Raw genomic sequence first — 144,179 nt, 5'->3', positions numbered from 1 at the left:
CATGATGTTTACAGATGATATAGTTTTAATAGATGAGACACGAGAAGGAGTTAATAGAAAGCTAGTGTGACACTCCTGACCCGACTACAGTGTAGCCGAGTAAGATATGCCACACAGTGTACCGGAACATCATATTTTATTTCAATCATTTTTATTCTTCCTTAATTTATTTCTTTATAGTGACAAAATGCAATTTGTAAAATTTGACTTATTTAAGTCATTTATTGAAATTATAAATTCATTTAAGGTTTCAAAAATTTTATAGAAAATCTGGCAGAGTACCGACTAAAAATGGAGAAAACAGTTCTTCGGAACCTGTGAAAAACACTTTCAGTAATTGTTCATATCACAACTCCAATTCTCACATCAATTTACAACAATTTCTTAATAATTCCTCCATTTGTCATTCATTCATTTCACATTATCATCATGCTCAAATCATAAATAAATTCTCATATGTTATTTATAATCACAAGTTACAAATACTTACATTAACACAAAATTATATTACATTTGTTTCAAATATACATGATAAAATAAGAGTTTAATTACAAAACTTACAAAAATCACAAAATACAAAATGAGACCTAGTGTCCTACCAATGCACTGTAGTTGTAAGGTGACACGGATACTATGCAGAACTATGAACGGCCTGACCCAGTCTTTGGTCTACTGGGCTTTATGTCCAAATCTTCAGTACCTATGCATTGCAAAAGTAACGCACTAAGCATAAAGCTTAGTGGTGCCAATAATACAAAAAAATATAATATGCGAATAAAAATAACAATTTCCTATTTATTGTGTTCATAAAAAATGAATAATTACTAACTTATTGTTTAGTCGAAGGCTAATTATATTTTATGATATTAACTTCTTCATGCATTTTGTTAATTGTTTTCTTGATAATTTTGAGCTTCTTTATTTTATTGTAATCATTCTTGATCTTTATCTTAATATTTAATTTCCTTATTTTCTTTAATAATCAGTTCAATTACAATTATACTTTTCCATGCCCAAGTAACCTATACAAATTGATCGGACTGGATAAACGAGTAAACTAACACTGGGTACCAGGTACTTCGAGCCATCACACCATCGATCACAATGTGTCTCCTAGTGTACAAACATAATGGCTAATAAGCCATAAAAGCAATAAGGCATAAAGCCAAGTTAACATCATAATCAGTATAGCCATAGGCTATCACATCACAAAATGGCATGAAGCCATACATCATACGCAATACTGCTATCAGAACCCTATTGGCATACCAACCTATCCAAACCAATCACATTAGGCCTACTAGGGCATATTACAAAGTCATTTCTTGAATATTTGTACTTTACATGTAGGGTTACTATTCATTTCATTAATCAACTAAAATGTTGGCTTTTTCATAGATAATAGGTATATTGGTTCAAATATCACCAACATACCACATTTTGCATTCTAAAGTTGTTGGCATTAGTTGCCAATTTCATTTCAAAGCTTAGTGTTAGTTATTCACAATTTTCAGATTTCAAGCATTAAGTTTACTGTTTCATTGGTCATTTGTACAGTAGGAATTTGGAAAAATTGTCTTCATGAAAGTTGTTCCATATTGTGTCTAGTTAAATTTCTTTTTTTGAATTACTCCATTTGGAGTTTTGTAGCTTAAGTTATGGCCTAAATACCATAACTGGCCGGATTACAAATTTTCCAGATTTTCTGGACAGAACCAAATCTACAGTGTTTTGTATACTGATTGCAAGTCAGTTTTTGAACATGTTATGACCAAAAATTGGATTTGGTTTCTCCATGAAAATTGTAGGTCTATGTCTCAGCTTTATGTTGGTAAAATTTCAGGTCAATTGGACCTTTCTACACTGAGTTATGACCAAATGAATGAACACTGTTCATTTAGTCATTTTGCCCAGGCAGAATGCATGTCACTCGGATTAGGGCAATTTTTAGGTCAACTTGGTTTAGTTTTCTGGGCATGGTTTCTTCACCAAAGTTGTGCCATTAAGTGTCTAGTTTCATGTCCAATTGGCCTTGCACCAATTGAACTTATACAACTCTATTTATAGCTACCCAAACCTGCTGAACTCATAACCAGTCCTGCAGGTCACTAAGGGCAGCATGCCTAAGTTCAACTCTAACATCCTTACTCACTTCAATTCCACCTCACACACATTCAAATGGTCACTAATTGACCATTACAATATTAACATACCATTACATGAGCAAACCCTAATGTTGTTCAAGTATCCAAATTTTCAAGGTTCATTCATGCATTACACTTGCATTTCACTTACTCTTACATGATCAATCACTCATTTCATGCCAAGGGTAGCTCATAACCACTTTGTTTTAAGTAATTTCATCTAACCCTAACCACCCCTAAGCTGCCTAAATTATAGGGATGGACACACAGAAGTTTTCTTTTGTTTTTCTTACATTTTCTACTTATTTCATGCCAATAAACATAATTTAAATCAAAGGGATAGGAGATTGAACACTAACCTCTTTTGCTAACTATTCCAAGTCTCCAAAACTTCTTTCTTCTTTCTTCTTTTTGCTGGCTAGAGGATGTTTAAGTTGCAAAATCAATTTTTAATGAAGCAAGGTTGTGATTTCAAGGTGATTTGGTGAGTGGTTTCAAGCTTACATGAAGCTTCCATGGAGGTTTGGGTTGGGAGAGGGTTTCTGGCTAAAGAAGAAAAGAAGGAAATCTGATTGTTCTTTTGTTATTTTATCCCTTTTTAAGTGTTTTATAAAGGCTTGGTAAGTGGTGATTGGTGGGTGCACTTTTAATGACATCATATGATGTCATAATTCCCTATTTCTTTCATTTTTCTTTTCTTTTCTTTTTTACTCATTTTCAATTAAATTTTTAGTAATATTTATTCATATTTTAGATCATAATAATTATTTACTTAACTGGACAAGTCGGCCAAAATTACTTGTGAAGGCGAAATAACCAAAATGCTCTCCGTTTGGCTTATTTAGCCAAAATCGTTTGTACCGATTGAAAAATTTTTCTAAGAATTTTCTTGGTATTCTAATGCCATAGAACCCTCAATGACTCTTCTCTGTAGTCCCAAAAATTATTTTATGAATTTTCTCCTGGGTCTAGGGCTCCTAGTTGCGAGGACCGCAACTTTCCACTGGGTTACCGATCGCTAGAGCACCGGCTCATTTAACTTGGTTGTATTTTATTTCTAATTTTTTTTCTAAATTTTTCTTATTAATATTTGAGTTAATTATGGTTTCTCACTTTAGTTTAAATATTTTTCCAAACGTTCTAGCTGTCCAGACCGACACTGGTCACCTGAATAGTAAAATGTATGGAATTGCTATAGTGAGGGTGTTACAGCTAGAGCTTTGAAGAAGTACTCTAGAGTTAAAGGGCTTTAAGTTAAGTAGAACAAAGATAGAATACATGCATTGCAAGTTTAGTAAAGGCTGAACTGGTGATAGGGAAGGAATGAGTTTGGATGGAGTGGTATTGCCCCAAAATAATCACTTTAAATATCTTGACTCAATCCTACAAGTAAATGGGGGATGTGATGAGGATGTTAGTCACAGGATTAAAGCCGGATGGTTGAAGTGGAGACGTGTCATAGGAGTTTTATGTAATCGCAAGATTCCCAATCAGTTGAAAGGAAAATTTTATCATACAGCCATACGACTGGCCATGTTATATGGTCGTGAGTGTTGGGCAATGAATGAGCCATATATTTCTAAGATGAGAGTTGCAAAAATGAGAATATTAAGGTGGATGAGTGGCCATACTAGACTAGATAAAGTCCGTAATGAGAGTATTAGAGAAAAGATAGGAGTGGTGCCAATTGAGGATAAGTTGAGAGAAGGGAGATTGAGGTAGTTTGATCATGTGAAGTGTAGACATACGGAGGCTCCAGTTAGACAAGTACAGCATATTGGGTTAGAGGATAGAAAGAAAAGAAAGGTAGACCTAAACTAACTTAGAGGAGAGTAGTACAATGTGACCTAGAAGCATTACACATTTCTGAGAATTTAAACCAAAATTGTTTAAAGTGGAGAAAGAGAATCTATAGAGCCGACCCCAATAAATTTTTGGGATAAAGGCTTAGTTGAGTTGAGTTGACTTGAGTTGAGAATGAAAACAGCAAACACAAAAGGGGGAAAAAAAAACTCATGAAGGGAGCTGAAAACAAGATAAAAATGAAAAATTGCTTTCGCAATGCACTATTAAAGAAAACTATCATTTATAAAATACCAATCTACATCCAAATAGCCAAAAATGAAGAATCAGTAGAGATTTAAACAAATTGCAATTTCCAAGTAGCAAACTAATGGAAATGAAAAGTTAATTTACAAATCCAACTTACCATCACAGAGAATAATATAAATCATTTGATTAACCTTACGATAAAAAAAATTACTCAATCACTTGTCAATAGTTGAGAACCCCTAAAGACCAGTCAAGACAAACTAAAATCAATATGCAAAATAAATAAAATTTCACCTAAACTTCAATGGGGCACTACTTTGTTCTTATATGAAAATGGATGCATTGGAAAGATAAGGGGATAGATAGGCCAGTTCCAGAATGTGGGCTTTCTCAATGGGCAAGATGCTATATGGGTTCTGTTGGTGCTAGAACCATAAAAGGAAAGAATGAGTCTCATTGTCGATGAAGGGCAAGGAAAGGGGCAACTTTTGGAAGATGGATTTTCGTTTGATGTTGAAACAAAGTCTTGGTATGGAAGCTGTCTGCATTGCAGAAGAAGAGCAAAGTTTGTGAAATGGGTCTCAATGTAGACTGTGAAGCTATCATGAAGACAAAAGTGACCCTTCAGGCGAGATTAGCTAAAGGCATTGAAGGCTGTCTCTCGACTTGGCTCTAATAGAGGTGAAGTGTGAATAGTGGGAGAGTAGCGTCATATGGAGGGAAATAGCTGATGGGTGGGGCTTTTTTTTTTTTTTTTCTTTTAATCAAAACGACAGGAAGATGAGTGTTTTGTAAAGAGCTTTTAGTGATACTGCAAGGGATAATTTTCAACCATAATTTCTCTTCCCCTCTTATAGTAAAACATTAGATATTTATAGGGAATAAAAACCCTAAAATAAAGGGTTAGTGATCTAGAGAGAGGAAAAGAAGGGTTAGGATTATGAAGTACAAATTTTTTTAATCTAAGTGTCCCAAATAAAAGAGATTAAAAAAAAAAACCAATGATCAAGATTGAATGGGGGACTTTTTTTTTTCACTTTTTAATCCAATGGTAAAAACTCCTTGTTACAAAATGAATCGAATGTTATGATTAAATTGTACAAAATTTGTCTTTATTTTTATTTAAATTAATTTTCATCCAATGGTGGAAATTAAATCTCAAAAAAAAAAAAAATAAGGGTTAGGATTTAATAGTACTAAAATTTGTCTTCATCTCTTTAATAAACTATTAATCTAATAGTTCAAAATTAATTCTCAAAATATTTAAGAGCTATGATTAATTAGGACAAATTTGCTTTATTACTTTTTGATTCTAGGGTCTAAATTTGCTCTTACAAAAATAAAAAGTTAAGATTAAAAAGTACAAATTACTTAAACTAATTAAAATCCAATGGTTAAAAATAAACCTTCATAATTTTTTATGGATAAATTTAATTCTACCATTTTATTTTATTCTCCTAAATCTAACGGTGGACAAATAAAGTTAAAAAGAAAATCAAGGGTGGTGATTAATTAAAATAATTTTGCTCTTTTTTTCATTTTTTCTAAAAATAAAAATTCTAAATCTAATGGTTAAAATTAAATTTCCATAAAATTGATGTTTAAGATTAAAAACTTTCATTCATTTTTTTTAAAAAAACTAAAATTAAATTAAAAATTAGAGTAAAATTAAAGTGGAATAAAAATCTAATAATAAAATAAAATAATCGAGATTAAGTAAGCTAGAAAATTAAAATTAAAATTAAAATTAAAATTAAAACTAAAGTCAAAATATGAAATGAAATTAAAAATTAAATTAGAATTAAAGTAATGAGTGATTAAAACTAAAGTCAAAATATGAAATAAAATTAAAAATTAAATTAGAATTAAAGTAATGAGTGAAAATAACAACTCAATTAATAAACTTACATTTTTTGTACATATACATTTTTTTTTAATTTTTTTTACTTTTAATTTTGGAAAATTTTTTTTATTAGCCTGGACAAAATATGGTGTCTACACATACACAAATAAGAGCTTGCATTTTGATCATTAATTTAGTATATGCTAATTATCATCTTGGCTAGGTGCTTGCACATGTTTTTTCAATGATTCCATATTGTTGTAGGAATGTGGAGAGGCTTGATTAGGATTTTTTTTCCCTTAGTTATTGGTTCAATTGTTTTTCTAAAAGGAATTTAGAGGTCCACAAATTTTGGCAATAATTTGATGAAAGATTGAATTTTAGTTTCCTTGTGCCCTAATCTGTCACTACCCAACCTATGGGCCGGACCGGCACTAGGACCTGGGCCAGCCTAAAGCCCCCAAGGCCCGTAGTAAGCCTAACTATTCACTAACCCAACTCTAAGGCCCATTTGGGCCCAATTTCAAGAAATCAACCGGACAGAGTCCGGCCATAAAATGGACATTTCAACGGGGAGTTTTTGACTCACCCGACCTGTAAACACAATAAATACTCAATTGGGGAGCTCAGCTCACCCTCCACATACTCATATCAACATAAAAATAAATGGGAGCTCTGCTCCCTCATCCAGTCCATCAAACATGCATTTGATAATAATTTTACAGGTCCAAAATAACAATTTATATTACAGACCCAAATCAATTAAATATTTCTAACACATGCGGAAATTCTAGAAGTTTATAGAATTACACAAACATGAATAGACGACCTGCGAGGAAGAAAAGTAGGTTAACCTCAAAAATATCATCCTGTGGCCTGGAAAAATATTGAACAGGAGTGAGCATTCGACTCAGAGAGTAAAATATCATTTTCAACCATAATCTCTATAACTATCTAAAGCTAATGCATCCTGTAAAGTGAAATGCAACATCAGCAATAAATTCACATCATAACAGCAAAAAGGTAATTTGGAGCACTCACACACCCAGTAATATCAATTATAATATATGGGAGCTGATCCCCTATAAAGCTCTCTTAAATCCAATCTGTGCCAGCGAAGAACTCAGCTCGGACTTCCACTTAATAACCAAATCGGGGTCCCAGCGATCAAGCCGTGTCTACCCCGAAGGACCGGGTCCCAGCAAAGATCTCAAGCCGTGTCTACCCGTCCTATCCATAGTCCACACCACATCACACGCACGCCAACGCACGCACACTGCTCCAAATTACCATAACAATATCCATGGCACTTTAACAGTTATGAATGCAACATAAATCGTGCCTAGAGTTTAACTACATAGATATATGCATATAAGTGATGCATGGGCATGCTTGAACATATAATAATATCGAAATTACAATTAAAATTAATATTTTACTCACAGACTTGACAGCAGTCACTGTGGTGGCTGGACGGAGGAAGAAGGCTGTCCCGACTCACCTGACAATTACATTACAATTATTTAATACAATTGACTCAATACAAATCAAGAAAAGACCAAATACGTCCTAAGTCATGCCGAAAATCCGGCAGAGTCTCCCCTATACCTAGGACCTACCCAACCTGAAAAAGGGCTCAAAACGCATTTCTATATTCACAACCCATATATCCATAACTCAATCACATCACACAGCCCCTCCTGGGCCCATCAAATCAGTCATCCATCACAATATGTAAAATTTCAATTTAGTCCTTATAATTGATCATTTTTGCAAAAACTGCCCAAATAAGCTCTAAAAATTCTAAAACTTTGCCCCGCGGTCCTTAGCAATATTACTAGGCTATTGCAAAAAGAATCATAATTTTCTGAGCTACCACGAATATTTTATGGATTTTTAATCATATTTAAGGACTAGAAAATTACATAAAAGCAAGGTTCGGGTTTACCTTTGCCAATTCCGACTCCAGGGACGCGCTCGGGACATCTGACAATGGTGGGGTAGCCAAAATCTCGATTCAATTCAGATACTTTTTTTCCGGTAGCCAGTCTGTCTGGCCGGAAATTTACAGACCTGGACAACTGACGAATTTTCGCGAATTAAAGATACCTACACGAAGCCCACAACACGGGGGTTAGTACATAAATTTTACGAAATTTTCTAAGCTCATTAAATGCTCAGAAAAACACTGCGAAGTTTCGTGGGACCCACCGAAAAAATGGTGTCGAAAAAATTTGAAATTTATATCGCCGTGAAGCTCCCGACGAGTGGAGGTTTTCTAGTGGGTTTCACGGTTTGCGAGAAATCTAGCCCAAAAGTCAAAATGGGCTAAAACTTCCCGGGCAAAAATTGGACAAACCGCTCGATGGATTTCGACGTTCTTGGTATCTATGGAAAGCTCTCGACGAGTAGATGGATTTAGACACAAGACCCGATCTGATTGGTGGCCGGATTGGCCGAATTTCGGCCTGGAAGATGAAGCGGCATGCTTGCTTGTCGCGTCACTTCGGGCGCCTTTTTCTGGCGTTCCAAGCGGCGGCAGGCGAGCTAGGGCAGCTAGGGATGGGCGCCGGCGGGCTGGGGTGGCAGGGGAGGTGGCGGCGCGATAAGGGGAGGAGGGAGGAGAGAGAAAATGGGAGCGAAAGAGAGGAAGGAGGAAACGGGCGCGGGAGAAAAAGAGAAGAAGAAGAAGGAGCCGGTCTGATTCAGCCGGTCCAATTCGATTTGGTCAGTTCGATTCGGAATACAAAATTTTGAATTTTTACTCTGCCTTGGGACCGAAAACGAGGCTCGAAAATTTCAAAAAAATTCTAGAAAACTCAAAAAAATGCGTAGACTACAAATATATTTTTAGTTTTGCCACGTGGTCTTTAAATTAATTTTTAAAAATCATCAAAGTTTATATTTTCGAAAAATCGAACCCGATTTCTAAAATCTGAAAAATTTCAAATAATTTCCTAAAATTCAAATAAAATAAAATATCAATATTTACCCAAAAATAATAAATTTAAAAATTAGGGGTGTTACATTCTTCTCCCCTTACAGAAAATTCGTCCTCGAATTTTACACAAGGCAGAATAAAGTACAGGATTATACATTGAACAGATAAGGGTACTCGCTACGCATGTCCCGTTCTGACTCCCAGGTGCACTCCTCCATTGACTGGCTCCTCCCCAAAACCTTAACCATAGGGATCTGTTTTGATCTTAGCTGTCTCACTTGGTAGTCCACTATGGCTACAGGTTGCTCCTCAAACATCAAGTTTTCTTTAGCTCTATTATATCCGGCTGTAGTACATGAGAAGGATCAGGAATGTATTTCCTGAGCATGGAGATGTGAAACACAGGATGAACATGAGAAAGGTTGGGTGCTAGCTCCAACCGGTATGCAACTGCTCCAACTCTATCAGTAACCTCAAAAGGTCCAATATACCGAGGTGCCAACTTGCCCTTCTTTTCAAATCTCATGACTCCCTTCATCGAAGAAACCTTCAGGAATACATAGTCGCCTACTGCAAACTCCACATCCCTCCGTCTGGGGTCTACATAACTCTTCTGCCTACTGAAAGCTGTTTTCAATCATTCCCTGATTAAAGGAACTATCTCCGAAGTGTACTGCACTAGATCTACATCATGCACCTTCGCTTCTCCCATTTCTGTCCAACACAGAGGAGACCTACACTTTCTTCCATATAGTGCCTCATAGGGTGCCATCCCTATGCTGGAATGGTAACTGTTGTTGTAAGTAAACTCCACCAAAGCTAGCTGATCATCCCATTGACCTCCAAAATCCAAGACACTCATGCGAAGCATTTCTTCTAGTGTTTGGATTGTCCTTTCGGACTGTCCATTTGTCTGAGGGTGGAAAGCAGTACTAAAGTTTAACTGTGTGCCAAGTGCCTCCTACAACTTTCTCCAAAACCAAGAAGTGAACTGGGGCCCTCTGTCAGATATTATGGAAGTCGAAACTCCATGCAATCTGACTATTTCTCGAATATAGAGTCGGGCGTATTGTGCAACAGAATATGTAGTCTTCACAGGCAAGAAGTGAGCTGATTTGGTTAGAAGGTCTATAATTACCCATATCGAATCATATCCTCGCGTGGTACGAGGCAACCCAATCACAAAATCCATAGTAATCATTTGCCACTTCCATTCTAGGATAGGGAGCTCTTGCAGCTTCCCTGACGGTCTCTGGTGTTCGAACTTCACCTTCTGACAAGTCAAGAACTTAGACACAAAGTCTGCTATGTCTCTCTTCATGCCATTCCACCAATAACTATCTTTCACATCATGGTACATCTTGGTGGAGCCTGGGTGGATATTGTACAGTGTATAATGTGCCTCTTGCATAATTTCATTTTTGAGATTGTCTACTTCGGGCACACATATTCTAGAACCATGCATAAGGGTGCCATCATTGGCAAATCCAAACTCTCCACCTTCACCTTGCTGTACTCTTTCTATGATCTTCATCAATTGTTGGTCTCTGTGCTGGGAAACTATAACTCTGTCTCGCAAGTCTGGCCTCACTGAAAAATGAGCCAATAATACCCCCTCATCTGAAAGATCTAGGATTAAACCTTGATCCATCAACTCATGTACTTCCCGAATCAACGGTCTCTTCTCTGCTGAAATGTGTGCCAAGCTACCAGAAGATTTTCTGCTCAAAGCATCTGCTACTACATTGGCCTTCCCAGGGTGGTACTGGATAGTACAATCATAGTCCTTTAGAAGCTCCATCCATCTCCTCTGTCTCAAGTTTAAATCCCTCTGTTGGAAGATGTACTTCAAGCTCTTGTGGTCGGTGTATATCTCGCACACTTCACCATACAGGTAGTGTCTCCAGATTTTTAGTGCAAAGACTACAGTCGCCATTTCCAAATCATGAGTGGGGTAGTTCTGCTCATGCCTCTTTAGCTGCCTTGAGGCATAAGCCACTACTTTTCCATTCTGCATCAAAACACACCCTAAGCCAACTCTGGAGGCATCACAGTACACGGTGTATCCTTCACCACTCATAGGTAGTGTCAACACAGGGGCAGTGGTTAGACACTCCTTAAGCTTCTGGAAACTCTCCTCATAGTCATCTGTCCAAATGAATGGAACATTCTTCCGAGTCAATTTAGTTAGGGGAGCCGCTATCCTGGAAAAATCTTGCACAAAACGCCTATAATAGCCAGCTAGACCCAGAAAACTTCGCACCTCCATGACTGTTGTAGGCCTAAGCCAATCAGTTACAGCTTCAATTTTCTTGGGATCCACTTGAATACCTTTATTAGAAACCATGTGTCCCAAGAATGAGATGCTTTCTAGCCAAAATTCACACTTTGAAAATTTGGCATATAGCTAGTGCTCCCTCAAAGTCTGCAATACCATTCTCAAGTGCCACACGTGTTCCTCCTCGGTCCGAGAGTATACCAAAATGTCATCTATGAATACGATGACAAAATGGTCCAAAAATGGCTTGAACACCTGGTTCATCAAGTCCATGAAGGCTGCTGGTGCATTAGTGAGTCCAAAAGACATCACCAAGAACTCATAATGACCATATCTTGTCCTGAATGCCGTTTTGGACACGTCCTTATTCTTGATTCTCAACTGATGGTAGCCTGATCGCAGGTCTATCTTGGAAAAGAATCTATCCCCTTGGAGCTGATCAAACAGATCATCGATCCGAGGAAGTGGATACTTGTTCTTCACAGTCACCTTGTTCAGCTGTCTATAGTTAATACACAATCTCAATGACCCATCCTTCTTTCTCACAAATAGAACAGGAGCACCCCAGGGTGAAGTGCTTAGATGTATAAAACCCTTATCCAAAAGCTCCTGTAGTTGCTCCTTCAGCTCTTTCAATTCTGCTGGTGCCATCTTGTAAGGCGGTATTGATATGGGGTTCGTACCCGGCACAACATCAATGCAAAATTCTATTTCCCTTCCTGGTGGCAACCCTGAAAGCTCCTTAGGGAAGACATCCATGAATTCTCTGACAACAGGAACATTTTCCATGTTGACACCTTCTACAGATGTATCTCTTACCAATGCCAAATACCCTTGACATCCACGCCTCAACATTTTTCTAGTACTAATTGCTGACACCAAATTATATGGAGCCACGCTTCTGTCACCATCAAAACTAAATTCTTCCATACCATGTATGTGGAAATACACCTTTTTGTTCCTGCAGTCTAAAGTGGCATAATGAGTTGCCAACCAGTCCATCCCCAAGATTACATCGAAATCCATCACTGGTAGAGGAACCAAGTCTGCTTGGAGGATCTTTCCATCCACTACTACTGGGCTACCCGGAAAAACCATATTTACATCTATGTTGTCACTAAGTGGGGTAGCTACCGACAAAGGGCATTCTAAAGTTGTAGGGTTTCTACCCAATCTCATGGCAAATACAGGGGAGACAAATGAGTGCGTAGCACCCAAATCTATCAAAACACGAGCCTCATAGGAACAGACTAGAAGAATACCTGCCACAACTGCATTGGAAGCCTGAGCATCCTGGTGGGTCAAGGTGAAAACCCGAGCTTGACCCCTACCCTGAGTGGCAGAACCCTGATACTGACTTCTACCTCTAGATCTGCCTCCAAATCCACGTCCCCCTTGTCCTCAGCCCTGTTGGCCACTGAACTGATTGCCTGCCATGCTGGAAGCACCTGGATACAACTGACGAGGAACATTTGCAACAGAACCTTGTGACCCCATTTGTGGCTCGCTGAACATGGGGCATTCCCTAGCAAAGTGACCTGGTTGGCCACACCTGAAGCATACTCCTGAACCCATCATACAAGGTCCTGAATGTCCTCTTCCACACTGTGCATAAGGTGCCATGGAGGATCCTGACCCAGACCCAGAACTATTGTACCCCGAACTGTGACCACTGCTGGATCCGTACCCTGGTAGAACCCTCGAGATTTGTGTCTAAAACCACTCCTCTTATTTCTGCTTCTTCCTCTGTAATTAGTTTGGCCACCGCTATCTGTAGTACCCATGTGGGGAACACCTAAAGAACCCTCTGCTCTGTTTTTCTTTGCTCTTCCGCTGTCATCCATAGCATAGCTAATCTCAATTTGTCTGGCTCGATCAACCACCACATCAAAAGACTGATCAAACATCATGGCCAGGTTTGCATACCTCCTGTCCAGCCCCTTTAGGAATCTCTTCACCTTCATAGTTTCTGTAGCTACTGCTGTAGGGGCATACCGCTCGATTCAGTAAATTGTGAGCATATTCATCTACAGACCTGCCATTCTGTCTTAAGGCCTCAAAGGCCCACTGCTTTTGATCTCTGAAGCTTTTTGGCACAAATCGGTTGATGAACAATTCCATAAACTGAGTCCACGACAAACCCTCCATCCGAGGTAATATGTAGCCATTCATCCATTGTCTCGGCATAGGCCCCATGACATGCTGCACACACTCAATAAGTCTTCTGTTAGTCAACTGCAGTTTTGTTCCTGCCTGTCTGCAGGAATCCAAAAACCGATATGCATCGTCTGACACATCATAAGTACCAGGCACTAACTTCTTGAAATTGATGATCTGTTTGTAAAGTTTCCCTCTTGGTGCAGTGGACTGCTGCTGTTGTGGAGGGTGGACCATATACTGCGCCATCATGTCGATGGTTCTCTGCAACCCAGCTAGAGTAGCTGCCATTGGGTCCATGGGACCCTGTGCCATAAAAGACAGATCCTGAACTAGTGGCAGCTGCTCTTCTACTTGAGCAGCTCTAGGCCTCCTACCTCGCCTCCTCGGGGCAGGTACCTCATCTTGTGCTGACACCTCGTCAGGCACATCTAGTTTTAGTGCAGTGGCAGCTCTCCTGCTTCTATGCATATCCCTGAAATTCAGCAGCATTAGCCCATAAAATTCAAAACTGCACATTACACAGCTCTATAGACTCATATTTGCACACAATATATGAAGCAGAGACTAGAAGCAAAGATGACAATGCAAGACGAAGGTGGACCCTATTTTCCGCATGTGACTCCTAGTAGACTCTTCCCAACACTTTAGACAAACAATCCCTAAGAATCTGGAGCCTAAGCTCTGATACCACATTTGTCACGACCTAACCTATGGGCCGGACCAGCACTAGGACCTGGGCCAGCCTAAAACCCCCGAGGCCAGTAGTAAGCCTAACTATTCACTAACCTAACTCTAAGGCCCATTTGGGTCCAATTTCAAGAAATCAACCGGACAGAGTCCGGCCATTAAGTGGACCTTTCAACGGGGAGTTTTTGACTCACCTGACCTGTAAACACAATAAATACTCAATTGGGGAGCTCAGCTCACCCTCCACATACTCATATCAAAATAAAAATAAATGGGAGCTCCACTCCCTCATCCAGTCCATCAAACATGCATGTGATAATAATTTTACAGGTCCAAAATAATAATTTATATTACAGACCCAAATCAATTAAATATTTCTAACACATGCAGAAATTCTAGAAGTTTATAGAATTACACAAATATGAATAGACGACCTGCGAGGAAGAAAAGCAGGTTAACCTCAAAAATATCCTCCTGTGGCCTGGAAAAATATTGAATAGGAGTGAGTGTTCGACTCAAAGAGTAAAATATCAATTTCAACCATAATCTCTATAACTATCTAAAGCTAATGCATCCTGTAAAGTGAAATGCAACATCAACAATAAATTCACATCATAACAGCAAAAAGGTAATTTGGAGCACTCACACACCCAGTAATATCAATCATAATATAAGGGTGCTGATCCCCTATACAACTCTCTCAAATCCAATCTGTGCCAGCGAAGAACTCAGCTCGGACTTCCACTTAATAACCAAATCGGGGTCCCAGCGAAGAACTCAAGCCGTGTCTACCCCGAAGGACAGGGTCCCAGTGAAGATCTCAAGCCGTGTCTACCCGTCCTATCCATAGTCCACACCACATCACACGCACGCCAACGCACGCACACTGCTCCAAATTACCACAATAACATCCATGGCACTTTAACAGTTATGAATGCAACATAAATCATGCCTAGAGTTTAACTACATAGATATATGCATATAAGTGATGCATGGGTATGCTTGAACATATAATAATATCGAAATTACAATTAAAATTAATATTTTACTCACAGACTTGACAGCGGTCACTGTGGCGGCTGGACGGAGGAAGAAGACTGTCCCGGCTCACCTGACAATTACATTACAATTATTTAATACAATTGACTCAATACAAATCAAGAAAAGACCAAATACGTCCTAAGTCATGCCGAAAATCCGGCAGAGTCTCCCCTATACCTAGGACCTACCCAACCTGAAAAAGGGCTCAAAACGCACTTCTATATTCACAACCCATATATCCACAACTCAATCACATCACACAGCCCCTCCTGGGCCCATCAAATCAGTCATCCATCACAATATGTAAAATTTCAATTTAGTCCTTATAATTGATCATTTTTGTAAAAATTGCCCAAATAAGCTCTAAAAATTCTAAAACTTTGCCCCGCGGTCCTTAGCAATATTACTAGGCTATTGCAAAAAGAATCATAATTTTCTGAGCTACCACGAATATTTTATGGATTTTTAATCCTATTTAAGCACTAGAAAATTACGTAAAAGTAAGGTTCGGGTTTACCTTTGTCGATTCTGACTCCGGAGACGCGCTCGGGACGTCTGACAATGGTGGGGTGGCCAAAATCTTGATTCAATTCGGAGACTTTTTTTCCGGTAGTCGGTCTGTCTGGCCAGAAATTTACAGACCCGGACAACTGATGAATTTCCGCGAATTAAAGATACCTACACGAAGCCCACAACACGGGGGTTAATACATAAATTTTACGAAATTTTCTAAGCTCATTAAATGCTCGAAAAAATACTGCGAAATTTTGTGGGACCCACCAAAAAACGGTGTCAAAAAAATTTGAAATTTATATCGCCGCAAAGCTCCCGATGAGTGGAGCGTTCTGGTACTCTCGGTTTGCGAGAAATCTAGCCCAAAAGTCAAAATGGACTAAAACTTCTCGGGCAAAAATTGGACAAACCGCTCGATGGATTTCGACGTTCTTGGTGTCTATGGAAAGCTCTCGACGAGTAGATGGATTTAGACATAAGACCCGGTGCATGCGCATCGCGTCGCTTCGGGCGCCTTTTTTCGGCGTTCTAGGCTGCGGCTGGCGAGCTGGGGCGGCTGGGGACAGGCGCAGGCGGGCTGGGGTGGCAGGGGAGGTGGCGGCGCGACAAGGGGAGGAGGGAGGAGAGAGAAAACGGGAGAGAAAACGGGAGGAAGGAGAAAACGCGCGCGAGAGAAAAAGAGAAGAAGAAGAAGGAGCTGGTCCGATTCGATCGATCCGATCCGGTCCGGTTCGATTCGGCTGGGTCGATTTGAAATACAAAATTTTGAATTTTTACTCTGCCTTGGGATCGAAAACGAGGCCCAAAAATTTCGAAAAAATTCTAGAAAACTCAGAAAAATGCGTAGACTACAAATATATTTTTAGTTTTGTGACGTAGTCTTTAAATTAATTTTTAAAAATCATCAAAGTTTATATTTTCGGAAAATCGAACCCGATTTCTAAAATCCGAAAAATTTCAAATAATTTCCTAAAATTCAAAAAAAAAAATATCAATATTTACCCAAATATAATAAATTTAAAAATTAGGAGTGTTACATAAACATTGTTTTATCCAGCTTAGGTGTAAACCTGCAAGTTCTTCCAGTAACTCCCTAATGCTTTGAAAACATATGAGTTTCAAATTTAACAAATTTTTATTTAAAAAACAATAATTTGTACTTAAAAGCAAGAACTTTTAGAACTTTTACATAAAAAAATAATAAGTAAGTTTCAGATGCATGCTTTTCCAAGATCTAGAAGAGTGCATAAAAAAAATAACACCACCAATAATGAAAATATAAACAGCAAACAAATGTTCAAACAATTGTACTTCATAAATGCACATGGCATAGATTGATATTTCTTCCTTTTAACTCCAAACCATTGAAAGAAATAATGTGGTCCAAATTTAATCAAATTTTATCAAACACTCCATTCTACCCTAAAAGAAAGAAAATTAAAGTATCAAAATCCCACAAATTCATAAGAAGCTTACAAATTTAAGTAATTAGTTAAGAATTTAGAGATATTCATAGCTTTGATAGCTTAAAAAGAGTGTCTTTGGTAGAAGGAGGGGTCTGCAGCTTCAATCCCACCTCCTTGAGCTACTGTTCAAGCTTGAGTGACATTGAACAACGTCGTCTTCAAATGCTGCTTAACTATTGAACCACTAGTAGTTGCTCTCTCATCGAATACGTCTTTTCTTTTTCATCATAGGGGTAGAGCGAAGAAGATAAGATGGAAGCTGAGTTTTTCTTTTGCTCTCACAATTATAGAGTCTATGGAGATATGAAGATGGCTCAAGTCACGAGAAATTGAGAGAGTGGAGGTGTGAGAAGTGAGAGAGAAAGGAGAGAAGAGCATATGATTAGGTTTTCACAAAGCAAAAAAAAAAAAAGCTTTTATAATGGCATTGTAGACATCATATTTCGTACGGGCTAATAAAATTTTTAGACACTATATTTTGTCTGGCCCTGTAAAAATTTAAAAAAAAAAAAATAAATAAAAACTTAATTAACTAATATATATATATATATATATATAATGCAATTTTATTAATCAGGTTGTTGCTTTCGCTTTTTCTTTAATTTTAATTTAATTTTCAATTTTATATTTTGATTTTATTTCCCTAGCTCATTTAAGTTTTTTTTATTGAATTTCACTTTTACTTTAATTCTAATTTGTAATTTGATTTTAATTTTGACCATCAATTTTATGAAGATTTAATGTCATTCTTTAGATTTAAAATTTAATTTTAGAAAAATTGAAGAAAAAGAGTAAAAATATTTTAACTAATCCCCACACTTGATTTTCTTTTTAGTAAAAACTAACTTTATTACTTAAAAGATGTACAGTTATTCAACAGGCGGATCCCCACCTGTCTGAGCATTATCATTTATGTGAGAAAATAGAACATAAGAAGAATCTTGAGAATGATTGAAGAGCTTGATTATTCTCTCAAGCCAATTGTGTCAATTTATAATCTGTACAGGACAACTAAATAGGAAATACAATCCTAATTAAATACGTAATTATAGCCATGATTCTAGCGCCTAAATATATTCACATAATCACTATATATACACATATTCTAGCTATTTATGGTACATATCTTAACACTCCCCTCAAGCTGGAGCGTGTAAATCATATGCTCCAAGCTTATTACAAATATATTCAATTCGAGAGACTCTGAGAGATTTTGTCAAGATATTTGCTAATTGGTCATTTGAGCTAACAAAGCTTGTGGCAATACACCCAAATTCAATCTTTTGTCTGATGAAATGACAATCCACCTCTATATGTTTCATTCTTTCATGAAACACTGGATTAGAGGCAATATGAAGTGCAGCTTGATTGCCACAGATTAGCTGCATTTGTTTAAGTTCCCTATACTTCAACTCTTGGAGAAGTTGTTTCAACCATATAAGTTCACAAGTTGCTAAGGCCATAGCTCGATATTCTGCTTCAGCACTTGACCTAGCAACCACATCTTACTTCTTAATTTTCTAAGAAATCAAATTACCTCCAATCATAATGCAATATCCTGAAGTAAACCATCTATCTAGAGGAGAACCTGCCCAATATGCATCTGAGTAACCAATAATCTATGAATGACCCCTGTCTTCGTATAATAGGCTTTGTCTTGGAGCTCATTTAATATATCTGAGTATCCGAATAACTGCATCCCAATGTATCTACATGGTGCTTAAAGGAACTGACTGACCACACTTACAGCAAATGAGATGTCTGGGCGTGTGATTGTAAGATAATTGAGTTTTTCAACCAATCTCTGGTATCCACTAGGATCCTCCAATGGCTCCTCCTGTCCAGGAACAAGTTTGACATTTGGATCCATAGGAGTATCTGCGAGTCTATAGTTTAACATGCCCATCTCTGTCAGTATATCCAAAGCATATTTCCTTTGAGAAATAGCGATACCTGTCTTAGATTGTGCCACTTCAATCCCCAAGAAATACTTTAGCTTCCTAAGATCCTTAGTCTGAAAATGACTAGACAAGTTTTTTTTTAGTTTTGAGATCCCAACATGATCATTTCCTGTAATAACAATGTCATCAACATAAACAACGAGATAATTGCACTTATCATGGCCATTATGGTGGAAAAATACTAAATGTCAGCTTCACTCCGAGACATTCCAATTATTGGACTATAGTAATGAACTGTCCAAACCATGCTTTCGGAGATTGTTTCAAGCCATATAAAGAACGCCGTAGGCGACACACCAAACCAGACTCCCCCTGAGCAACAAACCCTGGTGGTTGCTCCATATAAACTTCCTTAACTAGCTTGCCATGTAAAAAGGCATTTTTGATATCCAGTTGATAAAATGGCCAGTGATGGATGGCAGCTAAGGAAATAAGAAGGCGAACTGAGGCAATCTTAGCCATAGAAGAGAAGGTATCACTGTAATCAAGGCTAAAGACCTTAGTATAGCCCTTTGCAATAAGGCAAGCTTTAAGTCTATCAATCTGGCCATCAGGCCCCACCTTGACTGTATAAACCCATCGACAACCAACAGTAGATTTGCCCTTCGATAGTGACACCAAATCCCAAGTGCCATTGTTATGGAGAACAGTCATCTCTTCAACCATTGCATTACACCATCCTAGATGTTCCAAAGCTTCTCTAATAGTCTTAGGTACAGATACATTAGATAAAGTGGTGACAAAAGCATAGTAGAAAGGAGACAAATGATGATAAAAAAATTATAAATAGGATAAGGATTTCGAGACGAACGAATACCTTTTCGGATGGCAATGGGAGGAGTAGCATCTTCTATTGAAGGCGAGACCGAAATAGGTGAAGATGAAGGAGGGCGAGAGTCACCAGGAGCCGGTGTTGTACCTGTATCAAGCAAAAGAGCATCAATGGTGTTTGTGGGAGGATGAGGATGACGTGAGTAGACGTGTAGAGGTGGTGGACTGATTGGTGGTGGAGGAAGAGTAGGAACTAGTAAGGCGATCGGAATAAAAACCTTGGATGCGGTGTTGGAGGGAAAATAGAGAGATGTTTCAAAGAAGGTTACATCAACTGACACAAAGTATTTATTTGTAAGTGGATTGTAGCATTTGTAACATTTTTAAAGCCTAAAATATCACAAAAAGACACATTTTATTGATTTGGGCTGAAGTTTGTCTTTGCCAGGAGTGTGATCATGAACAAAACAAATACAACCAAATACACGCAGGGACAACTGATGGGCATTTTGGTGGATAAACAAAATGGAATGAGGACTCTGATTCTGCAAAACAGAAGAAGCCATTTGGTTAATTAAGTAATAAGCAGTAAGAATAGCATCTCCCCAAAAATGAAGAGGAACATTATGGTGAAGGAGTAAAGTGCAGGCAGTCTCAACTAGGTGACGATTATTTCATTTGGCAACCCCATTTTGTTGAGGGGTATAAGCACATGAAGTTTGGTGAGTAATACCTTGAGAAGATAAGAAATGAGTAAAGGGAATAGACAAGTATTCTTTTGCATTATCACTACAAAGTATTTTAATAGAAACACCAAATTGATTACGTATTTTAGTGTAGAATTTTTGAAATATAGAAAATAATTCAGAATGAGTCTTCATTAAAAATAACCAAGTGCAACGAGAATAATCATCAATAAAAGTAACAAAATAATGAAATCCCAAAGTTGTACTGACATGACTTGGACCCTAAATATCTGAATGGAATATTTCAAACATGGACTTAGCTCTATTCTTGACTCGCTTAGGAAAGGAAACACAACTTTGTTTCCCAAGTTGATAAGAGTCACATTCAAAAGAAGATAAACTAGAAAGACTAGGAACTAATTTTTGCAATTTGGCAAGACTCGGATGACCCAAACCATTGTGAAGAAGATCAGCGAAAGTGGTAGAGGCAAGAGCAACTAGAGAATTTGAATTAGAAAGATGGTATAACCCTTGTGACTCACATCCTACTCCAATCATCTTCCTTGTACTTCGGTCCTGCACAACAACAGAGTCAGCTATAAAGGTGATAGAACAATTGAGATTTTTAGTCAATTTACTAATGGAGATTAAATTATATGGCATTCTCGAGTGAACAAAACTACGGTTAAAGGAATAAATGGAAAGATTTTTACTTCTCTTATGCCATTAACTAAAGTTTGTGAACCATTAGCTAAAGTAATTTTAGACAAAATCGGAGGAGAAACTAGAGATGAAAAAAGACTTTTGTTACCAGATATATGATCAGAGGCACCATAGTTTAGGATCCATGGACTAATGAGCAAAGACTGTGTCAGAAAAGCAAAGGAATTACCAAAATGAGCATTGCTAGAAGATTGTTGTATGGCTGTTTGATATTGCAAATACTCCTTGTAATCAACTCTAGTTAATAGGATAGAATCTGACACTTGATCCTTTCCATCAGGTAATGGAAGAATTCCATTTTCACCGGATTGAGCCATATGAGCAGTTGATCGGCTCTCATTATTTAACTGAATGGGGCATGGTGGTTAACCATGAAGGGCCCAATAAGTGTCTCGAGTGTGATAACTCTTATCACAATAAGTGCAATGGAGCCTTTTACCCTTGCCTCTCTGATAAGTACCCTGTCTCAGTTGGTTTCCACTTTGTGCAGTTAAAACTGAAGATTCAATTCAAGAGAAATTATTCTTACTGAGTGAGATGCATAGAAGCCTGGCAGACATATCCTCTAGAGTGGGAATAACTTGACTAGTTAATATTTGGTCTCTAACAGAATTAAGGTCAGGTTTTAGCCCAATCAATGCCAAAACCATGAAGAACCTGTCCCGCTGTTGCTCAGAAATATTGTCAGTACATGGCATGATAGAATTAAATTCATCTTTCAGTGATTTTACCTATCCCAAATAACTAGACATATCTTGTTAATTTTGCTGCAGATGAATCATATCTGATACTACCTTATAAATACATTGCACATCATTTGTATATAAGGTTTTCACCTTAGTCCAGACTTTGTAATAGGTTTTACAAGACTAAAAAATATTAAGTAATTTTGGGTCTAGAGAATGCCACAAGAGACTACATAATTGAGCATAAATCTTAGTCCAATTAGCTCTATTTGTTAAAGCTATATCTATAGCATTTTTAACCAAGTGGTCATCATACACCTGCCCCATAAGCCATAATTCCACTGATGTAGCCTAAGATATATAATTTTGAGTTCCTACTAATATAACAGTAGTAATAGCTGGTGAATTACCAATGGAAGAAAATATGGGTTTGAGAATCTCAGAACCTTTGTTGGATATGGGTGTGAGAATCTCATAACCGGTGTTGGAGGCTGTATTGGAGGACTCCTCAATTTCAGACATGTTGGCAAGAGAAGCACATTGAAATGTCAATGGGAAGAAGTGCGTAAAGGCGTGTGTACCAGAGTTTTTTGCTGACGGTTAGTGGAGAGGCCGATCCTGGGTTGGGTAATCCACTAGGCTAGGCTGTGACAGCCACAGACTCCTAGAAAGTGATTGGAAAAAAAGGGAAAGTTCCTCCCTATGAGGACTTTGTTTCAGATTTCAAATCAGACCCACCGAGGGCTCTAATACCATGTGAGAAAATAGAACAAAAGAAGAATATTGAAATGATTAAAGAGCTTGATTATTCCCTCAAGCCAATGGTGTCAATTTATAATATATACAGGACAACTAAATAAGAAATACAATCTTAATTAAATACGTAATTATAGCCACGATTCTAGCACCTAAATATATTCACACAATTATTACAAATACACATATTCTAGTTATTTATCGTACATATCTTAATAATTTACACTATCATCATCTCCCTCGCTCTCACTCTCAGCTTTAGCACCTAGGGTGAGCTTCTAAAGCCAAGAGAAGTCCTCATTAGGATAATGCTTCAATAGTTTAGCAAGAAGGTCATTATGGGCTTGCACATAGGCACCAGCTTCCTTCTCAATGACTTCATTCTCTTTTGCATTAAGCTCTTCAGAAATTTAGCCAAGTTAGTGGCTTGGCTCGCCTTGGCATCCTTAAGTTCCTTTTGTAACAAAGCCACGAGCTCCTCAGAGGATCACATTTGCTACTCAAGCTCCTGCACCTAGGCACTAATAGTGGTCAGATTGTTTGTATAAGCTACGGCCTCGGTGGCTACCTTCGACATCTCCCGCCTAAGGTAGTCACCTTTTCCTTCACCATGTGTTGTGTGGCAACCGCGTCGAGGCTCAAACTCATATACTGATTGAAGAGATCATTAATCCCATATGAACTCAATCTTTCAAAAAGCATAGGGTCATAATAGTAACCTAGCCAGGTCGATGTTGCCTTTCACAGACCAATTCCTCTCCACAGATCGTGATAACACTAAAGCACCTTTAGAGATCAGTTGCCTAGATGAAGCACCCTCCAAAGTAGTAGAAACTAGTGGTTGATTTGAAGGCTGATCTAGCGTGGGAGGCAAGCAAATATCGGTGGGCTCATTCTAAATCCGAGTTGGAGAACTCGTCTCTTCAACTTGGGCCCTCTTTTGTGCTTGCTTGGCTCTTTAGCTCTGTAATAATTGCCTCCTCATCCTGGTTCAAAATAATATCTCCCCGAGGTCTTTCAGCCAGAAAGGTCCAGCTCCCCAGAACACCCTCAAACCCCTAAGGATCTCGACTTCGTAGAATAAAAAATTGATCTTTCCAGTTCTTTAAGGAAGATGGGAGCTTGGTGAAGAGTCCACAGTTCGACTTTGCTTAGAAGAACCAGTACTCCTCATTTTTTCATATCCCAAGATGATGCAATCGGCAAAAATCTTTGTGGTCGGCACTAAACCCTTAGCTCAACACAAACCTCGGGAAGCTACCAAAGTTTGCCATAAGTTTAAGTAAATTTGTGCCATACAGACACGGTGATAATGCAGTACATCTTTGTATAATTTCTCTAAGGGAAATCGTAACCCAGCTTTCAATTGCTCTTCATACACAATGATTTGATCTCCCTCCTCAAAACTGTGATCAACTCATAAATCTCCATGGCATCTAATCAGCTCATACATATCCCCTGAGAGATTGAACTCCTGGCTTATTTTGGTTAGCTCGAAAGGTTGCAAAACTGATGTAACTTCATCTAATAGAAGAGATTTTTTCCTTAGCTTTGGAGTTTGTTTCTTACCTCGACTAGAAGATTTATTTGAGTACGGTTCAATCAGCACCTCAGCATCATTCTGACCACTAGTCCTTACATCCTCATCGAAACTCTATGAGAACTGAACAAATGTGGTGCTCGCCATCCTCTGACTGTCGGTATCACTCATCTCTTACAAAGAAAGAAGAAAAAAAACAAACAGAGAAAATGTGGAGGAAAAGAACACCACCTTTCACTGAGAGGGAATCACTTTACCAGAAAAACACCTAAATAGAGTCGCCTGCAGGAGAAATTTAAAGGAAAGCGGAGACAACGATAGAGGCACAAAATGATGGATCCACCTATATATATATAAGCCGGAGCATTAATGGTTGAAAAACTTAAAATGCCGCCAAATAAAGACCAATGCCTCAAAAAGACACAAATTACTTATAGCCTTTTCCAGCTTTCAAGACACGCCATCAATGCCCATTGAGTTTTGAAAGGACTTCATTTTCTGAACCTGAAGATTCAGACTTAATGAGGGACTAATGATATAAAAGGCTAGTAAAATTGACCTAGCTAGAGCTTGCCCAATTGAGCTCAGAGCTAGACAAAACCTACACTTTTGATCTTAACCACTGAAAGAACTAAATCCTTAGGCGATCTCCCAGAGCATTCTAGCTAGCCTTGAAGAGATCGGGCATATCGAAGAGATCGGACAAAGAGATCAGACAATGAAATTAGCATCCTTTGGGATCAGGCCAAAATGAGCATCATGCTATAGATTGTGCCTAATTCCCCGCATAATCTAAGGCTAGTTACCGTTACAACTCAAATAGGAAAGGGGGAGAAGATTGAGCCTAGACTTCATCCCATTCACCATAAAGGCAAGGCAAAGCTTCAGAAACAGGATTCTATCAACCTGGTTAAACCCAATATCCAGGAATTCCATGACAACATCACTTAGCCATTGGATTGAAAAAGAAATAAAAATAAAATTTAGTACACCATTAAATCCTAGCCCTTAATTTTTAAAGATTAAATTTTCAACATTGGATTGAGTTAGTTAAAGCATTCTAGTACCTTTTAATCTCTACCATTTATTCAATTTGTAAGGACAAATGTTTGACCCTTGGATTGAAAAAGTACTAAAAATAAATTTTAGTAAACCATTAAATCCTAACCCTTAATTTTTAGAAAATAAATGTCCACCATTGGATTAAATGTAGTTAAAGTAAAAATAAGACAAACTAAGGACTTTTAAATCTCAACCTTTGATTTAATTTGTAAGGAATAATTCTTAACCTTTGGATCAAAGAAATAAAGACAAAAGAGTCCTAATTTAATCTACACCTTTAGTTATTGATCTCTTTAATTTTTTACCATTAGATTTGTCCTTTAAATCTCAACCTTTCTTTTCTCATCTTGAATCTTGACCCTCCATTTTAGGGTTTTCACTCCCTATAAATACCTAAAGTTTTACTATGAGAGGGGGAGGTTGTTTCCTTTAGTTTTAAACAGCAGAAAATAAGAGAATAGAAAGTTAGTCTTTTAGAAAAAAATTATTTTCTAAAAGGCTCTCCCCAAGGTGACAGCACTTCTGGGCCCCTCCATTGCTTACTCAGAAACAATTCCAACCTTCACCCAAAAACGCCACACTATAACTTACTGCTTCAAAGAAAATTTGATAGGGTTTTCTTTTGCTGTCAGCTTCCTTGCTGTTAGTATAAGTGTAACGGTCAGGCTCCAACCACTAGAGGAATTGTCCGCTTTGGCCGTAAGCCTCACGGTTTTGTCCCATAAGTAGAATGGAGAACTTCCCAGGAGGTCACCCATCTTAGGAGATAAAACCGTGAGGCTTACGGCCAAAGCGGACAATTCCTCTAGTGGTTGGAGCCTGATTGTTACAATAAGAGACTAAAAGGGAATCAACCATTGCGTTATCACTCGAAAGGCTAGGTAAAAATTCATTAGGATTTAGGGATTTGCTAGAATCCTTTGTGCTATCTTCCCCAAATAGTATATTAATTAAGGCTCTCAAATTTCATTGAAGGTAAGATTTCGTTTTGAGGTTATTTGCCATGCTCCCATTGTGAAAAGATGTGATTAAATCATGCTATTGTAAATAGGTATCTAGAGGTGTAAATTCAAGAGTCCATTCTATTTCTCTTTCTCATTTTATTTGATTGACAACTTTTTGATCTAAGTTCAAGGATGATTTTCATTATGTAAAATTAATATCCAATGGAGTTTCTTTTTGCTTTTTGGTTTTACTAAGTCATTAGATGTACAATAATTGGATTGACAATGATTGTTACCCTTTGATACTCTGTTTCATTATGTAAAAAGTGTTGCATTTTGGTCCTGTGTCATAAAGAACCTTATCTCACTTGTGAAAATGTAGTGATAATATTCAATAGTATTTCATGGTTTATTGAGTCTTATAAAATTAGTGTCACTTGGTGGTATTATTATGATGTTCTAATATGTTTTAGTAATTCCTACTCTATTTGGGTAATAACAAATGGTCATATTCTCACTCCCCTGAGATTCATTTAACCATCTCTTTTATTTCTTAAAATGACATTACAATAATGGATCACTTTTTGTCGTGTGTTATTTAAAACTCGTTATTTGGATATTCAGGGTTAGATGACTCAGAAAATCTTTATAAGTAAGACCGTAACATAGCAAAGTGAGAGGAGTGTTGGAGTAATACTGTGAAGTAATTCTTGTATTGTCCATAATCTATTTTTAGGTGATGGTGTCTCTGGTGTGTTGAGAGGTTCACCTTTTATAGCAAATAAGTTATGATAATTAAAATCCTTAGGTATGGTAGGGTGCTAATTTAAGGTTCCCAATTTTATATAATCTTTTTATACAGATTTATAACATGAAATTTTCCTTAATAATAATAATAATAATAATAATAATAATAATAATAATAATAATAATAATAATAATAATAATAATAATAATAATAATAATAATAATAATAATAATAATATCATTGAAACATAACCTTTTTATGATATGGGTTCAAGGGAGAGCCCTTCCTTGAACCCTCCCTAAATTTACATCTATAAAAATGTACAACCTTTTCATGTTCTTAGGTTCAAGGGAAAGTCTTTCCTTGAACCTATACCAATAATTTTATTATGTTATGTTTGTGGCTTTGAAATTTGGATATGTTTTTCATGGACCCGAATTGTGACTCGACTCGAAAGTTTAGTGCTGCGACCCGATTGGAATAAAAAGTGAGATCTGTGGTGGTAGCGGAGGGCACAAGCCGATGAGCTCAGGCCTGAAGCCCACCATTGATCTTCTTGGGGGTGTGGGGGCAATGCCCCCGTGGTATGGACCAGTATAAATATTGCAATATTCTACTATTTGCAGCAGAGTTGTGAGATATTCAGGAAACACATTGAGGTTAGGGTTTGAGAGTTCTGGTTGATTGTATCTTGCTATTTTTAGGATAAATTTTGACAACTGTCCCTGAACTTATCTAGTTATAACATTACAGTCCCTCAACTTAAAAATGCAACATAAAACCCCATCAACTTTCAAATTTTACACAGTAAAATCCCTCTAATATCCAATTACTAGTTTTTCAGTTAGACGTTGACCTAAAGAATTTCAGCATGGATCTTAGTCAGCATTTCTCTTTTCTCTCTCAAGCCATGTGTAAATTGAATCCTTCTTCTCTTTATAGACAGAATAATTTTTTATGTATAAAGAGAATAATTTTACACTTTTCATAAGAGAAGAGAGAGAAATGTTGACTAAGTGCAATACCGGAGCTATTCACATCAGTTTCTAACTAAAAAATTAGTAATTGAAAGTCAGAGGGATTATACTGTGCAAAAATTAAAAGTTTAGGGGGTTTTATATTACATTTTAAAGTTAAAGGACTATAGTGTTACAACTATATAAGTTTATGGACAGTTGTTGAAATTTATCCGCTCTTTTCATCATAGTGAAACTTTTTCTCTTGTCTTACCCGTGGATGTAGATCTTACGGTTGAACCACATTAAATCCTATGTTATTCTTCTTCTCTTTTTAATATTGTGTGATTGTGCAATTTGTGTGTGTGTCTTAGATTTGCGTGCTTGTTATAACATATTAAATACAACATTCTTCTATTTTTGGTTCATGGGAGAGTCCTTCCTTGAACCCTTAAAATTTTTAGACTCTTGGTTTCAAAGGAGAGTCCCTCCTTGAACCCTTAAAATCCCATTTTTATACAAACTCTTTTGTGTTCCTAGGTTCAAAGGAAAGTCCTTCTTTGAACCCTTAAAATCCTATCTTTTATTTAAACATACCCTTTTATATTCAAGGGAGAGTCCTTCCTTGAAGTCTTCCTCAATTTACATTTATAAAAAAATACACAACCTTTTCATGTTCTTGGGTTCAAGGGAGAGTCTTTCTTTGAACCTATATCAATAATTTTATTAAATACAACACCCTTATATGTTTAAGTTAAGGGAGAGTCCTTCTTTGCTCCTTTTCTAAAATTTCTATTTAAAGCATTTCTTTGTTGTTTTGTTTTGGGAAAATTTCTTTTAACCCATATCCATCATCTTTTCAAAATTTATTTAAATTTTTGCTTTCTCACTTTTAAAATAATTATACACAAGTATTGGTCTTAATTTGGAATATAATCTAAAATTTCTCTTTAATTAAATAATTAAATATACAAGTATGATAGTAATTTAATTAGTAAAATATATACATTTAATTGTTCTTTACTTGAGACTTAATTTAGAATTCAGGAATTGGTTAGTACAACATTCTTTTATATTTTTTTGTTTATATTAAGGAAGGAGAGGCATGTACAGATGTGCAGGCCAAGATGGCATTTCTATGCAAGTTGTATTTTGTTAAAAATTAGAAAATATCCAGTTTTTTAGAGAAAACTCTGTCGAATTTTCGATAAATCTGTAAGTAATAAATGTATCAAATGTGTTCACAATTTATTAAATTGAATCAATATGTGTAAGGATTGATAGTTGATTATACTGGTGATGGGACTTTGATTCATTGACTGAGAGTCCTCATTAATGAATCAAACTCTCTAAGTATTAATCAACTTATTTCCTTTTGAATTGAAGTCTTAATCGAAAGGAGTAAAAATATAAGCCCATTTTAATTCAATTTTATCAATAAAACTCTTTTTAATCATATAAGTATCATGTATGCATTTTTATAAAATATTCATTTCACACATGGCACCCTCTATTGTTTGGGCACCGATGATGAGATTAATGATGGGTAAGCTGAAAGTCTTCATTACTCATTAGAAATCTCTAGGAACAAATGATACTTTTTACAAAATTAGAGTCCTAATTTTGAGGAGGAGGAATTTAATAAAAGGAAATAAATCATGTGCATGACATTGGGTAAATTTTAATAACTATTCCTGAATTTATATGGTTGTAATATTACAATCTTTTAACTTTAAAATGTAACATAAAACCCCCTAAATTTTTAAATTTTGCACAATAAAATTCCTCTCACTTTCAATTATTGATTTTTCAGTTAGAAACTGATGTGAATAGCTCTCACATCGTGTTTTGTTAACAGTTCTCTCTCATCTCTTATGCAAAGTGTAAAATTATTCTCTCTATACGTGAAAAATTATTCTGTCTATAGAGAGGAGAATGATTTAATTTACATATGATTTGAGTGAAAAAAAGAAATAATGACTAAGCTCTATGCTAGAACTGTCCAGGTCAGCGTCTAACTGAAAAATCAGTAATTAGAGGTTAAAGAAATTTTACTGTTCAAAATATGAAAGTTGATGGGGTTTTATATTACATTTTTAAATTAAGAGATTGTAATATTACAACTAGATAAGCTCAGGGACTATTGTTAAAATTTATTTGCATGACATTACAGTGTTATCTTTGACTCCATTTGTTTCTTCTACTTCCAAAAAAAAATAATATAATATTTTTGAATTTAAAAAAATGATAAATAAATCTTGCTTAAAACTTATTTTATATTTCCCAATAAAATCTAAATACTTGTATTCATTAGCAAAACTCGTTTTCTTTAAGAAAAATGAAATGGTTTAATAAAATAAAACAAAGTAAAATGAAATGACTTCTACTTTTGACAATGTGGTAAAAACAAGAAAAAGAAAATTTATTTAATTTTACTGAAATTTAAATTGCAAAGTTTTTTTTTTTTTTGCCTCCCTTTTTATTTTCAAACAAGATTTAATTTCAAGTACATTTAATTTTCAACAAAAGACTTAAGGTCCACATTTCTACTTTTAATGTAAAATTTAATTTTTCACAAATGATTCATGATTTATATTTTTAATCACCTTATTATTTTTAGCCCATAAATTTTTTAGTTTTTTTTTATTTGTCTATTGTCAATATTAGAAGTCTCAATTTTTTTTTTTAAAAAAAAGGGACATTCTTTTATTTTAAAATTAATAATTTCAAATTAAACTTTTTTTAAGAAATATATATACAAAAAAATAAATAATAAATAATAAATAATAATAAAATGGAGTCAAAATTCACTTCTAGGGCCATCTCACTTACTTTTGTATTTGACTTACCATAATAGTAAGACATTTAATATTCCTATATTTATACATTTCATTTTTTATATAGCAAATACAAGGTACCGATATCATAATTTTAAACTCCAATAAAATTATTGGCATTAAAATATAGAGAGCACACTTTTAAATCTACCTACCGCATTGAGGGATGATATGGGGTATCTAACACCTTCCCCACATATATACGAACCCCAAACCCAGAATCTCTAGACTAGTAGTGGAAAATATCCTTTTCTAAAATTTTAAAAATTAAGAGGTTTTTTTTTTTTTAATTTTTTTCCAAAATTAAAGTGGCAACTCCTCACTTTTCACTTCAGTGTGAATTGCCTGGTGATCACAAAACCCTTGCAATAGGCACATTTGTAAATAAATGATTCATTAAGGATATTTTTAAGAATATGGAATGTTAAAGACAGTTGCCCGGCCATCTGTAAAACACAATTTGAGAAAAAGCAGCACCTTTTGTGCTTTTCTATAACTGAGGTTTAGATGGCACCAAACTGACTTTCTCCCATTAACTAAGTACTTATAAAAACTACTTATGAGCCTAAACCTGCTTTTTAGCCTTTGTAACACAAAGCGAAATGGGTCCTTACTCTCGCTTCTTAAAGAAAATGGCATTGTTTTCTTTACTCCTTTTGCTTTGCTCATTTATGTTTTATCCTTCTGCAAGATTCTTTGTTTGCAAATTTATTGTATCTTCTATGATCTTCCTTTATGATTTCTCATGTGTTTACTTTACTTTCTCGCCTCTAACCATCATCCAAAATGATGATGTTTTTTTTTTATCTCTCTTTTATCTATCTTCCTTTTATATCCCTATTCTCCTCTAGATTTAATATCTCTCATGGATGCAATCAAATATGGACGGATTTTTTTGCTTAATATGCAAATCTCATCTCTTTGTGTGAACTTAAGATGGAGTATGGGAGGAGAGAGCTTTATAGTTTTAAGAGTGTTGTGATTCCAATGTCATATGTTCTATGATCTCACCTTTTCTATTCATTATCGTCTTTTTTTCCTTTATCAATCATGGAAGTTAGGTCTTCAAGTTCCCACCACACTTTCTCTTTATCAACTATGGGATCTAGCAGCAACAACAAAGGTATACTGGATCAAAATAGGGTCAAATGCTTAATTGAGATGATTTTGGTGCTTGGCTAATAGCTCTGTTTATGTAAATCAAGCTCAATTTGTGTAAAACCCTCACCGTAGGTAGTCCGCACATTCTACTATTCCGACGACTAACATTTGTTCGGACAGTTAGAATGTCTGAAACTACATTTAAATGATAGTGAGTAGATATAAAATGATGGAATAAATGATAAGAAAATACAATAAAAATTAAAAAAAAATAAAAGAGATAAAATGTAACTAGGTTAAACGAGCTGGAACCGTAGCGATGGGTGACCGCATCGGGAAGTCACTGCGTAGACAGTTGACGACCCCAGACCACAAGGAACCCTGAGAAATAATTTTTGAGATTTAATTAAAGGTCTATTGAGATACAAATGACATTAAAAATGTCAAAAAAATTTAGTGAATCGGTACAAACAAAAACGAAAAATAAAGAAATCGTCAAATCAGGAATTTAATCGGTATTACCGAAAAATTTAAAATACAACCCGAAGAGGAGCATTTTGGTCATTTGAAACCTAGAGTTGACTTTTGACCTAAATGTCTATTAAAAATAAGTGGTATTAAAATTTAAAAACCCCATAAAAATAAGAAATCATATGTGTAGTGCAATTAAAGCAAGTATGGGGGAATAATTACAAATATGAAAACTTAATTATTATAATAATTTATTAATCATTAGTGGGGGTATAAATAAGCATAAGTGGACAGAATTTTCCACTAACTATTCCATCTTCTTCAACCTTCCTCTCTATGGCCTAATTCACCTTCCCAAATTCCTCCATGGATTCTTCACATGCAAAGCTCCCAATCTCTTCATTCTCACCATGAAATCAAAGGCTTCCTTCATGAAAAGTGATTCTCACACCATGGGAAGACTATAGGCAGCAAAAGGAAGAACGAATTTTAAAGTTTTACAAGGTTGAAAAATTCTTGAGAAAAGTTTAGTGCTTAATCTCTTCTCCTTTCTTCTTTAATTTTTGATTTAAGGTTGAAATGAGTTGTTATGAAGTGAAAATTGAAGGAATTGATGGGGAATGGTGAATCTCCAATTCCGCAGCCATGGGAAATTTGGGAATTTGATTTATTTTTACATAAAAATGGTGATTAGTAATGTTAATTAGGGTAATTACATGAATTAGGATATAATTGTATGTGGGTGTTTGAGGTTTGATCATGAATTAGGGTTTTGAATTGATTATGGGAGACTTGTGCAATTGTTGAAATTTGACAGGCCCTATTTTCTTGAGAGTTTGATGAATTCTTAATTAGGATGATGGTTATTGATGTTAGTTGATGCATCTAAATGCAATGGAAGTGATAGGTATGTGTTATGCACAAATTGGGGGAAACATGAATTAGGGTTGATGACAATTATGGAGATTTTGTATAATTGTTAAACTTGGCAATTTGATTTTGTTTGATGAAACTTGTGTAATTGTTTCACTTTTACAGCTTGGAAAAGTATGGAAGTGTGCTTAATTTATTGAGATTAGTGACGTTGATGGATAGGTAATTGAAGTTACATGTGATAGGAATTTTATTGAATGTGAATTGTTATCTTTGATAGTTTGACTTAGGGTTCTTAATTACTCAATTGAGACTTGATTGAGGTTGCTAGAAATTAATTGTGTTGAGATTGATTGATGATATTAGCAGTGCCATGAATGCCACAATTGTAGTTTGGGAGATGGAGAAATGAAATTGGAAGTGTAATTTTGTGCAGGTTGAGTAATTTGTTGAAAACAGTATGCATTTTGGGCCATAAGTGAAATTGTGTGATCCCAATTGGTATGAGGCCAATTGGAGGTAAAACTACACCTAAAATAGACCAATTTCCTTGTAGAAACCATGTCCAAAATCTACCAAAAAAGTGACCAAAAGTTTGCCCTAATCCGGATTACCAATTAGTGAACCTAGAAAATGACCAAATGAATAGTGTTCATTCATTTCACCGTAACTCACTGTAGACAGGTTTAAATGACCTAAAATTTAAACTATTGGAAAGATTAGACATAGGGATATAACTTTTATGAAGAGCACAAAGCCCAGAAATGCCATTAACTAAGTCAAATTGCTTGCACAAGTTGGCACACCAAAACTGTCCAGAACCAAAACTGCCCAGATTTGCTAAATATAGGCTACTTGACCAGCTTTGGCAAAGAGGCCATAACTTCGTCCACAGAAATCCAAATGCCCTGAAACTAGTGCCAAAATTTCAATAAGACATAGACTTACAAGATTGATATTTTGACTAGAACCCAGAAATCAAGAGATATAGGTCAATTGGCTAGGTTAAAGTTAGTGCATAAATTCTAGAAATGTACATAAGTAACTATTGACTCCAGTATAGTTTTTTAGGCATATCTTCCACTAAAAATCTTCAATTAAAATGAGCCATGCCATTTTGGAAAGCTAAGAAAAAGACCTTCAACTTTGTTTTAGACATTTCCCTCAACTTATGAATGTAAGAAGCTTAAATATTGGGTCAAATTTACTGACCTAATTGAAATCCTGTTACTACAAGACACTTGAGTCCTGGTCAATAATTTGGCTATAAATAATTCTACAAGACTTGAAAAATCACAATCAAAAAATTTTGAGTGACCATAAGACATAGGGCAACATATCCTATGAAGAATAATAGACGTAAATATGGTAGCAACCTACTCAAATAAAATTGGTAAAGTATAATATCAAAACTGCCTAGTAAGGGAACCAAAATCCAGAATTGACCTAGTTATGGTTATTTGACCATAACTTGAGTTATACAAATCCAAATGACATGATTCAAAAAGGAAAATAAAGACAAGATATAGAGGAACAACTTCCATTGAGGAAGTGTGGCCAAATAGTAGCCACAAGTTGCTCAATTTGATATGTAAATATAAGACAGTAAAGCTAAACCTAATGAAAGGTTCTTGAAATAACTTATTGACTTATCCCTAATAAGTCACTACATGCTAAATTACATGAAATGGGTATGTGAGATTTACTTTCCCACTATACATTGACATGAAAAATTCTGTTATCACTATATACTAAATTACATGAAACAGAAATGTGTGACCCACTTTCCCATAATACATGAACATGAAAATTTTGCTAAATAATTATTAATGCTTAATTGCCCACAATAAACCTAGGCTTATGTATATATAGTTGGATTAATTGGTATACTAATTAGAGAATACAGATAGCAGTACTGCTTACATGAATAAGCCTACATGAATAAGCCTACATAGATAGGCCTACATGGATATGCCTGCCCATTGGCCTTGTGCCTGACATGACAGATGTATGCAGGGTAGACATATGGCTGTCTAACCCGTATACTCCCATGTATCTAGCATTATAGTCTGTTATAGGTTAATTGGGCACAAAATACACTGATATGACTTTAGAGACACTGAAATGACTTATATGAGTTTAAAAAGATAGAATAAGAAATAAATATACAGATAAGATATTAATATGATTTTAAAAGACAGTGAATATCGATATCAGAGCAAAGTAGGGACAGCGATACGTAACGCCTATGATTCCTGGGAACTCTCACGCGTGAACTGTGGTGAAGCGTGGCTCTCTGCCCAGGGGCTTGCAGGGACAGTGATACATAACGCCTGCAAGTGCTCTGATAGGTACCCTTATTTGTCACCAAAGACAGAGAAAGAAAGAAATACATAGATAAGAACTTGATAATTAATTTATTCTCAAAGTGCAATAAAACATACAATTGACATAGAATTGCAAAATTATACATAGAATTATTATTTGAATTATTTAGTTGATTTTCTTTAAAAATTATGCACCACTAAGCTATTAGCTTAACGCGTTGGATTTTTCCATCGTGTAGGTACTAGAGACCAGGCATAGCAGCAGTCGCCACAGCAGCAGTCACCACAGCAGTAGCCGCCACATTAATGTTCTGACTACAGTTAACCAGATCTGCTATAGTTCAAAGTTCACCTTATCAGTGTTTATTTTGGTAGGGCACATGCATAGACTAGTATTTTAGTTCATTATATAAGAACATTATGTAATTATAGTTTGTGATGTAAATAAGTTGTAAATTATATATTTTGGACTATAAACAAAGTTGTGAATTTTTGTATATGAATTTCCATATGAATGAATGAATGAAAAATATATTTTCTTGAAATTGCATAAGTAGAAATGATATGATATGACATAATACAAATAGAAATATGAAATTGTTTCTAACAGGTGACTAGTGAAACCCGCCAGATGCTAATAAAACAAAGGAGGCTCTACCCGAGTTTTCACAGAAATAAATTGTGATTTTAAAACAAGTATATATATATAAAAAAATAAAAAAAATAATATTTCCACATGTTTTCTATAAAGTTTAAAATTAAAAATGGACATGACAGGATAAGATAGGGTGCTCCGGCACCGAATGTGCATTCCTTGCTGAGCTACATATAGACGGGTGAGGGGTGTTACAATTTGCTTTAAAAATATGTACATATATTTTTGGTTTTGTGCTTTGTTGATATTTATGTTTTTTTGTGGGGTAAAATTCTTAAAATAAATTTGGGTCTGTGATCTGGGTTTTAAATAATTTTTATTTTAGTTAGGAATCATTATGATTACTATACAATTTTTTCCCTTTGAAATACATTTTATTGTTCAGCAAAAGCTACCAACTGCTAAGAGGAAGCAATTAAGATTACTGGAGGCAAAGGAAAAGAGGGCACGTGTTATGTTGTTGCAGGTAGCCTATCTCTCACCAATGCTAGATTGAGAGACAGAGAATTAGGGACCAATTGGAGAATCAGCAATGAAGGATATGGATATTTTTTGAATTTGATAATTTTTTTCTCATTCATTTTTATGATAATTGATAGTCTTTTATGATATTTTTAAATTCCTTAATATTTCAATGAATATCATGATAATTAGGCTTGGTAATAGACCTATAGAACCCATGTAAGAATTGTCATAGAGGATTCAATACATCCATATTACACCTCATACCATGGGAAACAGAGATGTTAATTTGCCAGTACACTTTTTATTTTGATAACCTGTTTCAAAGAGTTATATATTACTTATATTTCCTGTAGTTTTTGCTTTCACAAGATCATATGTGTATATTGTCATGTAATCAACTTGCATTGCTGGTATAAGTTATGAAAAGGTTCATTTTCTTACCTATCATTTTGGTTCATAATTTAGGCAATAATAGATGTAAAAGTATAACTGTGGGACCCTCAAACCTAGTTTAGCATTATCTTCTCATAACACTATGACGATGCTAGGATATTGACACTACAAAGATGGAGGAAAGGAGTCATCATCCAAGTAATAACCGGGATAAATTCATAAAAAGGGATGTGGGTAGTAGCTTATCCCTTGCAGTGATCCACTACCCTTCTTTTACCATGAGCCCAATGGCCTAGGTTCGGGATAGTGTTACAAGAGAGGGAATGTGTTAGGCAATCTCTCTACTTGGATTTACCTTAGAATAAGGGCCAACCTTTACTAATAATTCCTAAAGTCTGTTTTATTGGTTCTTTTATTAAATTCCTGAATCATACATTTATGTAAGCTAAGATTACACACACATTTAAATTCAACCATTTAAAGAAATAACATGTGTATACATGTACATAGAAAGTCCTATCATGTGATGTTTTTGAGTTAAAAGAATTACCTTATTTACCATCTTGCCCTACATGTATATTTAACTATTTTAATTACATGCCAAGTCATTTTATATAACATATAGAAGATAGAATCCTAAGAATCCTAAGCATTTTGATCTAAAATAAATGGATAAGAGGAGGGGAGGGTCCTAATCATGTCCATATTTCTAGATTATGTACTTAGAGCCATTAATTACTATGTTCCCCAATATGCATCTTTACTAATCCCAATTACATATCATAAGCCCATTTGAAAACATTCAAAATAATTAAAATAAAACTAAAGCCCTAAACTAAAAAAAAAAAAAAAAAAAAAGGAGGAGAATAGAGATTAAAAACTTACAATGGCCTTTACATCCCCAAAAATAAAAATTAAATAAATTAACCTACAATTATTACAAGGCCTAAAGCCTATTAACCTCATGCAAGAGGTCTTGAAGTCCAAATCTCCATTTTAGTCCACCAAAAATCCATTTGCACACCTTCTTATTTTGCGATTTCAATTTTAGGCTTCTTTAGTAAGCTTTGGCTCATTTAAATAATTTACATGTGAAAATAACTCAAAAATATAAAAAAGTAAGTATTTAAGTTAAAATAAAAAAAATACAAAAATTAATTAAATTAAATAAATTAAAAAAATCAAAGATAAGATTAACCTAATTAACTAAACTAAATCAAAGTAACATTAGAATTAATTTTAACCAATTAAAGTCTCCTAACCAAAGCCAACATAGGATGGAAATTGTATCTAAAACTAAAAAAAATTAAATTAATTTTTTTTCTAAAAAATTAATTTAAAAAAAAATTATTTGGATTAACCTTGGCGGAAACGTCCGCCTTAGATAATCTTCTTTCTTTTTATTATTTTTATCATTTTTTTATTAAAAAAATTCATAAAAGGCTTTTAAAAAAATTTAGCTCAAAAGTCCACTTAGGCCCATTTTTCTTAATTTGGCTGAAAATTAAAACTAGTAGGCTTGTTATTTAATTCAACTTATTTAATTATTTTTCTAGACCTGCTTGAAACCCTAAAAATATTAAATTAAGTTTAATTAAAAAAATAGACTTTTAGACCCTTTTTTTAAGCACAAAAACTTTTATTTTTCAAAAATGTAATTAAATTCTTAAAATGAATTTTTTTCCTAAAATGTCCATTCCCTAAAATGCAATTTCCTAAAATTAAATTAGTAAACCAAAATACATATGCTACTTACCAAAATGAAAAATTATTTTATTTTATTAATATTCCTGCCATTCCATAATCTCCTAAGTGTTTTAGGATTTCTTACTATTTAGTGGTATTTTTATCATAAGACTCCTCACTGCCTCTACAAAACATACATTACTAATGATACAGTGCGCAAATCCAAGCTAGACCCAAAGACTTGTGTTTTTCTATTTTCAAGAGCATTTCTAATTTTAATAGAATTCTTTGTTTTTTAGATAAGTTTTATTTATATTTCTTAATTTATTTAGGACTGTAAAATATTATTTCTGTTTAATTTAGATCTTTAAATATGTTTTATATTTAGATTAGAACTCTTTAATTCATTCCTACCTAGATTAGGATTTAGAACTGTATAAATACCCATTATTTTTTTATTATGTATAAGTTTCTTGATTTACTTTAATGAAGTTTTTTTCTTCATAAAGCTGTCTTTGCGTTATTTTTTCCTTAGACTTTGGATTAAGTCTTGTGTTTATCTTGATCTTGGATTAGATCTTGTTTATTTTCAAGGATTTGATCATGTGTCGATTCTTTTTTGTGCTACATGCTACGTCAACAATGGTCAAAAAATAAGTATCTACAATAATCTCATAGGATAATGTTGTAATTTAAAATTTGTGCATCGTTTTATAGCTCCATTCTTTAAGTTAGCTAAGATTTCTAAAGATATATGTAGTTACGATATGCACGATATTCATTTGTCAGAATTTGGGATAGAAAATGTTGCCCTTTCATTTCATGTATTTGTTATATGCAAAGGAGAGCAAATACATATATGCATTATTAAACTATTTGGACCCTTTTTTTTAAATATTTGGAATTAATCTATTGAATTTTTATTTTTTTCCTTATCAAACATTTAAATTCATGAGGAGGGAAAAAAAAAACTAAATTCTCTTATTGTATGATAAAATGTCTAATTTAGATTACTTTATCATGAAATTTTTATTGAAATATGAAAATTTAAATTATTTAGTTTTTGTTAGGTTCTAGTTATTGTGGACTAATGATATAGTCAAACTATATGAATATTTAAGGACAACATTTGTTGAATTTTTATTCATATTTAGCTAGTTTAGTACATAATTTTAAGCATTTTTAATTATATTTTGGAAGAGTTGTTAATGCAACCTAATCCTTTGATTTTTATATTATATCAATGTATTGGTGAAACCTAAGAACCAAGGACAAGTCTACAAGAGATCTGAAGGCTGAAAGTCAAGTTTTGAAAGCAACAAGAATTGCACAGAGTGTGTAATCATATTACACGACTCATGCAACATGGCACTATAGATCACAAAAGTGCACAGCCCGTGGAAAGTGACTCGTGCAATTCCCTGTGCCTCGTGCAACCTTCTGTTCAAAGGAAATCCAAGAAATATGGGCAACAAAACTTTACATGACCCTGCCTCATGTAATACTGCACCGTTCGTGTAATGATTTTATGTTGGGATTCTAATTCATCCTTCTTACTCAATCTAGGAGGACTTCTAAGGCTTTTAGGACTCTGAACAAGGGTTTTTATACCAGATATAAATATAATAAGTCAGGATTTGAGGGGAGATCAACCTTTTCACATTCAAGTGAGCACATTACTTTTAAGAGAGACAGAAGGAGAAATGAATCTACAAGATTTTCAAAAGGGTTTTCAGCTGAAATTCCAAAAGTCCAAGGCTGCAATTCTTTATCTAGGTTCTTTCATTTTGTTTTCTTCTTATGTCTTCCCTTTACTTTTATTCACACTTGATTGCAAAGCTCACCGTGTGTGAGTAGTTTTCCTTATTCTAGGGTTAGGGATGCAGCATTTTTAATTTAGTTATGTATTTGGTTTAATTTTATTTAATATATTGGGTATTTTATTGTTTGATTCAGTTTCTTATGTTCTTAATGCATACTATGTGTTAAGCTCTACTTGGTATTGATTTTAGATATTAATTGAAGGACTAAAAGGTGAAGATTAATATTAGAATAATAGGATTTTGAACTTAGGATTCTTGATCTAGAGATAGCTTGAAATTCTGTCTGAAATTAATAATTAGTCAAAGAATTTAATAAGTTTTAATTAATTTAATCACCATAAAAGTAAGATTTGGGTTCATTAAAATACAAATTGAATGCCTTGAGAGAGAACTAAAGTTAACTTAGGATTAATTTCCTTCAAGGTAATAATCTCCCACTTATTGAATGAATTAGATTGAATATGTAGTTAATTGAAGTGTGAAGCCCCAACTCTATAATGTTTTTATTAATTGATATTCAAGTTTTAACTATTTTAGATTTTATTTCATTTAATTTATATTTAACCACTACTTCTCTACAATTCGATTATCCAGATAATTGTAATTGCTATTTAGTTTAGTACTCAACATGGTCCTCATGGAAATGATGCTCACTTATCACTTTATTACTTGTTAATGATTCATACACTTAAAGAATTTTGTACAACAACTAATATGTAGGATTGGCTATAGCATGATCATGGATGCAGTGGCTATGGGCCTCATCGCACCGTGGTAGATTGGTTTTCATTTTTTGCAATATTTTGCACTGAAATTGCCAACACTTCCCAAAACTCATAGAAGTAACAAAAGGTTTATTATTGAGTAATTTTTATAAATCGTCCTTAAACTTTGCCCCTTGTTTCATTTTTATCTCTTAACTTTAATTTGTTATTAAGAAAAATCCCTGAACTTTAATTTTGTTTTACAAAAATCTTCTAACCTACTATAGCAGGTTTCCAAGTTAAAAAAATAATAATAAAATTACATTTCTATCTTTTTGCCTCTCACACTAAAAAAACACCTGTCGTTTCAATCACTATATGGACCTATCACAAAAATACAAATGCCATCACAACGATTTGCTTCCTGAAAAAGAAAAAGATTTACTCTTCATCGAAAAGTACCAAAGTTGTATTTGTATATGTCACACTATAGTTTATAGAGATTTTTTTTTAATATGAAAGTTTACTATTACAAGGTAAAGGGATTTTTTTGTGAAATAAAATTAAAATTTAGGGATATTTTAGTAAAAAATTAAAGTTAAGAAATAGAAGTGAAACACAGGATAAAGTTCAAAGATGGGCTCTAAAAATTACCCATTTATTATTTCCTACAACTCTTTGCAATTCAATACTAAAATTTAGTTTTCATTCTATTCTTTCAATTTCATTAATGTTTCTACTGGTGCTTATCTTAATTTTTAGCCACTTTATTTTTGTTCAAGAATTTGTGACTATATTCTTGTACTCTGCCATTTTATATTTTCAGATATTGCCTTGGGTTTGGAAGACACTTATGGTTAAATTAACATAATGTCATTCCCTTCATGATTGCAAAAATTAGAAAATTTTCTACTTTTAGTTGGTTTAAATGCAGACAATAAAATACTATGCACTCTTATTTTTTTTTCTTAGTGTGGTTATAGATATGCACATGGTTTCTTATTATTGTGATTGAATAGATAGATACACACAAATAAGATATGGGATTTTGGTTTCATTAAGCATAAGGATAACAAAATTTCACTTTAGTAGTGCACTTGCATATATAATTTTTGTAGCTATGTTGATTACTACATATTGCTGAAACAATCAAAATCATTGTGTTTCAATTGCTTATATTTTTTATAACAATTATATACGAGACCATGACTTTAAGCCAAATTGAATCAACGAAAAAAAAAAAAGAAGAATTGGATATGTATAAAATAAATTATTACTTATTTAGTTTTAACACTTTTTAATAACCAATCTCATTTCCCTTTATGTTGTTAATGCAAGGAAAAAACAAATAAAAAAAAAGATTGATCAGATTTAAAGCTTCCTCTACTTCAACATCATTAGCATGCAATTATCTATAGCTATGTGTAATATATATATATATATATATATATATATATATATATATATATATATATATATATATATATATATATATATTTTTTTTTTTTTTTTTTCTTAGGGGTGTAGAGTGAGTCGAGTATTGAAGAGCTTAGACTTGGTTCATCAAAATCTTTCACGCTCAAGTCGAATATCAATAAACTCAAGTTTGGCTCATTTAGAAAACAAGCTCTAAATGAGTCGAGCTAAACTGAGCTTTTATCAAACCAACTCGTGAAACTTTAAAAAAAGTACAAAGAAAAGAAGGAGAAGAAAAGATTAGAAAACCTTAAAAAACCTACAACTAAAGAAAGGGAAGGAGAAATGAATTAAAAATCTAAAACTTTTAAAATAAAAGCCTAATTCTATTACATGGCCCATTGGTCCATTTCCTAGTATAAGAGTCTTCAAGTCATCCTTAAGCTTTGATTCATCCTTTGGTGCTCCTTAAGGTTTCCTTATTGGTTTTGGTCCCGTGTTTAGGTGACCACTTTCTATATTTGATGAGATTTCACATTCCATATTTGGGTACTTGCCTTATTAAAAAACTTACCTTGTTAGCCTACTTACCATATTTACAAAACTTGCCCAAATTAAAAGAAGCAATTAAGGAAACAAATAAGGAAATTACAAGAGAAAATGCAACTTCCTCCTAGGTCCAACACCAATTTGGCTAGGGTTGTGATTCAACCCTAGCCACCAACCCCTTTGGTCTAAACCATGTTTTCAAAGGTCTCAAGAACATCAAAATAGATTGCACATTGTTAGTATAGAATTAAACAATAGGAAAACCCAAATTAAACACAATTAACATCAAAAATTTACCTTTTTTGTTTATGTAACAGTAGCAATTAAAAATACATGAAAATAAAAATATAAAAAAATGCATGAAAATAAATGAAATTTTATGAAAATGTTACTAAGACATCAAATAAGAACTTAGAAAAAAGAAACAACCAAAAAGAATAACAGAAAAAATAAATCCAAAACTTGTTTTCATGTACACATATTCTATCCAATGTTTTTGGAAGAGTTTGCATACCAAACTGTAAGGAATTAGGAGAAGTTCAAAACATAAAAGATTTAAAGGACATATTGAACTCAATTTTAGATGCAAGAATCACCTTAAAAGGTGAAAGCTTCATTAAATTATGCTCTTGCCAAATTCAGGTTTAGGCAAAATCATATATAATCAATTGTTAAAATTTACAAAAATCATATCTCAAAAACTATGAATTAGATCAAGATGAATTATATATAAAAATTGCATAGTTTTTCATTAGGAATTTGGGGAGAATATTTTTGGGATTGAAAAACCTACCTAACTATGACTTATAAGTTAGGCAAAGGTAAAACATCCTTAAGAACTTGCACAAAGTTTGCAGGTTGCCCTCAAATCATATTTATATCTCAATATGAAAAAGTATTCAAAGATGCTTATATATACATAAAAAAGATTATTTATAATATTCTACATTATTAGATTAGGTCTTATACCATGTCTTACTATTGTAAAATTAAAAGAAAATAAAAGAATGAATGGTAGAAAGAAGATAGAGCAAGAATGGCATGTGGGAGAGTTAGGGAAAGGAAAGAATTAGTGTGTGGCTGACCTAGGGTGGCTTTTAATGTATTAATGGCTAATATGATTCTTATTTAAGAGGTTTAGAGGTATTTATAGGCCTCTTCACTAATTAAGAAGGATGTTGTTCTTAAATTTTTCCGATAGGTATATACTTGCAAGATAACAAAGAACACTGAGTAGGTTGGCTTGGGCAACCTCTCCAATGCTTAAGTCAGTATAGGTACTGAGTAAAACATAGAATTGACTAAAGAGAACAATGTACCTGACTGTGGAGGCTTGAACCCCTTATATAGGCATTGGGCAAACTCCTGTTTGGATGAGGAGTATGATTGTATTAGGTTCCTATTTTTAAAAAAAGTCTAATTAGAATAGGATTCGTAATAAGGAGGGAAGCTTATCCTTAATGGATAGTGTTTGTATTTTAGAGGGCTATAGTTTCATTAGTCCCCTATGGAGTACAATTCTTTAGGTTCATTATCAGATGTTGTGTTAGATGATAAAGTTTTGACCATTTGATAAAACCTTTTAAGAATTTTGGGCGAACTATCGCCTTAAATATTTTTGTTGGCGTACTATTTCCTTAATGGGTGGCAAATTATTGCCTTGAAAATATTAGAGTAATGGATTATTGCCTCAATAATCTTTAAGTGGCAAACTTTCACCTTTATGGTTAGGCGATCTCACGCTTTGATGTGGTAAAATTTTGTCATGTTAAGTAGCTTGTCTGATGCCTTAATGGCAAACTTATGTCTTTGGTAGCTGGTCGATGCCTCTTTAGGTGAACTTATGCCTTAGATGGCTTTATCTATGCCACTTGAGCGGACTTATGCTTAGATGGCTTAATCTAAACCACTTGGGTAGACTTATGCCTTAGATAGCTTTATTTATGCCACTTAGGCAGACTTATGCCTTTGATGGCTTGTGCGGAAATTCTACTCTAATCAATGTAGATAGGATGATTGAATCTCAATCATCCGATGGGCATCTTTTCACCATTTTCCCTTTTTAATTCTCTTTTCTAGACACCATATCCATTGCCATTAGTCTGGGGTCATGGGAGTTGAGCGCCATCAAGATCATAACTGTTGGATATTGGGAACGACTAAAAAATGATCTTAAAGTTGCTCTAACATGTCTTCCATTCTTCGCGTCTCCCACCAGAAAACTCCACTGCCATGCTACCATTTCTAGTCCGTGGGGTTGTCAAAGGTCATGGATCTTATTAGGGATCTTTTCAATTTTTGATGTTGTTGTTCAAAGTATAAATGGAGGGGGATGGGTTACAAGGGAAAGGGAAAAGTGATGGGGGCTCCTAATGCTTTAATTGGTCAAAACATTTTCAAGTTATTTTTTTTATAATAATATAAAATCATCATAATATTTAACTAATAAAATATCTTAACTACTTCCTTAATAAATTAATAACAATAATAAAAATAAAATAATTCAATTTTTTATTATTTATTTACTAATAAAATTAATCATAATTAAAATAATATTTATAAAATTTAAATAACTTCGATCAAAATTGAATGTTTTCAATTAATAATAAAACATTACCAACATTTTATAATAACAATCTTCTAAATAAATAATAATAATAATAATAATAATAATAATAATAATAATAATAATTTTATAATAACTTTATAATTTAATAATTATACACATATGGAATCATTTATAATTTAATTAATAATTAAATAATATACTTCATTCATTATTAAAATTTTTAGTGCAACATACTTAAAATGATTTGCACTTTTAAATTTCTATTCAACCAATAATATTTTTACTTTTCTAAAATTCAGTGATAGATCCCGCTAATTGAAATCCACTGAAGATTCCATCGCTGGGTCGATATTCCATCAACCCGAGGGAGGGTTGTTACAAGAAGAGTATGTGAAACAAAGTGAAGAAAAAAAAAGTTTTAGACTTAATTTATCAGCAATTATGCCTCATGACCAAAGCCAAATCCACGACTCTAATTAATTCAAATAATTGAATATTGCACATTTCCAATGCGAATGTATTAAATGTGCAAACAGTTTTCAAAAGATAAAACCCCTACAATTTTCAAAAACACCTTAAATGATTTAAAATCTTTTGAAAATTGAAATGATTGTCAATGAGGCATTAATAAGACGACCTAAGCAGCATCAAGAGGCAACTCGCCACCTCAACATGACGTTCATGCTTGCCTTCTTTTAACTGTTAAATCTTTGAGGAAGTTCGAGTGCAAAACCCAGTGGCGGAATTAGGAGGGCAGGCAAGGGCCATTGCCCCCTTAATTTGAATTTTTTTTCCTTAATAATATAATATGGTATTAATCTCACTTTGCGCCCCTCCAGCCCAGCCCAGCTCACCTATACCTCGCATTGTCCCCCCAAGCTCCGCTCACCAATACAACAACGCTTCTCATAAAACCAACCCATTATACCTTTTAATAGTTTTATTCACCTCATTCCATTACATGTAAAACTTAAATAACTAGCTCATTATTTATAACTCATTCAATAGCCTACCATTCTCATAACTTGAGAGTTTGGTGTACAAAGGAAGGAACACTCTCTCTTTTGCTGCTGAAGGAAAGAAAAGAACAAGAAACAAAACCCATGCCCCACCATGGCACCATAACCATTCTAGCTCTATGGTTTAACTAAGTTATTATTCTTCTTCTTTCCTCTTGATTTTTTATTTTATTCTATAATTGATAATTTAATTTATAGCCTATAGGGTTTTATTGAGCTATGAAATTTAGTATAGATAGAGCGAAGATTTGATGAAATTTTTTTGTTGATTTTTAATTACCTACTTGTGTTTTGTTTTTATAATTCTGTTCTTATTCTCTTTCCCTTTTAAATCTATATTCTATTCTATAATTGATAGCTCTATTTAGGGTTTTATTGAGCTTTAAAATTGAACATGGATAGATGAAAAATTGATGAAATCTTTTATTATTTTCTATTAACTACTTGTCTTTTGTTGTTATAATTATATATGTGTAAATGTAAACTTACAAATGAATTAATTAAATTTGAGGTTATTATTTCTTGTACTTATGTAAATGGGTGAGTTATGAAATAATATTTTTAAACATAAAAATTTTGGATAGTAAAATTAACAAGCTAACATCACGGGCAAGAATAAAACAATTGATGCAAATTTTATGAAAATGGGTTCTCAAGATTTAAAAGCTACCATTTCAACTCCAATTGAAAGTGACCACTCATTTAAGGACAAGCCTATTGGCTGGGTTTAGTTTTGGTGTGAACGTATCAAATGTGCCAACAGTTCTCAAAAGGTATAACTCCTACAATTCTTGAAGATATCTCAAAGGATTTAAAATCTTTTTAAAAATTTAAAAGATCATCCAAGGAAATGCTAACTTTCACCAAGGAAGAAATGCGAAAGGAAACAAACAAGCACCTCAAACTCATACGAGAAGGCCTTATGAGCTTAGAGTGACGGACAACTACTAATGAAGGATATAAATAAGCAATTCATGAGAAGACAATATGTGGAAATTGACAAGTCAAATTCATACCTTTTTGAAAAGGGAACATTTGACTAAAAGAGCCATAATGGACAACATAGTGATGACAAGGAGCCAAGTCAGATAACATACATTCGAGACAAACATGCCCATAAAATATTTACCAAAATTGGTAAGTTGGGTGATGTCCAATTAGTTAAGCCAGGTTGAACCAACACCATACAACCTAGACAAAAGAGTCCACACTGGATGGTTGAAAGAGACATGATGCCCACCAACTACTATTTCTTATGATACAACTATTGAACAAAAATTAAGTTAAACCATGCCTATATCACTAATAGTAGATAACCTTATATAGCCTGCAATAAGCCTATCATGATAACTTATTAAATGGGAATAAATTTCAATAACTGTTCCTAAATTTATATAGTTATAACACTACAGTCTTTTAACTTTAAAATGTAACATAAAGCCCTATAAACTTTCAAATTTTGCACAGTAAAATCCCTTTGACTTTCAATTACTGATTTTTCAGTTAGAAATTAATGTAAATAGCTCCTGCATGGGACTTAATCAACATTTCTCTCTCATCTCTTATGCAAAGTGTAAAATTATTCTCTTTATGCATGAAAAAATTAGGATAAATTTTGACAACTATCCCTAAACTTATGTAGTTGTAACATTACAGTCCCTTAACTTAAAAATATAACATAAAACCCCATCAACTTTTCAATTTTGCACAGTAAAATCCCTCTAATATCCAATTACCGGTTTTTCAGTTAGACGCTGACCTGAGCAGTTCCAATATGGAGCTTAGTCATTATTCCTCTTTTCTCTCTCAAGCCATGTGTAAATTGAATCATTTTTCTCTCTGTAGACAAAATAAATTTTCATGTGTAGAGAGAATAATTTTACACTTTGCATAAGAGAGGAGAGAGGAATATTGACTAAACGCCATATGAAAGCTGTTCATGTCAGTTTCTAACTGAAAAATCAGTAATTGAAAATCAGAGGGATTTTACTATGCAAAATTTGAAAGTTAAGGGGGTTTTATGTTATATTTTAAAGTTGAAGGACTATAGTGTTACAACTATATAAATTCAAAGACAGTTGTTAAAATTTATCCTGAAAAATTATTCTGTCTATAGAGAGAAAAAGGATTCAATTTACACATAGCTGAAATACTGATTAAGCTCTATGCTGGAATTGTCTAAGTCAGCGTCTAACTGAAAAATTGATAATTGAAGGTTAGAAGGATTTTGCTGTGCAAAATTTAAAAGTTGATAGGGTTTTATATTACATTTTTAAATTGAGGGACTGTAATGTTGCAACTAGATAAGTTCAGGGACAGTTGTCAAAATTTATCCTATTAAATGGAGTTCATATCCTTTAACTATATAAAGATCAATCCCAAGATAGGTGTTTCTTTTCCCTAAACCATGTTTACCCAGTGTTATGAAACTCTGCCCAGAAGAAAACCCGACAAAAGGACTAAGTGAATGGGTCAATGATTCAATGGATAAATTTTGATAACTGTCCCTGAACTTATCTAGTTGTAACATTATAGTCTCTCATTTTAAAAATGTAACATAAAACCCCATTAACTTTCAAATTTTGTAAAGTAAAATCCCTCTAACCTCCAATTAATAGTTTTTCAGTTAGACGCTGACCTGGACAGTTTCAGCATAGAGCTTAGTCAGTATTTCTCTTTTCTCTCTCAAGCCATGTGTAAATTGAGTCATTTTTCTCTCTATAGACAGAATAATTTTTCATGTATAAAGAGAATAATTTTACACTTTGCACAAGAGAAGAGAGAGAAATATTGACTAAGTGCCATGTGAGAGCTATTCACATCAGTTTCTAACTGAAAAATCAGTAATTGAAAGTCTGAAGGATTTTACTTTGCAAAATTTGAAAGTTTAGGGGGTTTTATGTTACATTTTAAAGTTAAAGGACTATAGTGTTATAACAATATAAGTTCAGAGACAGTTGTTGAAATTTATCCATGATTCAATCAGTGGGTCAATGATTTAACTAGAAAATCATTAAAAATTCATTAAATAAATATAAATTAATTAAATATAACACCTATTAATATAAATAAATAAATAATATTAATTAAATTTTATTTATTTAAAATAAAACTTTAACATTTATTAAGTTATATTTAAAAATTTAATAGTGTTTTTATAGTTTATGTAAAAATATTCAACTAATATAATGCATAAAAATTTCTATGAATATATACTTCTATTTTTAATATTTATGAAATTTTAAGTATATGTTAAAAAAAATATTGAAATAAAAAAAAATATGTAACTACCAGTTAACTCAATTGATTTTGATTTTAAAGACTTTTTATGAGATTTTAAGTTTAATTCTTTATACTAATAAAATAACAAAAGATTTTATTGAATAATTAAATCTACTGGGTCAACTGATCACACTGGTTCAACTGTCAAGTTGATCAGGTTATGTCATATCACCTTCTTATCTGGTTAAATTACAAACTTAAATCTATTTGAGAACTGATTTACTAGTTTAACTGGCCAGTTCAGTCTGAATTTAGTAACTGTCTTTACCTCTTTAATTGACTATTCTCTGGTTCCTTCTTCCATTTTACTTTCATTAAAATCTTAACTAATTTAGGCATCGAAATTTCACCTAAATCACTCTCTTGTTTTTTTCTTTCTTTTTTTTTTTTTTTTTTTTGTTAAAGGTCATGTATTGTAGAAGATTCAGAATTCATCACCTGAAAAGTCGAGCGTACATATATTGAAAGCTCTTGGACTAAGACAAGCAGCACTCCGAGCAAAAATATTCCCGCTTTCAGGCGATTGCTATTCTTGCCGCAAAAGGCCTAACTCATCCTTAATCCTCATTTGCTGGCCCAGTCCTTGATACAGGCCACTTGGTATCAGGCCTTTCACAATGTGTTTTTCTTTTGTCAAACGCAGCCCAACATTAAGCTATGCAAGCCCCATCTATTGATAATTTCCTTGCACACCATGTTGCTCGGGAGAGCTTTGTTCAGAACCCACTTGGATGTACTCGACTTCATCAATGAATCGCATCTCGATTATTAAAAAAAAAAAAAAAAGGCCAACTGCACCGACTAATTCAACTTTAATGTTATATATAATATAATTCCTTGACATGGCAGCCTTTTATTTCTAGTGAGTGGGGACTAGGGACACAATTTTGTTCGTGAAATTGTACATCGATCTTTGAAATTTACATTACCAATTAAAATGTTTGCTGTGGATGTCAAGAAGGACAAGCTATGACATCAATTGAGCTTACAACTTTAATTAGACTAGGATTAAAAACTTAATTCAAATTTAGTTAGAAATATAAAATTAATTGAATTTTCTGAATAAAATAATAATCTCAATAATAATAAAATTATTAAATAATAAAACTAATAAACTTTTTAATTTTACAATTAAAATTAAATTAACATAATTTCTAAATAAAATTCTAAACTTTCTATGAGAATGTTAAATTAATCAAGACATTGTCACTAAATTAATGATTTAATTAGTAATTAACTCTATTCATATTAGAGCTAGATAACACCTTTTTCATTTAAATAATTTTGAAATGAAAAAAACTCTCATCCCATTTAAATTATCTTGAAATATCAAGAAATAATAATAATAATAATAATAATAATAATAATAATAATAATAATAATAATTGTCGCTAATGAAATTTAGCTAATAATAGTAGAATGCTTTTTATAATTATAAAATTTTAAGTTTTAATTAAAATTAAATAAATAAAAATGATTGTCAAATTATATATATATATATATATATAATATTCAATTTAATATATAGGTGAGATTAATTAATGTTAGCATAATTACAGCAATTAGCATGATTATAGAAGATTTGTGTAGCATAATTACAGCAATTATTATTCTTGTCTAAATTAGCTCATATTCTTATATATAAATAGATGTAATATCTCTGTAAATAAGATACAGACAAATACACAATCTTTTCCTTCATTACTTGTATTCTTTCTTTTAACATGGTATCAGAGCCGTAAAACTTTTATTTCTAGTTTCTGGGGTCTATCTTCTCTCTCTACAACATGTTCTGGTTCATTCTTTCATTCCTGTTATTATACCATTTTTTTTCTCCTCATGTTGTTATCAATGGAAAATCTGATATTTCAAAACCTATTGCAACAGTTCTGACTGGTTCCAACTATAATCTTTGGGTTCAAGGAATGAAAAGTTTTTTCATAGGTCGCAAGCTTTGGAGTATTGTTACCGGAGATATCACTACGCCGACAAGAAAGAACGATGAAACTGATACAAAATTTGCTGACCGTCTTGAGGATTGGGATAGTAAAAATCATCAGATTATCACCTAGTTTTGCAATACCTCTGTCTTGTCCATCCACATCCAATTTGCTAATTATGACTATGCAAAAGAAATCTGAAATTTTTTTGCTAATCGATATCAGACCACTAGACTTGCCCACTATTATCAGTTGTGGACTACTCTTCATAATCTGAAATAAGAAACATGTCAATCTGTGAATGATTTTCTTGCCCATGTCAAACCCATTTGGAATCAAATATCTCAAGCCAAAATCAGTGAAGATCATATTCATCTCATTCAAGTTCTAATGGCTCTTCGATCAGAATATGAGGTCGTTCGAGCGTCCCTGCTACATCGAATTCCACTTCTATCATTGGATACTGCTATTCAAGAAATTATTTTTGAAGAGACTCATCTCAGTTTGGATAAAACTCCTCAATTTGAAACTGCTCTTGCAACTACTCGATTCTCACATTAGAAATCTGGCAATCAACTCTCTAAGAATTGTAATCAAATTGGTCATACTTTTGCATATTGTCCTACTATAGAATACAGATATTGTCATGGTTACGGTTATATTCTTGAACATTGTCCCACACGCCCTCCAAGACCAAAAAGAGGGCATTCTAAATTCAAGGATGTCTATAAGCTTGGATCTTCCTCTGTTAGTGCTGATGCTGCTACTGAGGGTTCTACTGCCATCACCATGAGTGATCTTGAGGCACTATTCAAACAGGTTTTCTCTTCTAATTCTCCTGCTGCCATGTCTGCCACTCTGGGTAATTCTTATTGGCTTTTTGACTTTGCATGTTGTAATTATATGACCACTAATCTTAAATTCTTGTCTTCTGCAAAACCTACATCTTCCTTGCCACCAATCCATACTGCAAATGGTACTAAAATGAACATCACATATACTGGTCATGTGTCTACCTCAAATCTTCATCTCCCTGACATCTATTATATCCCTAATTTGGCACTCAATCTTATTTCTGTTGGTCAGTTGTGTGAAAAAGGACTAAATGTTATTTTTTTCTCCCCATGGTGTCCAGGTACAAGATCCACAAACGGGACAGATTCTTGGGCAGGGTCGCAGAGTGGGTAGATTATTTGAGCTTGCATCTTTACATCTTCCTCAGAGATTTGAGTCTGCAGCTACAATCCCTAATTCCTCCATTCACCAATGGCATCTTCGTCTTGGTTGTGCTTCTGCCAGTAAAATTCAACCTTTAATTTATCGTGGATTATTAGGATCTACTAAGTTTGAGTCATTTAATTGTTTAAATTGTTAGCTTGCAAAACAATCTGCATTATCTTTTTCTCATAATACTTCAGACACTCCTTTTGGTTTAATTCATTCTGACATTTGGGGTCCTTATCCTATTTCTTCAATAAATGGTTTTCGTTATTTTGTGATATTTATTGATGATTATTCTCGGTTTACTTGGATATATTTTTTGAAACATCGATATGAGTTATCATAAATTTATATCGCATTTGCAAAAATGATTAAAACTTAGTTCTCTTGTGACATTAAAATTCTCCAAACAGACAATGCCATGGAATATCGGGATTCTTCTTTACTTCAGTTTCTTAGTCAACAAGGCACCATTGTTCAACGTTCTTGTCCTCACACCTCTCAACAGAATGGGCGAGCTGAATGCAAGCATCGCCATATTCTTGATTCTGTACGTACTCTTCTTTCTTCTACCTCATGTCCAGAAAAATTTTGGGGAGAAGCAGCTCTTCATGCTGTTTATATTATTAACCGTCTTCCTACCTTGGTTCTTCATAATTTATCTCCTTTTAAAAAGTTGTTTGGACAACCTCCTAACTATTCCATCCTTAAACCTTTTGGATGTGTTTCTTTTGTTCTTTTACAACCTCATGAACATACCAAATTAGAACCCCATGCTCGTTTATGTTGTTTTCTTGGTTATGGCATTAAACATAAAGAGTATCGTTGTTGGAATCCTATTTCTAATAAGTTACGCATCTCTCGTCATATTACCTTTTGGGACAATATTATGTTCTCTTCTCTTTCCAAATTTCATCACTCTGTCAATAATGACTCTCTATTTTTCACTGACTGCTCCAAAGAACTATTTCCAAGTCCTGATCCAGGTGATTGTGATGTGCTCAATATTAGCCTAACTACACCTGGCCCTGTTGAATCTACACCAGTTGTTGATCCAGTACCTGTGCCTGCATCTCCTCCTAGCACTACTCTTCGTCGTTCTAGCCGTGTAAGAGAAACTCCTCATTATCTTTCTGATTTTCACTGTTACTCTACTATTGCAACCCTACATGAGCCTCGTTCTTATAGTGAGGTAAGTACTGACCCTCTTTGGAAGCAAGCTATGACTGACGAACTTCAGGCTTTAGAGAAAACTCATACTTGGGATTTAGTTGATCTTCCACCAAGCAAGACCCCTATTGGTTGCAAATGGATTTATAAAATCAAGACCCGTTCTGATGGAACTATTGAATGCTACAAAGCTCGCTTAGTAGCCAAAGGGTACACTCAAGAGTATGGTATCGACTATGAAAAAACTTTTGCTCCAGTGGCCCGATTAACATCTATTCACAGTCTCTTAGCTATTGCTGCAGTTAGTAAATGGAAACATTTTCAGATGGATGTCAAAAATGCTTTTCTTCATGGTGATTTAACAGAAGAGGTTTATATGCATCCTCCTCCTGGTTATCATTCTCCTCATAAGGTTTGCAAACTTCGGCGAGCCTTATATGGATTAAAACAAGCTCCCAGGGCCTGGTTTGCCAAATTTAGTTTCACTCTTGCTCAACTTGGTTTTCTCTCTAGTCCACATGATTCTGCATTATTCACTCAACGAACTGACAGTGATATTGTTCTTTTGTTGCTTTATGTTGATGATATGATAATAATAGGAGATGATTCATCTGGTATTTCAGAGTTATAACATTATCTCAATCATCATTTTGAAATGAAAGACCTGGGTTCTCTCAGCTACTTTTTGGGTCTTGAAGTTTCTCAAAATTCTGATGGCTATTATCTATCTCAAGCTAAGTATGCATCCGACTTACTTTCTTGAGCAGGCATCACTGATAGCAAAACAGTATCAACCCCATTGGAGCTCAATTGCAAACTTACACCTCTTGATGGCACTCCTCTTGATGATCCTACTTTATATCGATAGCTTGTCAGGAGTCTTGTTTATCTCACAGTTACTCGACCTGATATTTCATATGTTGTTCATCTGGTCAGCCAGTTTATATCTGCTCCTCGCTCAACTCATTTTTCTGCAGTACTTTGAATCCTTCGTTATATCAAAGGAACTCTTTTTCATGGTTTACACTTTTTCGCTACCTCCTCCCTAGTATTATCTGGCTACTCTGATGCTGATTGGGCTGGTGATCTGACAGATCGTCGCTCTACAACTGGTTATTATTTCTTCCTGGGTAATTCTCTTATCTCTTGGCGTAGCAAAAAGCAAACTGTTGTTGCACGTTCTAGCACAGAATCTGAATATCGTGCTCTTGCTGATGCTACACCTGAATTACTTTGGTTACGGTGGTTATTAACTGATTTGGGTGTTACTCATTCTTCTGCCACAATACTTCATTGCAATAATAGAAGTGCTATACAGATTTCTCATAATGATGAATTTCATGAGCGTACCAAATACATCAAAATTGATTGTCATTTTGTACGTCATAATGTTGCTCATGGCACCATATGTTTGATTCCTGTCTCCTCTGTCAGCCAAACCGCTGATATATTCACTAAAACGCATCCTCCCGCTCGCTTTCAGGATCTCTTAAGCAAACTCAAGTTGGCACTTGTGCTACCACTTTGAGTTTGAGGGGGGATGTTAGCATAATTACAATAATTAACATGATTATAGGAGATTTGTGTAGCATAATTACAGAAATTAGCATGATTATAGGAGATTTGTATAGCATAATTACAGCAATTATTATTCTTGTCTAAATTAGCTCACATTCTCATATATAAATAGATGTAATATCTCTATAAATAAGATAAAGACAAATACACAATCCTTTCCATCATTACTTGTATTCTTTCTTCTAACAATTAACAAAAAAACAAATCTACTCTAAAACAATTCCAAAGTTGGCATTACGAGACACAAAAACAAGGCAACAAAATAGGTTGCAATTTTACGCTGTATGTGCATGAAGCCTATTTATAGTAGCTAAAACTAAATTTTCACTCTTACTTATATTTAATACATTATAAATTCAATACAAAATATATATGAGATTCATATATCTAATAAGTAAATTTTACTATATATCTTGTGTCATTAAATTTAGGGGGAAAAAAAATCCTAACAGCTAAGAGAAATTTACCTCTAGCAAATGTTTTGTTATAGTGCTGAAATATGAGCTGTGTCCGAAGAATTAAGGCTGGCTTGGAGCTTGGATTTGCGTAAATTGTTAGTTGAATGTGAGAATGCAAGCGTAATGAATATTTTGACAGGTTTGAGTACTCCAACTAGTAGTATACAGTCATTGGTTAATTCTGTTAAACATATGCTTGATTAGAACTAAAAAATTAATGTAAATTTCCCATTACTAACTTAGTATATCCTAAGTGAGTGGATGTTACATGCTAAATTTTTCATGAATTATTATTAAAAAAAGTTTGTTTATAGAAAAAAATCTCTCATTACTATATATTTGCTCAAATAAATTCAAAATGAACAACTTATACAAAAGGGTTTAATCATATTGATAGAATATTTAACTTAATTAATTAGAAAAAAACATGCTTCTTTCTGTGGTAAGCTACCACCATTGTTTGACTCTTTAATCTTTCAATAAGTGTGGTCTAATAACTAACAACATTGATACTTTACTAGACCTCAGATTATTGTTACCCATATAATAAAGTATCACATCGAACTCATCATATCGTGAGAGCAAAAAAAAATCCTTAAGGAAAATTTAAAAAAAAATTCTAGATATATCAATAAATATAAACATAACCAACAAGTGGTTGGATTAGTGATGTGAAGTTGATCCCTAGACAATAGATTTTATATGATAGTCAGGGGGTTCAAAATTTGAAATTATCCTTATTGGTAAAATTTTACCTGAATACTATTCCCAGCCTAAGCGTGAATATCACGTACTTAAATCAAATAAAAAAACAAGTGTAAGCATAAGCATATACACATTTTTTTCACATTTTTTTAAATGGAAACTAATGTGAACATTATTAAAAAAAAACTAAAATAAAAAAAGGGGACTCACCATTGGTGAGAAAATTCCCACTAGCGACTATTAAATTTTTTTTTTATTAAAAAAAACCTTTAATAGTGTTGTTATATATATAAGTTGGCATTTACTTGTGAATTTTTCTATTTTAACATATAATCAAGTTGTAGTAATAAATTCAGCCTGCTATTTAATGTAGGTTTTGATTTGAGTAAGATCTCAAATTTGAATTCTTGTTCCCGTTATAAACCTTTTTTTTTTAAAGAAAATGTGTGTGTGTAAATATATATATAATCAATTTGTCTTATGAGAGGGAAGCGATGGATTATCATAAAACCACTGAAAATATACTTGAGTAATTTGATTTTGAAAGTACGAGCAGATCTATAGTTTCAAGATTCAATACAAATTGAGGCTTACAGTGGGGAGGAACTAATAAAGATGATAAAAATGGAATCTATTTGTGGGATCGATATTATAATTTGTCAGCTGGACGAAGAACCAGGAGACAATAAACCCTAGAATAGAATTTCTGGAAGCACATCAATAGTGGGTTTGAAATTTTGAACAAGATGCTTGATCGTGAGTGTTTCTCACTAGGTTAACTCTTGTGCTTCCTCTCTATACAGCTGCTATTTGATTATGTCCAATTGGATCCCATTCTTTTTACTAATGGACCACTTTAGGACAATGTGTGTTAGTGCTACCTGCACCAAACTTGTAGAGACACTAACCATATATTCCTCCTAGAAGCCAGGAGAAGGGAGATCTTATAGCATTTCACAAAGTTCAAAGAGAGATCTTATAGTATCACAAAAGTTTCACAACCCATGAGTACCTATACCTGTAGCATGTTCTCCTAATATTAACTCTTTAGCTAGCTAGCTATAAAAGATATGTTAAATGAATGTTTTTTTTTTCCCTTATTTGTGAATTTTCTAATCTCAATCTAAATATGCACTTTTTATTAAATTAAAAAATGAACATGTTAAATAACTTACCTTGATTTATTAATTAAAGACATATCACCCATTAAATAAATTAATATTTAAGTTCTCACTTTTCCAAATTTTTAACCAAAAAAAATAAGACATTATGCAAAAACTGGCAAAAGAAGAAAAGAACTCGTGCATATGACTAAAAAAGTCATAATCTGCATATAGATACACTGATGGATTTGTTAGAGCTGAATCTGTCAATCGTACAACCGTTTGGCTTTGAGGAAACAAGCCTATATATGTGCAAGCATAATAAGAAGACAAACTTTTCAATATTTCTTCATACAGTATATGCGTGATGCACCAAAACAATCCAGCAGGGTGACATTTGATGTTTAATTATTACACACTTTGTGCACTTTTCAACTTGAATACTCATTTCGAAATAACAAGACTTACCAAAGCAACTTGCATGTGGGTGGCTAGACGCCAAAATGTGCACAAATGATTGCCGCACAAGAATATCTAGGACAACAGTATATTTGAATAAAGAAGATGTTGATAAAAGGGTCCGGTGTAATTTCTTTTCGTAAGACGTGTCGTGGGGAGAATTGTCCAAATCTATGATATTTATCAAGCCTAGTTGACGTGGAAGTTAACATATAATAATAATAATTTAATAGAAAAAATTTTTATTTAAATCAATTGATTTATCATAAGTCTCATCACATATTTTAATTGTACTATGTTTAAGTAATAATTCACAGTGCCCATGCCACTAAAGAAAGCTGCAAGCCACTAACATTGTGTAAAGACCTAAACTACAGAAGGGTAGTCTAGAAGAAGATATCATTTGCGGATCAATATTTGATTAAAGAGCATATTCCTCTTCCAAGGCAGGCCCGGGCTACACGAGGCAGCCCATGGTCCCAGAAAATATTCTTTGAATCAGAAGCTGGGGCCTAATTTTCACAGGATCGCTTACAGTAATCACGCGGTATGATCACGTAGAAGAATTTGCATGCCCTCAACTTTTCTTTAAAGGTACAGTGAGCAAGTGCTCTGGATACTATTCTTTCATCTCCATGCTCTGGATACTGTTTCTCTAATGATTTTTGTTTTTTAAAAGATGGAATCATGGAACTGATCTCTAGGGTTTGCCAAAATCAATCACCAGCAAGATAGATGGACTCTTGTCTGGCTCATGAAAAAGTTTATGCGCATGCACTTGGAGGTTTGTTTCTATTGGCAGAAAAGTTTTCAAAGTGACCAGCAATAATTCTTTATGTACATTTTCTTCCAGTGTTTTATAAATATTTCTAATGATCGGAGCAATTAATTATATTTTGTAAATCAGGTTAATCATTCAATATTATATAATAATGTTCAAAACTGAAAGTTTTAATTATTAATTTTTAGTACTTCAACCGCTCCAACAATAATTATCAGTGAAAATAATTATCGGTATAATCCAATGAGAGTTATATAAATTGTGCTTAAACTTGTATGATTATAAGGACATAGTTGCTCAACTTAAAAATATAACATAAATTTTATCAATTTTTAAATTTCGTATGATAAAATTCTTGACTTCCAATCATCAGTTTTCCAATTATACACTGACATAGATAAATTTAATGTGATGCTTAATTAACATTTCTCTATCCTCTCTCATCTCACGTATAACAAGACAATCCTTCAACTTTACTGATTATAACACAATTATCTTTCAACTTTGTCATTTATAGCATCATTATCCTAAAATTTCGTCATTCGTAACACCATTATCCTACAACTTTTCATCAATGTAGCACCATTGTTATTTAAAACCACATTCCCATTATCCCATTCAATATAGATATAGCATAACATTTTTAATTTTAATTTCTCTATTAGGCAATAAAATTTTTTTAATATATATTTTTAAAATTTGTTAGTATATTTAATTTTTTTTTATTTTTTATTATAAATAGTAATTTTTTTTAAAAAATAAAGACTAATTAACAATAATTTCTTTATTTTTTAATAATATACTATTTTTAATAAAAAAATTATAAAAAAGATAAATTTATTAATAATAGTTTAAAAAAATATTATAAAAAAAATGATAGTGCTCAATAAACGAATTAGGATTAAAAATTTTAGTTATGATATATTTATCTATATTGAATGAGATCATGAGAATATGAATTTAAATCATTATGGAGTTATATTGATAATTTAAATCATTATGGAGTTATATTGATAATTGTGTTACATTGATGCAAAGTTGTGAGATAATGGTATTACAAATGACAAAATTAAAGAATAATAGTATTCTTAATGACAAAGTTAAAGGACAACAGTGTTATAACTAGTAAAGTTGGGAATGATCTTAGGCCATATTTAGTATGATATAATCAAAGTTGTAATGCAATTGCGATTTCATTGCATATTTAGTTACGTTATTTGGTAACACAAAAAAATTTGATATAATAAAATGACAATTACGTAATGTAATTAATTATATTTAAAGTAACGTAATGGTCATTATATATAAAAATAGATATAATCATAATTACTTATTTTGATTTTTTTTATTTATTATCAATATTATCACCACTATTACTACTATTACTCGGTTACCATTGTTATTACCACTATTACTCATATTCTATCACTATAATCACTACCACCACCACCACCACCACCATCACCATCACCATCACCATCACTATCACCATTGATCACTTGATTACTGTTATCACCACTTAGTTATTATCACCTCTATTACCACATGGCCATTACCACCACCCGGCCACTACCACCACCCCTACCTCATCTTGCCACCGATACCACTGCTACCACCGCCACCATCTCATTACCATTATCACCACCACCATCATCATTTAGCTAATATTACCACTTGACTACTAACCAATGCAACTATTACCACTTATTATAAATATTATAAATAAATTAAGCATTAAAATAAAAATTATCATTACATTGCACTACTTTTATTTTTATTTTGCAGTCAAATAGGGGAATGTAATGACAATTACAATTACATTAGATTATAATTTTGATTGCATTACATAATTGATTATATTGAATTACATTACGATCTACCAAATGTAACCTTATTACATGTAGCATGAGAGAGGAGAGAAAAATATTAACTAACCTCCACATTGGATTTTTTCAAGTTAGAGTTTAACTGGAAAACTGGTTATTAAAGGTCGGAGAAAATTTATTGTGTAAAATTTAAAATTGCAAAGAGTTTTATATTACATTTTTAAGTTAAAAAATTATAATATTATAATATCATAAGTTTAGGGTAGTTATTGAAATTTATATGTATATATATTAAATCTGACGGACCTTGTTTAACTCTCCTCTCCTCTATGTAAAAATTAAAAGAAATAAAAAAAATAATTGATTTAATTACTAAATAAATTTATAAATAATATTTCCATATAAATAAATATAAATTACTAGTTGTCCTTCAAATTAGATTATAATTACTACTAGCTCTCCACTATTTAAAAGTAGAATTAATTAATTCCTAGCATTTGATATAATAAATTATTTAACCACTTCATCCACTTTTTCATTAGTTAACCATTAAGAAAGCAACTAAAATTTTAGAATTCATGTAACATTTAAAAAATACTCCTCATTAATAATTTTTCTTTGAATTTTAAAATTTTTATTTTGAAAAAATAAAATTTTTTAAATAAAAATTTAATAAATTTTTCTTAAAATATTTTATTAATTGGATTTTTTGAAATTTAGGATACATTTTAAAATTTTTATTGCCTTTTTAACTGTTGATTGATGATAAAGTGGACGAAGTGGTTCATTAAATTAAATGTCAAAAATTAATTAGTTCGATTTTCCAACAGCAAGGACTTAGTAATAATCATAACCTAATTTTTGGAGGAAAACATTAATTTATCCAAAACAAAATGTTAAAGACCTATTTTGTTCATAGAATGGAAAAAAATAAAAAAGAAATAGTTATTCATAATAATGGAATAGACATTCTTTACTTGTATTTTTAATTTATAATATATTAATTTAAAAAATATCTATTATATAATAATTATTTTAGAATTTAATAGAAATATTAAAATAATGAAAATAATTTTTTTTATTAAGCGATAATTCATATTTAAATTAGAATTAAATTTAAAAATAATTATTCAATATAAAATAAGAAATCTATTTCTGCTAGGTTTAAATACCTAACATTTGGGCTACCTGATTATGAGCCTTTGATACTGACCGGCCTTCGAAATATGGGGTCTACAGATAACACAATTTTACATCAGTTTTCCCAAAAGATGGACTTTTGGCAACTACAAAAAAATATGAGGATGATAAACTTCCAAAAATACTTTTTTTTTTTTTTTTTTTTTCATTTTTGTTTTAAATGACTCTTATTAGGATTTGAAGTCGAGAACTTTTCATTTTTATAAAGATGTCTATAATTTATTATTATATATTTTTTGAAATAATTACTGATTATCCGTAAAAAATTTTGAAATTAAAATTTTATCTATAAATTTTATTGTATTTTTTAAAAGAATTACAATTTGTTTCTCTAAAATTTTTATATTTTTTTAATCTCTGTACTTTTATATATATTTTATTCATAATTTTTATATTATTTAATTTTAATTATTAATATTTTAAGTTTTTTTAAAATTACATATTTTTATCAAGATTTTATTTAATTTTTTTTTTATTTGTAATTGACTCCAAAGCATAAATTTCTGGTTTCGCCCCAATCACCTATACAATGACCTATTTGATTACCTCATGGTTATGGAAATGACTAAGCAACAATGATGATATACATATTTTTTCACTTTCTTAAAAAAAAATCTATGTAATAATAATAATAAAAAAAATAATATCAAGCTTTTCTCTTTATAAGTATATTAAATCAGGATTTTTTTTATTTAAATTTATTTATTATAAATTTAATATATAAAATATATGATATAATTTATTTATTAAATATATAAATTTTATATATTTATAAATGAATTAAATTTAAATAAAAATTTATGTTAACCCATCCTTTTTCAATTTTTTTAATTTCAACTTTGATATTTTCTAAAAAAAAAAAAAATTCCAAGTAATGTATTGAATACTTTGATCAAATTTAGCTGTGCAGTAATGAAATTCCAAGTCCAGAATCATTATGATTAAATGACCCAACAGATGACTAGGAAAAAGTCAATTGCAAGTCCTGGGGATTCCCTAGCTGTTGGATCCATTTATATTGTCAGTGCTATTCAACGGTTCAGATTAAAACATAGCCTGGGGACGGCGAGGTTCCAAATGCAAAAGCTTAAACTGGAGTCAAATCTTTCCGTAATGGGGAACGAAAAGAAAGAAGAGTGCTGTTGACACATGGAAATTAGGATGACGAAAATGCCCTCAAAGGTCAAATCAAAGTGCACTAATCCTTATACCAAAACTGGGGTCACTTCAAGAGCAAAAGTGTTTTTCTAGTGGAGTGATCATGTCAGTGGCAAGGTCGTTTTGGTTATTTCAAGTCAGAAAAGGAAGATGCAGTTGTTGAGATTCTATTCGATAAAACGAAATAGTCATTGCCACGTGACTTGCAGGCATGACGGTGGGCTTAGGTCACGTGACATCAGCCTCCTCTTCCTGGCCCGAACAGCCCGTGACGCAAACTTGACGGTAGCCTATGATTTGCGTCCGTACGTCTCTCAATCTCAGTCCAGACGCTCTACAGTTCCAAATTAGGAATTTCAATCTCTAAATTAAATTAACAAATGAATTAAAAGGGAAAAAAAAAAAAAGCACAAAAAGGTAAAATTGTATAGAGAGATTATTGAGAAACTGCGCTGGGTCTCTCACTTGTGGTCCACTTGTGGGCCCACCACATGTGAGAGAGGCATTGCAGTAATTTCGTAATTGCATATGAGCATTTTCAGCTAACAGTAATCATAGGCTTCATTAAAAAAAAAAAAAAAAAAAAGCTAGAAGCACAAAAGTCTGTAAATTTTTAAAGTCAATATATAGTCTTAAATAGCCTTTTAAGTAGTGGTATATCAGATTTTATAGTGTTATTGTGTCGTTTGATTCCACTATAATAAATGAAGACCATTGTGTATATATATACATATTAAGAGATCCAACAATAAGTTTATAATTTTATCATTATATATAGATAACATAATAATAGTCAGAAATGACATGGAGTATGTTAATATTATTAAAGGGATAATTGTCCTCTAAATTTGAGATGAAAAATGTAGTTAAAACTATATACATTCTAGAAGTCGAGATTCTAAGAAATCACTCAAGTAAGTTATTATCTCTTTCTTAAAAGTTGTACGTCAAAAGGTTATAGAGTGATTCAATATGCAAGGTTATAAACACATAAATACTCTTATTTTTAAAGGTGAATTTAGTAGAAAATTATGTCCTAAAATTCCATAAGAGAAGAATTAGATAAAAAAAATGATTATTATGCTAATGCGGTTAGAAATCTAACATAATTCATGATGTGTACGACACTTGATATTTGCTATGATGTTTATAGTAAGTCAATATCAATGTGACCTTGGGCAAACACATTGGAAAGTAGAGAATATTTACATATCTCAAAGGCACGGTCGACTACTCATTATGATATCAAAGAGATGGATTACGCTTGAGAGGTTATATAAATGCTAGTCGGGGAGGAGAATCATATTAGAGAAAATCCACCTTCGACTATACCATCTTAATAAATGACGCCATATCGTGGAGTAATAAGAAATAATATTACATAGCTCTATACACAATGAAATCTCAGTTTGCAGCATTTTCAATTGTCATGCAAAAGGCTATTTGGTTATAGTGATTCATGGAATATTTGGATATGTCTGACAATATTGTCTACTCAGTGATGGTATATTATGATAGTCAGGCAGCAACAACTTATGCAAAGAATCTGAAGTATCATGAAAAGATCAAACACATAGACATTAAATATAATTTTGTCAGAGATATAGTCATAAATAAGGAAGTGAACATAAGCAAGTAAAGTAACTAGGTTTGCATAAATATTAATGTAGTCATACTTGATGTATTTAGTTTCCCAGAATGTTCATGTTAATAACATTGTTTATGGTAATGTTATTAATGGTTGATTGTATTTGTTGCAAAACATACATACATACATATTTAAGTTTACATATACTGAATTTTATGAGATGTCTGATAGATAAATAAACTAGCCTATATATGTTACTTAAGTGGTAAACAGAGATGAGACTATTATAAGTTTTATTATCTAAGTGGTAATAATGATAGCTCAAACTTTTATTATATAGTTTAATAATTTAAGAGTTATTGCTTATACAGATGCTGACATGTGTTTAAGAGATTTGGGGTTACTATGAACGAGCGGGTATTCTTTGGGTTAATATGACTACTTTGCTGTGGTATGATTCTGCAGTATCCTCCCTTAGGAAAATTATATTGCCACATAACAAGGGCTAACTAAAATATGATCTTCTAAGTAGGGTTGGACCTTTACTTATAGTATTAGCATACCAATGTTCATGGGACACATGTAATGCCCCTACAAGTGGGCTATCCCAATGATCAATGTCTTTTGCAGGTCTAATCAAGTTATCTTTAAGATAATGATAGCTCTAACAAGTGTGAGCTGATTATTCCGGCTCCCGACCGGTCAGAGTGATATGATATATGGCTCATTTGGTGGATTAATTTGGGATGAGTGGATATATTATCCTATTGGCCTACTAGCTGAGAAATTCCTGGGCTTATACCAGTTGAAATGATACATAATCCAAATTTGGATACTTTGTTTTGCACTTGAATCTTATTCCTCATGCCTAATATTGGACATTTAATAGATCTCTCAGTTTCATTAGGATATCGTATATTGCGCTGGTTCATCTCCCTATTATTTTGAGTACTATGACTAATCTACCCTAAGGAAGAAAGGACATTGCAAATATCATTTCTTAAGGGATAAATCTGATGGCTTCTATGCTCTTCGTCACATAGGCCATTCAAGCTTTACTATCTCTAGGGCAGATTAACCAATTACTTTTGATTCAGGACTGAAGACAAAACTTAGTCTTAGGATAACTATATTGTGGATTGGGTTCTTTAGGTCATATATCTTTTTCGACTATTATGCATAGTATATGTGTCATTTATTCGAAGGCTCGTCTTATTTTATAGTGTATTAGATGCCCCTTACCTTGGATAAAAGTTATTTTTGACCATTATATCAGGGTAAGAAGATACTTATTGCAATATTAATTTTCATCATTTCACTTATCAAGAGCAATTAATTCTGGATTCCTGAATTTTGAGTTTGTGGCTCTAAGTGTATCGCTATTAAGAGGGAATAGTCATTGACAAGTACCCATTACTGATCTTAGCCCTAACTTGCATTCTTAGTTAGCCATTTGGGATAGATTTCTAACACTTTCTATTTTGAGATTCTTTATTCTAATTGTCGTGACTATGGCTCCCTTTGCATTTCTAAATTTGAAAAATATCAAACCTTCATTCACTCAGACGGCCTTAAAAGAATTTAAGTCGATGGTTTACTATAGAGCATGAGCTGTACCACATTCCAATTCCCCATGATAATGAGAGGATAGCTCTGTTCAAGGGTTCTTTAACCCTGAAAGATGCCCAATCAGAGGAAGGGACGATGGTGGTATATTTGATGGAATTGGAATATGGCCTATCTCTCCCTCCAATAGAATTTTTTGTGGACATTTTTAATTACTTCGAATTTTCTCCTAGGATGTTGGTGCTGAATTCGATTCAATTTTTAAGCTGCTTCAAGAATGTTTGTAATTTGTGTGATTTTTGCCCTACCATCCCTCTTTTCAGAATATTCTTTTGAGTTGTAAGGCTAGCAAACAACTTTTATGGGTTGAGCAATCACCAAAACATGTCCCTATTACAGGCTATGTGGATTCTATTCATGGATGGAACAAACAGTTCATGATCATCAAGTTGAAGAGAAGACCCAATTAGATGAGTTGGGGTTTTAGAATGGAATGGTCAGAGGTTTTGTCCGATTTGAATGAGATGCCCCGTATCTCGGCTTTAGAAGAGTTGTTTCTTGTGTGCTTGACCTCAGTGCTATCTAGGTATGAAGTCAACAAGTGCAAATGACTTTCACTTGGTACCGATATCGAAGTTACTTGTAAGTGTCTCTTTGAAAGTTTTACCCTTGCCTTCTTTGCTCATTCCTTTCCCTCTTCTTTCTTCTATATTTTTTTTTCAACATTCCGACTCCCTTTTCAATGGCTAATGACATGAAAAGTGCCACTTGGCCTAAGCACTTTGTCTTGTTGGATGAGGAAAGGTCTTTCATCCTAAGATTTTAACTGACGGATGGACTATCGCTCAAATAGCTTTGGATAGGATCAAAATTTCTGAGAGTCCTCTGCTCTTAGTGAGACCTATAGATCCACTGTGATTCAAGGGTTTGAGTTCTTCCTATCCTTTAGCGGTTCTTCCTTTGTATGTGATTCCTCTTCCTATTCCTTCGGTTTCCATTGATAATTCTCCTTAAAAAAAGAGGACTATAACAAAAGGGGGTGTGAAAGTAATGACAGTTAAAGCACCAAAGACATCTTCTTGCAAGTTACTAAGCCTATGAAGGCTTCTAGTGCCGATCTTTCTATTTTAAATCCAGTCAGGGGAAGGGAGGAAGCTTCCCAGGAGTCAGACGTGACTAAGCTTAAGCTGAGGAGCTTCCAACTTGATATAGAAGAATATAGGGCTACCATCAGAGCTCTTCTTTCTCAAAAGGGAAAAGCTCCTCAAGCCGCCACTCCCCAGCTTATGCCTGCTAAAGGCAAAGGAACTGAATCAAAAGACCCAGTTGCTCAGGCAGCCCTTGACCTAGAGTTGGATCAATCTACGGAGCTATTGCATATGACTTTTGCCACTGACTCTCTTTCTTCCCTAATTATTGAGTCCATAATGAACCAAATTTTAGGTGAATATGTGGAATTAAAAGACCTAAGTTTATGTCCTTACTAGGCCATTTTTTTGAAATTTATGACCCTGGCTCAGAGTTTTGCCTTTATTCCTCAGCCTTTTATTTTTCTTGTTATATACCTATTGCAATACTGCTTATTCTTACTTTTTCGTCTTATAGACTCTAACGGGTGTTCTAGAAATAAAGCATTATAGCGAGACCTTCGCTTTCAATCATGGTATGGCTATAGCCAAGGCTTGTGAAGAAATAAGGGAGATGGTTCTAGAAGAGTTATACTAGAGATATGCTGCGCACCTCAAGATGTTAAGGATATTGGATTCTTAGAGCATGTTGCTGGAATCTCAAAATCTTCTCTTGGGGTTGCAGAATATGCAATTGCTAAGGGAGCTCGATGATGCGAAGTTGGGTTACAAACAGAGGTTAAAAGAGATGGAGGAGTATTGTTCGCAGGCTAAGAGAGTTGTTACTCAGCAAGACGTTGCCTATGAAGAGCTTAATGCTGACCTGTGCCAAAAAAAAGGGGAATTGATACGAACTCAAGAAACTTTAAATGCTCAGATTTAGGAGTTGGAAAGATAACTTTTGCAATCAAAGCAAAAGCAAGCGGACTGTCCTCAATCCAATGAGTTTAAGGAGATTCTCCATTCGAAGGCCGTGAGGTTTGGTGCTTGTGGATTTAACGCAAGGCTCCTTACATTTCGCTAGTTGTTGAACACTTCTCTGTTTGAATTACAAGTTTATAAAGAGAACACGAATGGTAAGGAAGTCGTATATGGTGATGATGACCTCCCTATTCCTAAAAAGGATGTTGCCCAACCTTCAACCAATACTCTTCAACCTTGATATATGTTTTTAGACTATTTTTATTATTATTTATATTGTAAAGTTTATTTTTTTTCTTAATACATTTGCAAATTTTGTGATTATGGTATCCCTTTTATTTTAATGCTATGTGCTTCATAGTATTTGCAACACCCACCACTTTCAGATGTCGAAATTTCTATCATTGATAGAATATTCTTGTGAAATCTAAGAATTTCATAGATAAAAGTGTGGTGGTGCAATGTATACGTATAAATATATAAAGAGGTATATATAAATACATATTTGTATGTGAGGGTGTGCATGTGAAGGTTGGGAATCCAAGTTTATATGTTTGGGTGAGTGTGAGAACTTAAATTCTTTTTTTAGTACAGAATGGGTTTCGGCAGTTGAAAGTATGACTTTCAGTAGCCAAAAGTCCCTTCAACTATGAGCGTATATAAAGCTCACTCTGTTTATTTTTCACAAAAACCAAGTCAATTGCTCTCTTTCTCTCTCTTTTTCTCTTTGAATTTCTATTCATGTAAGGGTGAGAAAGGGTGTTTGTTAAGGGTTTGTTGTTTTAAAGCTTGGATTTCTTATGGGGGACTTCTAGATCAAGAGTGAAATTGAAGTTTTGTTCATCTTTTCTTTCACATTAAAGTTTAAGGGGAAAAGAGGTAATTCTTTCCTTCTTTTCCATCTCTTAAGGGGTTTTCAAACATGATTGTAAGAGTTAGGTTAGGGTAATTCTAATTTCATGAATAGTTGAGAAGTTTTTATATTAGGTAAGGTTAGGGTTTTGATGAATCTTGTTATAAATATATGTTTTGTTATGTTTTTTTTAAAGTTTTAAGTGTTTATAGGCCCAATCTAGCAGTTTCTTTAATGGATCTAAGATTACATGCTAATTAAGTTAAGATTGGTTTGTGATCTCTAATGTTTTCTTTAATTAAGTTAAAAAGAAGCTTGATTCATGATTTTGGATGATGCATTCGATCTCTAGGACTTGTTTTCAAGTTGTTGTGTGTGTTAGAAAGGTGTTTTATGGTTGGATGATGTTTTGGAGCATTGAGGTTGAGTTTTGGTATTGTTGGGAGTGAGATTCTATAGGTTTTTTACTTGAGAATTCTAGAACTTTCCAGGTTCAGGTGCCGAAAACTAATATTTTGATAGCTAAAGCATGAAGTTTCTTGAGAAAATTTGAAAAATTTCTAGTTTTGGCAATCAAAGTCCAAGACTTCAGTAGCTGCAGTCGCTTCTAGACTAAAAGGACATTTAAGGTTAAAGACTTTAGTAGCCACAGTCGCTTTTAAACTAAAAAGACATTTAAGGCTCAAGACTTTAGCAGTTTTTGTAGCTAATGCCCGAAAGGGGAAACCAGTGTTTAAGGTTTTAACTTCTACAGCAAAACTTGGTTCTGCCAACCTTATTTCTACTTTAGTTTTAAGGCTCCAAAACATGATTTTATGATTCCATATGGTCAAGAGTAAGATGTTCGATATGTGTATAAAGTTTTAGAGCTTTGAGTAGCTCTTTAGGGTCCGATGTTTATAGGGTCAGGCTTGAGGGACTCGAAAAGTTAGAGATCTGAGGATAGCTACCATTCATGTTAGATGATTGATATGCCACAAGAGGTGAGTAACACTAGCCTTAATAAATGTAAATTTTTTAAATTAAACTCATGATCATCCACATGCATCACTTCATTGTTTATTAGGCTATATGTATCTAGAATACGAAAATGTTGCATTTTTACATAATTATTGTTTATGCTCAATGGACTTTGGATAACCCACTGGCCTCCCTAATGTTATGTAAATGTTATTTTTATGATGTGATCATGCTTTATTTTTGTTGGTAAGACCAGGTGAGGCCTAATAAGCTCTTAACACATTACTTTTAAGCAAAAGTCTTAAGGAGCCTCTGTATAAGTCAGGCACATTGAATATGTTACTTATTAAGTGAAAGTCCTGAGGAGCCTCTATATGAGCTGGGTACATTGGATTTGGGAGACCACTAGTGACAAGTCCATCTCATGTAAAATGTTATTAATGTGAAAATTTCATTTGGATATAGCATTACATATGTATGAAGGAGAAAAATAATTTTAAGTATGTTTGGTTAGTTTAATCATGGAGCTTTTAAAAACTTACCCCTTTCCCCTAACCCTAGATGCAGGGATACAGGGATAGATAAGTCTCCTTGGAGAGTGAGAAATAGGAGTGGACATAGAGTTTCTTATGATTGTTAAATGTTAGTTTGGACATGTAAATTTTATATGGATAATTACTGTGCTAGAACTAAGAACAATTGTTTAATGTGTTGATCAAGTTTAAGAGATGTATGTAAAATGTCCAAATCTTTAAGCAGACTTATTAACTATGTATGTATGTATGTATGTATGTATGATGTAATTACACTATAGTATTCATGTATGAGATTTAAGGGTTCAATTTTTGAACCAGTTTTCTTATGAAATGTTAATGTATAGACATGGAAACTGTAGTCATCTTTGAGTTACTTGGTTTGTGGATTTTATGGAATAAGTTCATGTTTGACAAGTCTTTAGACTTGCTACGAGTTCCAGCAGCCTTAAGCTGACCCAATCCCTAGCGCCAGTAACAGCCCTTGGTTTTGGTCATTATAGTATTAGCTCGATCTTCGTGGCATCTTATCTGTTACTTATTTTTCCTATATGATACTTAGGATGACCTAAGTCTGGCCACTGTGTTTTGAACAACTATCCTACGTCTGCATGGTAGGATTTTTTACAAAAGACTATTTTTTAACTTCTTTTGATTATTTTGAATTTTAACACTTATTAATTAATAATTACTAATGTTTACCCCTTACCTAATGTTAAGGCTATTTATAGGTGTAACCTGGGGTAATGATTAGCCACCACGATTTAAGTTTTTGATGCGCCTGCTTTAAATTGTGTCCCAATGATGCCTTTCATTTTTCTATTAAATGATTAATAAGCCCTAATAAATTCTATAATTGAATACAAGTGTTGGTCATGAATCGACATGTGGTTTTGGAATAAATTGCGAAAAGAAACTTTCATTCACACTCGCTTACTTTCCTATCCTAGGTATGTTTACCTTAGTGTACATTGGTTCACTATTCCATTTCTAGAGTTAGGCTCTTTCTTTGTCCATCATGTTCAGTCAAAAGGATATAATGGATGAAGTTTTTAAGTGGAAACCTACCCAGGGTTCTCCATCTATGACACCCGATGCTTTTGAAAAATTAAAGGAAGCAAATCAACTGCTTCTGGTTGAGGATCCCCCAAGTATTGCTCTGATCTGGAGATAAGAGATGCCGATTTATTGATTGAGCAGATGGTGCCAATTGTGACTAAGATGAGCCTCATATTTGCAGATCCTATGATGGCGGTATTGGAGGGGACCAATCATTGCCTTCTAGCATAGAATCTGAGCCTCCCCTGAAAGAGGGAGATTTCAAAGTGAAGGGTCACAAGGCGTTTCCAGCCCTAAGCAAGTCTCAATAAAGGAAGAGCTAATGGCTGGTGCATTCGACTTGCATATTGCATCGCTTCCAGCTATATTAGAGTTGCTAATAAAGGAGGGTCTCAGTAGCAGCGTAGATATCACCAACCAGGAGGTAGAAGCTACCATTTGGAACTTCTTGTAACACCCACCATTTCTCGACATCAGAATTTCTATCGTTAATGGAATATTCTGACGAATTAAAAGATTCCACAGATAAGGGGATGGTGGTAAGAAGTGTATGTGTGTCTATGATGTGTTTAAAATATATTTTAAAAATGAAAATATTTTAAAGGTTTATAAGTGATTCTTTGGGTAGAAGGAACTTCGGCAACCAAAGTATAGATTTTCGATAGTCAAAGTCCCTTTTATTGTTCAAATCCTTTTTAAGCAGAATGGACTTTAGCAGTTGGAATTATAACTTTTGACAAGCAAAAGTCCCTCTACAGTGAGGGTATAAAGCTTGCTTTTCTATAAAAAAGGAATTGAACTCTCACTTTTTCCTCTTTCTAAACTAATGTGACATGCAAATGGGTTTCTGAGGAGAATCTCTTGGCCATTTCATTTTTTGAAGCTTGAATCTCCTTTTGTGAAGCTTTTTTAGAGAGGATTGAAATTGAGATTTGGCACCCACCTTCTTCTTAAGTTCAAGGAAAAGAGGTAAACTCTCTCTCTCTCTCTCTCTCTCTCTCTCTCTCTCTCTCTCTCTCTCTCTCTCTCTCTCTCTTTTGTTAGTTTTTAGAATAGTTCAAGTATGTTTTTGAAAAGATTAGATTGTTGGTTTTCGAATACATGTATGTTTAGGAGAGTTTTAGAGCATGACTAGGTTGAGAATCGGTTTGCATGTTGAGTTCTTGATGTTTTTCTTGTTAATGTGATGTGTGAAGTTAACAGAATCTTGAATTCTAGCTCTTAGCAGTTGCATGTGAGTTTAAGCTTGATTTCAAGTTTCTTTAGGCCTTAAATGGCAAGTATCCTTTGATGGATTCAAGAATTTCTTGATGGTGTTATGTTGAAGTTTGGTTGAATATTAAATTCAAGTTCAATCTAGATTACATGCATATATGGAGCTTGACTTCAAGTTGAGTTTGACCCTAGTCATGTGTTTATATGTTTGGATTGTGTTTTAAATCCTTGTAATGAGTTTGGGTGTTGTTGGAAGATGCTTTTTGCAGGTTTTTGACCTAAAAATTCCTAAGTTCGGCTACTAAAAACCATTATTTCGGTAGCTAAAGTATGTAGTTTTTAGGAAAAATCTGGAAAAAAAAAATTCTAGGTTTAGCAATCAAAGTCTAAGACTTTGGCAGCCATAATGGCTATTGGACAAAAGGGGACTTTTAAGCCTTAAGGATTCGACAGTCGAAGTCCAAGACTTTAGTAACCACAGTTGCTACTGGACTAAAGGCTAGCCGAAGCCTAAGATTTTGGTAGCCAAAGTGGGCTTTGCTAGGCCTATTCTCTTTTATTTCCTAAGGTTCCAAAACATGATTCCTTTGTTCTAAAGGGCCTAGAATAAGATGTGTAATGTATTTATAGAGTTTTAGAGCTCCAAATAACTCTGTAGGATCCAATTTTTATAGGATCGAACTTAAGGGATTCAAAAGACTAAGGATCCAAAGCTAGCTACCGTTTGAGTAAGGTGTCTAATAGGCTATAAGAGGTAAGTAATTCTAACTTTAATAAATGTAAATTCTTTAAATCAAATTCATGTTCATCCCCATGCATCATTTTATCGTTTATTAGGGTGTATATATCTAAAGCATGAATATGTTACATTCTTGCATAATTGCTGTTGATGCTTGATGGAACTTGGATGACCCGCTGGCCTCCCTTATGTTATGTATATGTTATGCTTATGGTGTGATCATGCATGATCTGTGGTGGTAAAACCAAGTGAGGCCTAATAAGACCCTGCCACACGATTTTTAAGCGGAAGTCCTGAGGAGCCTCTATATGAGCCAGGCACATTAGATATGTAACTTATTAAGCGAAAGTCTTGAGGAGCCTCTATATGAGCCAAATACATTGGATCTAGGAGACCACTGGTGACAGATCCATCCTATGTAAAATGTTTATATTGTGAAAATTTATCTGAATGATGCATTACATATGTATGAAATGAGAAAGATGAGTTATGTATGTCTGGTTAGTTTACTCACTAAGCTTGTGTAAGCTTACTCCTTTGTTCTAAACCCAAGATGTAGGGATGCAGGACTAGAGGAGCCCTTTAGAGATTGAGTAGCGGGAGTAGCTATAGAATTCTTTTATGTATGTTGAATGTTTATATGGACATGTAATTTGTAAATGGATAGATAATGTACTGGTATTCAAAATTCTTGATAAATGTTTTTTATATTAAGTATGAGTGATGTATTGATGGAAACCTGTAATCTAAGCTAACTTTTCAAATTGAGTATGTATATTAGACCAATTACACTTTAGTGACTTTTTATGTATGTAAAGGTTTAAATTTTAAACCAAGTTTATGTTATAAATGGTTATGTATGGATGAAAGGACTAAAGTGTAATGGTTTAGAGTTGCTTGGATTGTGGTTTTTTTAAGGAATATTTTCATGTATAACAAGTTCATAAGCTTGCTACAAGTTTCAACAGCTTTAAGCTGATCCGATTCCTAGCACCGGTAACGGCCCCTAGTTTACTTCATTACACTTTTAAATTGGTCGAAACAGAAGACTACCTCTAAACAGAGTCCTCAGAGGTTTTGTGTGTGTCTGCACAAAGAATGATGCTACGGGTACGTACTAGTCATGGATGCCCCTTCTTTTCTCCTTTTTTTCTTCTTTTTTTTTTGATGAGATTTTATGTGTAGGCTTTATTAGTTATCTCGCATGCTTGAGATAAGGCAACCGAAGCAGGTCATCAAGCAAGAGAGGACTTAGTCAAAGCACTAAGTAAGAAAGAAATAGAGATGAAAGATAAGTATATTCTGACACTGCTTGAGAGTAAAAGGAAGGCAACTGAAGCTATGCGCAGGGCAGAGGGCCTTCAATCACATATTAAGGTGTTAGAGGTCACTGCCGAAAAGAATCATAAGCCAATCGTGGAGCTTGAGGCTGGGTAGGGAGAGATGATGAGCAAAGTATGGATGGAGGAAGAAATGTAGGGAGCTCAAAATCTACTTAATGAGAGTCATTATAACTACCAGGCTCTTCTTAGCAAATCTCAGCAAGAGTGTTAGAGACTTAACGCAAAGAAAGCCCTTATGCTGTAGCATGCTTTGGAAGCTAAAGTTTTGGCATATAAGACAGCTGAGATGGCTATCCATGACTATTTGATATCCCCTGATTATACCCATCGGCTGAAAGGGGATACTCAAAGGAGAATAGCCCATGCTTTCAATTTGGGTTAAATATAAGTAGAGACTAGCTAGACCAACCCTTATCTACTCTGAAGGAGGTCAAATGGGACTCTGAGGGGAGCCTGATAGAATTCAATGAAGAAGATAATCATATTACCAAGATGAAAGAAAAAAGATGTTTCAAGTTCTAGAAAAGGGGTTGCCAACTAACTGCCGACAATTATGGAGGTTCAAATGGCCTAAGGATTTGAACAGGGACAATCTTCCTTGAACTCGATTCATCCTTTGAACTCTATAGGGGACACAAGTTTCATGGATTTTGTTATTGAAGAGATGCAACTAAAATAACCTTGTATAGGTTTAGGTTTTTCATTGATAGATTCATGAAAACCTTTTCAATGTATTCTTGAATTTAATCAATGAACTTTCCTTTTGTTTTAGTAATTTTGGCTATAAAGTCCTGATTTGAGATAGGAAAATTTATTTTTAGAACATGTAACCTTATCAATCAAGGCCTTGGTTAAGAGTGCTAAAAAATATTCAGTGATTTTCTTTATTAGTATATTGCATCGTTCGTCATTTTTTTGCATGCATATTTATATTTTATCTATATATTCGCAAAGTATCAGACAAAGTTTTAACCTATTAGGGGGTTAATATTCTTATTAGGTTAAAATAAGGATAATCAGAGGGGCTTTGAGCTCAAAAACTTATGTAGACCTTATGGTCTTCCACATTGGGGAAAACTTAATTTTTGTGAATAAGTCAATTTTTGAGGTTCATAAATTGAGGATGTCTTGAGCCTAATGACTTGATAGTTAGGAAGGAGTTCATAACTCAAGTAGTTAACAAAGGAGGGGCCCTTGAGACTCAAGGAATCAGAAAGGGCCTTGAGACATCAAGGAGTTTGAAAGGGCCTTAAGACTCAAGGAGTCATAAATGGGCTTGAGACTCAAGGAGTCAGAAATTGGCCTTCAGACTTAAGGAGTTGAAAAGGGCCTTGAGACTCAAAGAGCAAGAAAGGGCCTTGAGACTCAAAGAGTAAGAAAGGGCCTTGAGACTTAAGGAGTCAGAAAGGGCCTTGAGATTCAAGGAGTCGAACAGGGCCTTAAGACTCGAAGAGTTGGAAGGGCCTTGAGACTCAAGGAGTCAAAAATGGCCTTGAAACTCAAGGAGTTTGCTCGTGTGATTCTTCTATTTTATTAGAAAAGAATTAGCAAAATGTCTTAAGAGGTCTTAGGGCCTCTCCCTGACAATATGTTAGTGATGAGGCCAAGGATATTACAACAAGATGTCTAAAAATATCTTAGTGAGATGGTTTCTCGTCAGGGTGCCTTAAGAGGCTCAGGGGTTAGTCCTCCATCAGGATGCATTAAGGGGCTCAAGGGATGATCCCTCCATTAGGGTGCCTTAAGAGGCTTAAGGGGTGGTCCCCCGTCAAGGTGCCTTGAGAGGCTCAGGCGGTGGTCCCCCGTTAGGGTGCCTTTAGAGGCTTAGGGGGTGGTCCCCTATCAAGGTGCGTTAAGAGGCTCAACTTGATTCTTTAAACTCTATTCTTTAGTGAAAGTAATTCCATTAAAAGGCCATAAAGTACATAAGCTTTCTTTGACTAATAGTACTTCTTTAAGCGTTATATGTTCCATGCATACTCCAAATAATGCCTACTTAGGTCTTCTAAATGATATACTCCTGGTGAAATTACTTACGATATTTTGAAGGGGCCATCCCATTTAGGGGCCGACTTGCCTTTGCCTTCTTTCTTCCTGGTAGTTTTGAGCCATCTTAGAACTATGTCTCCTTCTTGTAGGATTTGCTCCTAGCCTTTATTGTTATGATATTGCATGACTCTTTGTTGATATGCTGCTATTCTAACAACTACAAGGTCTTAAAGCTCTTCTAATAAGTCAAGGTTTTGCCTTAGTTTTGCTTTATTGGCTTTTGACTTAGTTTTGCTTCATTGGCTTACTCTTCACCATACTAAATTCGACGAGTGGGTACTTTGAGCTTTATTAGTACTATTGCTTCGGTCCCATATGTAAGGAAAAAGGAGGTTTTCCTTGTGGCTGATTGGGGCATTGTTTGATAAGCCCATAAAAAATTAGGGAGTTTATCAGCCCACCTCTTTTTTGCTCCATTCCTTAATCCATTAAGGATGGCTTAGTTAGTGATTTATGTCTGTCTGTCAGTTTGTGGGTGAGCCACTGATGAAAACTAGTGCTTGATCCCTAGCACTTCAAGGAATTCCCAGAACTCTCCATAATCAAACTACTTGCCATTATCAGAGATAAGAACTTTAGGGATCCCAAACTGGGTTATTATATTGCTCCATACGAAATCAATCATCTTACGAGTCATGGTCATGGGCAATGGAAGAGCTTCTAGCCATTTGAAAAAATACTCGATGGCAACCACAATGAATCTTCTTTGCATTGTAGTTTAGGGAAATGACCCAACATATCTATGCCCCATTGAGAGAAGGATTAGGGGTTCAAGATCATTGTTTGTTCTATTGCTAAAAATTAATTCCCTAGCTAAACCTTTGACAAATATCTCATTTTTTGACGAAATTTTACACCTCTTCTTTCATAGTGGGCCAAACTAGGATATTTGCTCCTTTGTGTTTTCCACATACACTTTGGTGTATTTCATTCATGATATAAGTTGCTTCATTATGGTCCATGCATCTTCACCAAGGGATAGTTTTCCTTCTCCTGTAAAGGATCCCATCTTCATATTGATAATTAACAGCTTTGGCTGTAATTTTTCTAGCCATGTTCTTGTCTTTTGAGAGTTCATCTTTATTGAGATCTTTGATTAGGAGGTCCATCTAGCTAGACTCTTCCCTCAATTGCATCACCAAAACTACTTGCTCAAAGCTGTGTTGCTGAATTGTCTTTATCAAAACCTTCCAGGGGGTACTGCTCAAGCTCTCCTTTGGATAGCCGACTTAACAAATTTGCTTTAATATTTTCTATCCGTTGGACTTGCTTTATCTTGAGGGGTTTTGTCTTCTCATAATAACTTTCCCAAAATGAAATGGCCTGCTACAGATACTTGGTCATCAGTGGGACTTTGGCTTTATATACTCCATTCAACTAATTTACTATTAATTGTGAGTCACTCTATACTAGAAAATTTGATGTTCCTGTCTCTAGTGCTAAGCATAATCCGTTGATTAGACCTTTGTACTCGACCATATTATTGAAGACCAAAAAGGAAAACCTGATGGCATATTCTATTAGCAAATCATCCAACCCTCTAAGTAATACTGTGACACCTCCCCCTTCTAGCCCCGAGGCCCCATCCATAAAAAGCTTCCATTGGAATTGCGCCTCCTCTTGGTCGGGACAAGGGTCGTGTTTTACTTTTGTTGATAAGCCAGTTGATTCGTTGCTAAATCTACATTCAGTTAAGAAGTTTGCTAGTGCTTAGGCTTTGATTGTTGTGTGTGGGAGGTACTACAGATAGTACAAGCTGATTTCAACTGACCAAGCCAACATCCTCCCAAAAGTCTCATACTAATGTAGTATCCTTTTTAGCAGTTGATCCATCACAATTATCCCTTGATGCACTCCAAGTATATTCTGAACTTTCTGATAGCAAGGAGAGTGCAAAGGCTAGCTTTTCTATGCCAAGATACCTTAGTTCAACACCTTTCAATACCTTGCTAATGTAGAATATTGGCTTCTAAACATTACATTCCTATCGAACTAGTACTGCACTAATGGCTTAGTTGAATGCTAAATAGATGTATAGATCTCCATTGACAATAAGTAGGCTAAGAATTTATGAGGAACTGAGATACTCTTTGAGCTATTAAAAGGCCATTTGGCACTCTTCTCAAAGTTTCTGAAGAAAGGAAAACACCTTTATGCTGACCGGGACATAAATATATTAAGAGCCACCACTCGTCTTGTTAACTTTTGAACATCTTAGATACAAGTAAGAGGAGTCATATCTAGGATGGCCCTAACATTTTTAGGGTTGGGCTCTATTCCTTGATTGCTTACCATGTACCCTATGAATTTGCCCTCGCATATTGCTTGGATTTAGCCTCATTTTATAATTTCGTAGGACTGAGAATACTTCTTTCAAATCAGTCAAATGTTCATTAAAAGACTTACTCTTCATGACCATATCATCTATGTACACTTTGACATTTCTCCCTATATCTTTAAAAATTTAGTTCATTAATCTTTGATATGCTGGCCCTACATTTTCTAATCCAAAAGGCATGGCCTTTGTAACATCCTCCCGGTAGCAACTCCGTACATTCTACTGTTCTGGTGACTAGTGTCGGTCCAGACAGCTAGAACATCCGGAAAAATATTTAAATTAAAGTGGGGGACCATAATTAACTCAAATATTAATAAGAAAAATTTAGGAAAAATTTTAGAAATAAAATACAACCAAGTCAAATGAGCCGGTGCCCAAGCGATGGGTAATCAGAGGGAAGTTGCGGTTCTCGCAACTAGGAGCCCTAGACCTGGGGAAAAATTCATAAAATAATTTTTGGAACTCCAGAGAAGGGTCATTGAGGTTCCTATGGCATTAGAATGCCAAGAAAATATTTAGAAAAAATTTTCAATCGGTACAGACAATTTTGACCCGTTAAGCCAAACGGAGGGCATTTTGGTCATTTCGCCTTCAGAGGTGATTTTTGGCCGACTTGTCCAGTTGAGTGAATAATTATTATGACTCAAAATATGAATAAATATTGCTAAAAATTAAATTGAAATGTGGTAGAAAAGAAAAGAAAAGAAAAATAGTGGAAATTAAGGATAATGACATCACATGATGTCATTTACTTTCTCCCAACCAATCACCATTTAACAAGCTTTCTTAAATCACTTAAAAGAGTCAAAGAAGACCAAGAAAATTCTGCTCTTCTTCTTCTTCTTCCTCAAGACGTGAACCTCTCCTCCATAACCCTCCATGAAAACTTTCTTCAATTACTTCCATTTTCCCATGAATTTCCACTATAAAACCCTAGACACCTTTGATTAAAACTTGTCCACTCATCTTGGGAAAGTGTTTGGCAGCCTAGAAAAGGAAAGAAAGTGAAGTTTGAGCTTGGAAAAATCTACCCTAGAAGAGGTTAGTGCACCTATCTACTTAAAACCCTTATTTTCCATGTTAGGGACTAGAAATCAACATGAATTTGTGAATTAAATGAACAAAATTTATGTGTATGCCTACCATGAATTTCGGCAACCCTAAGGAAGGAACAATGATGGAGTGTTTTGATGGACTTGAAGTGGATTAGAGATCATGTTTAAAGCATGTATGCATGTGGTTAGTGAATGAGTTAGTAATTAAGGCATGTTGTGAAAATTTATAATGGAAACTAGGGTTTTGAGAGTAAAATGTGGACTTGGCTTATGAAATTGTTAAAGAACATTCTAATGGTCAATTAGTGACCATTTGAGGAAATTTGACCATAATTTGGACTGAAATATAGCATGGCAAAGTGAATGAGTATGCTGCCCAATGAGTGCAGCAGGGTGGCTGTGATTCCAGCCCACTTGGACTGCCATATCTTTGGCTGTGTTAGTCCAATTGGTGTTTGGCCAATTGGACATGAAACTAGACTTATAATGGCACATTTTTTCTGAAGAAACCATGCCCAAAAGACCAAAGCAAGAGGACCAAAAGTTGGCCCCAATCCGGGTACCCTGCAAGCCAATTCTGCAGAATGACCAAATAAATAGTAACTGTTCATTTGGCCATAACTCACTGTAGAAATGGTCAATTGACCTGAAATATTTATAGCAACAAGTTAAGACATAGACAAACAACTTTCATGAAGAAACCTACCCAAAATTATGACCAAAACCTAACCCAAATGGCAGTCACAGTCACTGTTCATGGTACTGTAGATTTGGTAATTCTGCAGTTTTTCCAATCCGGCCAGCTGTGGTTTTTGGACCATATCTGGAGCTAAAAAACTCCAAATGGAGTGATTCAAAAAACGAAATTTAACTAGACAAAATAAGGAACAACTTTCATGTTTACTATTTCCTCAAATTCCCACTGCAACAGTGCTTAATGGAACAGTAAAGTTAGGCTTCAAAAATTGAAAATTCTGCCCTCTTGGTTTTAAGTTTAGAAATGGTATGGGTGCTCAATTCCAACAAGTTTTAAATGTAAAATGTGGTACATGGGGAGTGTTAAAACCAATGTACCTATTTTCTATCCAAAAGTCAACATTTTTGTTGACTAATAAAGTGAATAGTGACACCAAAACTTGAAATATGAAATGTACTTACATGAATAAATTGTTGAATGAATAAATGTGATAAAAGTGTCATTTGTGATTTAGGTTCTCATCAAGAGAGAAAGGTTAGCCCAGTTTCCACTCTAAAATTGTCCAATGGAATAGTAAACTTAGGTAGTAAAAATTGAAAATTTAGAAATACATCTAGGGGACTTTAAATTGCAATTGGCAATTAATACTAGCAAATGTAAAACTCAAAATGTGGGATCTTGGTGTAATTAGAATTAATATATCCATTAAGTATAAAAAAGTCAACATTTTGGTTGACTAGTAAGGTGAATAGTAATCAAAATGATTAGTAAATTAAGATGAAGACCTAGAACCAATTCTAAGCTTAAATGTTTAGAATTGTATGACGAATGTGGACTATGCATCCTAGTCAAAATTGTTAAAAAAAGAAATTAAGGCCATAAATTTGAAATCCATGAAATATTCATGGATTACTTGAAACATGAAAAATAAGTCACCCAATTGATGTGAATAGATAGTTAGGGCTTATATGCCCATCACAAATGGAATTCATAAAATATTAGTAACTCAACTTGAAATATAAAATTTGTAATTACATAAGTAGATTCTTGAATGTATAAATGAGAAAGGAAAAATGTTTTGAAAACAATGGTACATGTGAACCATTGTTTAGAAGTGTGATCAATATGAATAACATAATGAATGAATAAATGAACCATATTAATGTATGAATGAGATATTAGTTCTCATTATTGTAGAGAGGAGAAGTATTTTGAGTACAATGGTATAAAAGGATAATTGATGTGAATTGTGATCATATAAATGATCAAATGAATGTATGAATTATAATTGAAATTTATCATGAAATAATGAAGTCATAAAACACAATATATTAATATTTAATGATATTATGTGCCCTTGTATTGCCTAGACATGTGTGTCAGATTGGATAGTTTGGCATGCCAATAGGGTATTGTTTTAGCAGTACTGCAAAAGGCTTTATACCTGTATTCATGGCTTTATGCCCGTATTCATGGCTTTATGCCCACATTCATGGCTTTATGCTTGTATTCATGGCTTTTATGCTCGATTATGTGTTATCATGGCTTTTTAGCCATACTGACTGCATACGTGATTGACGTTCCGCGTCCCATGGTATGACGGCCCGAGGCACCGCGGTGTCCAGTGCCAACGACCCGTTATCCAGTTTAGTCAGCCTGTTATAGGTTACTTGGGCAGTGAAATTTATTGAAATAAGTTAAGAATATTAGTAATAAAAAAAATATTAGAAATTAAATAAATGAGTAAGATACCCTAAAATAAATTAGAATAGTTATTTATTAGAAAGAATCGAAATGAACTGGACCGATATCAAAATTTATTTATTATGAAATAATCTGAGACAACCTAGAAAGTATTGAGAAAATGTTAAAAGATTAGCAAAGAAAATTATAACACACATAAATATTGCAAATGTGACTTACATGATAATATAAGCATCTATTTTTTATTTTTAGATCATTTTTCTTTGTACATTATTACTGTACATTGGCGAAATAAACACTTCCAAAGAAGACTAAATTACGATAAAACATATTAAATTTTAGAATCACATGTGAAGTATAAATAAATCTTAATTATTTAAATTATGTTTTATTTCTATCTTTATTTGTATATCATTTCGTTGTTATATTATTGCACCACTAAGCAGCAATGCTTAGCGCGATGGAATTGTTTCCTCGCGCAGGTACTGAAGTTAAAGCCCAGCGAATACTAAATAGAGATTTTGGAGTTCTGATCTGCAGAGCGTTCAAGGTTGTCACCTCCTCAGCAATGCATGTAGATAGGGCTCACATTAAGCATATCATGTATTTTGTGTATGTTATTTATTTCTTATATTATAATATAAATTAGCAAATTGTAATTAATTTGTATATCATGTAAATTAAGGATTTATTTAATTATTGCAAATGATGTAAATTAATGCAAATTAGAGAATTTTGCTATAAGAATGGAGCATGAATGAATTTGTACAAATGAGTATAGATTTGAATTACATAATGATTTTTCAAATGATGATATGAGTATGGAAATGATTATGAAATTAAAATGTATGGATGAGATTTGAAATATGAGAAAACTATGAGAATGATTGATGAGATAATTATGATTAGCATGGATGAGATTTTTTTTATTTTAAAATATTATTGAATTTCGAACAGGTGAATATTGAAATACGCCAAACGATAATAAAATAGGGGAAACTCCACTGGTTTCTTCGTCGAAAAATAATTAATATTTAATTAAACGAGTTCAAAATTATTAAAAAAATAAAGTAAGATAAGTTAGGGTGCTTCGGCACCGATTGTAGCACGCCTTGCTCGGCTACACTGTAGTCAGGTGAGGGGTGTTACAGCCTTATAGCAGCAAAATGCCATCCTCATTAATAAATGATGTTTTCTCTTCATCATCTTTATCCAAAGGGATCTTATGGTATCCAAACATTACATTAAGAGAGGACAAGTACTCAAAACTAGTTGTGGCATCCATGACTTTATTAATATTAGGGAGGGGATAGTTGTCTTTAGGACAAACATTGTTTAAATCAATGAACTCAATATACATTCGATACTTTGCATTGGATTTCTTCATTAGCACTACATTTGCCAGCCATTCCGAGTACTTGACTTCTCTGACAAACCCTACTTTTAAGAGCTTTTCCACCTTCGAATGCATGGCCAATTGCTATTTTGATTCGAAAACTCGCTTTTTTTGCTTGGCTGGTTTGGCCTTTAGGTTTACATTGAACTTGCAAGTTACGACCTTTAGGTCCATCCCTGGCATACCAGAGGGTTTCCATGCAAATTCTTTAGCATTTTCTCGAATTAATTCTTTGACCATATTCTTTTCCTTTTCAGGCAAGTTAGCATTAAGCTAAAAAATTTTTTCTAGCTCTATCCCATCATGAATGGAAATGCTTCAAGTGGTTCTATTGGTTCAGCTGTATGCTCTTTCTCTTCATCCTGCACTTCTAGTACTTTTACATTCACTTCCACTATTTCGCAGGACTTTATGGCCAAGTAGACTACTTGAGCTTCTTCTTGCCTTCCTCTTATAATAGCTAATCCACTTGCCATTGGGAACTTCATCATAAGATATTTGACGCTTGTGACTATCTCAAAGTCATATAGCACTGGTTGCTTAAGGATTGCATTGTATAGTATGGGCAATTGGACTACTAGGAATGTTGCATATTGTGTGTGAGCCAAAGGTGCCTCTCTTAAGGTTTACAGTAGCCAGATCTTCCTTTCTATTGGTAATGGGCCTCCCCATATTCCCTTAATGGGGGCTTGGCTGGTTACCAAATGTTCCTCATTATTGTTCATCATTTGGAAAACTCGATATGGTAACAGGTTAACCTTGCTACCATTGTCAATCAACACCTTCTGCACTTTAAAATTGTGGATGATAGCTTCGACAATGAGAGAATCATCATATGGCATGTCTACGCCTAAGTCATCCTGTGCAGAGAATGATACTATGGCTGGTGATTCTTAGCTAATTTACATTACTTTGACTCTTTTGGCCTTTTGTTCTCTCTTTCTTTTCTTTCCATTCTTTATGTTGGTGATGGCACCTTAACTATCATATGGATGCTTCCACTCAATTTGTCATTTAGAGGCATGCCGGGTTTTCTGTTTTTCCCTTTTGGTTGAAACTTCCTTCCTTTTGACAAACTTCTTCAGGTGTCCCCTTTTGATTAGTCATTCTATTTCCCAAATCAATTGATGGCAATCATTTGTGTTATGCCCATTGGACCTACAAATAGATAGTATTTTGTTTGATCCCTGTCTTGAGGTTTTGATTTCATCTCCTTGGGGCCACTTTATGTTCTCCTGGTCTTATACTGCCATTATAACCTTGAATCTTATTGCATTCAGTGGGGTGAGATTGGTTAGTTTAGTGAATCCATCCATCCATTCTCTTTCTTTGGGACCTTGATGACATTTTAATGCTTTTTGGCTTCTGTTTGTTTTCGATAGGATGGAGCATCGGTCGTGCTTCTCCTATGATCTTTATGATGCCTTTCCTTTTCATCCTTTGAAAATCTACTAGTAGCCAATGCATCATCTTGTTGAATGTATTTTTTTGCCCATTGTATAAGTTCAGTCAAGGTCATGGGTGATTTTTTGCTCAAGGTTTCAAAGAACTCTGATGAAGAAGTTCCTCTGTGTATTACTTTTACTGCTCTGGGTTCATCAAGGTAAGGAATTTGCAAAGCCTCTGCAATGAGCTACGCCACATATTCTCTCAAAATCTCATCTCACTTTTGCTTAATTGCCTCCAAATAGCTAGTTTTGCGTAGTAGTGGCACACTTGATATAAAACTACCCATGAAAGTGTTAGCTAAATCAAGAAAAGATTTTATTATTCCTTATTCTAAGTTATGAAACCTGGACTAAGTGGCCCCAGTCAAGGCGGTCGGAAGTACTTTACAGAGTAGGGCACATTTACTATAAACTTGCCCATGAAAGTATTAGCTAAATTGGGAAAAGATTTGATTGTTCCCTATTTTAAGTTATGAAACCAGGACTAAGCGAACCTTATCATGGTGGTTGAAAACACTTTACAGAGTAGAGAATTATAATGGGTTTGTAATTCCATGAATGTTTTGTAATTAATGACATGATCTCGAAGGTTTCCCGTGTCTTAATAAAGGATTATAGTTGGCATCATGTACATTTTCAAAATGACCTCCACCTAAATCCTTGGAGAAAATGGGAATGTGGTTCTTAATTGTGCACTTTCGTTCTTTCTTTAGCTTTGAACTCTGCCTGCACTTGCTTTAACAATTTTTGTAGCTTTTTATCAATGCTATCTTCTTCCACCGAGTTATTTCTAGGTACATCTACCTTTTTGTCAGTTCCCCTTTCTTTCTGAGGGCTGAGCAAGCCTTCTTCTTCTATTCCTTCTTTCTTAATGTGGAAATCATCTTCCAGAAGCCAAGTTGAGTTTGTAGAAGAGGAAGTGCTTCCTTTGGAGTTATAGTTCTGAACTATCTAATTTAAGGCAATTCGGTTCCTCATTCTCGCCGAGGGATCTTTGTGTTCTTCTATCTGTCTTTTCCATCTTTGCTCACTAGCTAGCTCGTTAACTTGGTCTACATCTCTAATTGGGATTTGTATCTTAGATGTAAGTACTAAGGAGGAAATAATCCTTTCTGCTGCATTACTTGCTTCAACCAAGCATTCATTTAAGACATTTAGAGAGACATTATTTAGAGGCTGTTGTTAGTCGGGGTATAGTGAGGAGGGTTAGAGGAAGACACGGTGTTGAGATTGTTAATAGATGGGGTCTCAAATAAAGAGGCCCAAAAATTAAGGATGGCTGACAAGGGTTGCTTTGATAGAGGAACATCCATAGGGTTGACGTTCTAGCCTATTATAGCTAGGTTGGGAAAATAATTTTCTTCATTCACCATGTGGATCTTGATGGGCATGTTGTATGTGAATATTAGGTTTGGGGAACTTTAGTGAGATTTGCTTCATTCCCATAGATGACTCCAATTGATAACTTAAGGGTTATTGGTTATACGGGATGCTGACACATGTTTAAGAGATTTGGGGTTAGTATGAATTAGCAAGTATTCTAGGTTAATATGACTGTTTTGCTATGGCATGATTCTACAGTATCCTTTCTTAGTAAAATTCCATTGGACATAACAAGGGCTAAGTAAAATTTGATCTTCCCAATTAAGGTTGGACCCTTATTTACAGGATTAGCGGATCAATGTTCGTGGGACACATGTAATGCCCCTATAAGTGGGCTGTCCCAATCATCAATGTCTTTTCTAGGTCTAATTAGGTTGTCTTTAAGATAATTATAGCTCTGACAAGTGTGAGCCAATTGTTTCAATTCCTGACCAATTGGAATGACATGACATATGGCTCATCTGGTGGATTTGTTTGGGATGAGTGGCTATATTGTCCTACCGAGCTACTAACTAACAAATTGTTAGGTTTATACCAATCAGAATGAATCACAATCCAAATTTGGATACTTTGTTTTACCCTTGAATCATATTCCTCACGCTTAATATTGGAAGTTTAGTAGATCTCTTAGTTTGATCAGGATATCATATATTGCACTAGTTCATATCCCTATTATTTCAAGTAATTTGTCTTGAGTCTTTATAATGACTAGCCTGCCCTGGGGAAGAAAGGACATTGTGAATATCATTTCTTAAGGGATAAGTTCGATGGCTTCTCCGCTTTTCATTACATAGGCCATTCTAGTTTTACTATCTCTAGGGCGGATTAACCAACTACTTCTGATTCGAGATTGAAGATAAAATTTAGTCCTAGGATAATGATACTGCAAATCGAGTTCAAAAGTGGGGCCAAGCCAATGAAATCTGACCTCTTTTATAGCTTACTCGTGTGACACGATATTGACCATCAGTATTTAGCACAAATGATGTTCTTGTATGGTTATTCAGGATTTTAGCACACGGTTCTTTAGATCGTATATCTTTCTGATTGTCATACATTTAGATCGTATATCTTTCCGATTGTCATGCATAGTATACATGTCATTCATTCAAAGGCTCATCCTATTTTATAGTGTATCATAGTCATCTCGAAAGAAATGAGAAAGAAAAATCATTGTAAAAATTAATAGGCATTATGTGATTAAGTCACACTGTCTACACTTAAACACCAAATGTGAGTTCCAATGTATAGAGAATTAAGTAGATAAGAGAACTTAAAGTTAGGCATCAAGTGTGTTTGAATTATCTTTTGTATGGTATTTTGAATAGAGATATATGCTCCATGGGAAATGAGAGAATACTGTAACATTCGACTCATACCACATGTGCATGAGTCGAATCAAAGAAACACAAGATAAAATCTCTACTTATTATTATATGAGACGCTAAAGATTATAAGTAATATTTACATGTACCCTTAAAACTCCTTTATGTTACTTAAAACTTAATTTAATATTTGCTATCTTAGGGTATTATCAAACAATCATGTGAGATTCAGTCTGACACAACATTTTGCAAAAAGTAAATTAAATTAAGTTTAAATTTAAGAGAAGAGGAAAATCATTAAGTATTATCACATCAGTTTGTGCTCATTAACTAGTCAATTTTTTATATTTATCTATGTGATGTGACATAATTATGAACTTATAGTAAATTTAATGAAATTAGAACAAATATACATGTGATGGATGCTCTAAAATACTACATATTGCATATACTCTAAACTTTACAATTTGAGAAGCTATATTATCTAACGCATGCATAGCATTTAATTAAACTCTCAAAATATGCATTGATCACACAATATATTTGTTAAATATGAAACTACAATGATCGAAGAGGAAGTTAATCTTATCATATATGAGTGTGATGAAGTAATGAGCCAAAGTTCACCCATTAAGGGTATAGAACTCTAGGCCGAAAAAAAACATGACCTAAGCTTTCTTTGCGAAATCCTATCCTGTTGCTATGCATGGGAAGTAACCTTCTCTACTTATGCAAGTGATTATTGGAGTTGCATTTGGGAGAAGTGATTTTGCTTTAAAGTAGCTTCACTGGTGTTCTTGGTGCATCTCTTTATTGTTGTTTTATTTCTCAAATTATTATTTGTAGCAAACTACAGATCCAGGTAACTCATAAACTATAAAATAATATTGATTGGTGATGCAATGTAGCTTTAGGGTTTCTATGTAAAATTTATGTTACTAGTGGATTTTATATTCTAATACTTCTCATTGTGGAAGCTTTTAGTCCTTGATACAATGGTTGATTGTGGTGTTTATTCAAATTCTATAAGATAAAATTTCTTAAAGTTGATTTATTATATCATATAAATTTAAACTTTTAAAATTCTTTATCACCAATTATGACGGAATTAAAATTTCAATTAATAAATAAATGTAGCATCGTCAAAAAATTTGCATAGTTAGAATATTATCATAATTTTAGAACGGAATTAATTATAATTATTAGTAATATTACAAATAATTTTATTATAATATTTTAAATTTAAGAGATAAATTTTTGTTGTAGAAATTGTTTGGAAGATTGGGAGATTACTAACATATATATATATATATATATTTTTTTTTGTTTCCTTAGAAAACAATTTAGTTGGCTAATAGTTTACAAATGCGGGTGTGCTAGATATTGAGTGTATCAGCTGTGTGCTTTTCTAACTTCTGTCAAATAGTTGTGAAAAATTGATTAGAATAAATGCAGCTTCGTCAAAATCTCACTTCAAATTGAACAATTAAAGTAATAGAAAATTGTATTGATTACTGAAAATTTAAGTACAAGGCATGAAAAATAAATACAAGGCTTAGAAAATTAAAAGACAGATAAAATTAAAGATAGATAGACTACTAGAGTCTGTTGTTGTTAATTGATTAATTATTTGGGCTTTGAACGTTGCACAATAGAGCAAACTTATAGTAGCACTAGACTGATCCTATGAAGATTATGGAATCAGCACTTGTTTCACGTTGCACATCTAATCTGTTCCTTAACTCCCTAGCACCAATTACTAAACTGCTAATAATTGGCCCATGATCTTGGTAACTTCCTATAACTCCTTATAACTTCCTTCTGATAACCACCAAAAAGGCCTCATAATTAAATTATTATAACAAAATTAATTAAATTAATTTCACAAAAATTAATTTAATTAATCATGAGCCTAAAATAATTAATGAGTTAATTAAATTATTCTTGGTGCAAACAATTGCCCCCCGCCCATTGATTAGCCGGTGAGGCCATTATAATGTAGTCAGTTAATTATCTTATCTACTTGAACCTCTCCTGGTCCTCCGAATTTTATCGTAACTTTACTTATAGGCTTGTTTTAAGAATTTAAATTTAAGTAGAATTCAATCTTCATGAGTCCTAATTCCAATAAACTTCTATCAAAAGTCTACTTAATCTTTGACCTTCCCAAAGCAAATCATTACTCCACTTTAATTGCTTTTCTCTTTCCTGTAACCCATCCTTTTCTTCTCATTTACTCTCTCATCTGCAAAGAAACTCATTACCTAAGAGCTTATTATCATCTTCCTTCTCTAATCACACCTATCGCTTTCCTCTTTTCCTCTTCTTTCTTTCTCTCTTCGACGTGCAATTCTCCCATTATGCGATTTTCTTATCGTTCGATCACTGTTCGTCAGCCACACCACCTACGGCTTCCATTTTTTCCTTTATTTCTTGGATTTCAGCAACCATCACCATTTCCTCTTCATGGAGCATCATTGGCACACATCCTTGGTGTGATTTTGTATAATTCAGTCAATGCCCTTCACACATACAATACTCTTTCGCCTCTTTTTTTCAATTTCAAGATTTCTTTTGAATCAATCTTGGCTATGGGAGCCATTTCTTGATTGTATAGATACTAGTATTGTCTGGGTGTTGTTAATTTACATGAAATTTAAGAAATTTAAGAAGGATTTTAGAAGAATTATAGGTACCATGAATTTCATTTTTTTAGATACGAAATCGGTACCTTTATGCTATCTTGACTCTTTTTGTGCACATAGGGCATGTTAAATAACTTGGTTGCATTATGCATGTCTTTATATTTTTTATTATCAATATGTCATCTATTGTATCTGCCATTGCACCATGCATATTTGGTACAACACCTAGTGTCACATTTGGTACAGCACCTGCTACTGCATCTACGATTGCACCTGCCACTACACTTGGTACTCTATTTGCTACAGCACCTGGCGTCTCATCTAGTAACAATGCTGGTGTGGTATCTCCTCTAGTGGTATCTCCCCTGAGTTCTTCTATTCTAGGACTTAGTGTTTCTTCTACCCTGAGGGTTTTCTCTCCTCCTAGCTTCCTGGCATCCAGTATTTACCCTTTCTCCATAGTAGCTAGAGGTAAGAAATTCTTACTACACCTGCTAATTCCTATGTCATTGTTGTGCTTCTGTGTTTCCTTACATGTTATGTTTGTTGCTTTCTCTCAAAGATTGGCCTTTATTTAGGCTAATATTCTGTTACTTCTCGATACAAGTGAAACTCTATCAAAAATTTTTCTTACTAGGTCTTCTCATTATTTTTGCAGGTGCTGCCTCAGGATTCTTTGTTTGGGAGTTCTTTAAGTGTTGGACCCTTCTCCACCAGTTCATCCATGACATTAAGTGTTCTTGCCTTAATTATGATTTCCTTAGACACTTCCCCTGGTGTTTCTTTAACTTTTTTTTTCTTTGTTTCTGTAGAACTTGGGTGTGGCCAATGTTGGTATTGGACCACTATATGCCTCTACTGACTCCTTTTCCTTTTGACAAGGAAGATGAGGTGTTGGCCTGGAAGACCTTGCAAGCCATCTCGAAATCAGGGGAAATAAATCTTAGCCGAGATACACAGTCGAGTGGGTCGAGTGGATTGACAAACTTTCTCCTATATACTAAAGCCTTTGGTAAAAGGTTGGCATTAAGAAGTTTATCTACTTAACATGCTTTGCTCCTTCATTCTGCCCTGGACTTATCACAGGTTCTCTTTGGTTTTGATCCCACACCTGTAACTCCTTCATCTTGCCGATAGGATCCATGTCCATTACCTTAAAGGACATCTCCATGTTGATGGGTCTACTAGTGCCCGATGATGCCTAGTTTGATTATAGAGCCTGAGTCGACACAAGAGGAAGTTTACTTCTTATGCTGCTCTGATCTCTGCCAAGATAGGTACCACCACTGTTAACCCCATTATTTTTATTTGGTGCCTCTTGTCTAAGTACCTATTCTATCCTGCATCTGGCCATCCTTCTGTTGAGCTTCTTCCTTTGGCTCATTTCATAGCCATATAAGGTGAGTGTGCTTTGGGGAGTATGCTTTTTAGCTCTATTTATTAAGCATTGGCTCAGATGACTCTCGATGCTCCCCTGAGTAAGGTGTATGGGAGATTTTTGAGTGGTCTAGTTATGGATTTTCTCCTATTTCGCTTAACTATCAAGTTCTCCTCCAACTGCTTTGATTAAGGTCTTTGGGTCTAAGGTTGTATTCTCTGCCTGTGACTAGAGTATTGATTAGGTGTTGCAATTTTTCCTCAGCCTATCTCCCAGAGGCTATGATGACTTTACACCCTTTGAGTCTTCAGAGCATCTCACTCTACTTTAGCTACCCTAGTGGTTAAACCAAAGTGATGCACCTTCTAGTGAGACTGCTATTCACACATGGGCCTTTTTTTATTGTTGTGAGGCCTTTACATACTGGCACTACCTTTGGCACCTTGCTAGGAGTGACTCACCCAAGATTGGAGCTATATATGCCTTTTTTCTAGTCTTGGCAGTTTGATTTGATTCAAGGCATCCCATCCCCATTACCTTCCTACAACCTGATAAATGGGACTAGAGCTTCTTTTCCTTAGGACCAAATCATTCTCCATTCTTAGAGCGACACTAGGCTTTGTGAGACAGCTTAGTTGTGTTTAGTGTCTTCCTCTGCCTGTACTGCTCTTGCCTTCCATAGTTGGTGGACTTATAGATTTTAGGAGTTTATAAGAGCTTAGATTTCACCAGGTAATTCTTTCACCTTATTTCTATTTCTTTTATATGTATTCACTTCTAAATTGCTATCTTTTATAGGTGCTTCACTTGTTTCTCTGTTCGTCTAGAAATAAAAGGTGGCCCCCTCTCAGCTTTCTCCTCTTGCCAAGAAAGTAAAACCCATTGCACCACGTTTTAAGCTTAAGGATCAGAGAACTTCACCTTTTGCTACCAGATTGAAGAAAAACCCTCTTATCTCAATTGTTTCTAAGTGCTCAAGTCGTATGACTCTAAGGACTAAAGGTCTTAAGACATCTGCCTTGAGTTTTATTGTGATCCCTACTACCTCGAACTGTAACTATGTTAATTCCTCTAAGGGCACTTCCACCATGGATATCTCTTCTTCCTAAGATGCTATTTCTAATGATGGTGGAAAGACTACTGTAAACCTGCCCTTGATCAGAGAGATGACACCAAGGTAGTAGAGGAGGCTGATTCTCCAAATGATATGCAGTTTACCTCTTTTCCTGAGGTTTGTGACTTCATCCTTTGTACATTACTATTCCCTCTCACTGTACTAACTCCCTTTTTTCATACAGGTACCAGATCTTCAAGTCATAATGACTTTTGTTAACCCTATTACTATTTCTACCACAGCATCGACTAACGAGCCTGATGCTGCTGCTGTACCAGCTGCTCTTACATCCCTACTAATCAGCTTTCAAACCATAGCTAATCCCTTATCCTCCCTAGATTTCTCATTCTTCACTGACCTTAACACTGATTCTACTCATATTCCCCTCAGACCTTCAGCATCTGCTGTTAGTGCTGCCAAAGAGAGATTAAGGCTTCTACTTATTTTGGAGATTAGTGACCTTTTTGAGGATCAATAAGGCATAATGCTATCTGCTCTTTTCTACTTTGGCAGCTTTTAAGCCATATAGGCAGTTTGGTGACTTCCGAGCTTAGTTATCTAATTTGTTCGCTAAGCACTTGGATATGATGAGGATAGCTAAATCTCTGACTAAAGAGATTCAAGAGTTTATGTCTCAGAAAACTAGTCTTCACTCACTGGTGGATCAGGCTAACTCTTAGGTGAGCTTGGCTCAGGAAAAGAAAGAGGATAGTATTGCACTAGATCAATGGCTACTTTAGCTAGAGGCTAAGATTGTCTAAGTAAAGGCATACAAAGCCTCATTGTTGGATTAGGTTGCAAAGATATGGGTCAGCTACACCCAGAGCATTAGGAAGATAGATGCTGAAGGCAAGCTTTTGAAGGTGGCACTTCCTCAGATGGAGCTTCAAATTCAGACCCATTGCAGCTGCTTTGACTTTCATTCTTCTAATAGTAACCATTGTTCATCTATTCGAGTAGCTCTTTTATCCTTGTTTTAGATCTAATTTGAGACTTGTACTTTTATGGGATGTAGTATAGTATATTAGATGACAATTGTTTGATAGCTTTTAATGAACATTTATCTATGGATCGGCTATTTCATTTATATTAGTGGCCGACAGACCTACTTTTACATAGTTGTTTTAACTTTAAATGTGTGAATACACTGAAAACATTGTCGTATGTCGACTTTATCTATTCTAATACTTATAGGATTCTTTAAGAAAGTTGTGGGGTCGGCCAGGTAAGGTCATAGGTTAAGCCTTAGCTTGCCTCCTCTGACTGTTCCTGCATTTCACACATACTGGGAAAATATTTCTTTAGGTATTTGCTGTTAATTGCTTTTTTATGTGGCTCCCTTGCAAGGCTAGCGAACTAATATGCATTTCCCCTAAGTACCTAGTGCACTCGGAAGGGTCCTTCCCAAGTTGGAGACCATTTGCCAAATTTTCTATCCTTGGCACCTACTGGCAATATAGTTTTCCAAACTAAGTTACCTTCCTAGAAGTTCTATCTTTGGATCCTTTTGTTATAAATCCTTAAGACCATTCTCTTTTGTGCGGCCATATGGTTAAAGGCCTAAATGCGGATTTCATCTAATTCTTCTAACTCTATAGCCATTGACTCTTTGTGTTCTACTAGACTCAAGTCATTTTGTCTTGCCACCCGAAGTGAGGGAACTACTACCTCTATGGGAAGCACAGCATCATGCTCGTAGGTTAGGGCAAAAGCGCTCAATTTTGTTGTATCTCTCTTGGAGGTTCTGTATGCCCACAAGGTCTCTGATAGTATCCAATGCCACTTCTTTGGGTTCTCCTAAATGATCTTTTTCCAAGATACCTATTAATATTTTATTGGATGCTTCTGCCTATCCGTTGGCTTGAGCATAGTATGGAGTTGAAGTGAGTAATTTTATACCATAATCTTCTGTAAAGTCTCTCATGTCTTGCCTAGTAAACATAGTCCCCTGGTCAGTTGTGATAGTCTGAGGAATTCTGAACCTATGTATGATATGTTCTTTGATGAAGTCAATTACATCCCTCTGTTTAACTTTCTTCATAGGCACCGCTTCTACCTTTTTGGTGAAATAATCTGTTGTAAAAATGATAAATGTGTGCCCCATTGAAGATGTGAGGTGGATCATCCCAATGAGGTCTATCGCCAGCTTGTGAATGGCCAAGGTTTTAAGATGGGGTGCATTTCCTTTGTTGGCCTTCTCCTGACCGCACCATACTTCAAGCACTGTTAGCATCCCTTAGTATAGGTTACATAGTCTTTTAGGATTTTTGGCCAGTAATAGTCTTGTCTCTTAATGAGCCATCTCTTATTCACTCTTACATGGTACACCCCACAGATACCTTCATGCACATGTTGCATCACCTTTAAAGCCTCAGAAAGATTAAGGCCTCAGAGCAATAAGCCATATAAGCCTTTTCGAAACAATTCTCCTTCCAGTAATAAATAGTTTAAGGTTTGTATTTTTGATGCGGTGAGATACTTTAGCCATAGGATTCTCTAGGTACCTCATTATTAAGGTCCTCCAGTCATTTGAAATAATAAGATCAGTGGTAAATGAATCAACTAGAATACCTCTTTCCTCGATAGACTTGTAGGCCCCATAAGCTACAATAAGCTTGGTTTTGATGATAGCGAAACTTAATGAAATATACTTTAACCTTTTGTGTATATTATTTAAAGTGATCTTATAGGTCATGACATGCAAAGACTTAATGGAAGGACTATTCTATTGAAATAGCTGATCCAAAAGGAGATTATCATCTTGTATAACACAAGACGAATCAAAGTCCATTAAGATATAGAATAGAAATTTAGTTCTTAGGTCTATTGTACAAGATTGGAGATATTATACCACTTAAGACCTAAAATTAATTTTGTTTTTAGATACAAGTATTTGGAAAGTGTTTTTACATCATTTCTAAGGTTTTTGAATGTTCAAAATAATTTTTATAACTTTCCTTCAAAAACTCAAAATTTCAAAATTTAAGTTAGAAAGTAGCAAAATTAGTTAATTGGTTGCGAAATTAGTTAACTTGTTTTGTTGTCTAAAATTTTCTACCTTATGAAACTAGTTAACCTGTGAAAATTTTAGTTAACTATTTTTATACTCTGACCTGACAGAACTCTGCTGCACGACTTTTAATAAAATAATGGTTAGTTTTTTGAAAATTAAAGAGCCGTTAGACACACTCTCTAGCAGACGTTTTTAGCAATGGAAAGCACCTATAAAAGGCTTCATTTACTATAATTTTACCTAATGAAAATGCTCTTATTCATTGAGAATTTATTGTGCTGTTTTTAAAGCTTTCATTCAAATACTCTTGAGCTTTAGTGGCAGATCTTCTCTCTCAATCTTTTCGCATTTATTTCTGTATCTAAGAGTTATGAGAGTGATTTAATTTGTACCAAAACCTATTTAAGGTTGTGTAAGTGTGAGGACACACTTGTGAAAGGTTTTCAAGCACCTAGTGTGTCACACCTTATCCCTCCGTAAGATATGGTATAATTCCGTAGTACACCTAATAAATTATAGAACTTTGCCTATCGATAATCTATTAAATATACTATAAGGGATTTTGGCAAAACAATTTCATTTTAGAGTTTGGCATCGTGATAAAAATCTAAATTAAGTGTTTTCAACTCAAGTGCATGTCATAAAATTTATTTAGAAGTAAATAGGCATTTTTAAAATTTTACGAAAAATCCGCGTAGTTACGGCTATAATTAGGTAAAAACAGTTCTTCTAGACTTGTAAAAATTAATTTATAAAAATATATAATCCATAAATTAACTCTATCAAACATTGAACTATCTCAGTTCAGTCTCAACAAATTTCATCATAAGAAAATAATTCATTATTTACAAGATTCAAAAAGAAATTTCAACATTTACCTACATTGAAGTAATAAAATTAATATTACAAAAATTTACATGTAAATAAAGTCTCAAAATACTATTACAATAATTACAATCCCAAAATTTTATTATAAATTTTTCTGTACAACTGCTCGAATATAAATACATATAAATAGCTACATGATTACATCAAAATTTAATTTGCAAGGGTACACCTATGATATACCCGAATATAGTCACAACACGTCTTCAAGTCACAACTTCAAGTGATCTCACTCAGCTGCTCTCTATTTTCTTTCACCTGTGACAGCATACAAAGCTATCACTGAGTGGTGAACTCAGTGGTGCACAACTAATAATTTAAAATTCAATGTAAAGCATAATTTATCAAAATATATCAAATCACATTTCTCTGATCAACAAAAGTAATCCAATATTTATCAATCAAAACAAATCATTTTTTTTTTGTTTTCAGTCACAATTTATTTAAATCATCTTATTTCTATGAAATCATTATAGTAAGTTACAATCATTGACAAAACATTTATCAAATAATCACAGTTTAAAGGTGTTGCAAACATTTCACACAGTTGGATCCACGACACAAAATTTTCGATAATTGCCATGTTGTATACCACGATAAAGCAAAGCAAACTCCCCCCAATAACAGAAGCTAAAGGGAGGCACCAAAGACTAACTAGTATATATGAGTACTCATTCGAACTCTACCTCAACTGGTAAGCCAGAGAGGGAGGAACTCAACCCCAACAAGTGGAGGAGATATCTCACTAGATAAGCTAATGAGAAACACAAAGCATATTGCCATGTCAACTGTGGTTTCAAAATATGTTTAAAACAATTTCTATTCACAAAACACATTTAAAAATCAATAAACATAATTAATTATTATAAATTCATGCACATAGTTGGCAACACATCAAGTTCACAATTTACAATTCTCAAAACAATGCAATAAATTCTTAAATGCATAGGAGAAATCGTATTTAAATCATACAAAGTCAATTCAACAATTTAAGTTCTCAATTACAAAGAAAAAGCATAACTCATGCATATAAGATTCATTCAAACCAATTACAATTTAAAAATAAGGAAAAATGTTAGTTATGCACAAACCTTATTTAACTTCTCTTTTCTTGACTTAATCCTTCTCTTCCTTGGGAGGCTCCTTTTACCACTGAAATTACACAATTACCAAAGCTTAATACTCATTCTAATTATCTCCAATAGTTGATCAAATAAATGCTTAATGCATCCCTAAGTAGACATTGAAATTTCAATGTATTTTGAGTCCAGGGCAGTTCTGGACCCTAATATTACAATCCCATTTTAACCTAGTTTGAGTCATAATTTGGTGAAGCGTTATTCATATAAATTATTCCTCTATGTCTTAGTTTTATTTTTGAATTTGAATCACTCAATTTGGAATTTTGGATCTCAAGTTATAGCCAAATTACTAAACACTATTTCAAGTGCTATATCCTAAAATTCTAGATTTTTCATATTTGTACCTTAACTTTGCATTCTATATCCGGACATCTTAAGCTCATAATTTGACCCTAGTCCATGAAACAATGTTCTAGGCCTTTGCATTAGGTTTCCAAATCATTTTGAATCACTTCAATTGGAGTTATGTAGAGGAAGTTATGGCCTGATAACCATTCTGAGGTCATAAGGCCAATTAGCTAAGGAGTAGGAATTTCAGATTTAGGATTCCTGATTTATCCAAATAATTCCCCTACCTTGCCCTATGAACTGGGCTCTGGTAAAAATATAAAGTTTTTAGTTCTATGTCCTATGAACATTTTGGTTTTAGAATCACCTAATTTGTATTTTTGTAGCCCAAGTTATGGCAATTTTTCCAAAACTGGTCGGATAGATAATTGTCCAGAATTTTCAAGTTAGTCTAGAATCAGGGCAGATTTGCTGGACTAATTTTGTCTAATAATTTAATTAACTTAGTGTCATAATTTGTCTCTATGTTCTTCATAAGAGTTGTTCTCCTATGTCTCAGGTTTCAATTGGTTTAAGAATCACCTAATTTGGAGGTGTCTAGAGTAAGTTATGTCTAATTGAATATGTATTGTTTATTTAGTCATTTTTGGTAAGTCCGGAACACCAATTCCGAATTCAAGCAATTTTTAGGATAACTTATGGTCAATTTTTGGACAAGGTCTCTGCATGAAAATTATAGTCCTATGTCTTAAGTTTCATCTCCAATTGGCCTCACACCAATTGGAGCTATATAACTCAACTTATGATCATCTAAGTTAATTGGACTTAAGTTGTCCAGATTCCAACTTCTCAACACATTAGTATGCCATTAGTTCCTTTCATCAAATCAACATTAATTCTCAACCAAAATATACCAATTGACCATAATCTACCATTTCTAACATCAATTGAGTAACCTACCACAAAACCCTAATTCTCCATAAACCCTAATTTATCCATTTCCTAATTCATAACAACTTCATACAAATCAATATCCAATTCATGTATACAACATTACATATGCAAGATTTCATGTTCAATTCTATCAAATCACCTCAAACCCTAATATACCCTAGGCTGGCAAGATTTTCCATTCCTCCGTACATGTATATTTTCTTCAATTTCTTAACTCAATTCTTCAAAATGAATCTTAATTTCAAGAAAGGAAGTAAAAAGAAAGCTAGGTGGTTCACTTACCTCTATGGAGCTTTTCAATCTTCTATTTTCCTTACTTGTTTCTTGAATTTCTCTCCTCTAATCTTTTACCCAAGATAAAATATCAACTTTTTATTAAATTGGCTAGGGATTTTACGGAGTAAAACTAAAGTTATAAAAGCTCAAAGTGGTCATCAATGGTGGAAAGGAAAAGAAAAGAGAGAGAAAAGAGGGATGAGCTGGCCAAAAGAAATGGGAAGAAGAAAATTTTGATTTTTAATTGATTTTATCCTTTTTAAAGTTATAATTATCTCCACAATTCATAATTTAAAAATTAAAATTTTTAATTGTGTCATGCTTATGTAATGGTGATGTCATAAATCTAATTTTAAACTTGAATTTCCTTTCTTTCATTTTCTTTTCTCCACACATCTCTTCATTTTTAAATCCCTTTTTTAATATTTTAACTTCCTACATTTTAATAGAAATTTAGGCCAAAAGTCACCTCTAAGAGTAAATTGACCGAAATGCTCCTCATCGAGTCTAATTCATCTTTTTAATGATGCTCGATAACTCCTTGAGTTTTGATTCACTTATTTGAGTTTGTTCTCTTTTCTTTTCTATGTTTTTCAGATTCCCAATAGTCTCGTAATTATCCCTTGGCCTAGGATGTCATGGGCTTCCACAGGAATTTAGGGTAACAATTGAGCTCGCAGTCACTTCCCAGGTCGGTCACCCATCGCCGGGACCTTCGGCTTATTTAACCTATTTGTGTTTCATTACTCCTATTTTAATCCAACCTCATTTGATCTTTATCAGTTTTATTTATGACTCTTCTCTGTAATTTTATTATGGTTTTTAATATTCTAGCTGTCCGAATAGACCTTAGTCACTGGAACAGTAGAATGTACAGAATTGTCCAATGTGAGGGTATTACAATTCTCCCCTCCTTAAAAGAAATTTTATCCTTGAAATTTGCCTAATGTCAGTCTTTGAATAGTTTTGGGTATTGTCTTCTTATGTCTTTCTTATATATCCATGTGACTTCCTAACCCAAATGATGGTTCCATGACACTTTAACCGGTGGTATTTGTTTATTTCTTAACTGCTTCATCACATGTACCAAGATCCTTATGAGCTCCTCATCATAAGCTAAGTTTTAATTTACTTTAATTCTAGAGGTAAAGCAAGTCTATGTGCTAATGGACCCACTCTTCCTAGAACCTTGTATGGTTCTATGAAGCGAGAACTTAGTTTTCCCCTTTCTCCCTAATCTCATAGTCTTCTTCTAGGGAAAACCTTCAAAAACACTTTATTATTCACATTATCTTCAATATCTCTCTTTCTTTCTTTTTTTTTTTTTTTAAGTCTATATAAGACTTCTAACAATCTGATGCAATTTCTTGTTCATTTTTAAATAATTCAAATTTTCTCTTATTGTTGTTCTATCAATTATTTTTATTCATGTTTCTTTATAATGTGACCCTATCGGTCATATGAGAAATGCTTATCTCATCATCGGCCACAGACCCATAACCACTATCTCATCATCTCTATTCAGAATCTAGCTCTACGTGCCATTTTGCACCATTTTAAAATTTTTGTTTACTCTGCTTACATTCCTCAACTAATTTTTCTTATATTATTATAATTTAAATGGATTTTATCTCTGTATTACCCACTTCATCTTGGAAATAGGAATAAACAGAGTTTGACTCATATTCTATGATTTTAAATTCCATAGTTTGGTTCCTAACATTGCCCCAATGTGAATTGCTTTGGGTTTCAAGCTTCTAGGTTCTATACCATAATAATTATTTTCCTTAATGTCATTCCTTTCTGCATTCTTCATCCTTACTTTTCTGCTTACCTCTTTTACCCTTTCTAAGACTGCATTTGCTTCTTTTAAATCTAACTCTATTTTTCTCCAATCTTATGTGGGCTTCTCAATGTATTCTTCAATTAACTCTTTTATCTCCCCTACAACTCAACTTTAGTTACATTATTCTTTAATCTCATTCTCTTTCTTGACTTAACTGTAAAGTCAAAAGCTAGCACTTCTTATCATCTCTAATAAATCCTCTACACTTCAATATTGTTCCGAATTGGTTCTCTGATCATTCTGGCTAGCACTTCCACTTATTTTCGTAGCATCTCATTATTACATTTAAACCAACTGTTTAAATTTTTACTTCTACGTTTTCTTTTATCTATCGATATCTTATAGCTTATTTTTCATTGATTTGCAATCATTGCCTTCTCTTCTATCGAACTATAAGCTACTCTCTAATACCTTAAGAAGGGAGTCTACAGGACTCTTTTTTTTTTTTCCCATGCTATTCAAAAGTTTTGCACCAATCATAATCTGATCCTTATGATTCTCACAATGAAAATTGCACTCTTCCTAAAGGGTACCTGGGCCAACCATTACTTATCACATTAATGTTCTAATTAGAACATCATTTCACATATCATTTTATTAATGGTATTCATCCTTTCTTTCTAAGAAAACATTATTATATTCTTATAGTACAACTGATTGCAAAAGAATTATCATATCTACTACCTTACTACAACTGTATAAAGTTACCTATTTTCTTTAAATATAGTAAATTCCTTAAAATATCATTTTACAATTTGCAGACATCATCCATAGCATCCTGTCTCCTTTAGGGGAACAAAATCATACTTTATGCCTTGCTACTACACATATAAGATACTATTTTTCACTAAACTTTAGGCAAAAGGTCTATTGCAATACCAAAACAACTGTAAGACCCCATATGAGAGACCAGATGACCTTACCGTATAGGTGTTACCTTTAATTTATGACTATACTGAGATTTGTAGTTTCATAGCAATTCCTAGTGTATTGTAGTTCATGTTGGGTAACCGAGTCAGTGACTCTAGCTACCTTACAACAGTGACCTTTTGATATTCTAACTCTAGAGTTTTAAATCCCTAAGTAGGATTTTCAAACTTATTTCCAGTAATAAAACTCCGTTATGGGATAACTATATCAAAACAGAAGCCATTTGTAACTATTCTCATCTTGGTGTACTATCGGGTAGTACATAGCTCTACAAAATAATCTCAAGTCGATACTGTAATCTGTAGCTTACAACACAAATATCAAGAACATTGCATAGTTACTACGATACATCCCAATAGACCAAATTCTTCTATACCTTATCCTTCTCAAATCCACTGATAACTTAAACTTATTCTGATTATGATATCCACTGATATTTACTAACGGTGATATCTTTGCCCTCATCTAGGGCAGCTATATTGCCATAACTTACCTTTAGGTCCTTTTGCCTTGCACTAAACAGACACACTAATTAACTCTAGAATTTATTATATTCTAGAAAAATACCTTTCCCTAGCGAATTCTTCCAAAACTGATTCCAATCACACTTATTACCGTAGTTCTTATCCTAAAGGACTAGTCATTAACAAATCAAAATTTATTTCCATGCAAGGGAATAGTAATAGAACATATAATTCTAACACTAGCATATAAATAAGTAGAGCAAAAATCAAATAGTACAAAATCATTCCTTTAAAAAATTGAAAACATACCGATAACTGCGTCTGAAGTCTCTGCTTCTTCCTTTTGGCGCATGGTGTACACCCTGTCTGGTGCACCCCTCTACTCAGGTTGATCCATTGTGCCATGATTATCAGAAGTGTTGCCTCTACTTCTGCCTCTGCCTCTACTGACTGTTTGTGAACCTCTAGAAACAGAACCTTGGACTGATTCCTCTGATGTAATATGTGGCATCAGTCCACATACTCTAATACAATCTCTGGCGAAATTCCCAATTCCGCCACAATTGTAACAGGTTCCAATGGCCTTATAACATACCTCTCTATGTATCTTACCATAAATGTCACAGATACGGATAGGGAAGGAATTGTCTGTGGCCTCTGCCCTAAGGATCTGCCTCTGTCATACCTATGAGTACAAGGTTCCCCAAAATCTTTTCTCTTCCCTAAGCTACTGCCTGAACTTTGGCTAGCAGGCTTCACACCCTTCCCCTTTTTTTAATGCCTTTGTAAGGTGGGGTATGTACTTGGGTTTGGGCCAACATATTATCAGCCATTTGTGGAAAGAACATGGCTATCTGCTGGGCCATTTGTGCGGTAATTTGTAAAGGTAGGCCTGGTGCAGCCAGGCCTCCGACACTCTGAGGAGCTAGGGCCTCTTTCTATACATTAGTTGCAACAGACTGTTCTACTATCTTATTCTTTCTCTTCACAGGATTTTCTATCTCCTGAACAACCAACACAAGGAGATTTCTCCTTGTTAGTTCAATTTTATGATGTAAATGTGCTATATGTATTAAAAATTTGAGCAGTTGTACATATCAAAAAATATTTTAAATTTATAGTTCAAAACTTATATTAAAAACTAGCTCTGATACCACTAAAACATATCACACCTTATCCCTCCGTAAGATGTGGCATGATCCTGTAGTATATCTAATAAGTTACAGAATTTCGCCTACCGATAATCTATTAAATATACTATAAGGGATTTTGGCAAAACAATTTCATTTTAGAGTTTGGCGTCGTGATAAAAATTTAAATTAACTGTTTTCAACTCAAGTGCATGTTATAAAATTTATTTAGAAGTAAATAGGCATTTTTAAAATTTTTTGGAAAATCCGCATGGTTACAGCTATAATTAGGTAAAAACAGTTCTTCTAGACCTGCAAAAATCAATTTATAAAAATATATAATCCATAAATCAACTCAATCAAACATTGAATTATCTCAGTTCAGTCTCAACAAATTTCATCATAAGAAAACAATTCATTATTTACAAGATTCCAAAAGAAATTTAAACATTTGCATACAATGAAGTAATAAAATTAATATTACAAAAATTTACATGTAAATAAAGTCTCAAAATACTATTACAATAATTACAATCCCAAAATTCTATTACAAATTTTTCTGTACAACTGCTCGAATGTAAATACATACAAATAGCTACATGATTATATCAAAATTTAATTTACAAGGGTACACCTATGATATACCCGAATATAGTCACAACACGTCTTTAAGTCACAGTTTCAAGTGATCTCACTCAGCTGCTCTCTATTTTCTTTAACCTGCATCAACATACAAAGCTATCACTGAGTGGTGAACTCAGTGGTGCACAACTAATAATTTAAAATTCAATGTAAAGTGCAATTTATCAAAATATATCAAATCACATTTCTATGATCAACAAAAGTAATCCAATATTTATCAATTAAAACAAATCATTTTTTTTTTTGTTTTTAATCATAATTTATTTAAATCATCCTATTTCCATGAAATCATCATAGTAAGTTACAATCATTGACAAAACATTTATCAAATAATCACAGTTTAAAGGTGTTACAAACATTGCACATAGTTGGACTCATGACACAAAATTTTCAATAATTGACGTGTTATACACCACGACAAAGCAAAGCAAACTTCCCCCATTAAAAGAAGCTAAAGGGAGGCACCAAAAACTAGCTAGTATATATGAGTACTCATTCGAACTCTACCTCAACTGGTAATCCAGAGACGGAGGAACTCAACCCCAATAAGTAGAGGAGATATCTCACTAGACAAGCTAATGAGAAACACAAAGCACATTGCCATGTCAACTGTGGTTTCAAAATATGTTTAAAACAATTTCTATTCACAAAACACATTTACAAATCAATAAGCATAATTAATTATTATAAATTCATACACAAAGTTGGCAACACATCAAGTTCACAATTTACAATCCTCAAAACAATGCAATAAATTCTTAAATGCATAGGAGAAACCGTATTTAAATCATACAAAGTCAATTCAACAATTTAAGTTCTCAATTACAAATAAAAAGCATAACTCATGCATATAAGATTCATTCAAACCAATTACAATTTAAAAATAAGGAAAAAGGTTAGTTGTGCACAAACCTTATTTGATTTCTCTTTTCTTGACTTAATCCTTCCCTTCCTTGGGAGGCTCCTTTTCCCACTAAAATTACACAATTACCAAACCTTAATACTCATTCTAATTATCTCCAATATTTGATCAAATAAATGCTTAATGCATCCCTAAGTAGACATTGAAATTTCAATGTATTCTGGGTCTAGGGCAGTTCTGAAGCCTGATATTACAACCCCATTAACCTAGTTTCAGTCATAATTTGATGAAGTGTTCTTCATGAAAATTGTTCCTCTATGTCTTAGTTTTATTTTCCAATTTGAATCATTCAATTTGGAGTTCTGGATCTCAAGTTATGGCAAAATTACTAGACACTATTTCAAGTGCCATATCCTGAAATTCCAGATTTGTACCTTAACTTTGCATTCTATATCCGGGCATCTTAAGCTCATAATTTGACCCTAGTCCCTTAAACAATGTTTTAGATCTTTGTCTTAAGTTTCTTAATCATTTTGAATCACTTCAATTGGAGATATTTAGAGGAATTTATGGCCTAATAACCATTCAGAGGTTATAAGGCCAATTAGCTAAGGAGCAGGAATTCCAGATTTAGGATTCTTGACTTATCCAAATAATTCCCCTACTTTGCCCTATGAACTGGGTTCTGGTCAAAACATAAAGCTTGTAGTTCTATGTCTTATGAACATTTGGGTTTTAGAATCACCTAATTTTCATTTTTGTAGCCCAAGTTATGATAATTTTGCCAAAACTAGTCGGATAGATAATTGTCTAGAATTTCCAGGTTAGTCCAGAATCAGGACAGATTTGCTGGACCAAATTTGTCTAATAATTTGATAACTTAGTGTGATAATTTGGCTCTATATTCTTCATAATAGTTGTTCTCCTATGTCTCAAGTTTCCATTGGTTTAAGAATCACCTAATTTGGAGGTGTCTAGAGCAAGTTATGTCTAATTGAAAATGTACTATTCATTTAGTCATTTCTAGTCAGGTCCGGAACACCAATTCCGGATACAAGCAATTTTTAGGAAAACTTATGGTCAATTTTTGGACAAGGTCTCTCCATGAAAATTATAGCCCTATGTCTTAAGTTTCATATCCAATTGGCCTCACACCAATTAGAGCTATATAACTCAACTTATAATCATCTAAGTGGACTGAACTCATGCTGTCCATATTCCAACTTCTCAACACATTAGTATGCCATTAGTTCCTTTCATCAAATCAACATTAATTCTCAACCAAAATATACCAATTGACCATAATCTACCATTTCTAACATCAATTGAGTAACCTACCACAAAACCCTAATTCTCCATAAACCCTAATTTATCCATTTCCTAATTCCTAACAACTTCATACAAATCAATATCCAATTTATGTATACAACATTACATATGTAAGATTTCAAGTTCAATTCCATCAAATCACCTCAAACACTAATATACCCTAGGCTGGCAGGATTTTCCATTCCTCCATACATGTATATTTTCTTCAATTTCTTAACTCAATTCTTCAAAATCAATCTTAATTTCAAGAAAGGAAGTAAAAAGAAAGCTAGGTGGTTCACTTACCTCTATGGAACTTTTCAATCTTCTATTTCCCTTTCTTGTTTCTAGAATTTCTCACCTCTAATCTTCTACCCAAAATAAAATATTAACTTTTTATCGAATTGGCTAGGGATTTTATGGAGTAAAACTAAAGTTATAGAAGCTCAAAGTGGTCATCAATGGTGGAAAGGAAAAGAAAAGAAAGAAAAGAGGGATGAGCTGGCCAAAAGAAATGGGAAGAAGAAAATTTTAATTTTTAATTAATTTTGTCCTTGTTAAAGTTATAATTATCTCCACAATTCATAATTTAAAAGTTAAAATTTTTAATTGTATTATACTTGTGTAATGGTGATGTCATAAATCCAATTTTAAACTTGAATTTCCTTTCTTTCATTTTCTTTTCCCTACACATCTCTTCATTTTTAAATCCCTTTTTCAATATTTTAATTTCCTACATTTTAATAGACATTTAGGCCAAAAGTCACCTCTAAGAGTGAATTGACCGAAATGCTCCTCAGCGGGTCTAATTCATCTTTTTAATGATGCTCGATAACTACTTGAGTTTTAATTCACTTATTTGAGTTTGTTCTCTTTTCTTTTCTATGGCTTTCACATTCCCAATAGTCTTGCAATTATTCCTTGGCCTAGGATTTCATGGGGTCCCACACAAATTTAGGGTAGCTACTGAGCTCGCAGTCACTTCCCAGGTCGATCACCCATCGTCGGGACCTTCAGCTCATTTAACCTATTTGTGCTTCATTACTCCTATTTTAATCCAACCTCATTTGATCTTTATCAGTTTTATTTATGACTCTTCTCTGTAATTTAATTATGGTTCTCCACATTCTAGCTGTCTGAACAGACCTTAGTCACTGGAATAGTAGAATGTATGGAACTCTCCAATGTGAGGGTGTTACATAGTGAAGCTTGTAGCCTTTTGTGGGAAGCAAAGATGTTGTAAAGGTTTTAAGCACCTATGAAGATTGCTGAGATTGTAAAGGCTTTGAGTCTTATCTGTTGAAAAGATTAAATTGTGGAGAGACTCTCAAAGTAGGACTCTAGGAAGAGTAGATGTAGGCCAAGAAAGCCAAACCACTATAAACATTGTATTTGATTTTCTTTTTTCCTTAACTCTTTAATTTCTAGCACTATATGAAGGAGTGGAAGCATGATAATTGGTGCATTGGAGCATTGAATTTCAAAATTTTTCTTCTAGAGTTTTATGCATCATGCCACATCTCTTATGTGCCTAATTAATTTCAATGCTCAATTGCATATTAAAATACTTTTAATATATATTAGGATCTTCATTTACCATTTAAGATTGTGAATTAACAAATTAATTCGATTAAACCCTAGTTTGAAAGAGGAATTTGGGCATTAACCTCTTTGATGCACTATGGATGCAATTGATACCTTTAGGAAGCACCTAGGACCCCAAATGTTATTGCTCTAGCTTGTCCACATCAAGATCACCAATGGCAGCCCCCAATTTTGCTTCTCAAGCCTTTACCAACCAATTATAATTTGGAGTTTTGCTTTTAGAGAGGTTATATGTGTGTATAGGATACTAGAAATAATTTCTAGCAATTTTAATTCAAAGGAACTAAGGGATTTTTCTTTGAATCAAGTGAGAAAAGAAGAGAGGAGATGGAGAGAGCCTTTGTGCCGTCACACATGAGAGACAAGAGAGAGTGTTTTGTTTCTTCTTTCTTTCCCTTTTAAAATTAGGTCCAATAATCACTTAAACCCTTTGCCACATGTCACCACCACATTGCATCTTATTTTTAATTGACTTAATCTCATTAAGCCAAGTGCCAAAACTAGGCTTAATCTTGACTTTGATCATCTTACATGATAGGAAGATAAATGGCAAGCTTATATGGTGTCATGTGTCACCATCTCATGGTGTCACATGTCACCATGTGAAATAACCAAATTACCTTTATGTTTTAATTTTGAGTTCTCAACCCAAAATCATTATTTCTCCTCTTCTAATCAATTTATATCAAATATAAATAAATAAATTAATTAATCTCTATTAATTAATTTCTCATAATTAAATTCATATTTAAACACTTTAAATATAAATTTAACTTATACTATACATCCAATAACCTAGATTTGGTTTCAAGCCATGCTAGGTGTGACACCCCTCACCCGTCTATAATGTATCCGAGCGAGGAGTGCCACATTCGATGCCGAAGCACTTTATCTTGTCTTATCATGTCCATTGTTAATTTTAAACTTTATAGAAAACATGTGAATTTTTTTTTATTACAATTTATTTCTGTGGAAACCCGGGTAGAGTCCCCTCTGTTTTATTAACATCTAGCGGGTTCCACTAGCTAACTGTTAAAAACAATTTCATATCTATTCATCTTGTCATATAACATATCTTTTCTTACTCATACAATTTTAAGTGAATATAATTTTCATTCATTTATCCATATGGGAATTTATATACATACATTTACAGTCTCAAAATATAATTACAATTTATTACAGAGTTCAAACTTAATATACATTAGACTGTACATGATACAAAATGAAAAATCCTAGTTACATGGGCCCTACCAAAATAAAACACTGTTGAGGTAAACATCGAGTCATGAGCAGATCCAGTCGCGTGTAATCGATACACTCTGTATGGCCTTCTTTGTTGGTGGGTCTGGTCTCCAATACCTATGCGATGGAAAATCCAACATGCTAAGCAAATTCCTTAGTGGTGCATAATCTTAAAGCAGAATAACTAAATGATTTAAAATGACAATAATATGTGTAATTTCATAATTCTAGGTCAATTGCATATTTATAGCACTTTGGAATCAATATATTTATCAGGATTTTATCTATGCATATATTTCATTTTCAGTCTCCTTAAACTCATATCAATGAAATTGTCATCAATTCTAAGACATTTACAAATTTCCTACACTTTGAGAATAATTAAATTTAACAGTATCTTTTCTATTCATTTTTTATATTGTCTAAGTCATTTATGACTTTTCTGTACTTTGGAAATAAATTAATTATCAGTATCTTTTCTGTGTATTAATTTCATTCTCTGGCTTTCTAAACTCATATTAGAGTCTTTGGAATCATATCAGCGTATTTTATGTCATATCGGTATATTTTATGTCATACCTATATATTTGTGCCCAAGTAACCTATAACAAACTATAATGCTGGATACACGGGAGTATACGGGTTAGACAACCATATGTCTACCCTGTATAGATCTATTAGGCACGAGGCCAGCTGTCAGGCTTGTAAAGCCAGAAATAAAGTTAGGAACAATGGCCAATAAGTAGGCATATAGCCTATAGAACAATCATATCAGACATATATTGTCAGTTCATGATTTTCTCTGTAGGCAGTACTGCTATCTGTAGTTTTTAATTGGTATACCAATCGATCCAACTATATAAATATAAGCCTAGGTTTACTATGGGCAAAGTATTAATAATTATTTAACAGAATTTATATGTCCATGCATTGTGGGAAAATGAGTTCCACATACTATTTTATGTGATTTGGCATATGTTGACTTATTAGGAATAAGTCAATAATTTATTTCAAGAACCTTTTTTTTTAGGTTTAATTCTTTTTTTTGTATCTTAATTTTTGTAAATCAATTTGAACAATTTATTTGGACAACTTGCAGTAACATTTAGGCCTAGTATTTTCTATAGGATTTGTTGCCCTATGTCTTATAGTCATTTAGAAATTTTAATTGTAATTTTTCAAGCCTTATGGAATTATTTATAGTCACATTATTGGCTTGAATTCAAATAGCTTATATTAACATGCTTTCCATTTAGATCAACAGCTTTGACCTTAAATTTAGGATTTATACATTTATAATTTGAGAATTATGTCTAAAATAAAGTTTTAGGTCTATTTCTTAGCTTTCTGGATTGGTATGGCTCATTTCAATTGAAGACTTCTAGTGGGAAATATGTTTAAATGAATATGCTGGGTTTAATGGTCACTTGTACCTTTTCCAGTTTTTGTGCACTAACATTTACCTATCCATTTGATCAGTTTGTAGGTATTGTTTGGCCACACTTCCTTCATGGAAGTTGTTCCTCTATGTCTTGTCTTTATTTTCCCTATTGAATCATGTCAATTGGATGTTTAGAACTCAAGTTATGGTCAGACAACCATAACTGATTCATTTCCAGATTTTGATTCCTTAACTAGGCAGCTTTTGGACTTAAATTTTACCTAATTAATGGAACATGTTGCAGTCACTTTTAGGCATGGTGATCTTCATAGAAATTGTTGTTCTATGTCTTATGATCATTAAGAAATTTGTATCACAATTTTTCAAGTTTTGTGGAATTATTTATGTCCAATTAATTGACCTGGGCTCATTCACCCTGTGTCAATAGGTGTTCAGTTCAAGTCAGTGACTGCAGGTCACTTTTTGAGGTTCTTAAATTCAAAATTTTGAGGAAGGTTCCTAAAACAAAGTTTTAGCCCTATCTCTTAGGTTTCTAGAAAGGTATGGATCATCTCAATTGGATTTTTGTAGTGGAAGATATGACTAAAAGACTATTCTGGGGTCAAATGAAGTTTGGTCAGATTCTAGGTTTTGATGGATTGACTTTTTCTAACAATTTAACCTAGTTCTCTTAATTTTTGGGTTTTGGTCAAAATACCAATTTTGTAGATATGTGTCTTGTGGACATTTTGCCACTGGTTTTGTTACATTTGAGTTCTTGTAGACCAAGTTATGGCCATTTTGCCAAAACTGGTCGGGTAAGTTTATGTCCAGTAGTTTCTGACAACCTAATTCTAGATAGTTTTGTGACCCAACTTGGGCCAGCAATTTGATTTGGTTTTTGGCATTTCTGGGTTCATTAGTCTTCATGAAAATTGTAGCCCTATGTCTAATCTTTCCAATAGTATAAAATTCAGGTCATTTGGACCAGTATAGAGGGAGTTATGACTAAATGAATACGTACTGTTCATTTGGTCATTTTCTGGGTTTCGTGCAGGGTCATCCGGATTTGGGCAGAAAATTGGTTAGGATTTTGACGAAATTTGGGCATGGTGTCTTCATGAAAAATGGGCTATTTTGGGTCTAGTTTCACCTCCAGTTGGCCTCATACCAATTGGTGTCACATCCTACTCCTTATAAGATGTAACATGATCCCGTAGTACACCTAATGAACTACTGAACTTCGCCTATCGGTAACCCATTAAATATTCTACAAGGGATTTTAAAACAATTTTCGTTCATTTTTAAATTGGTGGTTAATTTTTTTTTTCAGATATTAAAAACCTTTATTTAAACTCCAAACATAAATCAAATTTTTAGATATTTAAAATCTCCGTAATTTTTATAAAAACTTCGGCAAAGTGCTGTCTGTATTTTGAGAAAACAGTCCTTCAAAACCTGAAAAGAAAGACACTCCCAATATTTTTCTCAACCACAACTCCATTATTCAATTTCATTTCACAAATCAACACAAGCAACTCAATACACAATTTAAATTAAATCAAACATTGAAACATCTCATTAAGGTAATAAAATTAATATTTACATTCATAGGAGCATTAAAAATTTAGTAGTACAAAACTTTATAACTACATAAAATCTCTAGATAATATTACAATAATTTGTATTTGATTATAGTCCAAAAATATATTACAAAAGAGTTGATACAATTGCTCAAATGAAATTACATACATATAGTTACAGAATTACATCAAAATCTAATGTACAAGGGTATACCTATGATATACCCGAAGATAGTCTCACTGTGTCTTTCAGTAATCTCGCTCAGCTGCTTTATATTTTCTTTCACCTGTGACAGCATACAAAACTATCACTGAGTGGTGAACTCATTGGTGCACAAACTAATAATTTAAAACTTAATACAATTTATGCTTTTTGACAACTCATAACAAATAAAAATTTAAAATTTCTAAATTCTTCAAAATTCATGACATCTATAAATCAATATTTTCATTCATGCAAATTATTCATTTAAATAACATTTTGATCAAATAGTAACTATTTATCTACATTTCTTTTAAATCATGAAACAATACAAAAATTTTGAATCACTGACAAATTATTATTTTCAACCACAAATTATCAAACTATGCATAATTTAAAGGGCGTTGCCATCAATTCACACAGTTGGACCCATGACACAAAATTCATAATAGATGTCGTATTGTACACCACGATATTTCAAACTCTCCCAATAATCGAGGCTAAAAGGGAGGAACAAAGACTAGCTAGTATATATGAGTATTCATCCAAACTCTTCCCCAACTGGCAAGCCAGAGAGGAAGGAACTCACCCCATTTAGTGGAGGAGATATCTCACTAGACAAGCTAATGAGAATTCAAAACATATTGCCATGTCAACTGTGATTTCAAATCATATTCAAAATAATTTCTATTTACAAAAGTGTTTACAAACCATTAACATATTTAATCATTATAAATTCATGCTCAAGGTTGGCAACACATCAAACTTAAAATTTACAATCCTCAAAACCATGCAATAAATCATTAAATGCATAAGAAAATTTACATTTAATTTATACAATTTCATTCAACAAGTTAATATTCTCAACACAACAAAAATCATAAATCATACAATAAACTTGTTCAAATCAATTTGGAAGTGAAAAATAACAAAAGAGTTAGTTGTGCACAAATCTCTTATTTAGACTTGTCTTGGTACAATTCCTCCTCCTTCCTTAGAGGGCTCTTTTCCCACTAAAATACATAACTAGAGTGTTTTAATATCTATTGAATTTATTTCTTATAAATAAATTTAATAATTAAATTTTGTACACTTAATTTATCCCCAAAATTGAGTCCTTTGTACTTAGTGTAATTGTGATTACTATTCATTTGACCATTTGGTCAAAATATTGACTTTTTCATACTAATTAGATATACTAATTCTAATTACACCTACATATCACATTTTTAGTCATATTTTTGTTGGCATTGATAGCCAAATTCAATTCAAAGCCTATTAGGGTTAAATATCAAAATTTCAGTTTTGGGTTACTTGTTTGTACTGTCCCATTGGTTTATCTACAGTAGGAATTTGGCTAAATGTCCTTCATAAAAGTTGTTCCTTATTGTCTTATCTTTAATTCCCTTTTTGAATCACTCCATTTGGAGTTTTGTAGCCCAAGATATGGCCATTTGAACATGGCTGGACGGATTAGTTTAACCCAGATTTTCTTGGCACCTAAGTGGTTCTGGCAGTTTTGGACCATTAACTTTGGGTGGTAAAATGACTTAATTATGGACAGAATTTGGATTGGATTTCTTCATGAAAGTTGTAGTGCTATGTTATACCTTTCCAATGCCACAAAAATCAGGTTATTTGGACCTGTCTAACCCAAGTTATGGGCCAAATGAACAACACTATTCATTTGGTCATTTTGGTACAGTGGCAGTTCACAATATCTGGGTTTGACCTAATTGTTTGCTATGTTAATGTCATTTTTTGGGCATGGTTCCAGAATGAAAAATGTGTCATTATGTGTGTACTTTCATTCCCAATTGGCCTCACACCAATTGGATTGGTAAATTTTTAGTTTTGGTCCCTAAAAAAGACCTAGGTCAAGCTGCCAGAATAGGAACCCTAACCAATCCGAATTGCAATTTGTTTCTACCAATTCAAACACATCACAAATGGTCCCAATTGACCATTTCTAACCTCAATTAAGGCCATTTGCATCAATTTACCCTTTCCTTCAATTTTCAAGAGGCTTAAGAACCCTAATTATGCAATTGTTTCAAATCATGAAATTAAACTATCTAAACATCATCTACACACTCAATCAAACTTGCCAACATATTTAATTGCATCCAAATCCATCAATTCCTACTTACTACTAGGTTGGCCGAAATCTCTAGGTTACCAATCATGCATAGTTTTTCACTTTTCTTCATTTAATTTCGTTCAATCCTATCCTAAATCAACCATTTATACCAAAAATGGAAGGTTAGATTAGCTTACCTTTCATGGAGCTTTTCCAATTCTCAAAATCCTTCCAATTTTTCTTATTTTTTTTGCTTCAATTCTTCCTAGCAAGTGTCAATTGAATGTTTTCTATTAATTTAGCATGGGATTTATGGAAGAAATGGGAGTGTTAGAGCTTAGTAGTGCTATTAATGGTGGAAAGAAAGAGAGAAGAGAGAGATGAATGAAATGGGCCGACATGAAGGTTAAAGAAGAAGATAACTATTTTGTTTTTTTTTATCCTTTAATTTTAATTGGTCCCTTTTGTGTTGTATTTATCCCATAATTTCCTAAATTTTAATTATAGCTTTATGATGTCATGCATGATGTCATGGGAGTGATGTCATTAATCCTTATTTTCTTTTCTTTTCTTTTTTCTTTCTTTTTCCTCACTTCTTCAATTTAATTATGTATTTCACAATTTTAATTTCTCATATTTTATTGGATAGTTAGGTCATGATTCACCTCTAGGGATGAATTGACCAATTTGCCCCTCGCCGGATTGATCCGGTTTGCAAATAATCCGGTATTTCTTCCGGAGTCCTGACCTAATTATTTGACCTACTTATCAACTCTTTTATGTGATTTCCTCTTTTTCATTAGCTTCGCAATAGTCCTTAGGACTGCGGTGTCATAATTTCCCATTCAAAATTAGGGTTAGGACTGACCTCGCAGTCACTTCCCGGTGTGGTCATCCATTGCTGTGACCCTCGGCTCATTTAACTTTTTATGCTATGTTTTTCTTATTTATATTTACCTTCTGGTAATTACTATTAATTTTTTTTTCAGGACTTTTCTAGGTGATATAAGCATATGTCTAGACATCCTGACTGTCCGGATAGACACCGGTCACCAGAACAGTAGAATGCATAGACTGCTTAATATAGGGGTGTTACAATTGGAGTCACACAATTTCAGTTATGGTTCACCAAACACACTGGACTCATTGAGTCCCAAACCTATAGAAAATGGCACTCCCAATATTCAATCTCCTTCAACTTCATTACTTCAATTTGACATTCAAGGCACTTCTAAATAGCATCAACACATCTCAACAATCCCAATTGCAAGGTATAATACAAAAGTATCAAAGTTAGGTCAAACCCTAACTCACAATTTCAACCTCACGAAATCTCAATGTAAATCACTTCTAATACTTATCAATGCATCAACCAACATCACTAAATCACTTTATATACATTAAAGTCATCAAAGACCATCACTTACCATGGGTACCGAAAATTTACTCCCCTCATAACTCACAAATTTCTTTTAATTTCTTACAAATTTCACTTCATCTTAACCTTAACTCAAGGATTAATAAAGGGAGAAAGGAAGATTAGGCACTAACCTCTTGTGACCCAACTTTAAAGTTCAACTTTTCTTTTTCTTATGGGTATCTAAAGCTTCCTTATGGAGTGGGGAGGATTTTTAGTGAAGAGGGCTAAGGGTTTTGATGGGTAAATGAGGAGAAATCCAAGCTCAAAGCTTGGACAAAAATGGTGGAAAAGGAGCATCCATGGTGCCGGCTCAAGGGAGAGAAAAGAGATGGAGAAGATGACTTGGTAGGTAGATTTTGTCTCTTGTGTGTATTTATATTTATATTTTTGTTGTACTTTAATTTTTTTATAATGTCATTTATCCATTTCTTTCTTTTCTTTTCTTTTCTTTTTCTTTTTTCTTTTTCTTTTTCCTAATTCAATTCATAAATTTTAATTTATGTTAACTATTTTATTCTCTCAAATTTTATTTTGACAATTTGGTCAAAATTCACCTCTGGGGGTGAAATGACCAAAATGCCATTCATGGTGCTCATCGGGTTATTATTATTATTTTTGTATCAATTAATAAATTATCTAAAATTTATTTTATTTTCTCTAAATTTTTTTTATATTTTTTTAACATTTATTCCATCAATTTATGTCTCTTCACTATAGTTTAAGTGTAGTTCCAGACATTCTGACTGTTCGAACAGACATTAGTCGTTGAAACAGTAGAATGTACGAACTACCTATGGTGAAGGCATTACACTAGGGACTTTGCAATCTCATTGCAAACCAAACCTATTTAATTAATCAATTAAACTCTTTAATTAATCAATTAAATCACATTTTACTTGGTGATTAACTTGTGTATGTGTGTGACTCACTAGGCTAATCACTAATTGGCAATGAGATATGATATTAACTCTTAATATCATCAGAACTCTTTCTTACAATAAATGATTTCTCTAAATCATTTTAGGCATCTCATAGACCATGGTTGACACCTAGCATAGCATGCCATGGCCACCCAATTAGTAACAAGGAATACCTTAAATGAATCTATAATCATATGTTACCATGAACTAGAATCTCTCTGTTACAAAATCCCAATTCGAGCTGGAGTCATGGTTAATGTCAAACCCCATTTGCTATGAACATTATGTTCTCTTTTAATTTCAGTTCTTGATTAATTAGATTTTCTTGTCAAAAACTCTTTTCTGACTAAATCTGTTTGTCCTGGTTAGAAACTTGAAACATCAAGAATGTCACACCTTACCCCTCTGTAAAGCATAACATGATTCCGTAGAATACCTAATAAACTACCGAACTTCACCTACCGATAACTCATTAAGTACCCTACAAGGGATTTTAAAACAATTTTCTTATTTTTGATAAGTGGTGAGCATTTCTAATAAGTATTTAAAACATGTAATTAAGTTGAAAGCTAGTTGGAAATTTTAGCCCATTTTATTTTTTCGCAAATTTTATAAAAATTTTGACAGAGTTCCCTCTGTATTTTGAGAAAATAGTTCTTCAAATACTTGTAAAGAGCACTTCTAAAAATTTTCTCAACAACTGCTTCAAATTCATACGCAATCTCAATCAAGTTCTCAACACATTTATCAACTTTCAATTTCAAATCCACTATCCAATGATCATCAAAATACTAACAATCCATTTCATTCAAATTAAATAAAATAGTTCCATTCATATTTCGTTAGAAACAAAACAATTTAAATAGATCATTATAAAATTTACATTAAGAGAATTTCAAACTACAATATATATTACAACTTTATACAAATTTTATACAAACTGCTCAAGACCCACTTTTACATGCCCATACATTCATGTGCAATATATACATCAAAAGGAGTATTTACAGTTATGGTATAAATTATACCCGAAGACTTCAAGCTGATAACTCCACACACCTCAGCAGCTCAGTCTGCTGCTCCTCTAATCTCTGTATCTGCGACAGCAATAAAAGCTATCGCTGAGTACTAGGACTCAGTGGTGCACAATATACTAAAATAATCTTTATGCAAAACTTAAAGCACATTTATTCAAAGATTTGGCTAAACGTGAAAATTAAATACAATTCATGCATTGTGAGATTTTAAATGTAAACCAAGTTCATTTCAAAGTATCAAAACACATTTCACAAAACCCACAGCTAGATCATGCCATTCGAAACAAATAGAATCTCAATAGCCAGAGGCTAAAGAGAAATCACATGAATCTCAATAGCCAGAGGCTAAAGAGAAATCATATCACAAGGCTAGCTAGCTCAAATATATGGATATCCATTCACATCCTCTTCTCTTGGCACACCTCAACACTTCTCCGGAGAAGGAATCAAAATTGAAACTAATTACCCCACTAGTCGTGCTAGTGAGGTGTTCAAATATATGGTCATGACACTGTGGTTTCAAAACTTATCTTAACAATTTGCTAAACATTATCATTTCAAATATACACAATAACTTTCACAATTTAAATCAAACATCATAAGAATGCTATAATCCAATATTTCACATTATTCAAAACAATATGCAAAAGATGATTATAAAAGTATATGTTGTGCACAAACCTCAAACGAGTCGCCTGTTGGCCTTGACTCTACTCCTCGGGTTCTGTCCCGGTATTCTTTTCCACTGAAACACGCAATTTTACAATGCTTCAGTACTAGAACTTAAAATAAATCCAAAATAAACTTAGCTCCACATTTACCTAGCTCTAACGTCTTAAATTCGACGTTCTCGAAATTTTGTGTTTTGGGTTACTATTCACTGCACTATTCCAGTCAAATAGTTGACTTTTTAAGGCTTACTAGGCATGGGAACTCTAACTTCACCCACATACCACATTTTGGTCATTAAACTTGTTGGTTTTGGTCATTTGTTTAAGGCTTAGGTCATTTTGGCAAAATTGCTAATTTTCAGTTTTGGTTCTCCGAAGTTGTACTATTCCATTGGTCGATCTACTGTTGGAATTTAACAAAACTTCCTTCATAGAAAATGTTCCTTATTGTCTTAAGTGTATTCTCATTTTTGGATCACCTCAATCGGAGTTTTGTAGCTCAAGTTATGGCCAAAATAAGTTTACTGTTCACCTGCATTGTTCATGCTGCAATTTTGGGTTCTGGCAGATTTTGATCCAACTTTGGTCAATAATTTGATCAAGTTAAGTTCATAATTTGGTCTCACTTTCTTCATATGAAATGTTCTACTATGTCTTATGTTTCCATCGGTTCAAGAATCGCATAAATCCGAGTTTTCTAGAGAGAGTTATAGCCCTTCAAACATTACTGCTCAATAGTAATTCTGCAGAGTTGCAGGTTTGATAACTCAACTTTGCTCATTAATTTGAATGGGTTAATGGCATAATTTGGGGTGATGTTCTTCATGAAAGTTTTAGATCTATATCTCCTCTAATCCCTGGCCAAATTTCAGGTCAATTTGACCTGTCTAACTCGAGTTATGACCAAATGAACAGTTACTGTTCATTTGGTCAGTTTGGTGTAGTGGCAGCCTGCTCTCATTTCACTTTGGTCAATTGTTTCACTGAGTTTTGGTCAGTTTTTGGCCATGGTTCCTCAATGAAAATTGTGCTATTTTATGTCTATTTTCATCCCCAATTTGTGGCATATCCATTAGACTTGTAAAATTTGACTTTTGGTCCTTCAAAGTAGGTTTGGTCATGCTGCCAGCAGCATGACCCTTAACCTACGAATTTGGTTTAATTTCCTACCATTCCCACACAATTCATTTGATCATAATTGACCACTATTTCACTTCACAATAGGTCAAACATGCCATTTATGCATTTCTCCAAATTTTGGTTCACAAACCCTAGCCTCCAAACCCTAATTCATTCATTCAATCACAATTGGTGCATTTCCATCTTACCACCATACTAATGTAAGTTTACTAACATCTTTAATTCCCTTTAAACACATCAAACCAGACCAGATCATACGCCCACCAAGCTGGCCAAAAATTCAGTTTATTCCTCTTCACATATTTTTATTCCATTTTAAGGTTATTTACAAGCTCTTAATGCCATATAAACACTAATTAAGCAAGAAAAATTGAGGTTTGTATTACCAACCTTGAGCAGAATTTTCTTCCTCCTTTTCTTCAAATTTTCCTTCTTTCTTTCTTACCTAATCCTCTTCTCAAGTTGCCTAGATAAGCTTTAACTATGGTGGCTAATTTTTCTATGGTGAAATTTTATGATATACAAGCTCAAAATTGAGCTTTAATGGAGTTTGTGGAGATGGAGAGTTAAGAAAAAGAGAGAGATGAGAGAGGAGATGAAGGTTGACGGAAATGAAGGAGAAAAAAAACCAATTTCTTTTCTTTTTATTTTGCTTATGGAAGACCACAAAGTCCAAATTTAATAATTCATTTAATTAATTCTTTTATGACATCACCTTTGACTTTTCTAACTTCTTTCTTTTCTTTTTTTTTCTATTTATTTTTTTCTATTAGTTTTTTAATTTAATTCTTGATTCCGAAATTTTCTTTTCTCCGATTTTATTTGACAGGTAGGTCAGGAGTCAGCTCTCGGGGTCAATTGACCAAATTACCCCTCGTCGGTTCATCCCGGTTTGCAAATAATCCAATATTTCTTCTGGTTCCCTGACATAATTATTTAACTAACTTAGCAGTTCTTTTTTATGATTTTCTCTTTTCCACTGTGTCCATAAGGGTCCTAAGGACTGCAGCGTCACTTTTTACGGTTCGAAATTTGGGTTTAAAATGACTTGTGATCGTTCAGGAGGTCACTCATCGCTGTGACTCTCGGCTCGTTTAACCTCTTATGTTCTGTTTTTCTTATTTATAGTTAACTAATTAAACATTACTAATTATTTGTGTTTATGGCTTCTCATGTTGTCTTAAGTGTGGCCCTAATCCCAATAATTATCCGAACCGACACCGGTCACCGGAACAGTGAAATATACCAGGCTATACCAATAGGGGTGTTACAATTCTCCCCCCCTTAAATAAATTTCGTCTCGAAATTTTACCTGGTATCAATCTCTAAACAGTTGTGGGTGTTGTCTCCTCATGTCCTCCTCTCGTTCCCAAGTAGTTTCTTGGCCCGAATGATGGTTCCACAGCACTTTTACCAATGGTATCTGCTTGTTCCGTAGCTGCTTCACCTCATAAGCCAGAATCTTTATGGGTTCTTCTTCATATGTGAGGTTTGGATTCACTTCTATTTCCTCTACTGGTAGTACATGAGATGGGTCTGATCGATACCTCCTCAACATAGACACATGGAAGACATTATGTATCTTTTCCAACTCTGGAGGTAGTGCCAACCGATATGCCAAAGGACCCACTCTTTCCAGAACCTCATATGGCCCGATAAAACGAGGACTTAGTTTCCCCTTTCGGCCGAATCTCATAATTCTCTTCCAAGGAGAAACTTTGAGGAATACTTTCTCACTCACTGCATACTCAATATCCCTTCTTTTCAAATCAATGTAGGACTTCTGACGGTCCGATGCAGTCTTAAGTCGATCTCGGATCACCCTGATCTTCTCCTCAGTTTGCTGAACAATTTCTGGTCCAATCATCTTTCTTTCACCCACTTCATCCCAACACAACGGGGTTCTACATTTTCTGCCATACAAAGCTTCATATGGAGGCATCCCAATGCTTGATTGATAGCTGTTGTTATAAGCAAACTCAATCAAAGGCAAGTGTGTATCCCAACTACTCTCAAACTCAATCACACAAGCCCGTAGCATATCCTCCAAGATCTGAATTACCCTCTCAGATTGGCCATCTGTCTGTGGGTGGAATGCAGTACTGAAGTTCAATCTAGTTCCTAGGGCTCTCTGAAGACTACCCCAGAATCTAGAAGTGAACCTAGGATCTCTGTCTGACACGATAGATACTGGCACTCCATGCAATCTCACAATCTCATCGATGTATAACTTGGCCAATCTTTCTAAACTGTAGTCCATCCGGACTGGCAGAAAATGAGTAGATTTAGTCAGTCTATCAACAATGACCCAAACTGCATCATGACTTTTCTGTGTCCTCGGAAGTCCCATCACAAAATCCATCGTTATTCTCTCCCATTTCCACTGCATCGGTAGTGGATGTAACAACCCAGTGGGTACTTGATGCTCTGCCTTTACTTGCTGACAAGTTAGGCATTTGGACACAAACTCTGCCACATCTCTCTTCATACCCATCCACCAGTAATGCTCCTTTAGCCCCCTATACATTTTTGTACCACCAGGGTGCATGGCAAAAGGAGACTCATGTGCTTCCTTCAAAATGATCTGCCTTAAATCAACATCACTAGGAACACATATTCTGCCCTGGTGTAGCAATAGACCATCATCTCTAATTGAGAATTCTGGTTTCTTACCCTGTCAGACTTCTTCCATCAACCGATACTTCGATCATTACGGCGACCATTCTAATCGATCAATCAACACTTTGCTGTACATGCCATGCAAGCTGCTGCCCCTCATCATTAATCTCTAAGCTGGCATGCAATGATCTTAATTCATGTACCAAAGACAAAGGAGTAACCCGTAGACTTGCCATAGTCTTGCGACTTAAGGCATCAGCCACAACATTAGCTTTCCCTGGCTGATAGTCTATCAAACAATCATAGTCTTTTATCAACTCTAACCATATCCTCTGTCTCAAATTCAACTCTTTCTGGGTGCCCAAATACTTCAAACTCTTATGATCTGTGTAGATATAACAATTCTCCCCATACAAATAATGTCTCCAGATCTTAAGAGCAAACACAATGACTGCAAGCTCCAAATCATCTGTCGGATAATTCCTCTCATGCGGTTTTAGCTGGCGTGATGCATAGGCAATGACATTTCGATCTTGCATCAACACACAACCTAACCCGTTGTGAGAAGCATCGCTGTAAACTGTATATTCTTTACCCGGTGTGGGTAAAGTTAGGACTGGAGCTTCAGTCAAACATCTCTTCAATTCATCAAAACTCTGCTGGCATTTATCCGTCCACTGAAATTTTACATCTTTTCTAAGCAGCTTGGTCAATGGAGATGCCAACATGGAAAATCCCTTCACAAATCTACGGTAGTATCCAGCTAAACCCAGAAAACTACGAATCTCTGTGAAATTTCTGGGCGGCCTCCAATTAAGGACAGCTTCAATCTTACTTGGATCTACCTTAATGCCCTCTTCTGATACTACATGCCCCAAGAAAGATATTTCCTTCAGCCAAAATTCATATTTCGACAATTTGGCATATAGCTGTTTCTCCCTCAAAGTCTGCAGTACAATCCGCAGATGTCTATCATGCTCTTCTGCATTCCTCGAATAGACCAATATATCATCTATGAATACCACAACAAACTGATCGAGGTATGGTCTGAAGATAGTGTTCATCAGATCCATAAAGCAGCCGGAGCATTAGTTAACCCGAATGGCATAACCAAAAACTCATAATGGCCATAGCGGTTTCTGAAGGCAGTTTTAGAAATACTCTGCTCTTGTACTTTCAGCTGATAATAACTCGATCTCGTGTCAATTTTGGAGAACACATTGCACCTTAATCGATCAAACAAATCATCAATGCGGGCAATGGATATCTATTCTTTATTGTCACCTTATTCAATCGCCGATAATCAATGCATAACCGAGAGTGCCATCCTTCTTCTTTACAAACAACACCGCGCTCCCAAGGTGACACACTAGGTGGATAAAGCCCTTGTCAAGAAGCTCTTGCAATTGTACTTTCAACTCTTTTAATTCTGCAGGTGCCATTCTATATGGCGTTATGGAGATTGGGTCCACACCAGGCATAATATCAATCTCAAACTGCACCTCTCTTTCTGGAGGTAATCCTGGCAATTCATCAGGAAACACATCCGGAAAGTCACATACCGTAGGGATGTCCCTTAGTGTTGGACTCCCCACCGGGTGTCTATCACATGTGCCAAGTATGCTTCACACCCCTTTACGATCATTCTTACGCTAGTGCAGCCGAAATGATGTTTGATGGCGATAAATGCCTCTCCCGTGTATTACCACATCACTATCTGAGAGGAGACCAAAAGTGTATCTTTAGTCTCTGATCAATCATAGCATGATGCCTGGCTAACCAATCCATGCCCAAGATAATATCATACTCTCTGAAGGGCATCTCAATCAAGTCTGACAGGAAAACATGTCCTTGGATCACCAAAGGATAGTCTCTATAAATTCTATTGACCCGGACCTCTTGTCCTAAAGGACTAGTTACTAGCACTTCAAAACCCATTTGCACACATGGAACAGCAAGTGAACTGACTATGCTAGCACTAACATATGAATGGGTTGAACCCGGATCAAACAATACAAATACATCTTGACCAGAGATAGATAATATACCAGCTACCACATCAAAAGTCTCAGCCTCTTCTCGCTGTCTCATTGCGTAGATTCTGGTTGAAGCACTTACTTGTGCTGATTGACCAACTGTGCCCTGACTGCCTGAAGTAGTGCCTCTGCCTCTGCCTCTTCCTCTGCTAAATGACTGTGAACCTCTGGGAGCAGGACTCTAAATAGATCCTTTAGCAGTAGTAGGAGCTGGACCATATCTCGGAGCACTAGTACAGTCTTTAGCTATATGGCCCTTGCCTCCACAGTTAAAGCAGGCTCCAGTGGCCCAATAACACTCCCCCCCATGAATCTTGCCACAAGTCTCACAGGGGCAGGCAGAATGTGAACCCCTGCTCGACTGCTGACCAGACCTAGGGGGTCTCTGTCCGGAAAATATGCCTCTACCAAGTCTTCCACCTCGACCCCTGCTAGGTCCACTAAACTTCTTTTTCTTTCCAGAGGTAGCACCAGAACTCTGTTCAACTGATTTTTCCCCCTTGTCTTTTCTCGATTTCTCGACTTTTCCTTCATCGGGTTGCTTCGCTTCAACTCTCTCCAGTTCAAGTGCTTGGGACATAAGTTACGAGAAGTTCTTTGTGTCGAAATCCCACAACTTGCATCCTTATGCTGGGCTTCAAACCCGTCTCAAATCTCTTGCATCTTGCTTTGCTGGTAGTAAGGAGAGTCTCCGCATAGTGACTCAGGCGGGAGAACTCCCTCTCATATTCTGCCACTGATCGATTTCCTTGTTTCAAACTCAAAAATTGTTGCAACTTCTGATCAACATATGCGTCTGGGATGTATTTCTGTCTGAACTCTCTAATGAAGTCATCCTGTGTCAAGATCGTGGTTCACCAAGGCGTGGGGATGGTCTTCCACCAATCATATGCATCCCCTTGTAGTAGCGACACAGAATACTCAAACTTCAACTCATCTCGGCAGTGCAGCTTCTTAAATACTCTGTCCATTCTTTCAAGCCATTGCTCTGCCTCTAAAGGGTCCACTGTACCCTTAAATTCTACAGCCCCATACTTCAGTAGTTTATCATATTGTCTGGCTGGAGGCAGTGGTTGTGCCACAGGTGTTTGGGGTGGAGCTTGAACAGGCATACCCCCAGCCATTTGTTGAAACATTGCCGCCATCTGCTGTGCAAACTGTGCAGGGAACTGCGGCATTTGCGGGGCTGGTGCTACTGACCCACTGACATTCGGTAAAGCTGGGGCTTCCTCTTGTGCCTCAGCTTCAACAGACTGCTCAACTGAGCGATCCCCTTCTTCCATATCAATCTGAAGTAGGGTATCTCCTGAACAAATAACACATGGAGATTTCCATCCGTTAGTTCATATTTATGATGTAATGCACTGTATGTAACAAAAATGGACATTGAGCAGTTGTACTTAACAAAGAAAGACACAAATTCATAAGTTAAAACATACTTCAAAAATTTGCTCTGATACCACTAAAACATGTCACACCTTACCCCTCTGTAAGGCATAACATGATCCCGTAGAATACCTAATAAACTACCGAACTTCACCTACCGATAACTCATTAAGTACCCTACAAGGGATTTTAAAATAATTTTCTTATTTTGGATAAGTGGTGAGCATTTCTAATAAGTATTTAAAACATGTAATTAAGTTGAAAGCTAGTTGGAAATTTTAGCCCATTTTATTTTTTCGCAAATTTTATAAAAATTTTGACAGAGTTCCCTCTGTATTTTGAGAAAACAGTTCTTCAAATACCTGTAAAAAGCACTTCTAAAAATTTTCTCAACAACTGCTTCAATTTCATACGCAATCTCAATCAAGTTCTCAACACATTTATCAACTTTCAATTTCAAATCCACTATCCAATGATCATCAAAATACTAACAATCCATTTCATTCAAATTAAATAAAATAGTTCCATTCATATTTCGTTAGAAACAAAACAATTTAAATAGATCATTACAAAATTTACATTAAGAGAATTTCAAACTACAATATATATTACAACTTTATACAAACTGCTCAAGACCCACTTTTACATGCCCATACATTCATGTGCAATATATACATCAAAAGGAGTATTTACAGTTATGGTATAAATTATACCTGAAGACTTCAAGCTGATAACTCCACACACCTCAGCAGCTCAGTCTGCTGCTCCTCTAATCTATGTATCTGCGACAGCAATAAAAGCTATCGCTGAGTACTAGGACTCAGTGGTGCACAATATACTAAATATTCTTTATGCAAAACTTAAAGCACATTTATTCAAAGATTTGGCTAAATGTGAAAATTAAATACAATTCATGCATTGTGAGATTTTAAATGTAAACCAAGTTCATTTTAAAGTATCAAAACACATTTCACAAAACCCACAGCTAGATCATGCCATTCGAAACAAATAGAATCTCAATAGCCAGAGGCTAAAGAGAAATCATATCACAAGGCTAGCTAGCTCAAATATATGGATATCCATTCACATCCTCTTCTACTGGCACACCTCAACACTTCTCCAGAGAAGGAATCAAAATTCGAAACTAATTACCCCCACTAGTCGTGCTAGTGAGGTGTTCAAATATATGGTCATGACACTGTGGTTTCAAAACTTATCTTAACAATTTGCTAAACATTGTCATTTCAAATATACACAATAACTTTCACAGTTTAAATCAAACATCATAAGAATGCTATAATCCAATATTTCACATTATTCAAAACAATATGCAAAAGATGATTATAAAAGTATATGTTGTGCACAAACCTCAAACGAGTCGCCTGTTGGCCTTGACTCTACTCCTCGGGTTCTGTCCTGGTATTCTTTTCCACTGAAACACGTAATTTTACAATGTTTCAGTACTAGAACTTAAAATAAATCCAAAATAAACTTAGCTCCACATTTACCTAGCTCTAACGTCATAAATTCGACGTTCTCGAAATTTTGTGTTTCGGGTTACTATTCACTGTACTATTCCAGTCAAATAGTTGACTTTTTAAGGCTTACTAGGTATGGGAACTCTAACTTCACGCACATACCACATTTTGGTCATTAAACTTGTTGGTTTTGGTCATTTGTTTAAAGCTTAGGTCATTTTGGCAAAATTGCTAATTTTCGGTTTTGGATCTCCGAAGTTGGACTATTCCATTGGTCGATCTACTGTTGGAATTTAACAAAACTTCCTTCATAGAAAATGTTCCTTATTGTCTTAAGTGTATTCTCATTTTTGGATCACCTCAATCGGAGTTTTGTAGCTCAAGTTATGGCCAAAATAAGTTTACTGTTCACCTGCACTGTTCATGCTGCAATTTTGGGTTCTGGCAGATTTTGATCCAACTTTGGTCAATAATTTGATCAAGTTAAGTTCATAATTTGGTCTCATTTTCTTCATATGAAATGTTCTACTATGTCTTATGTTTCCATCGGTTCAAGAATCGCATAAATCCGGGTTTTCTAGAGAGAGTTATAGCCCTTCAAACATTACTGCTCAATAGTAATTCTGCAGAGTTGCAGGTTTGATAACTCAACTTTGCTCATTAATTTGAATGGGTTAATGGCATAATTTGGGGTGATGTTCTTCATGAAAGTTTTAGATCTATATCTCCTCTAACCCCTGGCCAAATTTCAGGTCAATTTGACCTGTCTAACTCGGGTTATGACCAAATGAACAGTTACTGTTCATTTGGTCAGTTTGGTGTAGTGGCAGCCTGCTCTCATTTCACTTTGGTCAATTGTTTCACTGAGTTTTGGTCAGTTTTTGGCCATGGTTCCTCAATGAAAATTGTGCTATTTTATGTCTATTTTCATCCCCAATTTGTGGCATATCCATTAGACTTGTAAAATTTGAGTTTTGGTCCTTCAAAGTAGGTTTGGTCAAGCTGCCAGCAGCATGACCATTGACCTACGAATTTGGTTTAATTTCCTACCATTCCCACACAATTCATTTGATCATAATTGACCACTATTTCACTTCACAATAGGTCAAACATGCCATTTATGCATTTCTCCAAATTTTGGTTCACAAACCCTAGTCTCCAAACCCTAATTCATTCATTCAATCACAATTGGTGCATTTCCATCTTACCACCATACTAATGTAAGTTTACTAACATCTTTAATTCCCTTTAAACACATCAAACCAGACCAAATCATACTCCCACCAAGCTGGCCAAAAATTCAGTTTATTCCTCTTCACATATTTTTATTCCATTTTAAGGTTATTTACAAGCTCTTAATGCCATATAAACACTAATTAAGCAAGAAAAATTGAGGTTTGTATTACCAACCTTGAGCAGAATTTTCTTCCTCCTTTTCTTCAAATTTTCCTTCTTTCTTTCTTACCTAATCCTCTTCTCAAGTTGCCTAGATAAGCTTTAACTATGGTGGCTAATTTTTCTATGGTGAAATTTTATGATATACAAGCTCAAAATTGAGCTTTAATGGAGTTTGTGGAGATGGAGAGTTAAGAAAAAGAGAGAGATGAGAGAGGAGATGAAGGTTGATGGAAATGAAGGAGAAAAAAAAACCAATTTCTTTTCTTTTTATTTTGCTTATGGAAGACCACAAAGTCCAAATTTAATAATTCATTTAATTAATTCTTTTATGACATCACCTTTGACTTTTCTAACTTCTTTCTTTTCTTTTTTTTTCTATTTATTTTTTTCTATTAGTTCTTTAAATTTATTCTTGATTCCGAAATTTTCTTTTCTCCGATTTTATTTGACAGTTAGGTCAGGAGTCAGCTCTCGGGGTCAATTGACCAAATTACCCCTCGCCGGTTCATCCCGGTTTGCAAATAATCCAATATTTCTTTCGGTTCCCTGACCTAATTATTTAACTGACTTAACAGTTCTTTTTTTATGATTTTCTCTTTTCCACTGTGTCCATAAGGGTCCTAAGGACCGCAGCGTCACTTTTTACGGTTCGAAATTTGGGTTTAAAATGACTTCAGCTGATCGTTCCCGAGGAGGTCACTCATCGCTGTGACTCTCGGCTCGTTTAACCTCTTATGTTCTGTTTTTCTTATTTATAGTTAACTAATTAAACATTACTAATTATTTGTGTTTATGGCTTCTCATGTTGTCTTAAGTGTGGCCCTAATCCCAATAATTATCCGAACCGACACCTGGCCACCGAATGATGAAATATACCAGCTATACCAATAGGGTGTTACAATTCTCCCCCTTAAATAAATTTCGTCTCGAAATTTTACAGTATCAATCTCTAACAGATTGTGGGTGTTGTCTCCTCATGTCCTCCTCTCGTTCCCAAGTAATTTCTTGGCGAATGATGGTTCCACAAAGACTTTTACCAATGGTATCCGCTTGTTCGAGTCGCTTCACCTCATAAGCCGTAATCTTTATGGGTTCTTCTTCATATGTGAGGTTTGGATTCACTTCTATTTCCTCTACTGGTAGTACATGAGATGGGTCTGATCGATACCTCCTCAACATAGACACATGGAAGACATTATGTATCTTTTCCAACTCTGGAGGTAGTGCCAGCCAATATGCCAAAGGACCCACTCTTTCCAGAACCTCATATGGCCCGATAAAACGAGGACTTAGTTTCCCCTTTCGGCCGAATCTCATAATTCTCTTCCAAGGAGAAACTTTGAGGAATACTTTCTCACTCACTGCATACTCAATATCCCTTCTTTTCAAATCAATGTAGGACTTCTGACGGTCCGATGCAGTCTTAAGTCGATCTCGGATCACCCTGATCTTCTCCTCAGTTTGCTGAACAATTTCGGGTCCAATCATCTTTCTTTCACCCACGTCATCCCAACACAACGGGTTCTACATTTTCTGCCATACAAAGCTTCATATGGAGGCATCCCAATGCTTGATTGATAGCTGTTGTTATAAGCAAACTCAATCAAAGGCAAGTGTGTATCCCAACTACCCTCAAACTCAATCACACAAGCCCGTAGCATATCCTCCAAGATCTGAATTACCCTCTCAGATTGGCCATCTGTCTGTGGGTGGAATGCAGTACTGAAGTTCAATCTAGTTCCTAGGGCTCTCTGAAGACTACCCCAGAATCTAGAAGTGAACCTAGGATCTCTGTCTGACACGATAGATACTGGCACTCCATGCAATCTCACAATCTCATCGATGTATAACTTGGCCAATCTTTCTAATCTGTAGTCCATCCGGACTGACAGAAAATGAGCAGATTTAGTCAGTCTATCAACAATGACCCAAACTGCATCATGACTTTTCTGTGTCCTCGGAAGTCCCATCACAAAATCCATCGTTATTCTCTCCCATTTCCACTGCATCGGTAGTGGATGTAACAACCAGTGGGTACTTGATGCTCTGCCTTTACTTGCTGACAAGTTAGGCATTTGGACACAAACTCTGCCACATCTCTCTTCATACCCATCCACCAGTAATGCTCCTTTAGCCCCCTATACATTTTTGTACCACCAGGGTGCATGGCAAAAGGAGACTCATGTGCTTCCTTCAAAATGATCTGCCTTAAATCAACATCACTAGGAACACATATTCTGCCCTGGTGTAGCAATAGACCATCATCTCTGATTGAGAATTCTGGTTTCTTGCCCTGTCAGACTTCTTCCATCAACTTCTGATACTTCTGATCATTCTGAGCAGCCATTCTAATCTGATCAATCAACACTGGCTGTACATGCCATGCAACTGCTGTCTGCCCCTCATCATTAATCTCTAAGCTGGCATGCAATGATCTTAATTCATGTACCAAAGACAAAGGAGTAACCCGTAGACTTGCCATAGTCTTGCGACTTAAGGCATCAGCCACAACATTAGCTTTCCCTGGCTGATAGTCTATCAGACAATCATAGTCTTTTATCAACTCTAACCATCTCCTCTATCTCAAATTCAACTCTTTCTGGGTGCTCAAATACTTCAAACTCTTATGATCTATGTAGATATAACATTTCTCCCCATACAAATAATGTCTCCAGATCTTAAGAGCAAACACAATGACTGCAAGCTCCAAATCATCTGTCGGATAATTCCTCTCATGCGGTTTTAGCTGCCGTGATGCATAGGCAATGACATTTCGATCTTGCATCAACACACAACCTAACCCGTTGTGAGAAGCATCCAGAATCAGTATATTCTTTACCCGGTGTGGGTAAAGTTAGGACTGGAGCTTCAGTCAAACATCTCTTCAATTCATCAAAACTCTGCTGGCATTTATCCGTCCACTGAAATTTTACATCTTTTCTAAGCAGCTTGGTCAATGGAGATGCCAACATGGAAAATCCCTTCACAAATCTACGGTAGTATCCAGCTAAACCCAGAAAACTACGAATCTCTGTGAAATTTCTGGGCGGCCTCCAATTAAGGACAGCTTCAATCTTACTTGGATCTACCTTAATGCCCTCTTCTGATACTACATGCCCCAAGAAAGATATTTCCTTCAGCCAAAATTCACATTTCGACAATTTGGCATATAGCTGTTTCTCCCTCAAAGTCTGCAGTACAATCCGCAGATGTCTATCATGCTCTTCTGCATTCCTCGAATAGACCAATATATCATCTATGAATACCACAACAAACTGATCGAGGTATGGTCTGAAGATAGTGTTCATCAGATCCATAAAGCAGCCGGAGCATTAGTTAACCCGAATGGCATAACCAAAAACTCATAATGGCCATAGCGGTTTCTGAAGGCAGTTTTAGAAATACTCTGCTCTTGTACTTTCAGCTGATAATAACCTGATCTCAGGTCAATTTTGGAGAACACAGCTGCACCCCTTAACTGATCAAACAAATCATCAATGCGGGGCAATGGATATCTATTCTTTATTGTCACCTTATTCAACTGCCGATAATCAATGCATAACCGGAGAGTGCCATCCTTCTTCTTTACAAACAACACTGGCGCTCCCCAAGGTGACACACTAGGGTGGATAAAGCCCTTGTCAAGAAGCTCTTGCAATTGTACTTTCAACTCTTTTAATTCTGCAGGTGCCATTCTATATGGCGTTATGGAGATTGGGTCCACACCAGGCATAATATCAATCTCAAACTGCACCTCTCTTTCTGGAGGTAATCCTGGCAATTCATCAGGAAACACATCCGGAAAGTCACATACCGTAGGGATGTCCCTTAGTGCTGGACTCCCCACCTGGGTGTCTATCACATGTGCCAAGTATGCTTCACACCCCTTTCTGATCATTCTTCTGGCTAGTGCAGCCGAAATGATGTTTGATGGCAGTAAATGCCTCTCCCCGTGTATTACCACATCACCGTACAGAGGGAGACCAAAAGTGACTGTCTTCAGTCTACAGTCAATCATAGCATGATGCCTGGCTAACCAATCCATGCCCAAGATAATATCATACTCTCTGAAGGGCATCTCAATCAAGTCTGACAGGAAAACATGTCCTTGGATCACCAAAGGACAGTCTCTATAAATTCTATTGACCCGGACCTCTTGTCCTAAAGGACTAGTTACTAGCACTTCAAAACCCATTTGCACACATGGAACAGCAAGTGAACTGACTATGCTAGCACTAACATATGAATGGGTTGAACCCGGATCAAACAATACAAATACATCTTGATCAGAGATAGAGAATATACCAGCTACCACATCAGAAGTCTCAGCCTCTTCTCGCTGTCTCATTGTGTAGATTCTGGTTGAAGCACTTCCTTGTCCTGACTGACCAACTGTGCCCTGACTGCCTGAAGTAGTGCCTCTACCTCTGCCTCTTCCTCTGCCAAATGACTGTGAACCTCTGGGAGCAGGACTCTGAATAGATCCCTCGGCAGTAGTAGGAGCTGGACCATATCTCGGAGCACTAGTACAGTCTTTAGCTATATGGCCCTTGCCTCCACAGTTAAAGCAGGCTCCAGTGGCCCAATAACACTCCCCCCCATGAATCTTGCCACAAGTCTCACAGGGGCGGGCAGAATGTGAACCCCTGCTCGACTGCTGACCAGACCTAGGATGTCTCTGTCTGGAAAATCTGCCTCTACCAAGTCTTCCACCTCGACCCCTGCTGGGTCCACTAAACTTCTTTTTCTTTCCAAAGGTAGCACCAGAACTCTATTCAACTGATTTTTCCCCCTTGTCTTTTTCTGATTTCTCAGCTTTTTCCTTCACTGGGGTTGCTTCTGTTTCAACTCGCTCCAGTTCAAGTGCTTGGGACATAAGTTCTGAGAAGTTGCTGTGTCGAAATCCCACAACTTGCATCCTTATGCTGGGCTTCAAACCCGTCTCAAATCTCTTGCATCTTGCTTTGCTGGTAGTAAGGAGAGTCTTCGCATAGTGACTCAGGCGGGAGAACTCCCTCTCATACTCTGCCACTGATCGATTTCCTTGTTTCAAACTCAAAAATTCTTGCAACTTCTGATCAACATATGCGTATGGGATGTATTTCTGTCTGAACTCTCTAATGAAGTCATCCCAGGTCAGCACTGGTGGTTCAGCCAAGCTGTGGGGGATGGTCTTCCACCAATCATATGCATCCCCTTGTAGTAGCGACACAGAATACTCAAACTTCAACTCATCTCGGCAGTGCAGCTTCTTAAATACTCTGTCCATTCTTTTAAGCCATTGCTCTGCCTCTAAAGGGTCCATCAGTACTTTGAATTCTCTGACCCCATACTTGATGAGTTTATCATATTGTCCGTGGAGGCGATGGTTGTGCCACAGTGTTTGGGGTGGAGCTTGAACAGGCATACCCCACCATTTGTTGAAACATTGCCGCCATCTGGCGTGCAACCGTGCGGCAGGAATCGCGCATTTGCGGGTGGTGCATCGACCCACTGACATTCGGTAAAGCTGGGGCTTCCTCTTGTGCCTCAGCTTCAACAGACTGCTCAACTGAGCGATCCCCTTCTTCCATATCAATCTGAAGTAGGGTATCTCCTGAACAAATAACACATGGAGATTTCCATCCGTTAGTTCATATTTATGATGTAATGCACTGTATGTAACAAAAATGGACATTGAGCTGTTGTACTTAACAAAGAAAGACACAAATTCATAAGTTAAAACATACTTCAAAAATTTGCTCTGATACCACTAAAACATGTCACACCTTACCCCTCTGTAAGGCATAACATGATCCCGTAGAATACCTAATAAACTACCGAACTTCACCTACCGATAACTCATTAAGTACCCTACAAGGGATTTTAAAACAATTTTCTTATTTTTGATAAGTGGTGAGCATTTCTAATAAGTATTTAAAACATGTAATTAAGTTGAAAGCTAGTTGGAAATTTTAGCCCATTTTATTTTTTCGCAAATTTTATAAAAATTTTGACAGAGTTCCCTCTGTATTTTGAGAAAACAGTTCTTCAAATACCTGTAAAAAGCACTTCTAAAAATTTTCTCAACAACTGCTTCAATTTCATACGCAATCTCAATCAAGTTCTCAACACATTTATCAACTTTCAATTTCAAATCCACTATCCAATGATCATCAAAATACTAACAATCCATTTCATTCAAATTAAATAAAATAGTTCCATTCATATTTCGTTAGAAACAAAACAATTTAAATAGATCATTACAAAATTTACATTAAGAGAATTTCAAACTACAATATATATTACAACTTTATACAAACTGCTCAAGACCCACTTTTACATGCCCATACATTCATGTGCAATATATACATCAAAAGGAGTATTTACAGTTATGGTATAAATTATACTCGAAGACTTCAAGCTGATAACTCCACACACCTCGAATTTCACCGCTACTCCTCTAATCTCTCAGATCTGCGACAAAGAATAAAGCTATCGCTGAGTACTAGGACTCAGTGGTGCACAATATACTAAAATAATCTTTATGCAAAACTTAAAGCACATTTATTCAAAGATTTGGCTAAACGTGAAAATTAAATACAATTCATGCATTGTGAGATTTTAAATGTAAACCAAGTTCATTTCAAAGTATCAAAACACATTTCACAAAACCCACAGCTAGATCATGCCATTCGAAACAAATAGAATCTCAATAGCCAGAGGCTAAAGAGAAATCACATGAATCTCAATAGCCAGAGCCTAAAGAGAAATCATATCACAAGGCTAGCTAGCTCAAATATATGGATATCCATTCACATCCTCTTCTACTGGCACACCTCAACACTTCTCCAGAGAAGGAATCAAAATTCGAAACTAATTACCCCCACTAGTCGTGCTAGTGAGGTGTTCAAATATATGGTCATGACACTGTGGTTTCAAAACTTATCTTAACAATTTGCTAAACATTGTCATTTCAAATATACACAATAACTTTCACAATTTAAATCAAACATCATAAGAATGCTATAATCTAATATTTCACATTGTTCAAAACAATATGCAAAAGATGATTATAAAAGTATATGTTGTGCACAAACCTCAAACGAGTCGCCTGTTGGCCTTGACTCTACTCCTCGGGTTCTGTCCCGGTATTATTTTCCACTGAAACATGCAATTTTACAATGTTTCAGTACTAGAACTTAAAATAAATCCAAAATAAACTTAGCTCCACATTTACCTAGCTCTAACGTCTTAAATTCGTCGTTCTCGAAATTTTGTGTTTCGGGTTACTATTCACTGCACTATTCCAGTCAAATAGTTGACTTTTTAAGGCTTACTAGGTATGGGAACTCTAACTTCACCCACATACCACATTTTGGTCGTTAAACTTGTTGGTTTTGGTCATTTGTTTAAAGCTTAGGTCATTTTGGCAAAATTGCTAATTTTTTGTTTTGGTTCTTCGAAGTTGCACTATTCCATTGGTTGATCTACTGTTGGAATTTAACAAAACTTCCTTCATAGAAAATGTTCCTTATTGTCTTAAGTGTATTCTCATTTTTGGATCACCTCAATCAGAGTTTTGTAGCTCAAGTTATGGCCAAAATAAATTTACTGTTCACGTGCACTGTTCATGCTGCAATTTTGGGTTCTGGCAGATTTTGATCCAACTTTGGTCAATAATTTGATCAAGTTAAGTTCATAATTTGGTCTCACTTTCTTCATATGAAATGTTCTACTATGTCTTATGTTTCCATCGGTCAAGAATCGTCTAAATCCGAGTTTTCTAGAGAGAGTTATAGCCCTTCAAACATTACTGCTCTATGGTAATTCTTCAGAGTTGCAGGTTTGATAACTCAACTTTGCTCAATAATTTGAATGGGTTAATGGCATAATTTGGGGTGATGTTCTTCATGAAAGTTTTAGATCTATATCTCCTCTAACCCCTGGCCAAAATTCAGGTCAATTTGACCTGTCTAACTCGAGTTATGACCAAATGAATAGTTACTGTTTATTTGGTCAGTTTGGTGTAGTGGCAGCCTGCTCTCATTTCACTTTGGTCAATTGTTTCACTAAGTTTTGGTCAGTTTTTGGCCATTGTTCCTTAATGAAAATTGTGCTATTTTATGTCTATTTTCATCCCCAATTGGTGGCATATCCATTAGGCTTATAAAATTTGAGTTTTGGTCCTTCAAAGTAGGTTTGGTCATGCTGCCAGCAGCTTGACCATTGACCTACGAATTTGGTTTAATTTCCTACCATTCCCACACAATTCATGCAGCATGACCATTGACCTAAAAATTTGGTTTAATTTCCTACCATTCCCACACAATTCATTTGATCATAATTGACCACTATTTCACTTCACAATAGGTCAAACATGCCATTTATGCATTTCTCTAAATTTTGGTTCACAAACCCTAGCCTCCAAACCCTAATTCATTCATTCAATCACAATTGGTGCATTTCCATCTTACCACCATGCTAATGTAAGTTTACTAACATCTTTAATTCCCTTTAAACACATCAAACCAGACCAAATCATACTCCCACCAAGCTGGCCAAAAATTCAGTTTATTCCTCTTCACATGTTTTTATTCCATTTTAAGGTTAGTTACAAGCTCTTAATGCCATATAAACACTAATTAAGCAAGAAAAATTGAGGTTTGTATTACCAACCTTGAGCAGAATTTTCTTCCTCCTTTTCTTCAAATTTTCCTTCTTTCTTTCTTGCCCAATCCTCTTCTCAAGTTGCCTAGATAAGCTTTAACTATGGTGGCTAATTTTTCTATGGTGAAATTTTATGATATACAAGCTCAAAATTGAGCTTTAATGGAGTTTGTGGAGATGGAGAGTTAAGAAAAAGAGAGAGATGAGAGAGGAAATGAAGGTTAACGGAAATGAAGAAGAAAAAAAAACCAATTTCTTTTCTTTTTTTTTTTGCTTATGGAAGACCACAAAGTCCAAATTTAATAATTCATTTAATTAATTCTTTTATGACATCACCTTTGACTTTTCTAACTTCTTTCTTTTCTTTTTTTTTTTCTATTTATTTTTTTCTATTAGTTCTTTAATTTAATTCTTGATTCCGAAATTTTCTTTTCTCCGATTTTATTTGACAGTTAGGTCAGGAGTTAGCTCTCGGGGTCAATTGACCAAATTACCCCTCGCCGGTTCATCCCGGTTTGCAAATAATCCAATATTTCTTCCGGTTCCCTGACCTAATTATTTAACTGACTTAACAATTCTTTTTTATGATTTTCTCTTTTCCACTGTGTCCATAAGGGTCCTAAGGACCGCCGCGTCACTTTTTACGGTTCGAAATTTGGGTTTAAAATGACTTCGCAGTCGTTCCCGAGGAGGTCACTCATCGCTGTGACTCTCGGCTCGTTTAACCTCTTATGTTCTGTTTTTCTTATTTATAGTTAACTAATTAAACATTACTAATTATTTGTGTTTATGGCTTCTCATGTTGTCTTAAGTGTGGCCCTAATCCTAATAATTATCCGAACCGACTCCGGTCACCGGAACAGTGAAATATACCAGGCTATACCAATAAGGGTGTTACAAAGAACAATTAAATGAACATAGGATTTTATCCCTATTTACTTAGAGTAACAGATTCCATCTTGATCAATACCTATCTCCATATATAACTAGTAGGAACCAACACATGCCCATATACCCATACACATTATAAGTATGAAAGCAGTATCAAACTCAAACCACCTATATACAAGCAGTATGAAAGCAGTATCTCAGGTCTAAAGATTATATGCACTGATATGATATATGACAATGCATTGACAAGAGTAAACTCCATGTGCTTCTCATATGCATCACTGGTTTGGCCTACTTATCATGTATAAGTGCCTATCATGTTTGTTATGTGGCATAAGACTCACCACTCCATCTTATTTATATCTCATATAAATACCTTGGGAACAAACATGATTATAATTTTTCTGGATAAGTCATGTCCTTTGTGAAGTATCCTCGATTGTGAACCAATTTATGATACTTTGTGCTAGAAATACTGTCACTCATATTCTTAGCGACTTAAGAATAGAATTTCTAACAAAATATCAATGGACCTTTTCTATTACACATAAATATATTATGTAAACAGAAAAGTAAAATCTCCTTTTATTAATAAAATATGTACTAGATACATACAAAATGATATGCTCTAGGGCATACTGCAAACACTATATTATTCTGTTACATATTGAATTTGTTAAGAATCTATTCTATTGAGTTAATATTGAGCTTGAACAATCAGACTTGCACATTTTAAACTATACGTGAATAGAAATACTTGATATTAAGTTCTCATTTTATATTTCAGCTGCTGGTTGTGGAAAACTTGTTAGGTCGATTAGATTAAACTTTAAAAATAGAGTTATTCACACACTTAGAAGTGCTAAGCTATAATTTTTCACTAAGTCATGAGCAATGACTGAAAAATTTCATAAAGTGTCCAATTCACCCCCCTCTTGGTCACTTTCTTGAGGATAAGAAATTGGTATAAGAGCTTGTCTCTCTTGCTTGAGGTTTAAACACCTTAGAGAGATCATATAATAGCTAGCACATCTAACATAGCTGGTATCCCTGCACCTTTAGCTGAATGACACTTTATCATTAGACCACCTTTGTTTAATGTTTCTAATTATTCATTTCAGAAAGTTAGGATGAGAAACTTCATACAATCTGTTGATATTGAAGCATGGCAAAGAATTGTTAAAGGTCCTAAAATTCCATTAGTGTTGCATGCTAATGGTTATAGAGAAAAACATGAAGAGGAATATAATGAACTTGATTAGAAGAAAGTTTTTTTAAATGCTAAAGCTTTAAATATTCTTCATTGTGCATTTGATGCAACAGAGTATAATCGTATTTTAGGTTGCACATCTGCAAAAAAAAGTGAGGGATAAACTTGAAGTCACTTATGAAGGGACTAATCAAGTGAAGGAATCAAAAGCCAACAGACTTGTTCGAGAATATGAGCTGTTTGAGATGAAACCTGGAGAAACCATTTCAAAAATGAGCACAAGATTCATTGATCTGGTGAATGTGCTCAAAGCACTTGAAAAGGAATTTACTGAAGAAGAATTAGTTAAGAAAGTCTTGAGGTCACTACCTTAATCATAGGAAACAGAAGTGACAGTGATATTTGACACTAAAGACTTCTCCAAATTCACTTATGATGAGCTAATTGGTTCTCTTATCGCTCATGACAAGAACAAAGGCAATGTGGATGATGAAAAGAAAAAGAAAGGAATTGCCTTAAAATCAAACAAAGAGGATGAGAAAAGGAATACTATTAGGGTTGAGCAGATTTCAGTTCAAACCGAAAAATCGAACCGAACCGAATCAATTCGATTCAATCGGTTTGATTTTAAAATTTAATCGGTTCGGTTCGATTTTATATTATAAAAATTTCGATTATTTCGATTCGATTCGATTTTGAGGAGAAAAAAAAATCTATTAAACCGAACCAAACCAAATAGTAATTTTATATATTCAAATCGAACCAAATCAAACAGAATCAATTTTTGAATTGATTTATTTTTATGGGAAATTTATGAATTATATATATATATAAATTATTTAATTTTATTGATTAATGGTCATTAGGTTCAAAATAAAATCAAAATTAGACCAAATAATTTGAAAATTAAGTCTAAATTAAAAACTTAATAAAAAATCAAAACAGATCGGTTTGAACAAATTCGAACCGAAATAGAGTGATTCGGTTTGATTCGATTTTTCACCCATTTCAGTTCGGTTCAGTTTCTAAAATTTATAATTCTATTTTCATAATTTAATTTGGTTCGGTTTGGTTTGATTCGATTTGAACTGAATGCTCACCCCTAAATACTATTGCTTTTATGGTTGACTTAAGTGATAGCTCTAATAATTCAAGTGATGAAAATGATATTGCTATGATTGCAAGAAGATTCAAGAAAGCATTTAAAAAGGGAGGTTCAAAATATAAGAAGTTTTTAAAGAAGTATTCTCCGAAAGGTGAAATAAGCAAGGATCAAAGTGAGATCAAATGCTTCGAATGCAACAAACCTAGCCACATCAAGCCAAATTGTCCTAAACTGAAAAAGAAGAATTCAAAGGACAAGAATAAGAAAGCATTGGTTATTGGTTGGAAGGATAGTGAAGACTCCTCAAGTGACAAGGAGGTTCCACACATTTTTCTCGTGGCAATAGAAGACAACAAACCAGAAAGTTCTTACCAAAAAGAAAGCAACAATGAGGTAAATAATTTTGAATCTCTTAGTATTGAAGAATATGAAGATGCATTTGCCAAATTGTATGAAGAATACAAACTTTATAAGAAAAGATGTTCTTCTTTAAATAAAGAAATTTCTTCCTTAAGATCAGAAAATATTTCTATGAGTATTGCTATGCAAGAAAACAAGTTTTATAAAAATCAAATATTGTTGTTTGATGAGTTGAAAAAGGAGTAAGAAGATTAAAAAACTACTTGTGAAATACTCATTGAGGAAAATAGAATGTTGAAAGCTAAGGTGGAATCGTTGACAAATGATTTAGCTAAATTCACCAATGGCACATAAATTCTTCATACTTTACTTGGTTTTCAAAGATTTTCAAATAAAAAATCTGGTCTTGGTTAAGATGGATTTATGCATTATGGCGAATACAAGAATTTCTTTGTAAAAGCTTCATCTTCTTCATTACCAAATGTTATTTGTTTCCATTGTAATCAAAATGGTCATATGGTTAGTCATTGTCCCATAAGAAAAGGTTCCTTAAAGGTGAAAAAATTTGGGCACGTAAAGGAACAGTTTTTAATGTCTCTAACCCCCAAGGACCCAAATTTGCTTGGGCACCTAAGAAATAGTCAAATAATTTCAAGTATGCTTTTGGAGTAAGTAAGAATGTGAACAGTGGTATGTTGATAGTGTTTGCCCAAGGAACATGACTAGAGAGAGAAAAATTTTCAGACCTTACCATGAAAAGTGGTGGACATGTGAGATTTGGTGACAAAGGCAAAGCTTACATCATTGGAAATGGCTCCATTGGGAAGAATCCAAGCATAAAGGATGTTGCTGTAACATCTCGAACTTCTAAGCTCTGAATAGTACCATTTTTACTGGTTTGAGGACTAAAAATAAGATGAAAAAAAATTGAAATAAATAGAATAAAAATCAAAGTGGCCATTGGGTTATGGACTTAATCGATATTATAAAAAAAGATTGACTATAACTCAATGAAGGGCATTTTATTCAATTCACTATAATAGTCGACTTTTGACCTAAATGTCAATTAAAATGAGTGAGATTAAAACATTGAAAAAAAAAAAGAAGAATTAAAAACATGAAAATGTGTAGGAAAAATTTACATGGGACATATATGGAATTAATGGAATTGTTATAATAATAATAATAATAATAATAATAATAATTATTATTATTATTATTATTATTATTATTATTATAATTTTGGTAGGGCCCAATGAGCTGCAGAAATTTTGTCATTGTATATTGTAACCATATATTAAGTTTGTAATTTGAATTCAGAATTTGTATAATAATTTCGTACATTATGTAGATTAATAAATTTTGAAAATTCCATGCATGAAATGAGTTTGCAATTTGATATGGATCAATATGAAGAAATGAGTTGAATTTGTGATGGAAATGTATATGGATGAAAATGATATTATGATTTGAAATTATTGAAAATGATGGTGAAAATTGAGATTGATATGGAAATTTTTAAACAGGTTATTGATTTTAACAGGCCCTATGTTAATAAAACAGGAAACTCTGACAGTTTCTCCATTTAAATATTATGATTTTAAATAAGAATGGAACTAAAATTAATAATGAAGAAAGTAAAATAAGATAAGGTGCTTTGGCACAGTATGTGGCATTCCTTGCTCGACTACACTATAGATTGAGTAAGGGGTGTTAAATTTAGTGGTATCAAAGCAAAGGTTTAGGTGTTCCTAGGCTTAGATAGTTAGAAAGAGATAGTGTGCATAATATGCATGGGCATTCAATTAGGAGTTGAGGTGACACTAATGTAGATGTGTTCTTTTGTCTATTTTATAGATT

This window comes from Hevea brasiliensis, chromosome 11, assembly GCF_030052815.1.
Source record: "Hevea brasiliensis isolate MT/VB/25A 57/8 chromosome 11, ASM3005281v1, whole genome shotgun sequence".
Classification (NCBI taxonomy): domain Eukaryota; kingdom Viridiplantae; phylum Streptophyta; class Magnoliopsida; order Malpighiales; family Euphorbiaceae; genus Hevea; species Hevea brasiliensis.
The sequence above is the reverse complement of the archived record's forward strand: the minus strand, read 5'-3'. Positions refer to the sequence as shown.